This window comes from Cyprinus carpio, chromosome A8 (genome assembly GCF_018340385.1).
Source record: "Cyprinus carpio isolate SPL01 chromosome A8, ASM1834038v1, whole genome shotgun sequence".
NCBI classification, from domain to species: domain Eukaryota; kingdom Metazoa; phylum Chordata; class Actinopteri; order Cypriniformes; family Cyprinidae; genus Cyprinus; species Cyprinus carpio.
In genome coordinates this window covers 565,302-691,726 of record NC_056579.1, presented here as the reverse complement: position 1 = coordinate 691,726, position 126,425 = coordinate 565,302, and the positions used below count along the sequence as shown (strand labels likewise).

Here is a 126,425-nt window from a genome sequence, read left to right as displayed (position 1 = left end):
GGGTTAAGGTCAGGCGAGTTTGCTGGCCAATTAAGAACAGGGATATCATTGTCCTTAAACCAGGTACTGGTAGCTTTGGCACTGTGTGCAGGTGCCAAGCCCTGTTGGAAAATGAAATCTGCATCTCCATAAAGTTGGTCAGCAGCAGGAAGCATGAAGTGCTCTAAAACTTCCTGGTATATGGCTGTGTTGACCTTGGACCTTAGAAAACACAGTGGACCAACACCAGCGGATGATATGGCACCGCAAACCATCACTGACTGTGGAAACTTTACACTGGACCTCAAGCAACGTGGATTGTGTGCCTCTCCTCTCTTCCTCCAGACTCTGGGAACCTGATATCCAAAGGAAATGCAAAATTTATTTTCATCAGAGCACATGACTTTGGACCACTCAGCAGCAGTTCAGTCCTTTTTGAAGCGAGACGCTTCTGATGCTGAGTGGCTTGACACAAGGAATGCGACAGCTGAAACCCATGTCTTGCATATGTCTTTGTGTAGTGGTTCTTGAAGCACTGACTCCAGCTGCAGTCCACTCTTTGTGAATCTCCCCCACATTTTTGAATGGGTTTTGTTTCACAATCATCTCCAGGGTGCGGTTATCCCTATTGCTTGTACACTTTTTTCTACCACATCTTTTCCTTCCCTTTGCCTCTCTATTAATGTGCTTGGACACAGAGCTCTGTGAACAGCCAGCCTCTTTTGCAATGACATTTTGTGTCTTGCCTTCCTTGTGAAGGGTGTCAATGGTCGTCTTTTGGACAACTGTCAAGCCAGCAGTCTTCCCCATGATCGTGTAGCCTACAGAACTAGACTGAGAGACCATTTAAAGGCTTTGCAGGTGTTTTGAGTTAATGAGCTGATTAGAATGTGGCACCAGTTGTCTTCAATATTGAACCTTTTCACAATATTCTAATTTTCTGAGATACTGAATTTGGGATTTTCCTTAGTTGTCAGTTATAAACATCAAAATGAATGAATTTTGAATGAATAAATATAATATACAAGTTTCACTTTTGAATGGAATTAGTGAAATAAATCAACTTTTTGATGATATTCTAATTATATGACCAGCACCTGCACATACTTTCTCAGTCTCACACAAACACTCTCTCACTCACACACTCACAAATACTCACTCTCTCACACACTCACTCTCTCTCACACACACACATACTCTCTCACTCTCACAAATACTCACTCTAACACACACTCACTCACTCTCTCACACACACACACACATACTCTCTCACTCGCTCTCTCTCACACACACACACACTCTCTCACTCACTCACAAATACTCACTCTCACACACACTCACTCATACACTCTCTCACTCACAAATACTCACTCTCACACACACTCACTCACTCTCACACACTCTCTCACTCTCTCTCACGAGGATGCAGGGATGAACTCAAGCGCAGACAGAATGCACTACACACAAGGTTTATTGATGACAAAACCGGGAAAACAAAACCCACGAGGGGGAAAACAATGACTAGGGAATAGACGAACACTTAACAAGACTAGACTAAAGACCAACAATAAAACAAAAAGACTCTTCACTTTGGTAATCACACGACACTTGACAGAAATACAATCCACAGGTCTCTCAATGTTTGACAATGTGTAACAACGAACCACCCCAGACAGTGAACACAAGGGGATTGAAATAGGGAGACTAATGATAACATAACAGGTGACACAGGTAAAGCAATAATGACAAAACGAGAATAACAAGGGGGCGGGGCAAGGGAACGAGACAACACAAGCACATGACCCAAAGACAAGGCCATGTGCTTGCACATAAACACAGGCCTGTCATGATCCTGCCTCAAGACTAGAGAAAATCAAGGACACGAGGGCAGAATCATGACACTCACTCTCACACACACACACTCTCACACACACACTTACACTTACACACACGCACACAGACTCACACACTCTCACTCACACACACAGACTCACACACGCACAAATGTTTACTATAACTATATACTATGTTATATACTATAACTCTGAGATTTATTTGTGGACTTTATTTTTATTAATATCTTTTTTTAATTTTTTTTGTAAATCTCTTTACATTTATTTGTGGATCACAATCTATTTATTTGGAATAATGCAACAATTCTACCTCCATATTTCTATTTAAACCGTGATAACCACAGATCAACTGTCTCTGTATGAACTGTTTCTGTGGGCAGAAAGGTCAAAGGTCACGGCAGGACTCGATCCTGAGCGTCTAAGACCACTCAGAGGCTTCACATTCATATCAATGACGCTGGAACAGAACACGCATTTTTACAACCTCTGAATGAAAATAGACCTGTAAACGTAATTAATTTGACAGAATTCCAAGCAGATGATTCTCACTTGGGCAAGTTTGATCTGGTTCTGCTCAGCTCTGCTTCCCTCTTCTGGCTCTTTACAGCACAAACATCATCATCATCATCATCATCATCATCATCAATTCACACCAAGTTCATAAATATATATATATAGACAGACTGTGATCTGACTGATGTGATTATCCTGTATAAAATCATATGTAATTATTAGGAAGGGAACAAAACTTTAAGACCCTCAAAATACACATAATTTATTTATTTATTTATTTATTTTTTCAGATTTTTTACAATTATTTCTTAAGAGATATAACCACTAAAAAATAAAAAATGTATGTTTCAAGTTGGGGTGATTTTTGATCTGGGTATGTATTGAGTCCCATTAGGTGTTACAATATTTTTTTGTTAAATTATCTATAAACTTATGTTAGTGTTAAGACACTTTTATACAATATTTTTCACCTTTTCCCCACATCTCACACACTTATTTGCATGAATAATTACATCTATTGATTATTTAATTATCAAGTTTTCATCTGAAAGTGAAAGTTTATGCAAGTGAAATGAATTTATTTAGTTTGAAAAGTTTTAGAATAATATTTAGAAATAAATATGTAGGTATCACAAATTTTGAGCTTTTTTTGAACAATCATGAGTTATAGATTCAAAGGAATCTAATTTAATTCTATTTATTCCAAAGGGATTAATCCTGGGAATTTTCAGAAAACATTTTCCTATAAATTCCATGCAGTTATATATTCAAACAAAATCTCTCATCAATATTAAAAACATAAATATGTTTGCATTAAAGTGCATTGTTTGATATTTCAAGGAATTGTTTTAATTAATAAAAATGGGGTAATTGCAGTAATAACATGGTAACATTCAACCCTGAATTCACATTCCCTCATTAATGACTGATAATGTTTCAGCTGGAAAATATGAAGTTATGACTGGTATATAAAATAACTAATTTTCGAATGTTAAATGTTAAAACAGGCAGATCTTGAATGCATTATGAGGGTGAATGGACATGATTGTGTCGAAGCTCATATCACAATTAAAGGTTGATTACATGATTATCCCTCATCTGTGTCACTGCATCAATTAATGCGTTGGAGGGCTGAGAGATTGTCACCGTTCTGCAGAAACCTTTTCCCATCGTCTCCCGCAGCTGTTTTCCGGCGGCATTAACTGCTGTCATCCAGAAACAACAGCAGCACAGCGGTGTCAATTATATTTGATTGACTGAGTAAAGCAGCACACAAATAAGCCCAAACAATGGACACAAAAATCTATAGACGACTCTCCTCCTGTCAAATCAAGCACTCGTCTGCTCCATTTTCATGCTGCACAACAGCCTTAAACACACCGTCTCTCTCTCTCTGTGTGCGCCTGTATCTCTCTCTCTCTGTGAGTGTGTGTGTGTGCCTGTCTCTCTCTCTCTCTGTGAGTGTGTGTGTGTGTGCCTGTCTCTCTCTCTCTGTGTGTGTGTGCCTGTCTCTCTCTCTCTGTGAGTGTGTGTGTGCCTGTCTCTCTCTCTCTCTGAGTGTGTGTGTGCCTGTCTCTCTCTCTCTGAGTGTGTGTGTGCCTGTCTCTCTCTCTCTCTGTGTGAGTGTGTGTGCCTGTCTCTCTCTCTCTGTGTGTGTGCCTCTCTCTCTCTCTGTGAGTGTGCCTCTCCATGTGTGTGCCTGTCTCTCTCTCTCTCTGTGTGTGTGTGTGTGTGTGTGTGTGTGTGTGCCTGTCTCTCTCTCTCTTTTTTCTTTCTCTCGTGTGTGTGTGCCTGTCTCTCTCTCTGTGTGTGTGTGCCTGTCTCTCTCTCTCTCTCTCTGTGTGTGTGTGTGTGTTTGCCTGTCTCTCTCTCTGTGTGCCTCTCTCTCTGTGAGTGTGTGTGCCTGTCTCTCTCTCTCTCTGTGAGTGTGTGTGTGTGCCTGTCTCTCTCTCTCTCTCTGTGTGTGTGCCTGTCTCTCTCATTCTGTGTGTGTGTGTGCGTGCCTGTCTCTCTCTCTCTGTGTGTGTGCCTCTCTCTCTGTGAGTGTGTGTGTGTGTGTGTGCCTGTCTCTCTCTCTCTCTGTGTGTGGGTGCCTGTCTCTCTCTCTGTGTGTGTGTGTGTGTGTGTGTGTGCCTCTCTCTCTGTGAGTGTGTGTGTGTGTGTGTGTGTGCCTGTCTCTCTCTCTCTGTGTGTGTGTGTGTGTGTGTGTGCCTGTCTCTCTGTGTGTGTGTGTGTGTGTGTGTGTGTGTGTGTGCCTGTCTCTCTGTCTGTCTGTGTGTGTGTGTGTGTGTGTGTGTCCCTCTCTGTGTGTGTGTGTGTGTGTGTGTGTCTGTCTCTCTCTCTCTGTGTGTGTGTGTGTGTGTGTGTGTGTGTGTGTGTGTGCCTGTCTCTCTCTCTCTGTGTGTGTGTGTGTGTGTGCGTGTCTGTCTCTCTCTCATCCGGTTCCAATTAAAGCTGCTGTTTCAGAGCCGAGCACCGCTTCTGCCGCCTGTAAACCAGCTCTACTTCACAAACACATATCAGCTCCTGCAATCAAATACTGTATTCTCCTCTCACGAGCATAAAACCTGGTTCAGAGTTCAGCACTCCAGATTTGAGGAAATATTCCATGATTTGCTTCGATCCTCTTTATGCATCAGAGTAAAACGTGCTCTAATGCATGACGGATGTGTGTGTAAATAATAATAACAGGGTTTCTGTTTAATACAAAAATGACAAGACGTCTTGTTTTCTGGTAAACTGATCAAAATGAAGCAAGTTTATGATTAAAACAAGAACAAATATCTGTCAGTAAGCTATAAATCAACTTCAAAGGGAAAACAGGATTTAATTCCCCACTGACAGATACTTGTTCTTGTTTTAATCATAAACTTGCTTCATTTTGTTCTTCTTATCATCATTTTGCATCTCAAGCAAATCTCTTTTCAGTTAATGATGTTTATACTTGAAATGGAAAACAAAGACTGCATCTGAGATTAAACTGAAGACTTTCTGTTCCAGTTTAAGATCTTTTTAGGCCTTTATTTGTGGAAGGATGAATATTTTTTAAAGAAACCCTGTCGAATATTTTCCTGGTTCATCAACAGAACGATTCTGTCCTCATTTGATAGCATCAGATCAGCTGAAAACGTCTTTATTTTAATCTCCAAATGTCGTTACAATGATTCCAATAATATAATGTTTCTTGCATTCAAACATAACAGTTAAATTATAAATCCATACTTTAACTCAAAACAATACAGAAGACATATAAACGTATTTATTAAACGTTCGTTCATTCGTTATACAGCCGTCGTTCTCTGCCTGTTTTTGATTATTAGGCCTGTAGAAAAATCACAGTATTGCCAAACGAATATTTGAAAACTGGCATGTAAGAAAGTGTGTTAAGCACCTAGTGTGAGAAAGACTGATGTAATCAAGTTTCAAGGTTTCTAAACAGTCTGGATTCGCACCAGTTTCTTCTGCAGATCATTGTTGTGTAATGTTAATTCCTGCTGATTTAAACAGCGCTCGTCTTGCTTTTGCTCTTCTTTCCAGGCGTCCCGGTGTGTTTCGCAGCGTTGTTGTTGTTGTTGCTGTTCTGGTTCCCGCTGAGGGTTTCCATTAAAGAGCGGAGCGTCCCGAACGCTCGTCTGCTCGACTCCGGCTTGTCTTTTCCAGGTTGGACTTTGGCGTCGGGTGCGGGTCCGTCTTTACGTGGCGGCTCGTCAAACGTGACTCTCAGTTTGAGGTTCTGAGAGGTCTTTCTGCGAGAGGACGGCGACTTCAGGGCGCTTTTGGGACTCGTGGTGACCTTCTGTCCGTCGGGGAGCTCTCCCGTCACCTCGGTCTTGGTTTCGGGGTCGCTCTGGTCTGACGACGGAGACGGGTTGTAAACGTCCACGGATTTGGAAGTCCTGTGAGCGAAGGAGAACTTTAGCTTGTGGTCGTGGGGCTCTGGGATGGACAGCTGCGTGGGCCGCTCGGGTCGGGGCTGCTTGGACTCGTCCGCAGGATATGCCGCGTCACCGTCTGATTCGCTGAGCGAACGCTGCATGATCTGCTTCAGACGCGCCAGCTTGAGCTCCCGCCTCTCGCCCGGCCCCAGCCGTCTCATTGGTCCGGCTCCAGGCCCCGCCCCTGGCTCCGCCTCTCCATCCGTCTGCCTGTCTCTGGCAGCCGGCTCTTTTCCCAGCAGCGTGTGGACGCTGTCCGAGTCCATGTCTCTCTGGATGCTCTCAGAAGACACTTCAGCCGTGAGCGTCATCTCAGGCCATGAGCTGCACGAGACGGAGAGAGACGTCTGTGAGACACACACATCTGCAGAGGAAACACTCCTGATGCTGGGCTTCGTTTAGTGGTTTCATTCAATTTTAATAACTGAAAAAGATGCCTAATTAACTGAAATAGTAAACCTTTAAAATTTAATAATTTATTCAGATTTTCAAAAATCATAGTACCTTATGAAATGTGTTCTATTTTTTACCAAATTCCACATTTTCTATTGTAATTTTTTAGTGGTTTCATTAAATTTTAGTAACTGAAATGATGTCTAATTAATTCAATTCATGAAGGTTTAACGATTTAATAATTTATTACAATTTTAACAACAACAACAGTGCTGCATAAAATGTTTTATTTTCCCCAAATTCTGTTTTCTGTTGTAATTTTGCTGTTTTTTTTAAATGTAAAAGAATGTCTAACCAGTTCAACTCATTAAAATTTTAGCAATAATGGTTCTTTATGAAATATGTTTTATTTTCTCCTAATTTTGTGTTTTTTAATTTATTTATTTTTTGCATTCCATTTTAATGGCTAATTTTAATAATAAAAAAGGACATCAAATCAACTGAATTCATAAAAGTTCTTAATTTATTAATATTTTTAACAATAACAGTGCCCTATGAAATGTGTTTTATTTTTCAGAAATTGTTTTCGGTTTAAATTTTTCTAGAAATGTTTTAATGAAATTTTCATCAAAAAGTATGTCTAATTAGTTTTTTAATTTATTCTGAGTTATTAATATGTTAACAACAAAAGTGCCCTATCTAATGTGTTTTATTAAAAAAAAAAAAAATCATATATATTTATAAAAATTTTATTAATCTTGTAAAATGCAATCAAATTAAATTGAAAAAACGTTTTTAAATTTTTTTACATTTTTTAATTTCTTCAATTTAAACTGAACTTTTATTTTGGGGGGTTGTTATGAAGACCTTTGAGTTTCTGTGTGTTTTATTAAGTTGCATTAATATTATTAATATTAACACTTTAGTTGTTACTAAGTACATTCTACTGTGCAATAGTAATATACAGTATGTCTGTCATAATTTCTTCAAGTAAAACTTTTATTTTGCCGGATTGTTGTGAAAATCTCGGAGTTTCTGTGTGTATCTGACCATAGTTTTCTGAAATGATGTAATGCTGTTGAAGTGACTCTCAGAGACACACACGGATTTAGATCCCAATCTATCTGCAGTTGAACATTCACAGACACTGCCATATTGCCATCTGATTAAACGTACAGCCCTACTTTGATTCATACATCCATATTTCCCCCTCCTGCTGTCTGTCAGGCATTACTCAGGGACATGAGGAAGCGTCTGATGATCAGACCTGGGTGACGGCGGTCTGTGGGTCTGGAGCAGCTGAAGCTGGTTCTGTAGAGCGACTCGAGCCGTCGACTGTCTGTCAGAGTCAGAAACACAGGCTCAGGTCAGTCAGCGCTCGCACCAGTCAAACACCGATCAGCTGAAGAAGACTCTTACTCCTGCAGCTGTTTGGTCAGCTTGACCACCTGCGACGCCAGCGACATGCAGGTCTCCACCACCACCAGGTACCTGGAGCAGGTGCTGTGACCCTGCCGCTCGGCATTCTGGGACGCACGCTCACCCTGCTGGTTCTGCACCGTCACGTTCGAGCCATACTCCACCAGAGTCTGAACGACAGAGACGTGATGTTACCATTACAACCAGTCCGTTTAACCCTTCTGTGAACATGTTCATATATTTATCACATGAACACCAATAATGTTTAGTACAGAAGCTGTTTGTGATGTGTGTGTCGTGTGGTCAGTGAATGAGAGCCAGTGTTTTTCTTTCTGTGTGTAAGAGAACAGAACAATCCTGCGTCTCTCAGCATGGCAGAGCAACAGGAAATGGGAGGGAGAGCTGCTTCCTGTCTCTCTCTCTCTCCGCTTCCCAGACAAAACAGACAGAGTGGCACCTGAACGCAGCTGAGGTGTCCGAACTGAGCCGCCACATGCACCGCCGTGTTCCCGTTCTGATCCGCCTCGTCCAGAGATATGGCCTGTTCCTGCATGAACTGCAGCAGCCACAGCAGCACGCGCTCCTGTAACACATGCATGTGCGGCGGTCAGTCACATGATCGGGGGATCGTCTGTGTGTGTGTGTGTGTGTGTGTGTGTGTGTGTGTGTGTGTGTGTGTGTGTGTGTGTGTGTGTGTGTGTGTGTCGCTCACCTGTCCGTGTCTCGCGGCGTAGTGAATGAGACTGGGATGCTCACGAGTGCAGCTGAGCTCAGCGATGGCTTCGGTTTCACTCACCATCCAGCGCACACACTCCAGATGACCGTTCTACACACACACACACACACACAGGACAGTTACAAACATGATTTTCTACTCACAGGTCAGAGAGCAACATTCTCATCCTACAGATCATCTGATTGGTCAAACTCCTGTAAAGAAGTCGTGGGAAGTCGTGGCCTACGTGGGAAGTCGTGGGAAGTCGTGGCCTAATGGTTAGAGAGTCGGACTCCCAATCGAAGGGTTGTGAGTTCGAGTCTCGGGCCGGCAGGAATTGTGGGTGGGGGGGAGTGCATGTACAGTTCTCTCTCCACCTTTACCATGACTTAGGTGCCCTTGAGCAAGGCATCGAACCCCCAACTGCTCCCCGGGCGCCGCAGCATAAAAAAAAAAAAAAATGGCTGCCCCACTGCTCCGGGTGTGTGTTCACAGTGTGTGTGTGTGTTCACTGCTCTGTGTGCGTGCACTTCGGATGGGTTAAATGCAGAGCACGAATTCTGAGTATGGGTCACCATACTTGGCTGAATGTCACGTCACTTTTTCACTTTTAAACGCCCACGAGTGCAGGATGATGTCATCAGTGTTTCCGTTCTGTTCTCCTGGAAACAAACTTGCTTGTTTATTGTGTGGATGTTTAGTAGTTCACTAGATCAGGGATTCCCAGACGTTTTCCATCCGCTGAATCCCTGTAAGCTGGAATCTTTACTTGAAGATATTCAGTTAATATTTCTATAATTTAAGGACACATTTGCATGTTCACGATTCTCTGATCTCAGTTAAAGGGATATTTCACCCAAAAATGAAAAAGACCCCATGATTTCTCACCCTCAAGCCATCCTAGGTGTACATGACTTTCTTCTTTCAGACAAATGCAATCAGAGTTATATTAAATAATGTCCAGGCTAATCCAAGCTTTATAATGGGAGTGGATGGTAGCCCAAAAATTGAAGTCCAAAAAATTGCACCCATCCATAAAAGTACACCAGACGGCTCTGGGGTTTTTCTTACAGAAACACATTGCGTCGCTTCAGAAGGCCTTTAATCACCCCCCCACCCCCACTGAATCATTTGAATTTATTTTGACTATTTTGAATTTATTTTGTTTATTCTGACTATTTTGTTAGATATTGTGATGTGAACTGCGATATAATAATAATAAAATGATTGTTTTTATATTATTACTATTAACTCCAGAAAAGAAATGAAGACAGAAATAAATGACTATTGTAATGATTCATTACAGATGTTTGATAATTATAATAATAACTGTATTTTCTACTACAAGTTACAATAGTGAGGTCCTAATTTCTTCACTTTCACATGATGAACCCTCAAGATTTTATTTTATTTATTTATTTATTAAATTGCAGGCAGACCTTAAAGTCTGTGTTTAATTGACAACAGGTTTATAAATGCTTCTTGTTACAAATCTGGCTTCTGCTTCCAGTCTTTTGAGAATTGCACTAAACCATATTGTGCTTTCAATTTTATTTTGATTAACTGTGCAGTCCTATTTATTTATTTTAGTTTTACATTTCTATGATTTATTTATTTATGCATGCATGCACGCACACATGCTCAAAAAGCATTCTTTGCACCTACTAGCCATGGACTAGCATGCGGACAGTGTGAGTGTGTGTTACCCTGACGGCGAGGCCGGCGGGCGTCAGCTGCTGCGTGTTGCGTTCGTTCAGACAGTCCTCGCCCAGCAGCGAGGTGAGGTGCTGCAGGCAGTCGGCGTGACCCTGAGCCGCAGACACGTGCAGCAGGTTGTTCCCGTCCTCGTCTCGGATGCGCTCCAGGTTCTCTGCCGCTAAGTGAGGCTGCAGACAGACGGTTAGATCACATCACGAAACCGCTCTTGATATTTACACATATGAGAGGTCACTCTACAATACAAACACACTGAGATTCAGAACTCAAATCAAACCTGTCAGTTTAACCCTCAGAGCCCCTTCACTTTCGGGTCACACCTGACACCTTCACGAAGTGACCGAAGCCTTGAAATTAGGGATGCACAATATTATCAGAACTGTTGGCCTAGTGTCATAAAATACAAGTAAGTAAAATACACAAATATCATTAATATGCTTGTGTTTCTGAATAAATAAAGCAGTAATCGATGTCATAAAATCACGAGTCTGTTTAGATTTAAAGATCAGAACTATAGCTTACATGAATAAAAATCACAGACATGACACTTGGAAATTATTTTATATACACAGATTTATTCATTAATGTCATATTTTTTCAAACGGTTTATGAAAACTTAAATACAAAGAGCTCTAAACAATTTTTTAGTTATTGTTGCTTTAGACCATCTATTAATGTTAAATCCACAATTGAAATGTTAAGATGTGAATTACATCTGTCCGGGGAAAAAAAACAAAAAAAAAAGCAGAGATTGATTTTATTTTAGTTATTTTGAAGGCTTTCATAATGTTTATTAGTTCTAACAAATGGTTTTTTGCTCAAAACTAACCAAAATGTAAAAAATTATTTGTTTATGATTTCCAGGAGAGACTTGGTGGGAGATATATATCGTATCGGCTATTGGCCAAAATGATTTGAAAAATATCAGCATATTGGATATCGATAGTATCGTGCATCCCTACTTGAATTTTTTTTTTTTTTTTTTTTTTTTGAAAAACAGTGTAATATTTTTTTGTTTAAAAACATTTTTGCTTTTTGTATTTAGAGAGAATTTTATTAATACTAATTAATATTCATGCAATAACTATGAACCATTTTTTCCCGTTGAAAAGAATGCAATTTTTTTTCTAATTTTTTTAAAATTAATTTTCCATCACTGCAGTATTTCAGGTTAAAACAAAGACTAGCTGTGCACTTTTCTTTCTGCATCACGGATGATTTGTAGATTGTACACAAATTTTTTTTTTGCTGTTTTTTCACATTTTTCCTTTCATTCCTTTGGTGGTCATTTTTTACCTTTTTTTTTTTTTTTTTTAAACCACCAGCCTTTTCCAATCATGCCCTCAATTTTTTGTGTGTTCACAAACCAAATCCCATTAAAGTCACCAAATTTCATTCCGTTCCAACAAAGCAAGTGATTTTTTAAATTTCAAAATGTAAATTTTTTGGTCAAAAGTGATTGTTTTCTACTCTTGGTCTCTTTAACACGCGTCGTCAAGGAGGTTCTGAACAACTCCGTTCAAAGTATTTTATTATAGTTCACACTATTATTAACCCTTTACACAATGTGTAGCTGTCGTCGTCTTTTAAGACAACTTGTTCACAGTAGTCTGTATACAGATAATAATAATGTTTATGTTGCAAATGGTTGCGTGGTTTGCATTTCGTCTTCATGTAAAGGAGGCGGGGCTACAGTGTGAAGTCAGCCAATCACACTTCCGTTTCTGCGAGGGACACGCCTCTTCAAATTGAGTGTGTGAAAATGAGGATGATATTGGTGCAAAAAACGGCTAACCTTCTAAACCAACCTTGAGAAGACACATCATATATAAATCTGAAAGTGAATGAATGTCGGAGGAGATGCTCTCACCAGCAGCGAGATCTGTCCTTCTCTCACGATGTTCAGGATGTTCTGCGTCTTCTTGGCTTCTTCGTCAGCTTCTCCAAACGTTCTCCAGGGCTTGTCCTGCTTCGGGCCTTTGGCCGGCTGAAGAGGGAACGCGTCCGGGCCGCCGTCGGCTTTGTCGAGGTCCGGCTCTGATCCGTGAGCGCTCTGTGCCCTGAGATAGTCCTGATCCACAGACTTGGACTTCCTCATGTGGGGCCAGCTGACGGGCGAGAGCACACAGAACTGTGTCCCGCGGCTCAGGCTCTCGGAGTGTGTGAGCGTTGATGCTTTACCGCCGCCGCTCCTCTTCTCTCGCGGCAGGGTGGCCGTCTGCTGACTGGACTTGATGTACGGCACGTCCAGGATCTCGTCCATGTCCAGGTCGTAGTGCTCCAGCTCTCCGAACACAGCTCCGTTCATCGGCAGGCCTCTGCTCTTGTCTTTGCTGGCCTCGGCGCTCTGCTCGCCGCTCTTCCCCTCGGCCTCCGGCTCCGACTCCTGCGGCTGGTGTTTGAGTGGAGACACGCGCTTGACCGGCCGGAACTTACTGTAGACATCAGCGATGCCCGTGGGCTTGATTCCCGCTCCGCCGTGTGATGCCGCGCTACGAGCCCAGTTGATGCACGGAGCTGAAACACACGAGAGCCAACCGTCGTGATATGAACTTCTTACAGACTCTTTAAACACTGATGGGAACACACCAAGGTATGCGAGTACTCTAAATTATTATAAAAAAATTATTAATAAATTATTTCTATAGTGCTCTATACAGCACAGACTGTTTCTACAATAATAATGAAATCCTAAATTAAATCATTTTGAAATAAAAACAAACATACACAATAAAACACTGTCTAAAATTAAATTAAAAAGAAAAAAACACTTAAAATTAAATAGTAAAAATTTATTAAAAAAATAAATTGTTACTAAGCAGCTTCGCAGCAATAAATAAGAAATTGAAATCAAGTATAAATTAATCATTTTAAAATAAAAACAAACCATCAAAATAAAACTTACTAAAATCAAATAAAAGAGGAATTTATAAAGAACACTAAAAATTAATAAAATCAGAAATATTAAAATCAGAAATTTTACAAAAGAAACAGCAGCTTCGCAGCATTAAATAAGAAAATAACAGAATCACTAATTCTATAAATGCATATTTATAGTTTTAATATCCACATCAAGCTGTTTAACTAAAGCAGTGTTTCCCAAACGAGTCTCACGAGCTAATGTCATAAAAACTAAACACTGAAATAAATTCATTTTGTAAAAATATGCAAAATAAAACATTTACAGAAAAATTTAATAAAAGGTACAATTTAAATATGTTTAAAATAAAAACAATAAAAGTTAAATAATCCATAAAAGTAAAAAAAGTTTAAATGAATTATTTTAAAATAAAAACAGATTGTTTCAAAGCAGCTTCACCGTAATAAACAAAACGTAAGAACAGAATCAGTGATTAAATATGAGAACAATTCAATTTCAGCTCTACAGAAGACAATAGAGTCATTATTCAGATCAGTTCAATTAGTGTTACTGCCAAATTCATCAAATTCTAAAACAAATTCAATTTGATTTTTAATTCAGAATTCGTTTTTTTTTTGTTTGTTTTTTACTATAAAGCAGTTCTACAGAAGCCAGTAGTATCATAATTCAGCTCAATTCAGTTTAGTGTTGATTCAATAGAGTTCAATAACAGTGTCAGTGTTGAAAAGTTCAACCAATTAGATTCTTAATTGAGCTTCAGTTCTGAAGCAGCTCTACAGAAGGCAATAGAACCGTTGTGACTCCAGTTTAGATGTGAATGACTGGTGTATGAAGCTCCTTCAGTACCTTGTCTGTCGTCGGTCGCTCCATCGTGTCTTCGGCACAGCTCAGGAATGCTCTTAGACGAGTACTGAGACAGAACACACATCAGACGGTTAAACTGTAATCTACGTGAACTCTATTCAGCATAATGCAATCATATTTAACATTTAATATACTTTAAACTGTTTAACCACAGCAGCGTTTCTCAGAAGAGTTTCAGGAGTTGATGGAAAGCTAATAATTAAATCATTAAAATTAACAGTTGAAATAAACTATTTTAAAATACAAACATTTACATACAATGAAAACAAAAAGTTACATTTAAAATAGTTTTAAATAAAAAGCATATAAATATAAAATAAAACAAAAAAAATTGAATATTATTAAACCATAGAAATGAAATGTTGAAAAAAGTTATTTCAAAATAAAACCCAAAAAATTAATATTTACAAATTAATGAAATAATAAATGTAAAATTTAAACCTTATAAATAAAAATTAAATTGTAATATTAAATTAAAATAATTAAATCGATGAAAGTAAAAACAAATAAAAATAAAAAACTTAAGAAATATGAAATATTTTATTTGTTTCGCAGCATGTCATGTGACCATTAACCAACATCAGCGAATAGTTAAACCATAAAAATGTAACATTTAAATAAATAGGTGTAAAATAAAAATAAAATAAATAAAATACTTACTAAAAATTGCTTAATACAAATTAAAAGTTGAAATAAATCGTTTTAAAATAACACTTTGTATTTAATCAAAAATTTAAAATTTAAATGAAAAATAAAATGATTACTAAATATTAAATAATAAAATGTTAAATTCAAATAAATAAATCAGAAACGAATCCAAATAAAACACTTAAAAGAAGACATATTTTATTAGTTTATCTGCATGTGAACATTAACCAACATCAGAGAACCGTGAACATGTGAAAGTGCTGATCATTTATTGAAATATTAACAAAATCTCAGGAGTAAATATTTTAGCTCAAATGGGCTCAGCTTTTTTAAAATGTTTGCTGTATTACACCAGGAGTCGACTGATTATCAGCACCGATATTAAGCTTTTTATGGTTATCGGTATCATTTTCAAAACTGATTTGCCGATAAAATAATTTTATCAAAGCCCTTGTTATTCTTAGTGTTGACATTAATTTTCATTTTTACACCAGGCATACATATCGGTTCAAAATACCGGTTATCGGTCTACTTGATCTATAATAATCGCTATCAGCCCTGAAAAACACATAACGGTGGACTCCTACACTAGACAGCAGATTCATATCAAAAATGTTTCAACTCCGTGTTCTGATGTGGATCACGTGGAATGAAGAACCATACGGCATTTGGCTGATTCATCACACATGATCATAAACTCACAGGTAAATCATCAGTGAAGTCAATCTCATCCAGATCCAGGTATTCAGGAACGTCCATCTTCAGCCAGCATTCTGAGACACACACACACACACACACACACACACACACACTACAGGGTCAAACATCAATCAATGTACTACATTCGTGTGACGTCACTGCGCGTGCCGGGGGCGGGGCTTGAGCTCGTACATCAGCACGGGATTGGATGGTGGGGTTGTGGGCGTGGTTATCAGAGCTGAACGTGAGTTAATTAAACCAAGTATCTATTTAACCACTGGTTAACATTAACCAGCAGATGACCAGAGGTGAAAATAAAGTCGTTTCAGAGTTATTTATACTTTGATGAAAAATCATGAATCATTTTTCGCGTCCAGAATAAGTGATGAATCGGTCAATAAGAGCAGAATCACGAATAACCGAGTCACCGATGCTCATGTTTCACATCCAACACAAAACAAACTGATAGATATTCATGAGATGATGGAGATGCAGCTGTCTGTGTGTGTGTATAGTCTCTCTCTCTCTCTCTCTCTCTCTCTCTCTCTCTCTCTCTCTCTCTCTCTCTGTGTCTTTTGTTTCTAGCATTAGCTTTAGCATCTCCCGTGCTCTCTCCGTGTTTCTCCGGTTTCCCGCGCGTCTCTCGTGTCGGATGTTGTGTGTGTGTGTCGTAACGTTACCTCGAGCCCGCTGCTGTCTGTCGCCGATCGTCTGTCTGTGTTTCTGCCGATTAGCGGATCATCTGAAGAATGTGACACGAGCGCGCGCCTCCTTCAGCGTCCTCAGCGCGCGCACACACACACAGAGACGCGCATTCGCAGACACACGCACGCGCCAGCAGAGGGCGACAGACACAAACAAACTCAAACCCTAAACGAAAAACATTCACATCATGAATCATTCTACAGTCGTGGCCAAAAGTTTGAGAATTACATAAATATTGGAAATTGGAAAAGTTGCTGCTTAAGTTTTTATAATAGCAATTTGCATATACTCCAGAATGTTATGAAGAGTGATCAGATGAATTGCATAGTCCTTCTTTGCCATGAAAAATTAACTTAATCCCAAAAAAACCTTTCCACTGCATTTCATTGCTGTCATTAAAGGACCTGCTGAGATTATTTCAGTAATCATCTTGTTAACTCAGGTGAGAATGTTGACGAGCACAAGGCTGGAGATCATTATGTCAGGCTGATTGGGTTAGAATGGCAGACTTGACATGTTAAAAGGAGGGTGATGCTCGAAATCATTGTACTTCCATTGTTAACCATGGTGATCTGCAAAGAAACGCGTGCAGCCATCATTGCGGTGCATAAAAATGGCTTCACAGGCAAGGATATTGTGGCTACTAAGATTGCACCTAAATCAACAATTTATAGGTTCATCAAGAACTTCAAGGAAAGAGGTTCAATTCTTGTAAAGAAGGCTTCAGGGCTTCCAAGAAAGTCCAGCAAGCGCCAGGATCGTCTCCTAAAGAGGATTCAGCTGCGGGATCGGAGTGCCACCAGTGCAGAGCTTGCTCAGGAATGGGCAGCAGGCAGGTGTGAGCGCATCTGCACGAACAGTGAGGCGAAGACTTTTGGAAGATGGCCTGGTGTCAAGAAGGGCAGCAAAGAAGCCACTTATCTCCAAAAAAAAACATCAGGGACAGATTGATCTTCTGCAGAAAGTATAGTGAATGGACTGCTGAGGACTGGGGCAAAGTCATATTCTCAGATGAAGCCCCTTTCTGATTGTTTGGGGGCATCTGGATGCGATTGTTTGCCGGAGAAGAAAAGGTGAGCGCTACCATCAGTCCTGTGTCATGCCAACAGTAAAGCATCCTGACACCATTCATGTGTGGGGGTTGCTTCTCATCCAAGGGAGTGGGGCTCACTCACAATTCTGCCCAAAAACACAGCCATGAATAAAGAATGGGTACCAAAACACCCTCCAACAGCAACTTCTTCCAACAACCCAACGCAACAGTTTGGTGAAGAACAATGCATTTTTCCAGCACGATGGAGAACCGTGCCATAAGGCAAAAGTAATAACTAAGTGGCTCGGGGACCAGAATGTTGAAATTTTGGGTCCATGGCCTGGAAACTCCCCAGATCTTAATCCCATTGAGAACTTGTGGTCAATCCTCAAGAGGCGGGTGGACAAACAAAAACCCACTAATTCTGACAAACTCCAAGAAGTTATTATGAAAGAATGGGTTGCTATCAGTCCAGAAGTTGATTGAGAGCATGCCCAGTCAAATTGCAGAGGTCCTGAAAAAGAAGAGCCAACACTGCAAATACTGACTCTTTGCATAAATGTCATGTAATTGTCGATAAAAGCTTTTGAAACATATGAAGTGCTTGTAATTATATTTCAGTACATCACAGAAACAACTGAAACAAAGATCTAAAAGCAGTTTAGCAGCAAACTTTTTGAAAACTAATATTTATGTAATTCTCAAAACTTTTGGCCACGACTGTAGAGTTGGTGTGTTTTTTTTTTTTTTATCATTCTAGACTAGAAGGTCTGGTCAGGATTTACCTCACATCTGAAGAGCGTATAAAAGTCTAACAATGTAAGTCTTTATTATCACTTTTTATCAATAAACATATCCTTGCTGAATAAAAGCTTTTTTTAAAAAAAAAAAAAAAAGAAAAGAAAAAAAAGAAAACTCCTAACTTTTGAAGGGTAGTGTATTTTATTTGAATAAATGCTGTTCTTTTTAACTTTATTCATCAAATAATCCTGAAAAAAGTATCATGGTTTCCACAAAAATATTGTGCAGCACAACTGTTTTCAACATTGATAATAATCAAATCATCATATTAGAATGATTTCTGAAGATCATGTGACACTGAAGACTGGAGTAATGATGCTGAAAATACAGCTGCGCATCACAGAAATAAATTACAGTTTAACACATATTCACATAGAAAACAGCTGTTTTGAATTGCAAAAATATTTCACAATATTACGGTATTTTCTGTATTTTTGATCAAATAAATGCAGCTCTGATGAGCAGAAGAGATTACAAGTCTTCCGGATCCCAAACTTTTGAACAGCAGTGTGTATCTAGCTAGGGAATACAACCTGACACTAACAGAAAACACTCTGCATTCATTTATTTGTTTGTTTATTTATTTATTACATTTTTAAAATTTAGAATTTAACTTTATTTACTTTTTTAAAATTAAGGGTAATTTAGAGTATATTTTTAGATTTTTTATTAGGATTAATTTAATCTTAATAAATTGTCTAAATTTAAATATATTTAAAACATTTAAAAATATATATTTTAACTTCATTTTAATTTTGATTCCATTTTTACTAATGAATTTTTTTTGTCAGTTTTTCAATTGTCACTTTTTTAGTCAGATATAAATTATCTCAAAATATGATTAAGCAGGTACAAACACAGACACACACACAAACTTTAAACTCTCTCACACACACATTCATATTCACAAGGCTCTGAAGCTTTTTTCCATTTAGAATTTAACTTTATTTGCTTAATTTTTAAATTAAGATTAGTTTGGATTCGTTTTTAATTAAAAAAAAATCAGAATAATTTTAATTAAATAATATTAATAACAAATAAATAATAGATTAATTTGAATTAATGATTAATTGATTTTTTATTGTATTAATTTTAATTTTATTTACAAATGAGGATGTTTTGGGAGGTTTTCTCAGATTAATTCTCTTCTGGGTTCAATTTTCCTCAAAATATGGTTAATAAGGAAAAGCATTAAAGCAAATGCACACCTTATGGAGGTCCAAGTTATGAAAAAGACTAATTAAACACACATATTCATATTCCCACAGCTCTGTTGATCAGTTACATTCCTCTTCACTCAATTAATAAAAACACATGAAAAAATCAGAAAACATATTCTCATCTGCATTTATTCAAGTTTGTGCCTCTTAATCTAAAGTCACTTACAATATCAACAGCACCTCTAAGAGTCTGAGAGTATAAATGTCTTAAAGTACACAGTTAATATCAAACATAAATCTGAAAACAATGTTCACATTTTCAGCCTCTTATTAAACGTCTTGATTTCTTGCACACATCATTAAAACTAAACCAAACTATTTGTAGAAACATTATGATAAAGTGTTGAAAACAAACTCGACTCTTTAAAAACAAATACTAAAACTACGACTGGATAGAGTTTTATCGTCATTTTACACTAATAAAGACAAAATGACACAATACCATAAGGCTTTGCTGTGAAATTATTACCCAGCTAACAGAGAAAACGCTCTTAATGTTTCTCAGAGGTTACGTAAACATTAGGAGAAATCATTCTTAAGATAATGTTAATGAAATGTTCTCAGAACAATGTTCTCACAGCATGCTTATGATGTGTTTTGTATGTTCTCAGAACTGTGTTCAGAAATGTCCTTCAGTAGAACGTTTTCATAACATTTTCAAAATGATAGAATAGAATGTTTGAATAGCCAAGTGTTTTAAATATAAAAACGGATGTTTCAAACATCGAGAGAACATTCAAATGTAACATTCTCATAATGGAATGTTCCAATAACCGAGAAGAAACGCTCGTTACATCAGATGTTTAAAAAACACTTGGAAGTAATGTTTTCATAACTTAATGGGAATGTTCAGAAACATTCTCAGAACATGTTTTTGTTGGCTGGGTAGATAGATGCATTAGTTCAGATCATAATTCTGTGTTATTATTTTCACAGATATGCGGATATTGTCTTTATTTCTGCACAGTACACAGCTGGTCTGCGATCACCGGCAGGCTGTGGTGATGTTTGCTGTTCCTGGTTTCTCTCGTGTCCTAGTGTCTGTGAAGAGAAGGAGTGCAGGATTGACACACGAGGTGGTTTCTTTCAGGTAGGATGAAGAAAGCATGTGACTTACGCCGTCATGCTGCAGCCGGACACGTGCGCGTAGTTTCCGGTGTAGTGAATGTCGCAGCGAACGATATTATTACTGAAGTCTGACTCTGACACCTGGAAGCCTGGGTTTACTGTAATCTGAAATAAAGCACATCAGATCCTTGAGAAGATTCTCAAAGCAACAGCAGCTCATGAGGAGGGTTTCTGACCTTCAGCGTGTAGCGTCCCGGCTGGACATCTGTGATATCGATCCACTGACAGTCGATGTCCGCGCTGTACGTGTCGTAACATCCGGGACTCAAACCCTGCGATGGAGAAAATCAGGCAGCAGAATAATTACACCTCGCCACACTGTCTCTGTCATTTGTGCTGTGTTTAAGTGTGTGTTTGTGTGAAGCTCTGGCTCACTGCCGTCTGTATTGTTGGGTAATTACACACCTGCGTGTGAGACGTGCAAGCGTAGCGCCGGTAGTATCCGGGGTCACAGGACGTGTCCTCCAGACAGAAGCTGGCTTTATGTCCCTCAGCGACACGCTGCTGTGTGCCGGAGTCCAGCAGGTCGTAATGACAGAACTCATTCATACTGTGATAGTGACTGAACACAACAAAACTTCAGCAGCACACCTACATCTTTTGTTCTTTAGAATAGGAGCAGATTATTTACCATTCAAAAGTTTTGGTTTATTAGTGTTTCTGAAAGAAGTCTCTTCTGCTCATCAGAGATGCATTTATTTGATCAGAAATACAGTAAAAATGTGAAATATTATTATAATTTAAAACAGCTGTTTTCTATGTGAATCTCTGTTAAACTGTAATTTATTTCTGTGATCAAAGCTCCATTTTAAATCAAAAATGCAGTAAAAATTCAGAAATATTATTATAATTTAAAACAGCTGTTTTCTATGTGAATCTCTGTTAAACTGTAATTTATTTCTGTGATCAAAGCTCCATTTTAAATAAAAAAATGCAGTAAAAATTCTGAAATATTATTAGAATGTAAAATAGCTGTTTTCTCTGTGAATATTTGTTAAACTGTAATTTATTTCTGTGATCAAATCTCCATTTTTAAATCAAAAAATTGTGTTTTATTTCTGTGATATTATTTGAATTTTTGAATGAAAATTTCTTTTTTATTTGTGAATTTTTGTTAGATTTTTATTTTATTTTTTCTGTGTTTTTAAATAAAAAATTATGTGAATATTCTTTAATCTGTAATTTATTTCTGTGATGCGCAGCTGTATTTTCAGCATCATTACTCCAGTCTTCAGTGTCACATGATCTTCAGAAATCATTCTAATATACTGATTTGCTGCTCAAGAAACATTTCTGATTATCAGCAATGTTGAAACAATATTTTTTTGTGGAAACTGACACAGATGATTCCCAGATGAATAAAAAAGTTCAAAAGAACAGCGTAGATTTTTTTGTAACATTATAAATGTCTGTACTGATCGATTTAATGCATCCTTGCTGAATTTTTTTAAACAGTAGTGTACATTCAAATATTTCCCTTTGCATCACACTATAAATAACTTACTGAATCATTACCAGTAATTCTGTCAGATGCAGTGACGTGTGTGTGTGTTTCTCCTCACTTGTGACAGCTGTGCCATTCCCAGGCGTGTCTCGGTCTGCTGGGCAGAAAGTCTGCGGTTCCCTGATTCTTCACGCGCTGCGGGAACCTCAGCAGGACCCTGGTGTCGTAATCTTGCGCGTTTGCAGCAGAACTGAGGAACACAGAGGAGGTTTCACTGATTGTTCAACAGAAATGTTCTCAAAACGTCCTCATGATGTGATCTGTATGTTCTCAGAAGCATGTTCAATAAAATTCTTCAATAATAACAACAGAATGCTCTCATAACATTTGTCAAAATCTGGAATAGAATGTTTCTCTAACATTCGCATAACCAAGAAGAAACGTTCTTAATGTGTTTGAAATTAACATGAATGTTTAAAAACATTAAGAAATTATGTTTTCATAATGTTTTCAAAATGATACAATGGAATGTATAAACAAGAAAAAAATTATTTAAATTAAAAAATATATATATTAAAAAATATGGTGTGGAGGTTAAGAGGACAATTACATTTAACATTTTCATAACATTTTCAAAATACAGATTAAAATGTTTCTCAAAAATTTACAGAAGAAAAAAAATCGTTCTTGAAGTATGGGTGTTCAAATAAAATGTTCAAACTTCTAACGCTCACACAACCCACAAGAAACGTTCTTGAGATGTAAAAAATGCATGTTTTAGATGCTGAGAGAACATTCAAATGTAACGTTCTCACGACATTTTCAGGATGATAGAATGAAATGTTCCTCTATAACCAAGAAGAAGCGTTCCTAACGCGTTCTGAGCAGATGAGCAGCACCTGGCCAGACAGTTCTCCTCCGCAGCACACTTGAGGCTGTACATGGGCACTCTCTGGACATACGTGGACACCTGGATCATGTAGGGATCCACCACCAGATCCGGGAGACCTGCGCACATTCATAAGAGAGAGTTTGTTTATCATAATAATTGTTGTTTTAGTATTTTTTCTTTTAGTCCTCTCAAAGACTCACACGCACTTCTCACCGTTCTGGAAGTATCTGGTTCCGTATCCGTGATGCCTCGGCGCGCTTCTCAGTCTGGGTCTGTAGTACGAGTCGTAGTAGTTGTAGTGTGGACTGTAGGGACTATTCCTGACGGATTTGTAGGGATCGTACGGGTCATCGGACACCATCCGGTCATCAGAGTCCGCGCTGGCGTTCCGCCGGTCTGTGATCACGGCCACCGGCGCGGATGCTGCTCGGCTCGCCACTCTTCGCCCCGGCGGCACGTACCGGGACCCCGGGCTCACCAGCTGATACGCGCGCCCGTTATTCGTCCATCGCGTCCGCGCGCGCTGCGCACCTGCTGCCTGCTGAGAGAACACCGCCAGAAGCCGAGCAGAAGCACACAGAAACAGCAGGACGACACCGAACCGAGCCATGATCCGCGCAAAACCGAGCTCCCGGAGCAGCAGGGGTTGTTCGAGAATGAGGTGAAGATGAAGATCAGATGAAGATCAGATGAGGAGGAGCTGCTGAAGCTGCTGCGCGTGCACGAGTTTCAGAGTTACACAAGTGACACTGGTTACATTTAACACCTCATGATATATTACACAACAACAGCATTATTAAATATGAGCTCCCTTGCATTAGTACAATGATTATTGATGCGATGATTAAAAATTGATCATTTGCCAAAAATTTACTCAACCTTGTATGTATTTCCAAACCTGTACGACTTTCCTCTGTGGAACATAAAATAAGATATTTTGAGAAATGTGCATTCAGTGAAAGTCACTGGTTAGTTACCAGTAAACTCTTTTTATTTTAATATCTTGCTCAAAATATCTTGTTCATTTTAAGTGAATGATCCATTTAATACAAATAATAATATGTAAAATGTTGCTGATGCATGCACCCAATTAAAAACTGAGATATATTTAAAAACAAAAGACAAGAGAGGGTCTTTATGTTGACATATTTTTGTCATTTATTCTCACACATATTAGTCAATCAATTTTTTGTAAAAAAATAAAAAAAAAAATAAAAAACTTTCCAGACTTTCGATTGAGAATTCTTCCTCAGAATTGTGAACTTGCATTTTTGAGAAAAAAAATTCAGAACTGAGATTTTTTTTTTTTTTTTTAAAAATTTTTTCACAAATTATTTTTTCCTCAGAATTGCGAACAAAAAAAAAGAAAAAAAGAAGAAATGCAAGGAAAAAAGTCAGAATTGTAAGATAATAAGTCGCAATTACCTTTTTTACTTTTTATCCTAATGCAGAAATGGCTTCAGTGTATAACAACAGCACTGAATAATACTTTAGAAGGAAGAAAGAAATAACATTTTTAATTGCCACTTTGGGAGCAGAAAAAACACGCTTCCTCAAGGGTCATTGTGCTGCGTTTACAAAGTAAGATTTCTCTCATATAATAGGCAGTGAAGGGATGATTTGATACAGCTATAAAGTGCTTTTTGTTGAGCTTCTATTTTTAATCAAAGGTGGTAGTAAAATCCTACGAGTGTGTTATTTTAGGAGCAGAATGTGGTATTTGTTTGTCACCTTCTCATCACTGTCTTAAATGAGTTTGTGGGGTTCTGGTTTTGGCTGGATTTGAGTATGATGTTCTTGTTGTGGTGATAGAAGTTTCTTCTGTCCTCAACAACACCGAAAGAATCACCAGCAGCAGTGAAACTCGACTCGATTCAGCGTCCGTGCGTCCGTGCGTGTGTGAAATGTCTTTGTGGGTGTGAAGAGGCCGTGTGAGGATGACCTCTGCTCATTGTGGCTTCAGAGTAACACGGCAGGACCTCAGTCACACTCACACCGGTGATCATGTGACACGTGTGTTCCACAGACATGAGCACATCATACAGAGATCCATTCACTGCATGAACACTTAAGAACTAAGGGCTTAGCAGATTCAAATCAGATGAATCTGTATGTTTTTATGCAGCTGATTTAAAGCAGTTCTGACCAGAAAACCAAACTAATGCAAATCAAGCTAATGCAATTCAATCAATAATCATTTTCATGAATTCAGTTCAATAATACAATACGGGATGTGTTCTTATAACTATGAAAAAAGGTAATTGCAACTTTTTATCTAACAATTCGGATAAAGACAGAATTGTAAGATAAAAGCTGTAATTCAGCTGTTGCATGAAACACATTAATGGTCTATGCATCAGTTTGAAATTCAAGTTACATGATCAAGAACATACAGAAAATATTTCTGACTTTCAACAACAAACCTGTCCTGTGCAACCATGAACTGTGTGACTCTCAGAAGCATGGTATTATGGGTATTATGGGAGACGAGACCTGAAACAGAAGTACACAGCATCTGTTGCTGTATCTGCAAATGTTAACAGATCCTTGCACAGCAGACGTTTGTCTGATTCTCTGGACCTTCTCGTATGTTTGCTGCGTTGTGAAAAGCCTGTCAAGACAAAGTGAGCGTGAATCTTCCTTCAGACTCTGATTAAAGTCACAATCTCTTCTACAGCTTTCTGAATCTGATGGAGTGACGTGTGTAAAAGACCTTCAGTGGATGTTTCAGAGAGCTGAACGTGATTAAATACATGATTCCACTCAACACAACAGCTCAGTGAAAGCTGAGAATCTCCTGAACGAGACACTTTTTAAACGGGGTGTAAAGATCAAAGTCAAGGCGCTGTACCGCGGTGAACATAACGGCTGCAGGTCGCCGTCTCAATGAGCTGCAGATGTGTGGCATTGATCTGAAGACTTTAATCTGCATTCTAATGAGACGGCGCTCCACGGGGAGACGGGCTGCTGCTAAAACACACAGGACGTATAAAAACATGGAAACACCAGCCTCTGTAAAACACCAGCGGGACGTTCTGCTCGCTCAACACACAGAGATTCGCTCACAACTTTCACTGACGGTTTCAAAAGTTATATGATCACTGCTTAGACCAACATTCTCTGAACGTCCTTGTGATGTTGTTTATAGGCCTCAACATTCAAAGAAACATTTTTAAGCAACTTTTAAATAACATTATAACCACAAGAAGAAAAATGTAAATTTTAATGTTCTTAGAATATTAAAAGAAAACCTTTAAACCAGAAAAGAAAACATTTTGGGTGAAAATCGAATTAGTAGAACGCTGTAAGAAACATTATGTAACCTCTCAATAATGTTGAATCACAACAGGAAATCATTGAAACAGTGTTCCCACAACTTTCAGTAGCTAAATGTGTTTGCTGTGGTTTGACAGGCTTCAGTTCTGCAGCACGAGGAGGACGAGTGATGATTATGTGATACTCAGCTCATCTTTGGATCTGCAGCTCATTGTGTTTGTGAGCAGATCTCAGCTGCTGATTTTACGGCTCTCCATGCGACGTGGCAGTGAAGACTCAAACCCCACGGAGAGTGTTTGCTGATCAAACACCACGTGTGTCTCTGTCGCACAATTCATAAATACGCTGAGATGTCAGAGATGGCAGGAGCTCATTCCAGCGGTCGCAGCAGCTTCATGATCACTGTCATTTGAACACAGTGAGAACAAAGACAGGTTTGGCTTCAGGACGGATGCTTTTACGAAATCATACGGGACGTAAATCAACACGTGAAGGAAAAACATCACGCTCTTTTAAGAAACTCTCACTGGTGGTGAGCAGAAGGTCAAACAGGTCATGGACAAATAAAGCTTAATAATGAAAGAGAACATATACTGTATGAATATTGCATTTTATTTATGTATTCTAAATAAAGTGTTTAAGTAACAACAGCAGGCTGAAGGATGAAATGAGAAAATAAAGAAGGACAGATTTTATTTACTCGTTTCACACAGCCAATAACTAATGAGTTCATTTGCATAGATGATTTAAAGACACAGCAGCAAAAAATGTACCTTTTAGTAAACAAAACCGATATGAAACACTTAGTTAACTTCAGTTAGGCACAAAAAACTCGGGTAAAAAGACAAGAATTGTAATAAAAATCATATGACATGATGCTTTAAATCAGTGTTTCTCAAGCAGGGCCTCAAGTTGACTAAAATGATTTAAACAGGGCAAATCAATCAAAACTAAAAAAATAAATAATAATAATATTTATAACAAATAATAATAAAAAAGATATTTATTATTTGTGACCCTGGACCACAAAACCAGTCAGTCATCTGGAATCTGAGGGTGCAAAAAAATCTAAATATTGAGAAAATCATCTTTAAAGTTGTTCAAACGAAGTTCTTAGGAATGCATATTACTAATCAAAAATTAAGTTTTGATATTTTTATGGTAGGAAATTTACTAAATATTATCTTTACTTAATATCCTAATGATTTTTGGCATAAAAGAAAAATCAATAATTTTGACGCAAACAATGTATTGTTGGCTATTGCTACAAATATACCTGTGCTACTTAAAAAATGTGTGGTGAGATAAAAAGTTGAGACTTTTTTTCAATTATTTTTATTCCATGGTGGAAAAAAAAACTGATTTGTGAGAAAAATAGTCCAAATTGTGAAATAAAAAGCCACAATTACTTTTCTTTTACTTTATCCCGTGGCAGAATTGGGCTTCCATATAAAGCAGCACATGATTCAGCTGTTGCAGAAAACACACAAATGGCCTATAATACAGTTTGAATCAGAAGACAACGTTATTTGCAGTGTGACAACATGCCCCGCTGATGTGAGCCTTTAAATCATGATGATGTGAGCCTTTAAATCAGTGGTTCTCAAGCAGGGCCTAAAGATGATTTAAAACAAGATAAATCAAACAAATCTAAACAAAAAAAATCTTTAATTCACCTTCTCACAATCTTAGAAAACCTGGATATATGAGGATTTCAAAAGTCTGATTTCTAGACCCAGAAAAGTCCACATGGAGATTTTTAAAACAAATACATTTTTTACTAGTTATTTTACTAGTTCAGAAACTAATATATATATATATATATATATATAACTAGTAATATATATAAATATATATTTTTTTTTGAGTAGTAGATATTTCAAACTCATGTTAAGAGAATCAGGAGTGAGTGCAGAGACAGAGACTCTTCCTTCAGTCGGAGCTTTATTCATGTCACTTTTGGTGTGAAAGAACCTTTACAGTTGCCAGAAATATAACTTTTGGGTTATTTTGTTAAAAACAATTCAGCAAGCTCAGCCCAGGTGCACAAAAAATAACACAAAAGTAACATAATGCATTACTTTCCAAAAAAGTAACAAACACAATTAGTTACTTTTTTCATGGAGTAACGCACTATTGTAAACGCAGTACTTTTAAAAGTAGCTTTCCCCGACACATAAGACTAGAAAAGTCACGATGCCATGAAATATTGCTGTGTATGGTGAGTGGGCTTTGAGTCAAATGTTGAGAAGCATTACTTTAAATGATGGTTGACTAAATACTAGATTAATCATGACATGTCAGCAGCTTCCCATGAGTCTCTGCTGCCTCCACCTGTCAGGAGAAACACATTTACACACATTATGAAGATGATGTTGACAGCTGTTCTCACCGTGACACAAACACACACTCAGCTCTAAAGCTTTTTAGCACTAGTACTAGTGATGGTTAACTGAGGTCAGGTTGAACTCTAGTAATGTGTGCAGGTCGCCCTCTTGTGTCCAGCTTCCTTCATTCTCTCTCAGCTGAAACTCAGACTCATCTGTGATTCAATAAAGACATGTTCAGATGCAGATGACTTCATGTTTTTAATCAGTACATAAATACATTTTCCGTCATATACTGTGTGACATCTTTAAAATCATCTTAGAAAATATCAAAAATATGCTTCTTGTATTTGAAGGTTTTCTTTACAAAAACATAGAAGTTCTTCACAGACTTCTGATTCTCTGGCAGCGCTGGACTGGAGTCGTGATCTGCATTACTCCGTTACGGTGGATTAGCAGTAGTTTTTGGTTTTCTCTTCTTTAAAGGGTGACGTTATCAAACGCTCTGGGATCGTCTAATGTGATCTCCATCAGGATCCCGTGCTTCTCCGGGTCTTTCTGTCAGGAAGCACGAGCACTGGCTGAAGCTCACGTGATGAGATGAAGATGATCGGAGTATGAGAGACCTGCGGGGAAACGAGAGAGAGAGACGCATGGCATCAGCCTCAGCGTCACAGACAGACAGACAGACAGAAGATCATCAGCGCTGGGGATCTGAAATGAGATGCTGCTGTGTAGGAGACGCTCATGAGGAATATTGATTTCTGTCCTCCTACTGATCTGCAGATGAGCATCTCTGTAAACACACGCAAACTGTGTTTCATAACAGTGTCTCATGCCTCCAGACGCTGAGGTCTGCTCTTCATAATGTCCTCAAATCTATCTGTTAATATTTTGAATTTGAATTTATTTTCATATTTATTGTTTTCATTTTAATTTTAGTAAAAATTTAATAATTTTGTTGCTTTTTTATTTGTTTTTTTAAATGTATATATATAGATATTTTTATTTAGTTTTAGTTATTTACAAATATGAGGGATGTTGCCTTGGAAACTAGCTGAAAAAGAGAATGTATGTTTTATTCCAGGAAATGTTTTTGATTTAAAGCAATTCATTTTTTATTGTTTTATTTACTGTTTTTTATTGTGTTGCTTTGTAAACTAGCTGAAATAAAATGTATATTTTATTTCAGTAAATGGTTTTTATGTCAAGTAATGAACTCTTTTACGCTGGATTCAGTGAATTAATTGCATCTGCATATCTTCCTGATCTCTGATGTTTTCATCTCATTGCTGAAATAATACAGATATTTAAGGAACCTTTTCACATTTCCACAGTTTTTATCATAGTTGATTGTTTTTGAGTTAAAAACGTCTTAATGCTGGATTTGTTTCAGTTTTTGTCTTCTCCAGATGTTAACTGGTGGACTGGAGTGCTGTGGATTATTGTGATGTTTTTATCAGCTGTTTGGACTCTCATTCTGACGGCACCCATTCACTGCAGAGCATCCATTGATGAGACACTGATGCAATGCTATATTTCTACAAACCTGATGAAGAAACACACTCATCCTGATCTTGAGCACATTTTCAGTTTTGGCTGAATTATTCAGGCTTGATGAATGGCTGCTGTTCTTACCGTTCAACACTGCCCTGCCGTCTGTCTTACAGCGTCTCTCCAAACAAAAATACAAGTTCGTTTAGCCTCAGACTGCGTCAAACAGTGGTGCTGGTGGACTTGCGTAAAATGGTCTTCTGTGGTTTCTGCGAGGGGAAAGCGAGGCCGCCGTTCTGCACGAGTGCTGGATGGACGGGGCTGGGTTTGCCGTCGATCGCATCGGTGTGTAAGTGCAGATCCGTGCTGTCCACGTCACACTGCAGGTCACAGTCGGGGCAGTAGCCGTGATACTGCACCTTCTCACTGAAGCGCACGCGCTCCCTCGTGGTCTGAGGACAGCGGCTCGCGTGACCTTTCTCAGCCAGAGAGTCTCTGACCGGCACTCCGTTGGCCGTGATCTCCTCGGCTCTGGACAGAGTGGTGCGGGGGGGAGGGAGCGGCGGCGTGGGTCTCTTCAGGATGGCTGATGGTCTGAAGAGCGTCTCCTCGGGGTAGATCTTGACGCGGTCAGCGCTGGAGGCCGTGGTGGTGGTGCTGCTGGAGCTGCTGTTGGAGCTCTCCATCAGACCCTCCTCCAGACGGAGGTCAGAGGTCAAGCAGTCGATCTCCTCAACCACCTGAGGACCAGCGAGAGACAAACGTGAGACGAGCTCAACGTGCAACACCAGATGAGCACGAGAGTGCTCGAGAGACACGAGTCATTATGTAACTGCAATATCAAATCAATATCTGAATGATCAGGCGTAAGTCATGAATGACCTCGGAAGAACAGAAACGAGCATCTCATCCGCTGCTGCCATCATAAATGTACACAGAATTCATCTGTGCATGTTTCCATAAACACTGCAGCAGCATCATGAACAGATACTGTACACTTATGAAGAGCTCTAAACATTTCAGACTCAAACCAGAAAATATTTAACAACTCTGTTAATAACTCCAATCTGCAACTACTAGAAGTATATTCAGTTTCCCAGCTAACAATACGCTCTGATTAACCACTATTTCTGAATGTTCCCTGAATGTTCAAACGTACATTTTTTAAATTGTTTTATTGTTTTTTGTGGGTTATACGAACATTAAGGGAACATTTCAGTTTATCATTATGCAAACATTATGCGAACGTTACGTTTGAATGTTCTCTGAAGGTTCTTGAAAAAAGTAACATTTAAAAAAATGTTCCCGAACATCCAACTAAAACATTACAGAAAGAAAACATTCCACAAATAATGCATAAATAACATTTTTGTGCTAACGTTTTGAAAAGACCATTACTGGAAGAACGTTTCATAAAAGTGATGAACCGGTAACATTAATAGAATCTTTGTTCAAGTTTACATGGTCTTTAATAACGTTCTCAAAACGTTATCAACATGTACGAGTGTTCAGTACGGCAACGTTACTTTTGATTTCAAAACATTCCGAGAACATTCGAAAGTAACATTCCCATAACGTTTGCAAAATGAAATGTTCCCTTAATGTTCATAAAACCAAGAAAAAACGTTTATAAAACAATTTTAAAAACGTATTTTTGTACCCAGATAGCGCAGGAACATTTGCAAGACGTCTGTTAAAGATTTGCTGTGTGCAAACATCTGAAAGACGTCTCTAAGATGTCAGTTTTACTTTCATTCTAAATCATGAACATCTTAAAGACATCTTCTAAACGTCTACTTGACATCTGAGAGGAAACGTCCAGTAGATGTATCGCAGATGAACAAACACTCTAAAAACACGTCTTGCAGATGTAATGCAGACGTCTCTGAGATGCACGTGTGATATCAGGAAACATATAACTTAAACATATTTCTGCTCAGTTTCTCTCTCCTAAAGCAATATGTAGAAAACCTTGACTGCGTGATTGTTTATATCGCCGCAGTAATAACTATATTATCGCACAGCTGTAATCTGATAAATGCGACTATAAGGCATGAGGATATTAAGTTATTATAAACATTAACATTGCGGTTTTCTGTAAAGCTGCTTTGAAACAATGTTTGTGAACATCCTAAAACGCCTCTGACTCACATACTGTAGAAATCGCTTGTTTTAGAGCGCAAATGTTTAGTTTAATATAAAACAATAGAATATTGCTGCTCTGTTGTGATGTCTGGTTTCTCTAATTAGTTAATATCTGACAGACCCAGTGTACTCGTGAATCCTGAATTAATGAATGACAGCTGTCAATCACATGAGCAGCAGGAATCAAGCACGCGCGTCGGAAAAGAGTCGAATCTTTGATTCTGACTCACTCGAGTGATGATGTCGAGCATCAGAAACAGTAAATGTCATGTTTACACGAGGCCTCGATGGACATGAGCATCAGATGAGCGCATCAGACCTCACGCACCTCATCTTCATCATCATCGGCGCTTATAACGCTCGACACGCCAGACTCACGCACCTCTTTGAGTTCCTTTGCCACATCCTTCAGGTCTCCCAAGATGTTCTCGAGATCCTCCACGATGCACCTGATCTGTCGCTTGACTTTAACTTTTTTCACGCCTCCGTCCGCGTCCGCCGCCGCGCGCCCGGACATCCTCCGAGCCGGACCGGGTCACGGGTGTCCTCTCAGGACGAACACGCATGTCAGTGCTCGCATGTTTTCCTCCAGATGCTGAAGAATCTCGAGCTGCGCGTCCCGGTGAACACGCGCATGCGCGCTCCCTGCACAAACACTGATGCTGGGAGCCACAGATAATACAGAAAACATATTAGAAATCATCAGTCATCATGAGTCAGTGATCATCTAACATTCACACCACTGCTGCGAGATCAGCTGTATGCCAGTCCGCAAAAATATGGAACGTTTTGCTAATTAACGTTCCCATGAAGTTCAAAAATGATTTAAAACCAGTTTTCGTGGTTATACGAACATTAAGGGAACGTTCCATTTATCATTTTGCAAACATTATGAAAACGTTACTTTCGCATTTTCTCTGAACGTTCTGAAACAAGAAGTAACATTTAAAAAACGTTAGATGAACCAGCTAAAATTTCTCAGAAAATAACGTTTTGAGAACATTATTAAAGAACTTTGAGTAAACATTAACGTTACTGCAAAAACGTTTCCCAGATAGCACAGTACATCTGAAGATCGCTTAAAGGGACAGTTCACCCAAAAATGAAAATCACCCCATGATTTATTCACCCTCAAACCATCCTATAGACATTCTTCTTTCAGACGAATCCAATCAGAGTTATATTAAAAAAAATGTCCTAGCTGCATAATGGCAGTGAATGGGTGTTATTTTTCAACAGTCCAAAAGAAGTCCAATAAAGTGCATCCATCCATCATAAAAAGTGCCTCACACGGCTCCGGGTGGTGAATAAAGACCTCCTGAAGCAAATCAATGCATTTTTAAAGAAAAATATCCATATTTAAACCTTAATAAACCATAATCGCTAGCATTAGCTAACTGTCATTTGTGCATTCATTCCAGCGGATGACGTAGACGTAGCGTAAGCTCTGCAGAGAAGTGACGAATGTGGAAGAGCAAAATACAAAACAAAACACTGGTCACGGATTAGAAGCACTAAACGAGGATTTGTAAAGAAAAATGTGGGAGGATTTCGATATAAACCAAGAGGAGACTTTGCTTCCTTTGCTTCTGTAAACAAACATCGGTTCTCGCAAGACTAGCACAAGATTCAGGGAGGGGCCTGCACTGTGGCAGCCAATCAGAAACATTCTTTGCCTGTCAGTCACTTTGGGTTCAGGGTTTCTGACATCGGGTTGGCTGACAGATTTTTAGAAGGCGGGGTTTTCGGAGAAAAGGTGCATGTTCACTCTCTCAGCTTAAAAAAATAAATAAAATGAAAATATTAGAACAAAATGTTTAAACCTACCAGTATAGTAATTTAAGTCAAATAATAGTAAATTTGCACAAACATTCAGCACTTTAATTAAGTTAGTTTCTATCAAATATGACAATGCTTTTGTTGGTTATATATGCAAATAATACATTCAGATGTATGTAAATATTCACCGAGAAGCGTACATTTCACACATTTTATACATTAACACTCATTAACAGCAGCTGTGACACTGTTTATATTAAATTCAGTATTTATCACCAATAAGTGTCACGTGTCGCGCGTATCTGATTGGCTGCTGCTCGGTGACGTCAGCGCTCCGTTCGCGGAAGTAGGGCAAAAGTCACGGCGGAGCGTTTCTTTTCACAGCAGACTACCACACACGGTCCCTAAAAGCATCACCTCGATCATCATAAACACATCCTCTGAAGATGTCAGCGCCGGTGACCGGAGCCAGAGGAGGTCAGTCCATCATCATAAACTCACGCAGTTATGCAAATATGTTAACGCAGAACCCATTAATAGAGAAATTAATAATTGTTGCATAAGTTTAATGCGCGTTCTGAGCAGTAAATAGAGGAAATAAACCACAAACTTCTGTATTATTTACATTTTATTGTGCAAGTAACTGCTGATGCATGAATTGAGATGTTTTATTTTTTTTTTAACGTGCATTATTTTGCGCAGAATGCTGAGTTTAAAGCCTCTCTTAAGTACATAGGCGTGTTGTTTGGCAGTGGTGCAGCTTTTCTGTGTCAATCGAAGTACAAACAGCAGATAAGAGTCACTGATTCTGCACGCATGAGGGTGTCATTCAGTTAAGAGTCACTGATTCTGCACGCATGAGGGTGTCATTCAGTTAAGAGGAAAAATCAAAGCTGGACTTTCAAACTGAATTTTTTGCATCATTACTCCAGTCACACAATCCTTCAGAAATCCTTTAAAACAATCTTATTTTCTACAAAAAAAAATTATTATTGTTATTATTATTGTTTGAAAAGAGCTTGAGAATATTTTTTTTAGGTTTTTTAATGAGTGCTAAATTGAAAGAACAGCAATGGTTACAGATTAATCATGTTACATCTTGTACAGTTCCATTTATTGTTACATTTATATTAATCATGTTAATCTTGTGTGTTTCGCAGGTTTGGGGAGGGGGGATGCGCTGGCGTGGATCATTCTTTTTTGATTCAATTCAAGTGAGTCGCGGCTCACGACTCGCTCTCTGTTCTTCACACAGTCAGTGATCTGGGAGGAGATATTAAAGGAGGTGGCAGGAGCTCAGCGGCCGCTGATAAAGTGATGGAGGAGATCAGAGCTAAAGGAGGCAGCCGTGGCCAATTACGGTCCAGCTCAGATGTGTGGTATACCTGTGATTCACGTGTGTTCATGATGATCAGAGCTCTGGTTTCTTCTCCTCACAGATTCAGTGGAAGACGGTGAGAAGGTCATCCAGACAGCGCTGGATGCATTTGGCTGAACAGCTGCCGTTTTGAAGGGCAGAAGTCCAACATCCACACGACTCGCTCTCTGTTCTGCAACACCATCGCTCCGATGATGGAGGAGATCCCACCGCACTGATGATCAGAGGTCCGTCACATATTCAGTGGAAGACGGCCACTGCAACACCATCGCTCCGATCCCACCGCACTGAGACCGTCGTGCTGTCATCACCAAGTCCTCACGTTTGGGCCTGTGCTCTCTCTCAGATCTGCTGAGTTCGTGGCGCCGCTGGTGCTGTGGCTGTGTCATGAAGCATATCTGGAGAACGGAGGGCTGTGTGAGGTGTGTAGAGAACACAAGGCTCATGGGTTCAGATGCATGAACGTATCCTGTACCTTGAATGCATTAAGTTTAGATAAAAGCATCTAATGAATGCAGAATGCTCATCTGAAAATCATCAGAGTTTGCTCTGCTGCAACTGATGATCTCTGTGGGAGAAGATCAGCAACAGCAGCAGAAATAGATCCATGACTCACTCTTACACACCCATTATATGTGTGTGTGTGTGTGATTATATGTGACCCTGCAGCACAGAAGCAGTCATAAGTAGCACAGGTATATTTGTAGCAATCGACAACACTACATTGTATGGGTCAAAATTATACATTTCTCATTTTCTTTTTTTTTTTTTTTGCCAAAAATCATTAGGATATTAAGTAAAGATCATGTTCCATGAAGATATTTAGTAAATTTCCTACCGTAAATATATCAAACATAATTTTTGATTAGTAATATGCATTCCTAAGAACTTCATCTGAACAACTTTAAAGATGATTTTCTCAATATTTAGATATTTTTGCACACTCAGATTCCAGATTTTCAAATAGTTGTGTCGTCCAAATATTGTCCTTCTAACAAACCATACATCAATGGAGAGATTATTTATTCAGCTTCAGATGATGTATAAATCCCAATTTCGAAAAATTGGCTCTTATGACTGGTTTTGTGCTCCAGGGTCACATATGTGTGTTTATACACAAAATGATTACGTGGTGTTTAAGCATCAGCATTACTAGTCCTCATATGGATTTAAACCTGTTTGCACCTCATATTAACATCTGGATTAGAGGTCAAATGTTAACATTTTCCATTGTTTACCATATTTTAAAAACAGACATCCTTGAAATGCCATTTTGATGCATAAATCCTAAAACATCTGCTCCGGATGCAAGTGAGGATTGAGGACTGATCAGTAAATCAAGTCTTCAAAAACATTCAGAGCAGCTTTATGGAAATTCATAAGGTTGTTTATTATACTTAAGGGGATAGCTCAGCTAAAAATTATAATTCTGTAATTAATTACTCACCCTTGTGTTGTTCCAAACCTGTAAGACCTTCGTTCATCTTCAAAAAAAAACACAAATTAAGATTTTTCTGAAGACAAAGGTTTATGACCCTGCATTTTGCAAAGATTTCACAGCTTCACAGTGTTGCAAAAAGTGCATCTCCTGTCATCTCTCTCCTCAAAAAAAAAAAAAGAAACATAATTGTTTAGATCTGTTAAAACGCTGCTTGATCTGTGCAGATTTCTCTCCTGATTCACACCAGAACACTTTTTCACTGGAGGAAGTGTTATTATGGATTATGGACTATGTATTTGAGTTAAAAATGTCTTAATGCTGGATGTGTTTCAGTTTTTGTCTTCTCCAGATGTTAACTGATGGACTGGAGTGCTGTGGGTTATTGAGATTGTTGAAGCTTGATAATGAAATGATCCACAGGATTCGAGTCTCCCATCCTGCACGGCCTGTGTTCCTTTGGCTTCGCTGCTCGTCACGTTCTGAAGCAGTTCACAGGAAATAACGTGTCTCAAGTCCACACGATCTGCCTTTAATGACTAGAGCTGACAGGGATAAATCACGCTCTCATGTTTATATCATATGATATAGTTTAGCAATATCACACCAGCAAGAGAGCTGTTTCTCCCCAACATCTGCTCCACTGCAAATGTTCAGTAAACAAGAAGTTCATATTGTGTTACATTTTAGATTTGGTCAGTATTGCCTGTTTTTGCTCAGTTTCACAAACTAAAATCGTTCCAATTAAAACCACAGCAGAACAATGCACAGCACGGATTTGTTACTGAATGAATCTGTGGTTTTGAATGAATCAAGTGAGTCAGTTATTCAGTGACTCATTCATAAAGACAGTCACTTGCTTCGTTTCTGATTGAATCAGCTGTTTGAACGAATCGAATGAGTCGATGATTCATTTATAAATAGTTCATCTGCTTCATCTGTGAATGAACCTGCGGTTATTAACGAATCGGTTGAATGAATGATTCAATGACTCATTTGTTTAGACAGTGAAGTGCCTCTTTTAGTTTCATGTTTTGAGTATCATTTCATTTTTTTTTTAAATAATTCAGGATTAATTAAAAACCATACCACTTTATTGTCACACAATAAGACAATAATGACTTTAAATGAACTCACGTGTGCACACATGATGGTGTGTGAAACAGAAGTGTGATTAATTCACTTCGTTCATCTGCACGTGATGTAATTAATCAGATTACAGTGTGATTAATGACCCTGATCTGTGTTTCCGGTGTGTTTCGTGTTCCCAGGACAGTCTCTGCAGACGGAGACGTGGAAGGAAGCGAACGGGAGTCACCTCCAGTGTAAGGTGAGGAAGCGTTCGCTCTCCCAGAATGCCCCGGGGCACAGTTCTGTCCTGTTTGTGAATGCGGTGGCCAGCGGCTCTGAAGTCACTGAGCATGGGTTCACAGCAGCGCTTGCAGTGATCTGTTCTGGCTCCAGGTGAAGGAATCTGAGATCTGCTGACAGTGCAGCATAATGAAAGATTTACAAGCGGTTTTTAAAAGGCACGATCTACTAAGAGCAGCACAAATGAGCGACTCTCACAAGGGTTCAGACGTGCATTTGTTGGGCCTGAAATAATCACTATAGCTTCTGCTTTCATCTTCATACTTGTTAAAGTTGTTTTAGTCATTTTTATTAGTTTTTAAATATCTATATAGTTATTAGTTTTTATTTTAGTTATTTTAGTAAATCAAGTTTAATTAAATGAAAATGAGAAATGTTGTCTTGGAAACGAGCAAATTTTGCTTTATTTCAAGTAACGAGAATGTTTTTTTATGGTTTTAGTTTTAACTATAATAACCCTGTCTGGCCCCAAGTCTTTTCTTTTTCTGAAAAATTGATAAGAATGAAGTGAGTTTAGGCTTAAAACAAGAACAAAAATCAGACGATGAGTTCAGAACAATAGGCTCATTTCCTTTTGAATGAAGCGGATTGTTCTGAGCTCACTGGCAGATGTTTCTTCTTGTTTTAATCATAAACTCATTTCATTTCGATCAATATTTCAGAAAACAAGACAGTTTGCTTCTTAAGTGAATGTATCTTGATTTAAGATCACTCTTAATTGGAATTTAGAAAGCATTTTCCATAAAGCTGCTTTGAAACAATGTTTATCATGAAAAGTGATTTGAATTGAATGTTTGGATATTTGTACTGACGCAAGATATTTATAAAAACATTTATTTTTTGATATGTTTGTTTATAACAAGAAAAAAAAAGTGTCAGTGGGGTCAGAAAAAAAAAACTTAATTCAAAGGTAAAACAAGATTATTTCTCTGACCCCACTGATAGATATCTGTTTTAAGCATCGATTCACTTCAGTTTTTCATTAAGCAAGGCATTTTCAGGGATTAAAGTGTTCAGATTTCTGTCAGTTCATAAAGAGAGTCACTTGCTTCATTCCTGAATGATTCAGCCGTTCAAACGAATCAATTGAATGAATAACTGAGTGATAAAATCAGTGACTTGCTGCTACCCGCTGGCGGATTCAGTTTCATTTTAAGAATATAAGACAAATAAATTACCAATCATATGAAATTAGTATTAATAAATTCATTTGTACTACAGAGGTGGCACAGAAGAACACAAAAGTGGCTTGTAGGAACATTTCCAGACGTTTACTGAGGCTCAGAGGCGGCATGAGTGCAATTAAATTCAGAGATTAGTAGTTTATAAATACAGTTTATTGAATACAGAAATATGATTTAAATAACTGAAATTATAGCTTAAAATGAAACTGAATCCACCAGCAGGTGGCAACAGCTCACTGATTTTATCACTGAATCATTCATTCAGTTGATTCGTTTGAACAGCTGATTCATTCAGGAATGAAGCAAGTGACTCTTTTATGAACTGACGGAACACTTTAATCCCTGGATGTTACTTCTGAAGTGAGTGTTGATTTAAGCATCTTCAGAGATGATGTGTTTGTGCCGGTACTGTCTCTCAGCTGAGGATCTCTTCAGTCCTGCTGCTCTGTGTTTGTCCCGCAGGCGTTTTTCTCCAGCAAGCTGAAAGTCAAAGTCATGTTGAGCCAGAAGCTGGAGGCCGTGCTGAAGAACTACGCCGAGCTCTGAAGATCCGAGTCGAGTCTGTCTGCATCAATCATTAATACTGCTGATCATTAATAAAAACCCAGCACAGAAATGAAGATGTTGCATTAAGTCATTTATTTTCCCGTTACAGTAATGTACATTACAGATCTCTTCATACTCATTATAAAATTAGATTCATTTGCGCATGTATTCACATTTGAGAGGTTAAAGGGCAGAAAGCATGATCACTACAGCCCATTATATCAGCAATGATCCGGGGGAAGAAAGAATCATTTCACTCTGGACTTCTGGCTTGTTTTCCAGAGCAAATATACAACCATTCTGAAATCAAGACGCATCTACTGCGGATGCCAGAGGAGATAAGAAATGAAACACCAGTTTAGGATTTAAACTAGTCGTCAGAAAAATCAACTTCATTCAAAGGGAAAACAGTTATTTCTTTGATCTTGTATTAAGCATAAATTCACTTCATTTTAACTTCACATCTAAAGTAATTTTGCATCTCCAGTACATGTGTCTTGATTTAAGGATGTCTGTACTGAAAAACAACACACAAATACTGAGGAAGAGCCTTCATCCGATAAAAATCTCTTGAAAGAACAAATGTGATCGACGGCAGGTAAAAGAAGCGTAAAAAATAAACCCTGAACAGCGTTTCTAAAAACAAACGTCTGCAGAAGATGATTATAAATATGCTTTATCTTTAACACAGAATCATTTCATCAAGTCTCGTGTTCGACTTCATATGTACAAAGTGACCGTCGACCGTCCGCTCTCAGCTTGATCCACAGAAGGAATGATGCTCGGCTCCACGCGGACGATCTCTGCATGCAAAGTGCTTCATCTTCAACCTCAGGTACCATTAACCCTATCAGTGCCTGTGTGAAAGGAATCCAGCAGCCTCCGTTTGCTCCTCCTCAGCCTGTGTGAGCGTCTGTCTTCTGCTGAACACACAGGAAGATGTTCTGAAGACGTGTTCAAACAGCTGCCGGCACCCACTGGCTTCTACAGTATGGAAGTGAATGGCTACAGGGCTTCAGAACGTCATCTTGTGTGCTCAGCAGACGAAAGACGCTCGTGCAAGTTTGGAGGGAGAGGAAACGATAGCTGTTTTTATTTTTGGGTGAAGCCCAGTAAATACTGCTTACTGTAGTAATATACAATACCTTCCCATAGAATGATTATTAGAAAGACAGGAACTACTGCACGTCATGTGACACACGCAACAGAATCCGGAGACGTCCAGCGCGAGAGATGATGGGTGTTGGGTAGAAATAAGGACACTTATCACTATATTGAGTCTAGAGCACGATCACAACACCGTTTGGCTAGTTAAGGCTTTACTGATTTATATAGAGAGATATATTTCAGGTTAGCGGAGTATGCTGAACACCTCGTACAGTGTGCTTGAGCGCAGGACTCTGGAGCGTCTCTCTCGTATTGCTTGTCTGACCGTGTGCAAAGAGTCGTGAGTGTGCTACATGATAAACCTGACGTCGTTCTTCACGCCGCTGCAGTAGAGGCTCAGAGCGTCAGGCAGGAGGCGGAGCTTCATTGTGCCGTCTGCGCCGCAGGAGAAGATGTGATTGGCTGGGCCGGTCTCGATCTGCATGACACCTGTGCCCAGGTTACGGAAGAGTGACTGGCGAGCGTGTTCATTACTGAAGGTGTGCAGGAGGCTCTGGGTGCACATGCTCCACACCTGACACACACACACACATGACTCGTTATTAATACATGTGTTTATTCCCTGCGATTAGCTAGAATATTGATCATTTTGTGCTGCAAAAGGAAAAACCAGGTCTGTTTTAAAAACCATTAAGCTTTGTTTGCATTCTCATGACAATATATATTCTCTGTTCAAATTCTCATGGCTGTGATGACAACCAATGGTTTGTTTATTTTTAAACTATAATTTATTGATTTTTTAAAAGATTCTGTATAAATATAAAATACTACAAATAATTATATATATATATATACAAATTATTATAAAAATATTTATATATTATATTTAAAAAAATTACATTAAAAAATATAATTATATTTTAAATATAATTTAAAAAATATGTATATATATATACACACACACACACATACACATACAAATACAAATTCATATAGTAGTTTACACATTAATAATAATAATAATTAATATTAGATAATTAAAAAAACTTTTTTTTCAACATACACATTACATTTTATTTAGTATTATCATAAAAAGTATGACTTTTTTGTATTATAATAACAGGAATTTTTAAAGAGGAAAATGTGTTGAATTTTTATGAAAAATGCACAGCAAATCTTAATGGTCCTTAAAAACAGGCTTCATTTACATACTATCTCTTTCATTTCAGATCCATCAACACCTGCTCTCCAGTAACTCTCAGAGCACACAACTAAGTGCTTTTAACTAAGACTGAAACGACTGAAAATGGTTTTCTTTAAAGCTAAAATAAAATGACACAGATGAATATTATATGAAACTTTTAAAACTTAAAACTTTCAATTAAAAATACTAAGTAGTTACTAAGTAGTACATTTTTGCAATAAAGAACTCAAATTATTAAAACTGATATAAACAGAAAGGTCAGCCAATGAGTGTCAGTGTATAAAGACCTTGATGTTGCCCTCGGCCGATCCGCTGATGAAGCAGCTCTCGCTGGCGTCGACGGCCAGCGCTTTGACGGGCGAGTCGTGTGCCTGGAAACTCTGGCGCTGGATCTTCAGACTGAGGTCCAGGACACTGATCCAGCCCCTCCGACCTCCGCTGAGCAGCAGCTGCTGTTTAGACGCCAAAGCCAGAACCGTGGAGCCGGACTCATGACAGCTGAAGCCTGCAGCACACCACTCGCTTAGACACGCTTCCACGGGGTGTGTGTGTGTGTGTGTGTGTGTGTGAGAGAGATGACTTACCGTGAACCAGACTGTATGCTGGCGTGACCAGGGTATCCCACAGACACACGTTCCTGTGACGAGAGAGTGTCTTTATGAATTGAAGCTTACATTTTTTCAGATGTCTCTGTGTTTAAGTGTGTGTGTGTGTGTGTGTGTGTGTGTGTGTGTGTACCTGTTGTCTGTGGACAGGCCTGCAGTGGCGATGAGAGATGATGATCCCACAAACACAAAGTCATTCGCGGTCTTATTGTGACACTGAAGCGTCTGCAGGAAGAGAAGGAGATGATCACATGATGAGAAGTGGAGGTTTATTTGACACGGACACATTAAGAATAGCAAAGATGTTATCAGTGCATCCACAGATAAACATGCAGCACCGCCACACAATAATGCACTTAAACAATAAAATATAAAAGTGCACAAAGACACAATAAACATTTCAAGATTGTGAACATATTTACAGTGTTATGATTATGAATACATAGGAGTGAATCTACAAGATATTGCACTGAACACTGAGAGTAACTGCAATTACTTGATCAAAAATAGTTAAATTATGAAATATTATTAGAATGTAAAACTGCTGTTTTCTATGTGAATCTCTGTTAAACTGTAATTTATTTCTGTGATGTGCAGCTGTATTTTCAGCATCATTACTCCAGTCTTCAGTGTCACATGATCTTCAGAAATCATTCTAATATGATGATATGCTGCTCAACTATTATTGTACCACATTTTCCACAAAAATATTGTGCAGCACAACTGTTTTTAACATTGATAATAATCAAATCATCATTTTAGAATGATTTCTGAAGATCATGTGACACTGAAGACTGGAGTAATGATGCTGAAAATACAGCTGCGCATCACAGAAATAAATTACAGTTTAACAGAGATTCACATAGAAGTTATAGACTGCAATATTATTTCACATTTTTATTGTATTTTTTTTTTTTTTTTTTTTTATGCAGCTCTAATGAGCAGAAGAGACTTCATTGAAAACATTTAAAAATCACAATGTTTCCAACCAAAGTGCTGTAGATGAGGAATAAGGAGAGCGGTGGATGTACCAGATAGGGTTTGGGAGCGTTTCCTGAGGTGCTGGTCTGCCAGAGACTGAGCGCTCCGTCCGCATCCACGATCCCAAACTACAACACACACACACACGCGTGAGCTGGTTTCCACACGCTGCAGTCACACACAGCGCTCTCACACGAGTGATTCCTGACCTTATTGCCCTGATAACTGAAGCGTATCCTGGTGACCCTGGAGTTCCCGGGGCTCCTGAAGCAGGTGATCTGCTGTGAGTGACCCCACTCAAACATCCGCACGCTGCCGTCCTGCGCTCCGGTCAGATCTACACACACACACACACTCTTACACATCTGAAAGAGTACTGAGTCTCTGCATGCAGAATCACGTGTAAGCAGATGCATATGTAAAATACCAATCATCAAACATTAAACAGCATATAAATCAAAACTCCTCCCGTTAGTGAATGAAATGTTGCTTTAGGACCGTGATGATCATCTGTGTTTTGATCATTGATCTGAATCGGTCTTTGACAGACACACTTTTGTTCTGATGCTGCAGTGGCTTGTAACTTAAAAAAAAAAAAGCTGGCGGGAAAAGAGTTGATATTTTGAAGTTTTTATTTTTATATGTTTTGCAACCCCCTAGCAACCACCCAGAACACAACAGCAACTTATTTTTAAAGTTTGTGTGTCTTTGTCAGTTTTATTAGTTTTTGTTTATTTTTTATTATTTTTATTTTTAAGTTTTAGTTATTTTAGTACATTAAGTTAAACTGAAAAATGAGAGCGGTCCCCTTATAAGTTAACATTTTTACATTTTATTCATTATCAATTAATGTTTATTTTATTTCAAATACTTTGTTTTTATTGTTTTATTTTTTATTCGTTTTTATTTTCATATCAGCATCTATGGCTGCTTTCAAAGCAAGATAAATGTATTTTAAAAGAAATAAAGAGTAGTAATGAAAAACAACCACTGACGACCAGCTATTATTTCAATATTTGATAAAACATGTATGATTATTCCTGATGAAGCGTTTGTGAAAACATTAATGGAGATCTTTCTGAGCAGCTGATCATGGTTATATATGAGCGGTGTGTACGCGGGTCACTCACAGTAGGGCAGCGTGGGGTGTGACGTCATCCGCCGCACGTTGTTGATGTTGCGTTTGATGAGCTGCGTGAACACAGAAGAGCATGAGCGAGTGTTAGCGTGTGCGGAGCGGGACAGATTGAGTGTTGTTAGCGTGGCTCACCACAGCGGCTCCTCGTCCCGTCTGCAGGCCGCCCAGCCAGGGCATGTTGATGGGGGTCCCGGGGCTGCTGCGGGTGTAGGGTGTGCTGCTGTGGAGCGCGCTGAAGTCGTCCCGCGCGTGAACCACCAGGAACTCATCCGTCCTGCAAAACAACAATAACTGTGACTATATCAACATGCAATACTGTTGACAATAAAAGACGAGACTAAAACGTATTTAAAAAAAAATAAAACTATTAAACTACTAAAATTCATTTTATAAGACGGAGAGTTCCGGTCCTTGATTCTGATTGGCTGAGCCATGTTCGAAGCTGTTGTTAATTACTCTACAAAGTAACAAACACCTTTGTTTACTTCTGTGTGTTGCTCGGCAACCACTTTGTTGCAACCACAACTGTTTCTGAGAAACTACATTGTTTGGTGGAAGAATACTGTTCTTATTAATATCATTACACTATTCTGTGAAACCTTGCTACGTATATGGAATAACCGTTTTATAAAAGCAATAATCCCCGTGAAGCCGTGGTTTACAGTGAATTTATAACAGCTCTGCTCAGACGTTTAGTCTACTAAAACTTGACTTAACGAAAACACGACAAGCTTGACTAAATATGATAATAACTAAAAAGACACCAGGACTAAGATAAAGGTTTTTCATACTATGGAAGTCAATGGCTACCGTCATATGTATACATTCTTTAAAATATCTTCTATTTCTGTTCAGCAGAAGAAAGAAACTCATACATATTTGGAACGACATGAAGCTGAGTAAATGATGACAGAATTGAATTTTTTGGCAGAACTGTCCCTTTAAGACTGAGTTTTATGACGTTGCCGTCCAGATTTTAGCTGGAAGAATGACTCACCCTTTGACCTCGGCCTCGTTCTCCTCATCGACCCAGGTCAGGATCTGCGTGGAGAGGATGGAGGACACGTCCAGCTCCTGGATGTCGTGGGTGGAGGCGATCACTAAACAGTTGCGGTTGGCCTGGAAGACAGAGAGAGGCTGCTTACGTCCGGCCGTCACAGAGCACACACCAGCACAAGCGCAGCACGTCACAGCACCTTATTGATGGCGAACGCCGTGATGATGTCAGACTCCTTGTGGATGATGCGAGCTTTTCCTCCAGGAAACCCCTGGTCAGCCTCGATCTGCAGGAGGAGCGACACGGACACTCAACACTTATCTTTATTATTCAGTCATTTATCCTGACTAGGGACGTAACGATGCAGCGGTTGGAAATCATTAATAATAAGTGAGGACTCGTGTGGTTGAGATGTTGAAGGAAAGGTGATGCAGGTGGGGTTTATATGAATGTGTCTCTGAAGGAAAGTTCAGGTGGTGTTTTCTTCTCGTCTCGTCTCTGTAATGCACATTAATGTAGCGTTTAGCTGCTGTGTTTACAGCGGTAACCAAGAAAACGCTGTATCTGCTGCTCCATGAGCGCCTCCTGCTGTCAGAGAGTGAAACTGCGTCTCATTCAGATATGATTTATGTAGAAGAGATTCATGAAGCTGAAGTCTGATCATTCTGTTTGGTTTCAAATGTTGAAATTATTCAATCTAATTTAAATCTGAATCTGCTCACGTATGCAGCATCTCTGTTCGGATCGCGATTAAAATGCAGTGCTTTCCTCTACTTTTAAACGGAAAGAGCACATTACATTAAGAGACTTATTTCATCATTCATTTGATTTGGGATTTGTTTTAAAACTTCAGTTTAGTTATTTGACATACACTGCAGTTTAAAAGTTTGGGATCAGTGAGTCTCTTCTGCTCATCAATCCTGGATTTATTTGATCAGAAATACAAAGAAAAGCAGTAATATTGTGAAATATTATTACCATTTAAAATAACAGTGCTCTATATTAATATACTTTAAACTGTAATTTATTTCTGTGATGTGCAGCTGTATTTTCAGCATCATTACTCCAGTCTTCAGTGTCACATGATCTTCAGAAATCATTCTAATATACTGATAATGTTATATATGTTACAAAAAGTCATTTTTTATCAATTTAACACATTTGCTGGACTGATGAGCAGAAGAGACTCTTAAAAAACATGAAAATTCTTACTGATCGCAAACTTTTCACAAAGAAACGTACAGCATTTTGTCTGAGATATAAGAAAAGGACTCTTTTTCCATTTATAATTTGGCAGGAATCGTGAGATATCATGTTGTGATTCAGTATAGCGTCGTGAGTTTGAGAATCGTTACGTCCCTGACGCTGACACACAGATCACATTCACATGTTTTATTTCACATGTACAGACTCTTTAAAAGGCCTCTCAGTCATGAGCTAGAGGACAATAAATGTCCAGGTGATGTGTGGAAGAATCTGACTGTGTGCATGCTTTCCATCGACAGCCAATCAGACCTGCCACCACACGTGATGCTGAACATCAAGAGTATCAGAGCAGGATTATAAACTACAGGCAGCTGTGATTTCATGTAGATCAGCATCTTAAAGAGCCTCGTGACTGGATGATGAAGAGGAGGGAGGAGCAGAAGCTCTGTTGGGTACCTGGTTGTGTGTGGACTCCAGCGGCACAGAACATTTGACACGGTCAGTCTCCTGATTCAAACATGCAGGTCAATCACAGGCCACGATTAGACGGTTAATAACAAACATCTTCAATTAACACAAGTACAACACCGTATTAATGAGATTAATGACTGGACAGACACAGACGAGCAGCTGAGGGTGGACAGACTGGTGCATTCTGGGAAAGAGAGCAAGCAGCAGCACAAGTACCTCGTTCTGATCGCGTTTCTTGGTGAAGATGTTGCGTATGAACATCTCCTGAACCTCTTCCTGTTTGACCAGATACTGCCACAGCCGTCTGACAGGAAGTGCGTCGCGCCGGCGAGACCTGAGAGCGGAAGCACACTCGTCACTAAACTACAGTTATAACTCTGCTCCCAGACAGAAAATCCAGGAGGCACTTACTGAAAATAGAGGTAATTTAATAATCAGTTAATTAAGCAAATGTATTGTACAAATATTTAAATTGTACACAAGGCAGTTTTTGTGTCACTATTTTAATTATGAATTATGTTTCTAGTTCATTTTGTTGTTGGAATTAGGGTCATTTCAGCTCAAATTTTCAGCTAAAACAACACTTTTCGGGTTTGGAAAAAAGGTAATTGCAGAAAAGCCATTTAATGACCATATCTCGTTAGTCAGATAGACATAAAAAAAAAACTAACTCCAGATAGCAGCATTTTTATAAATATACGCACTGTATTACATATTCAGTATAATTCTAATTAACCTGCTAGTGACGTCTTCATTATTTAATGAATGTCTGAATAAATCTCTCTTGAAAATAAATGATTAGAGTCATTGTTTAAAAGTTTATACTTCACCAACAAACTGGAGTAAAAACATAATTCACATAAAAACTGAGTTATATGCGATTAAAATGTTTGTATTTTAAAGTAATTGATTATTAAATAACATTTATTTTATTTTCCAACAATTTAAATTTAGGTGCTTAGGTAAAATTAATTAAAAAGTCTAATATGAATATAATTATACAAAAAATATTCTAAAATAAGGTTTAAAAAAAATAATAATAATTATAAAAAAGTTTTTGTTTTGGCCAAGTGCATCCTGAATTTTCAGTTTTGTTCCAGAATTTTCAATTCGGTGCATCACTAGTTGAAATATATAAACAGCGGCTGTAATAAACTTTTTTTTTTCATAACTAGTAGTAAAAAAAAAAGAGTTCACTACAGCGGTCTGTCAGCACACATTAAAGAGCCACAAAAACACATTTATTAATTACATTTTCTGATAATATCAACCGAATTTGAAAGCTGAGAGTTTGTTTCATATCAAAAGTAACAAATCGCAAAGATTACTGTGATTACTGGAGGTTCAGTGAAGCACAGACTGAAAGACTATATCACAGGGTTTTTCCTACATTGAAAATTTTTTGGCGGCCGCCAAAGCGATTTTTTGTCCCGCCAAAGCCATATTTGATGTGTAATTGGGTTTTGTGAGTGAAGCAGTCTACAGACGGAGTGACGGAGAGAACGAGCACAGCGCCCCTCCCCCGCGCGCGCACTCTCCGTCTTCAGTTCTGTCTTTTCTCTCTCCCTCGCATCAAAATCAACTGATCCTAAAGGTCGGGAGACCGAATCCATGTTTCACGTGGTGCATTCGGAGAATCTTTTTGCTGAATTACCGCTGGGTGTGAATTGCAGTCAAAAAAAAGTTGCCTCATCTTCTCTTACAACTTGTGACAAGCATTCCGCACATGCAGCGGACATAACTTTAAATAAACGCAAAAAAAAAAGAAAAAAAATCTATCCAGTTATGAAGTGTGTGTGTTTGTGTGTGTTTGTGTGTGTGTGTGTGTGTGTGTGTGTGTCTGTGTCTGTGTGTGTGTGTGTGTGTGTGTGTGTGTGTGTGTGGACAAATCTTTCGCGATGTCCTAACAGCCAGGATTCCCACACAACACGTCCGCTAAAGTCCGATTCATTATAATGAATGGTTAAAGCAGTCGGTCTGCCCGTCAGCCTCTGAATCGGTGTATAACAAAGCATTACTTCTTAAAAGAATATACACATCTGAAATGAGAAAGTAAGTGTGCTTACCCCATTTAGCAAGAGTGTTTAGTAAAATTTAGCCTTAATAATCCACAGTATGTATAGGCCAATGACAATGTGTAGTAAATGACCTATAAAATCATTTAGTTTAAAGTTAGACTGGAGTGAGATGAAACTAGATCAAAGCACAAAGCAAAGCTGTTGCTAGCTAGCTGCTAATTTTATTACATTTTATATGGTAAAAAAATTACACTATTACACCTTTTAACGCTACGTTTTTAATGCTACTTTTTAATTGATTTGATTACACTAAAATAATTATCAGGTCTATCAAAAAAGATTTTATCTTTCAAAACTATGAAAGCCAGTTGTGGAAAAATCACAGATTTTTTTGCAAAGAGGGCAAGAAAGGATGACAGTGAGAGTGACAGGTAATATCTGTGTCTGATAATTGCATAATTTGTAAATAGATAAATTGTGATACCTTTGACATTTCAAATATACTTTGGTATCGATGATGTTTACATGTAAAATAAGTTGTAATCGCTTTCTTTTACTATCTAGCCTGACAGTGATCGTTTTTTCATGAATAAATAGGATAAGTATTTATTTTAAATTTAACATTTATTGTCAATTTTGGGCTTGCGGATCATGTGGGTACTAGGGTACTCTTTGCTGTGTGTGGATGACCATGTCGGTCAGCCACCACCGAAGACCAGTTTTGACCCAGGAAAAACCCTGTATCAGTATCGATTAAAATCGAGAAATCAAAACACACCACTGGAGAAACACCAGCTAACAGTCACAGTTTCAGTCGATGATTTCAGCCCCACAAAAGCAAAAAGCTGAGTGTTTTGGGTTGCATACGTGCGTGTGACGAGTCTGCCGTACCTGAAGGGCGTGTTGGAGGGCTCGAACAGAGCCTTGTGCCGCAGCAGCGCCGGACCCAACGACACGCTCTCCTCCAGCAGCTGCGAGCAGATGAACCTCGACGGAGGACCTCCGAAAATCTCCAGCCTCTTGAGCAGCAGCTGCTCCCAACGCTGGAGCGTCTTGAGGGCGGCATGACAGAGTGGCGAGCACACGGGCAGATCTGACACACACACACACACACGTTACACTCTACACACACACACCATGCGTGCGTGCACTGCAGTCCTAACGGCTCGTTACCTAAGAGGTCGTGACCCGCCATCGGGTAGAAGGTCTTGAGGTTGAACAGGACCAGCTGCACCATGGCCAAGCGCATCAGACACCAGCTGCAGGGAACATGACCATCACACGTCATCATCATCATCACCGCCATCACAGCACAGGTGCAGATCATCACGCGGCTCACGGCTCACCTGTACGAGCTATTGTTGGAATGCTCTGCCTGCGGAGAGTTGGGATCTCCTTCGTCCTCATCTTCCTCATCCTCCTCGTCCTCACTGCCCTGGCTCTCCTCAGAGTCGTACTCCACTCGGCTGGCAGACGGAGGCAGGTACGGTTCACACACGACACACACATGAGTTCACCAACACAACAGGATGAAACTACTGCACGCTAAAGAATAAAAGAAAACCTTTGCGATGAAATAATCCCAGATGCTGAGTTCAGGCGGCACGAAACGCTCTTTACAGACGGATGTTTCCCTCTCCATCACCACGGGTCTGGGACTGACCGGACTGTCGGGAACCTCTCTGGAGTTACTGCGTGATGAGCTCAGCCGCAAACGCCGCTGCTTCCGCTCCGCATCTTCCACTAACACACACACACACACACACACACAAATAAACAGGAGATAACAGTGAGCAAGATGCCATAAATTCACTCAAACACAACAGAACAGTTTAATATCTCTGCAGATAATCTCTGCATAATCACTGTTCAGATTCATTTGTGTCAGGCTTTCCCAGACAGGGGTTTCTGAATGGAGAAAAAGCTAATAATTTATAAAAATGTCAAGTTAAAACAAATAAATGATTTAAAAAAAAAAAGAAACAAACAAAAAAATAATTAACTAAAAAATGTATTACATCAAAATAATTTAAAATAATAAGTAAATAATTTTAAAATAAAAAAAATCTAAATATAACATTTGCTAAAAAATTTATTAAATCATAAAAATGCAAAATAATATTCATTTTAAAATAAAAAAAATCTAAATAAAACACTTATTAAAAATTAATTAAATCCACAAAAATGCAAAATTGAAATACATAATTTTAAAACAAAAAATCAAAATAAAACACTTATTAAAAATGTATTAAATCACAAAAATGCTAAATTTAAATACATAATAAAAAAAAAAAAAAAAAAGAAAGAAATATTTTATGTGTTTATCTGCATGTCATGTGGTCATTAACCGTGAGAACCGTGAACATGTTGTTAAATTATTGAAACATTAACATCAGATCTCTGGGGAACTTTAAGATAATACTTCAGCTCAAAGGGGTTCGGATGACAGCAAAGTTTGAGAATGGAAGTTTTGTTTCAATGTGCATGTGTATTAAATGTAGCAGTCTAAAAAATACCAGCCTTTAGCAGTTTTTAGCAACATATTAGCTAAAGATGCAAAGGTCAACCACTGCTGTGAGATTGTGCTGCTGATTTCAAATAATACAGAGACTGGGACATTATTTGGAGATTCTGGAGCTGTACTTATACAAGATATATTTCCCTTTGACCTCATGAAGGCTTGTAATGTGACACTAGATTCTGGCACAAATAGAGCTGTGATTAATTAGGAGAGCAGAACCTGTGGGTGAGCTGGGTTTCTCCAGCACAGGGACACGAGCGCCGCCGCCGAACACGGCCACCCACAGCTTGCTGTTGAGCGGGTGAGCGACGATGCGGAAGAGCTCGTGGCTGGAGTGAGTGGCCAGACCGTGGACGAAGAGGCTGAGGAAGACTGCGGTCAGGATCTCACACAGAAGCACGGGCAGACCAGGCTGGTTCTCGTCTCCAGACGCGCTCAGCAGCTGCATCAGGACGCTCACACCTGCACAGACACACACAGGTGAGTCTGGAGTCTGACCATGAGCTCAGGGGTCAGAGGTCACGGTGCTTTACCAGGCCACTGCGCAGGAGAGGTGTTGGGCAGGACGGCCTCCTCGATGCTGACGCTCCTCACCGGGGGCTGATGGGAAAGCAGGACGCTCTGGTAGGTGATGCCCGTGAACGGATTCACATGGCTGAGGAAAAACACACATATTAGAATCAGCTCTATGTTCACTTGGTGCGATAAATTATGGAAAAAACATTTAATGCAGACCTGTCCATCTTCTTACACTGATGCAGGACTGCGTCATGAAGCCTACAGTTATATCAGCCTAAAATCACTCTCTTATATTCATATCACATGATATAGTTTAGCAATATCGCTCCACTCCAAATGTGATGCAATAGTTCAGTAAACAAGTAGTTCATATTGTGTTTTAGACTCTATAGTGTTTTGGTTCGTTTCACTGTTTCCTTACTGAGTGAATCCACGGGTTTGAACAAATCGAGTGAGTCAATGAATCAGTGACTCGTTCTTAAACACAGCCACTTGCTTCGTTTCTGAATGAATCACCTACAGGAGATTTTACTTTCATATTTAGAGTATTATTCCATTAAAAGAAAAATAATTTCATATCCAAATAAAACACAATAATGCCTGTTTATTATCATATTTAAATTTGTAAGCCAAGAGGAGACTGGTTTTTCTTTGCTTCCTTTGCTCCTGTAAACAAACATCGGTTCTCGCGAGACTAGCATATTCTCACCAGAGCTTACGCTATGTCCTGCGTCATCCACCGGAACGGCTTTAATGCTACAGATTATGGTTTATTAAGTTTTAAATATGGATATTCTTCTAACAAACACGCATTGATTCATTACAGGAGGCCTTTATTCACCCCCAAAGCCACGTGGGACACTTTTTATGATGGATGGATGCGCTTTATTGGACTTCTTTTGGGTTATTAAAAAATAACACCCATTCAATTCACTGCCATTATAAAGCTTGGAAGAGACAGAACATTTTTTAATATAACTCCGATGGATTCGTATGAAAGAAGAAAGTCATATACACCTATAGGATGGTTTGAGGGAGAGGAAATCATGGGATGATTTTAATTTTTGGGTGAAATATTCCTTTAATCATCCAGGCTTCTGTTCTAACACGTTTAGTCTGCTGTGACTGAGTATGAATGTGCAAACAGACCCACACAAAGGTCACATTCATCTGAGCAGAATCTGCTGCCTTTTTAAAAATGCCACACGTCACATGAGCGTCACATTCATCTGCTCATTATCAGACCCAACAGTTACAAGATCAGCAAATGTTGCAAATGAAGAGAAACATTCTGTAACAAAGAATCAAATCAGAGATGAGGGCAGAGGTCACGGGGTCATCGTGAGGCGGACAGACACCCACCTGTAGCTGTGTCCGTCACAGAGACACTGATAGATGCAGGCGGACAGGGAAGCGGCCAGCGTGTGCATCACGTAGATCTGAGACAGAAGGAAGGCAGACGCGTTAGAGGATGAATCACGACAGTAACAACACCTCATTCTGATGAACCGCGCTTCACCTCATTGCTGACGACATCCGGGTGCGGAGGTGCGTCCAGAGCGTTGATGGTGTGCAGTATGTCGTGCGTGAGGTTGGTCAGGTGCACTATGGGATTGGCCACCACCGTTTTGGAGATGGCGGTCCATGCCAGGAAAAGAGGAGCAGACAGGTGCTGCGGAGCGGGAGCGGAGATCTGCAGACTGTCGTCCTGATGAGAAACACAATGATGATTCACACGGGCAAATGAAACACTGCATCAGCTTAGCAGCTGCAGCCAGGAGACAGAAACAACAGAAAATGAGCATTTTTCACAGGAACGCGTCACATGACAGCAGCAACATGTGCTGGAATAGGCGGTGTGTGTGTGTGTGTGTGTGTGTGTGTGTTCGTGTGAGAGAGAGAGAGAGAGAGAGAGAGAGAGAGAGCAAATGTGGCTTATCATCTGAAACGTGCAAGTAGTTACTTTTACGTTAACCTAGAAAAATGTGCTTATTTCATTTTTGCTCATACAGATAAGAGTAATCCATCTTTCAAATCTGTTAATGGTCTACTTTTATTTGTGTGCACTCACAATAACAAAATAATGTTGTGCTTTTGTAAAATAATGAGAGCAAACAGGAAGCGCTTTCTGCCGTCTCGGTCTCTGTGAACTTAAGCAAACCAAAACTCTGTGCTTGCCTCATAGACATGAAAAACATCTACAGAAAGCGAAACATCTTCAGATTATGTAATCCGTATGAAACGTGCACGTTCACCGTGGAGATGATGCCGCCGAAAATACTGAAAACACTAGTTTATCAATGAATTGATGATGATGTTAAGGCTGTTTTTTCCCCTGACGCATTCATAACCATTACTTCTGCTGGTGTGCTGTGGGAAGTTCTATGCGTGCGCTTGAGCACTGATAGGCTATAGGTAATTAAAGGCTCATTTTTATGAATGACATTGTTTATTAATATAAATGCATGATTAGATATTGAAATACTGTAATTCTGTGTATAATGTATCGGGATCGCGTGCTTCGGGTGACAGTCAGCGTGAGAAGCGAGCGGAGAAAAGGTACTCCTCTCAGAAAACGTACAAAAAAAAAGTTAACGTTCTAAAATTATTATTTGGAGCATTGTGATCGCTAGACGAGGGCTTAATGAACTCATTTTTGTGAAATCAAAATCGACATTTTTTCTTTTTTGCCTGTAGCTCAAATTTAGCCCGAGTGCATTCCGACTTATTTTGCCTGCACGGGTCACATATGATTGCGACGATATATGAAGAGTTCATTTGAAAAAGCAGATAACAATTTTCAAAAATCATGTTTTTTTATTGTTCATTCCGATTAATCTCAATCAAACTGTAGTTGGGTAATTTTGATTAGGTTAAACAAATAACTAAAAAATACAGCTAACTAACACAATAAAAACATGATAACATCATAAAAAACATGATTTTTGAAAATTAAAAGTTATCTGTTTTTGCAAATAAACTTCATATTCTGTACATTTAATGCAGCTCATGGTATTTTTATCACAATAAAGGATGTTTATGAAAAATGATAAGCAGGTGTATATTGTAAGATTGTAAGCATTATAGATAGTTTGTGTTTCTGGTGTAGAGCCAAACTTTATTTATCTTAATTTAATGCTGTATACTGAGCAGCAGATGATGTTTAATTCATATACGAGATACATAACTGAAGAAAAATGCACTGTTATTCAGCGCCACCTAGCGTGCAGGCATGAGTTAGCAGAAGGCAATCAATCGATTCACACTTGGTGTGAAAGCACCGTTTGTTGGCGATTCACTCGCTTTTTCACATCCCGCTCAGTGTGAAAAGGCTTTTACACCTGGTCTCTACACCTGGTATCAAGATCTGATTCACACATCCTAACTGGAGCGTGTTACCTGCTGGGACTCCTGCAGCAGCAGAATGAGCTCCATCCTGACGGAGGCCAGTCCTCCTCCGTGAGAGCCGTGCAGGCTGCAGTAGCTCAGGAAGATGCGCAGCAGCGGCTGGTTCCTCTTCAGCCACAGTCTTCGCCGCTGCTGCAGCTCTCTGGCCTGCTCCGCCGCGCCCCGCTCCTCTAGATCCTCCACCTGGCTCAGGTCAGCTGAGATGCCCTCGGGCAGGTGCTGGAGGAAGGGGTTGTATCCGCAGCACCTCTGCAGCGCCGCCACGGCTCGCTCCAGCCAGTGACACAGCTGATGCCGCAGCTTCCCTCCGTCCAGCTCGTATCCCGTGGAGAGTGTGCGCAGCTCCGTGGTGAGGATCTTCAGACAGGAGCTGAACTTCAGCTGCGCGGCGAGGATGTCCTCGGTCAGCGCCGGAGAATCGTCTGTGCTGTGACCCGTGGGGGTGGACGTCACCTCCGGAGCGTCTCGAGAAGCGCTGCCGTCCTTCTCCGGACAGATGGTCTTCATCGCCAGGCCTGATTCTTCTTCGTCCAAGTCCTCTTTATCACTGTCCCACTTGAGCTCCAGAGGCTCGTCCTGCAGGGTGACAGACGGCTGGCTCCAGTCGAAACTGAGCACCGAGTCTGACCGACTGTCCTCTCTAGGAGACGAGAGCGAGGACACAGACTCCAAGCCGTTGAGAACCGGCCACGGAGCCGAGGCCTGGTCTTTGTGCTCGCTCGACGTCACAGGCGAACTCTCTCGCATCGGTGAGCGCTTCACGACCTTCGGCATTTTGGAGAGCACTTCTAAAGCCAGCATGGGGCAGCCGGCCTGTAAGTGTGCATAAGCGGCGGTAAAGAAGAGCCTCCTCTCTGTGAGGCTGATGGAGTCGACCGCACGGCCTTCAGCGGTCAGACCCACTTTAGCTTTATCACAGGAGCCGAAGTGACGGCGCAGCAGCAGCGGGTGTGTGCGGAGGTAGGTGTAGAAGTTAAAAACATCAGGACTATAAGGAGATGACCCGGCGCTTCCTGAAAGAAATCGATTCACATGAGGCACAAATCTAAAATCTCTTGGTTTGCTGAGATGGGGTCTGAAAGACACTTAATATTCAGCAATATTATAGATTTTTCTGCGCTGACACAATCAGATGAGAACAAAACTAGAAGTGAGTTGATCTAAATAAAGACTCCACTGTCTTCTGTAGAGCTGCTTTAGAGCTGAATCTGAAACCGTTTTATAATTGATGAAGTTTACAACATTGATACTGTTATTGAACCAAATCTGAATCAGCATTGAACTGATTTGATCTGAATAATAACACTGTTGTCTTCTGTAGAGCTGTATTACAGTTGAAATTGTCATTTTTCATCATTAAATAATTCTGCGACATTCTGGTGCTTTTGATTCTGTTGTTTTAATCACCGTGAAGCTGCCCTGAAACAATCTGTATTGTATAAAGCGCTGTAGAAATAAAGCTGACTTGGCTCGACCAAACTCTGATGTCTAGCATGAAAAGCCCCTCAGCGTCAGTCTCCTCGCTCACCTTCATGTGACGTGTCTGCATTGGGCTCGAGCAGTGTGTCCAAAGCCCTGCTGTAGTCATTTAAGACCCAGTATGCCATGCTGCGTAAGAAAGGGTCCTGATGGGCCGCGATCTGGTGGTCCTGACCCAAGACGTGCCTCTGCAGGATTCGCTTGTAAGTGCAGGACATCTCAAACTCAGACTCGTACAGCCGACAGACCACCAGAGCCAGCTGAAGGTCCTGCATCTTCTCTATACAAACCTGATGGTGTGAGTAAAATCAACAGGTCTTATGAGAATCTCATTAACTGAACAAAATAAGCTTTGATAGAAGAGACAGTAGGTTTCTGATGATTACACCTTCCTTGTACGAAAGTCACAAGGGTCTTGTTTCAGGAGCTCATGACAGAGGAAGGGTTCAGAGAAGAACATAAACAGGTCTGAGAGATGCAAACGTACCTCAACAGCATCTTTCAGGGATCCGGCCAGCAGAAAGAAAGCCGCAGAATGCTGGAAACGTTGTTTTCCGAGCAGAGAGAAAGCGTTCTTCAGCGCTGCCTTCCTCCAGCGGTCCTCACTGAAGTTATTGCTGAAGAACGCCGTCATCTTCACGTTATGATGAGACCTTCAACACACAGGAGCTCTCAGTGGACTCAAGCCTCGCTGACAGGTGTGTGTGGGTGTGTGTGTGTGTGTGTGCGTGTGTGAGTGTAGTTACCTGTACAGTCCCCAGACCACAGCTTTCTTCTTCATGGCCAGATAAAACAAGGCTGCGTCTAACGGGTCGTTGTTTCTCTGATAAGCAGCTTTTGCTACCTGGTAGGGGATTATTACACATTTGGATTTCATGTCAAATTCTAAAAATATTGAAAATTACATTTAAAGAACTATATTGGCCTGTGATCATCATTCAAACAAACACTCAATACATAAAAAGTTCCAGTTTTGTTTAGTCATCTCAAGGTGCTGAAAAACAAAGACGTTGAATACAGTGGCTGAAGACATGCATCTGATGCACATGCACGGAAAAACATTAAACAAGCAGCAGCTACAGACGGACCTGACCGATGTGAAAGATACGAGATTATGAGTAGATTTACCGTCATACATACACTTTGAGAGTGTATAGGCCACACTGGCATTGGCATTGATACCTACAAAGTTTCATGTTAATATGCACAAGCATTGCGGAAATCCATATTATTTATGTATATCTGATTTAATATTTGAAGCTTGAGGTTAGCTCATGATATCCCAGTTACTAGCTAAAAATGTGAGAAAATGACTCCTGAGAATAGAGGGAAAACTAATAGATACAGTAGATGGTGCTTGATCCCCCATAATTCTACAGACAGAATGCATGCAACTCCAACACAGTAGAACACGAACATGCATTTATTTACACTAATTTTTGAAATTCTGCCAAAATCTACTCATCATCAGAAAATATGCTCAGATAATAGGGCTCAGTTTGGTCAAACCTTCTCAATGCATCTCCGAAGCTTGTTGGTGCTCCTCAGCCACCAGCCCACACCCATGGCTCTCAGCTCCGGCCACGTGGGCTCTCCTTTCTGCAGGACCGGAAGCATGTTGAGCAGCTCCTCTTCGGCCTCGGAGTGGAACGCCCAGGCGTAGTGGCAGGTGGACAGTCCTGCAGACCAGCGACAGTTATTCAGACCACTCTACATCTGAGCAAGACCAGCTGAGATTTACATTCATGCAGTTTTATCAGTGCTTGCATTCCAACGGGAATGGAACCCATGACCTTGGTGCTGTTAGCGGCACGCTCTAGTACGACATCAATGTCCATGTATATCTTCTGAGGCACTCATGCACACTGATGCAGGCGTACCTTGACAGAGGAGCGGAGCGCGATGAGCCGGAGGCAGAGACGTCAGGAGGAAGGTGTGCAGACGTACGGCCAGCAGGAACTTCAGTCCACATTCATCCAGCGTCTCTCCACCTGAGAGAAGGTTCATCACATCAGAACACATCCCTACAAATGAAAACTGAAGATATATTAGTGAAAGACACTGACCTTGACCTTTTCCTTGGCTTTCTCCAATGTGGGTGCTGGTGGAAGCGATGGTGTCCGCCAGAGCCATCAGAGACATCTGCTCCATCCGCGTCAGGCCCGGCAGGCTGGAGTGAAGCAGGTGTCCAGATAACACCTGTGCATGTTCGGAGCCGAAGAACATAGGGCTGTACTTTGACAGATCAATGACTTTAGCGTTTGCATCTTCCTCATCTCCATCGAAAGGGTCCATGTCATCTGTACTGACGCCGGAGGTCTGGAAGAGCTCGTCATAAGTGTCGCTTTGGCCATGAGCGCTCACGCTCTCCGATCTTTCTTTGGCACTAGGAGCCGTCTCCTCGTCGGCGGCTAACAGCGCATGCAGAGGCAGCGGCGGGATGGAGTCGATCTCGGTGTAGTCGGAGCTCTCAGCTTTGCTGAACATCTTCGGGTCTCTGGCGGTGCTTCCGCTGGCGCTGATGGTGAGCGAGCGCAGACGCCGCTCCTGGTTAATCGTAGTGTCCTTCATAGACACGATCTCCCCAGCAATGCACTTTACCAGATGGGACAGAATGGCTTTTGCCCGGCGCACCTTCCCGAGGTCCATGAGCTCCAACAGCTGCACTGGATGATACTGGGGCAGAGTAGGAAACAGGTTATACGCCGCCTCAAACAACCCAGAATCCTCCATCTCCGCCGGGAGGTCGTACACGGTTCTCTTTCCACTGAGTTTCTGGGCCAAACTAGTCATGGATCTGGTGAGGGTCTTTTTAGAAGGATTCAGACTGAGTCCCTCGTTCTTCACCACTGAATTAAGCGATGTCACGCTACCAGTGCGTGACAGTTTGACCGGAGCCGGCGGCTGCCACTGGGAGTAGACGTGCATCTCGCAGTCCATCCCGACTACTAAGATGCCATCTCGCACCCAAGACAGAGACACAGGGATGGGTAGCGAACCCTCAACCGACGACACCAGATCCACCACTCGGAGGAGCACCAATCGAGAGCAGCTGCACTCCTTACTGCGATCAGACAGACCCAGATCGGGAGGTTTTCCAGAAAGCATCCCGTACATGTGAAGTTTGGATCCCAGACCCACGGTTAATATATGAGAACCATCTTCTCTGGAAACCCAGTCTAAGTGGACCTGCCTCTTACTGCCGACAACTGAACAACCATTACTCAAATAGTCGTTAGCACTCGGGCTGTCGGAGCTACAGACTTTAAGCGTCTGCTCCAGAATCCACTGGGAGCCTCCGGTGGAGTCGCACTGGAAGATGCTGATGTGCATGATGGGTTCGTGGCTCCGGTGCGCGACTGCGACTCTGCTGGTGTGACAGCAGCTGAGACCCATGAGCTGACCGGACACACTCAGAGCGCTGCTGCTGGCCTCGCCCTCCTCCACAAGCAAAGGCCACTCCTCCCAGACGTATGACGGGTCAGCAGAGCCATCAGGGTCAGAGACGGAGCTGCACCTCCAGAACCGGACGGACCCGTCTGAGCAGGACGTGGCCAGCAGATACGGAGAGCGTCCGGCCGGCTGCAGAGACGAGGCGCTCAAATGACCTGCAACACAAGTGTTGGTGTTTATCAGATAATCCAACAGAATATCCAGCTGCATTTTAAATAATAGGAGGCACTTCCGGATTGGGAAAGACTGAAACAAATCATTTCAAATCATAAGGTTGTGTTACAAATAATCTTTATCCATAAGTCTGACTGTACATTTTCATTCATGTTCTGTTTTCAGGCATCAGGAGAATAACATGATGCTTGGTATATTAATGTTACACACTGATTATTTAAATTTGTAACAATATGAATAAAGATAACATTTTCTGCTAATTTAAGCTCTGCTCTCCTGATTTAATTTACAATATAATATAATTTTCTCTTTCAAGGTTTGTTTTCACACAGATGCTTTGAAATGCAGTTGTCTTTCTAATCCAAGCAATTTTGTAAAAATGATGGAAATTTCTTTGAAATATTATCACTCAATGTTGCAGTTAATGAACATTTTTAATTAAGGCAACGTATGTCACGTAAAACAGACACTAATGATATCTTACAAGTCTGCAATCCTGCTAGTGAAATAATCAAGCTTTTGGGGTCTACGGTTGGTCTGCTGAAATTCATTTGTTAATGCTTTTACACTTTTTAATTTCCTTTTAATGAAGGGTGAGAAGAATAATGTAACTTCATTGTACCCAGTTTTTGCAAATCCCTATTATGGCTTTTATAGAGAGAATCATTGGCAGATTGTTTACCGGAAGTTCCTCCCATGATTCGTGCAAAGCGTCATGGGGCGTAGGAAAGAGATGGATAAATACAGGACATAATGGGAATAATCAGAACAGATCATGCAGCAGTGAATGCTCTCATCATCAAAGGCACACAGAGGTGGTCACCTGCAGCAGGTGATACACGCATGACTTCAACGCCCTGCGGCAGATCCAGCTCCTGGCTGAAGACTTTCGTACTGGTCAGAGCAAGGCGGCAGGCGCTCTGGAGGTTAGACGTGTTCAGCTTGGGTCTCGGGGATTGTGGTGAGCCGGCCGTCTCAAAGTTAAACTGTGAGCTGTTCACGGGTGATGGAGACAGAGTCTCTTTGTTTGGAGTTTGAGTTTGCTCTGAAAGAATGACACAAATCTGGTCACAATCATTTGCTCTGTCTTTCCTTTAAGGGCGACATTATAATTAGTGGTTGACTGATATGGATTTTTTGATGCCAACATAAAGCCGATAAATGAGATATATATCACACTATTTAATGTAAAGATAATAAAAACACATGCATAACCATTTCTGAAATTAAACAGTATCTATTTTGCATAATATTATATAAAAATATTAAAAATGTGAACTTCATGAAAAATTTATCTGTAAAAAAACTGATTTTTCAATTCGATTGGAATATTTTTGATAAATATAGATTTTTTTAATAATGTGATTTATTACACTGTAATTATTATTTTAATATTTTGGATTGTGTGCATGCTGTCAAAATAAAAGTCCCATTTCTCACATATCGGCCAAACAGAAAAAAATCATTGACCGATATTGGCCGATATATCGGTCGACTTCTAGTCATAATCTTAAATAAGTGCTCATGCTGTTGCTTAGGCTTTGTTTGATAACACTTGCACTCGTGTCTGACTCCAATCTGGCAATTTTCACAGTCCAATCACGTGTGAGTCATATTAAATACCATAAGATCCATTACAAACCCATAACGACGGGAACTGCGTCCAGCTGCAGGTGCCACATGTGCAGGAGCGACCTGCTGCTCTGAGTGATCTCCACCACCACCAGGAAGAAGCGAGCGGAGAAGAGCGTCCGGCTGGGAACTGAAGGAAGGACAAGCATTCATGACACCGCACAGAAACACAACGAACGCTGAGAGAGAGAGAGAATGACTTCGTACCAGAATCCTGCAGGTAATCGTCTATTTTCTCATTTCCCAAGATGAGGTCCTCCTCAAACACATGCAGCAGCTGCGTCTCTTTCCCCTGCTGAACAAACAAAGAGAGAGACGTGAGCACAGAGCACTCTGGGAAATGACATGATGCTCGTGTGTTAGATCATCCCATTATTTTGGATCACATTATGCATCTGTAGTGCATCTTATACGTACAAAGTCTGTGATGGCATCAAGCTCAATGATGCAGCCTGGTCTGGCTGTCGACTGCTGGCTGATGATGTTAAACACCTCTCCAACATATTTCTGGGAACAAACACATGACAGATAAGCAGGACTCTACTATTTGATATACTGAAATAACAGCCAGCTCCATTCTTACGGAGATGTTGGGGTTGGAGAGTTCACTCAGCAGTTTTTTGGCCTCAATGATGGCCTGATAGAGTCGGAGCGAGTGTCCGTCACTGGCGATGAAGCAGGCACTGGGTGAGTTCCCATACACACCTTTGGGAAGGAAATATAAGATGAATAGATCAACAGTAACATCCATTCAGCCGCAAGCTGAGAAACAGACAGGTGTGACACGCGAGGGATTGTTAGTTAAAGTTTTAAAAACACGCATTAAACAGTCATGAGCTGAATAAATATGAATGAATATTCTATGCAGCAGAGACTCTGTTCAAACAGGGATGCTTGTAAATGTTTCCAGCTCGCTCATTAAAAATCTCTGAAAATATCACAAATCATCTGCACACAGAGTGCTTTCTCCTGTACTGTACTCTTGCTTTCTGTTTTTAATGTAAGACTGTCAGGCTGAACTACTCTAAACTCTAAAAGGTTTCCACAGTGAATTTTGCTTTTATGTCAGAATCTAAGAGAGACGTCCTCACCGGGGCAGTCGCTATGGGCGAGGGATGCCGTTGCAATGGTGAAATGTAATCTACAATCTGAAGCTGTCCTCACCGGGGCAGTCGCTGGGGCGAGGGATGCGGTTGCTAAGGTGAAATAGAATCTACAATCTAAGGAAGCTGTCCTCACCGGGCAGTCGCTAGGGGCGAGGGATGCGGTTGCTAAGGTGAAATAGAATCTACAATCTAAGGAAGCTGTCCTCACCGGGGCAGTCGCTATGGGCGAGGGATGCCGTTGCTATGGTGAAATGTAATCTACAATCTAAGGAAGCTGTCCTCACTGGGGCAGTCGCTAGGGCGAGGGATGCGGTTGCTAAGGAGAAATGGAATCTACAATCCAAGGAAGCTTTCCTCACCGGGGCAGTCGCTAGGGGCGAGGGATGCGGTTGCTAAGGAGAAATGGAATCTACAATCCAAGGAAGCTTTCCTCACCGGGGCAGTCGCTGGGGCGAGGGATGCGGTTGCTAAGGAGAAATGGAATCTACAATCTAAGGAAGCTGTCCTCACCGGGGCAGTCGCTAGGGCGAGGGATGCGGTTGCTAAGGAGAAATGGAATCTACAATCTAAGGAAGCTGTCCTCACCGGGGCAGTTGCTAGGGGCGAGGGATGCGGTTGCTAAGGAGAAATGGAATCTACAATCTAAGGAAGCTGTCCTCACCGGGGCAGTCGCTAGGGGCGAGGGATGCGGTTGCTAAGGAGAAATGGAATCTACAATCTAAGGAAGCTGTCCTCACCGGGGCAGTCGCTAGGGCGAGGGATGCGGTTGCTAAGGTGAAATGGAATCTACAATCTAAGGAAGCTGTCCTCACCGGGGCAGTCGCTAGGGCGAGGGATGCGGTTGCTAAGGTGAAATGGAATCTACAATCTAAGGAAGCTGTCCACACCGAGAGAGTTGCTAGGGGTGAGGGATGCGGTTGCTAAGGTGAAATGAAATCTACAATCTAAGGAAGCTGTCCTCACCGGGGCAGTTGCTATGGGCGAGGGATGCCGTTGCTATGGTGAAATGGAATCTACAATCTAAGGAAGCTGTCCTCACCGGGGCAGTCGCTAGGGGTGAGGGATGGGGTTGCTAAGGAGAAATGGAATCTACAATCTAAGGAAGCTGTCCTCACCGGGGCAGTCGCTAGGGGCGAGGGATGCGGTTGCTAAGGAGAAATGGAATCTACAATCTAAGGAAGCTGTCCACACCGAGAGAGTTCCTAGGGGTGAGGGATGTGGTTGCTAAGGTGAAATGAAATCTACAATCTAAGGAAGCTGTCCTCACCGAGGCAGTTGCTGGGGATGAGCGTTGGCAGCCAGGCCACGTTAGAGAAGGCAGACGTGTGCAGCGAGTTGATCCTGGCCAGCTCCGACACGCCCCCCGAGTACGACAGCGGACCCACCGGATCCACCCGCCACAGGATCAGCTCACTGTAGATCGCGTTGGGATCCTGGGCAACGCTGCCGGATGACATTCTGCTCCTGCGGGACGGGGCAGCAGCAGGACGGGTCAGAGCGGTGTCCCCGTCGGGTGTCCTCAGGGCGTTGTGGTGAGAGGTGGTGAGCAGCAGCGGCAGCAGAGAGTGGCAGGCCAGATCGTTGAGGTGGAAGCGGTGGCCACAGTATCGTGACTTATGAGACACACTGAGCACTGTGGAGAAGGCCGAGTCCTCGGCGAAGCTGACGGCCCACTGGTTAAGCGAGCCGTCTGCGTGTTTGGAGATCATCAGGACGCTGGGGGTGAAGATGCTGAGACGCAGGCTGTTGGAGGAGGGTTTGTTCTGGCTCAGTCCGATCAGAGCAGAGGAGGACGAGTGCGGCAGGCCCACGGGACGCTGACGGCCGTGCTGCATGGCCAGGTCTACGTTTCTGTTGCAGGCGTACATGACCACGCTGCGGCTGAGTGAGATGGCGTCGCCGGTGGGGAAGGCCACGGGAATCCTGGACACGAAGGAAACCTGGAAACAGAGAATTAACTCATCAGAGATTTCAGTACTGTGAATTAATGTTAGTACTCTGAAACATTATTTGTTGTTTATTGCATACTCTTTCACACACTATTCTTAAAAAACAAATAGTATGCACTGTGTACTGGGCAGTTAGTAATAAGCTAGTGTGCTAGGTTGTAGTTATGTGGTTACAGTGTTTTCTGAGTAGTTTCTAGGCATTATCTGAGGAACCGCTCTCAGGATGCGGCGTCTGTACCTGTGCCTGTCGGAACATGCCGGGCTGGTATTCGTCCAGCCAGTCGACGTGCCACACCAGCAGCGAGCCGTCCATCGGGTGGATGCTGAACAGCATGTCTGCTGCTCTGTTCCAGTCACTCAGCAGCACGTCCACCTGATGATCCACAGCTGCCGCAGGGAGAGAGACAGCATCAGCGCCGCTCCCCTCCTCATCAGCATCTGCTCAGAACAGAGAGATTTCAGCTTCATGTGACACATGTGAATCTGCACATGCTGTTCGGACAGCCCTATTAGTCTACAAATACCACCAATAAAACTGCAAACACAGAGATGGCATTTTTTATTCACAAAGAGCGATATGTGTTGATTAACATGTGTGTGTGTGTGTGTGTGTGAATTGGATGGGATAAATGCAGGGCACATTCCGAAAACTTGGCCACATCACTTTCACTTTCGTACTTAAAGTGACAGTTCACTCAAAAATGAGGAAATATTCCCCTAATTTACTCATCCTCAGTTCATCTAAGATGTAGTGACTTTTATTTCTTCAGTAGAGCAGTTAAGAAGATCTTTATCTGAAACTGTGCTCACTGGTGATTCATAAAATCAGAAACGCATTTAACAGACATCACAGAATGAATCCCTGTGGCTCCTGACGATATACTGAGCTCTTATGAAGCGAAACGATCATTCTGTGCAATAAACATTCTGTTCAACATTATCACCTGTAATCCAGAGCCTCAGGGAAACAGTCCGGTTCACAAACGGATCATTCTTTAGAACCGGTTCTTTTTAGTGAACTTCTTGAACCAGTTCTTCAAATCGGACTGAATCGTCTGAATCAGTTCAGACTCGAGCAGCACAGATCTACAAGTGACTCAATCAAACTCACTTTCAGATGCCTGACGGTCACTGCGACTGGACATGAGCCGAAACACCGGCGAATCTGATCCTGTGATGAATGAACTGATTCAGTGCTCCGGTTCCTCCAACAGTCACTGAACTGAGAACACCGTTCGACTCGCACCGAACACCGATGCGTGAACACAACACTGAACAGTTTTTATGGTTTCTCACTGTTTATGTAAAAAGATGAGCTGGTGAAGACTAGTTTATATGCATTAGACATGAAAACATCTGCATTTCACATTATTATTGGGTGATTTAATCATATAATTGTGTATATGTGATCACGTAAACAAACTAGTGAATCATTTATTTGAACTGGTTCATTGAAACAAGCTGTCTGAAAATAATCGATGTAAATAATGTTCAGTTTCTTGCACAGACTGATCGTTTCGCTTCACAAGAACTCAATATACGGTCAGGAGCCACGGGGATTAATTCTGTGTACTTGAAATGCTTTTTTAAAATATTTATTCTCAAAGACTGACTTGCTTTTTATTAATCACCAAGGATCACACTTTTAGCTAAAAATCTATTTTACTGTTCTACTGAAGAAAAAGTGTCCTACGTCTTGGATGAACTGTCCCATTAATAAATGGCTCTGCCTCATCTTGACTTGACTGGTTCACATCTTGCTCCGTACTGTAATGTAAATGTAAATCAGTCCTGTCCTCTGATATATGGCTCAGATGATGCACATGGTACCGTAACGCTCCGTGGGTCCGTTCTGCTCGCCGCTACCCCTCAGCTGCTGTAGAAACACCTCCATGCTCAGCGTCAGGTGCAGCTCTTTGTTGTTGAGCCAGTGAACGGTGAACGGGCCGCCTGGTTCCTCCTCATCAGAGCCGTTCATGGACGAGATGGAGGGCAGCAGAGGGATGTCTGCACACAAACGTCACCATCATGCTATAATCATGAAATATTGCTAAAAGTCGTCTTTTTTTTTTTACTGCAAGTTCTAAGATTCCATTAAATTTTCATGTCTCAGGTGTGTTTAACCCGGTAAATATACAATTTAAATCTCAGTTAATGCTCACATGACATGCATGGAAACAAATAAAATATTTAATCTTTTTCAAGTGTTTTATTTTGACTGTTTTAATTTAAATTAAAAAATTTTTTAAATTAAAATTATTTATTAATTTTTAAATTTTGCATTTTTTTGATTAAATTAATTTTAGTAAGTGTTTTATTTTATTTTATTGTTTTTATTGTACATTTGTTTTTGTTTTTATTTAATGAATTATTAGCTTTTTATCAACCATACGCTGTTGTATTAATTTGTCAAGAACTGTGAGCTGTGAGTTCACACTACATCTCTGTATTTATGGAGCATAGGAGTTTTTCTGTGTCACGCGTGTGCTACCTGTGGCTGGATTGATGCTGGCGGCGATGTGGAAGTGGCACAGTGCGTTGGCGTGCAGGATGTTGGTGCGGTGGCTGTAGTGTTTGTTCTGCTGCTGGGGCAGAGGACCGCTGTATGAGAGCTGAGATAAACTGCGGACCTCCTCTCTCCACGACGGCTTCAGCTTCAGCTGTGAACACAAAGCAGACGCCGCTCTAGTCTCTCATCAGTCCACACACAGCACAAGACGCTCCATTCCTCCAGCGTCTCACCTCCAGCGGGTTCTGGTTCTGCACTCGGGTGCTGCTGGAGGACTTCTTCGTGTTGTTTGCCTTCATGGTGTGATTGTTTCTGAGTCCAGACAGCAAACAGTCGCTGGGAAGCAGTGTTTCGGCCCACAGGCGACACACACTGTCCTTGCAGCAGGTCAGCAGCATGTTACACACGGTGCCTCTGGAAGACAGAGCGGGACAGAGCGGTCAGCGGGAGCATCTGCAGTGGCGTCTGCCAGCCGTCACACATCTACTCACCTGGGCATGTACTTGCTGGTCTTCCTCCAGGAGAAGCCAGTGACGGAGCGAGGGTGAGCCAGGTAAACGAAGGAGAAGTTGATCTCGGCTCCGGAGCGCAGGTCGAGCGGCGTGAAGAGTTTAGTGACGTCCGCTTGCCATTTACTGGTGCTGTACCACACCTTCACCAGACAGTCGTCCTGCAACAACACAAGCCTTCAATAATTCTGCATTCGTCACGTCAGAAAGATTGTATTCAGGAGCTGAGCGCACATGAGTTTCCGGTGTGTTAGTGAGAAAACATGGGAGAAGCAATAGATGCAGTGCCTGTCTCGAAGGTAAATCAGCATCAAAGAGACCGTAACCTTTGGTGCTGTTCTATAGAGCTTTTATTTGCATGTTTATAACAAGTTATGCAGTAACCTCTACCTCTTTCTGCTACTGTATTTCTTCTTTCAGTACTTTTATTGTTTAAAATGCGCTTTATAAATAAACTATATTCATCGCAAATTTGAGAGTTAGTACAATCTAAAATAGTCTTGCTAAGAATATTTAACAATATTATGTTTACAAACTAAATAAATAAATAATTATATATATAATCATTCAATTTGATATTTGATTTAAAAAATCTAATATTTTGGTTAATTTGTTTAAATATGTGACTTTTTTCATTTACAATAAAGCAAGCTATGTTGCATGTACAGGATCCTACAATTACGATAGAATATATAGAACCTTCATGAATTGAATAAAAACATAAAATGCAAAAACACACCTAAAGTGCAATCTTTATTCATCATTTTGTAAGTGATTTTGTAAGTTTTTGGATTTTAAATCATATTTTCTTCTTGCAAACACAAAGATTCTTGCGTGAGCATCATTTTCAAAGACAGCAAGAATTTGGGTGAATAGTAAAAAACTATTTTGTTCTGTTTTCTACACAAAACAATCAAATGATTTGGAATAATGTGCACACACCATATATGTGACTCTGGAGCACAAAACCAGTCATAAGGGTACATTTTTCGAAAATTGAAATTCATGGTCTGAGATCTGAATAAATAATCTCTCCATTGATGTATGGTTTGTTAGGATAGAACAATATTTGTCTGAGATACAACTATTTGAAAATCTGGAATCTGAGGGTGCAAAAAAAGAAAATCTAAATATTGAGAAAATTATCTTTAAAGTTGTTCAAATGAAGTTCTTAGCAATGCATATTACTAATCAAAAATTGAGTTTTGATATATTTATGGTAGGAAATTTACAAAATATCTTCATGGGATATGATCTTTACTTAATATCCTAATGATTTTTGGCATAAAAGAGAAATGTATAATTGTGACCCATACAATGTACTGTTGTCTATTGCTACAAATATACCTGTGCTACTTATGACTGCTTCTGTGCTGCAGGGACACATCTGTACAAACACAAACCTGTCCTGCGGTCGCAAAAAACTCTCCATCTGGGGAAAACTTGATGAAGTGAGTCGGAGCAGCGGACCTGTAAAAACAAGAGAGATTATACTGGAGCTGCCCGTTGTGTATTCAGAGAAACTCTGAAGTGTGATGCGACGGACGAACACTGACTTGCATTGCCAGACGCATCTCCAGGAGCGCCGAGGACTGGCGGACTCAGCCTCCCCTTCGGTCTCTGTGCTGGACTGAACATCACACCACATCTGCAGACACGCCGAGCCCGTCAGAAGCCATGAACCTGTGGACAGCGTTAGAGAAGAGAGGTGAGCGGCCCGGCGCAGACAGGACGAGCAAGCACTGATCTCACGTACCTGTGGGGTGCCACGTCAGGATGTGTGCGACCGACTGCAGAACGAACTGCCCGCTCTTCTGCCAATGATAACTCAGCTTCTGCTGAGCACAAACACACACAGCAAATCATTCACATGCATGCAATGCATTCAACATGTTCTCAGTTCATGCATTCCCTGGGAACCACACCTTATATTCATAACCGAGTGTATTTATAACAGAAGAGACTCACTTTTTGTGCTTTCCCTTGTGGACTGACCTCCACCGGCTCAAACACACAAATAATGTTTCCGTACGACGCTGCGATCTGAAAACAGAGCAGATTTAGAAAGTCTGCACAGTGGCAATCCTGTTCGGATGCTAGTCTAACTCTTGCTGAAGCCTAAAATCTTTCCCTGATCACTTCAAACTCTCTCTCCATCGTTTGCTCACTTCAGAAACGTCTTCCTGAACAATGAGCTGGTTACGTGAGCACACTATGGGTGGATGGTTTTAATTAAGGGAAAGCGAGAGAGCATTTCGAATTCGTTTAGACCACTGAATGTCAATGACGTCTTCAGGAACAGGTCTGGAAACTCTTATAGATGATGCAGAGCTTCGGTTCAATTCATAAAATAAATATCATTTCAATCAAGAAGCCCGTGGTGCCTGTGTCAAGTATAAATCAGTGATGATCAATCAGACTCTTTCAGGCAGATACCTGATGAGAGAATGATTCTGTGTAAGTATTAATTACTGCTGTTTATGTCTTAATGACCCATACATAACAGCTGACGAACAGGATTTGCTACACAGGTCTCAAATCACTGATGTTGAGCTCAAGAAGGGAATCATAGACATACATGAATAAAGGGAGAAGAAATCCAACACCTGATTTTCACTGAACTGGCCTGTCATCCATAATGAACCCTAACGAGCTCAGAAGAGTTCACATATGACGGATGTTTAGTATTCATTATTCATTCAAGACTGACGTAATTAGCCAGAGCAGTCTCTGCAAACACACTTCACACCCTAATGGCTAATCAAATTTATATGCCCTTATGAAATATGCTTTCTTTTCTAGATAGCGTTTTAATGGTTACATTTAAGTATTAATTTAAGCATGTCAAATTTATTTAAATCATGAAATGTACACTATTTAACAAGAGTTTATTAAAAGTTTGGCATATGAAATCTATTAAATTTTTTCATAATTCCTGTTCTTTTTTTCTTCTTTTTTTCATGTTTTCCATTTCCATTTTTCTGGATTCTGTTTTATTAGTTAATTTGGATTTTTAGCAATCATGTCTAATAATTAATAGAAATCATGAAACAACAACAACTTATTATTGCAGGGGCAGCTGTGGCCTAATGGTTAGAGAGTTGGACTTGTAACCCGAAGGTCACAGGTTTGAGTCTCGGTGCTGGCAGGAGTTGTAGGTGGGAGGGAGTGAATGAACAGCGCTCTCTTCCACCCTCAATACCCATGACTGAACCCCCAGTTGTTCCCCGGGCGCTGGATGTAGCTGCCCACTGCTCCGGGTGTGTGTTCACAGTGTGTTCACTTCTCACTGCTGTGTGTGTGCACTTGGATGGGTTAAATGCAGAGCACCAATTCAGAGTATGGGTTACCATACTTGGCAAATGTCCCGACTTTCACTTTTCACTTAAAAGTTTATCAAAAGTTAAATTTTTAATCGCCCTAAGAAATTCTCTTAATTTTTCAGTTCATGTGTGTGTGTGAGTGTGTGTGTGTGTGTGTGTGTGAGAGAGAGAGTAAGAGTGAGTGAGTGTGTGTTTGAGGATGTGTGTGTGTGTGTGTGTGTGTGTGAGAGAGAGAGTAAGAGTGAGTGAGTGTGTGTTTGAGTGTGTGTGTGAGAGAGAGAGTAAGAGTGAGTGAGTGTGTGTTTGAGTGTGTGTGTGTGTGTGTGTGTGTGTGTGTGTGAGAGAGAGAGTAAGAGTGAGTGAGTGTGTGTTTGAGTGTGTGTGTGAGAGAGAGAGAGAGAGAGTAAGAGTGAGTGAGTGTGTGTTTGAGTGTGTGTGTGTGTGTGTGTGAGAGAGAAAGAGTAAGAGTGAGTGTGTGTTTGAGTGTGTGTGTGTGTGTGTGAGAGAGAGAGAGAGTAAGAGTGTGTGAGTGAGTGTGTGTGTGTGTCTGTGTCGGTCTGTGTGTGTGTGTGTGTGTGTGTGTGTGTGTGTGTGTGTGTGTGTGTGTGTCTCACCTGTCCTCCCTGCAGTGAACAGTCCACGCAGCCCACCTGGATGTTCCCATGTTTGGCTCCTGGAATGATCTGAATCCTTTCAAAGTCACTCCCCAGAATGACGATGTCGCAGCCAGAGGCGTACGCCTGTCCCACGAGCCCCGGACACACGGACAACACATGATCAGCAGCACAAACACATAGTATATGAAACATAAATATATAGTATTTGATGTGTGTATGCATGGTGACAGACTGAAAGCAGCTGCTGTTTCATTCACTACTGCTGCTGTTATACTGACAGTTTAAATTGTCTTTATTTTACATTATTTCTGAAAATATCTGACAATATTTGCCTTCATATTTCATGCATTATTTCTGCAAAGATATGTAACAAGTTGAATGTGTGCTGCACTCGGAACAGAGCTTTCTTTAACCAGATGGTTCATAAAGAGAACGTGACTCAAATCATCAGTTTTTAATCTGATTAGTTAAACATTAAAATAAACCCGGCTCAGGTTTACCGTGAAGGGCTGGTTGTGGACGCTGCCCACAGAGAAGCAGTTGTCTCCGGGGTTGACGGCTCCTGTGAGCACCTGGTGCAGGTTCATGCTTCTTGGCACTCTTGAGTTTCAGCACAAACCCCTGCAAACAGCAGAAGACACCTTCATTACACCTGCTCTGCCGAAGCTTCACGTGGAAGTTACCAGAATGCAAAACCACGGATATATTCCCAAACCACAGCCATAATGATCACGATATAATCTCTGATGTGGAGCAGGCAGCACAGAACAAAAGATACTTTCATTTAAAGATCATTTCAAGGCAAGACAGTACAGTTAAAACCACTGTGCTATCACACACTAGTTGATTTCGACCTATTATGAACCCAAAACACACATTTAAGTGTTCATTTTATTGCACTTATCAAACTTTAAATTTCCTCACGTGAATATGATTTCAGCGTCAAAATCATAATGTCTGATGCAGCTTATAACAGTAACACATTATTGTTAATATACTAACATATCAAAGCCACAGAGAGTCCAGTCTCACACTGTGATGTGTCCGTCACGTGACCAGTGGTCAGTCACGAGCTTTGCACACTTTTAATGTCTAAACTGGCTGATACTTCGCTTCTGATCCCGCAGCAGATGTTTATCTTTCATGTGTAATCATCCGTGTCTTTAGTCCACAGTTTCCTGATGTTCTCTCAGAGGATCCGGTTACAGCTCGAGCTCCTTAGCTAGCCATGCTAACCTCGACACTGACAGCTTGGCCACAACTTTCCGTGACAATCCATTAAAGACATCTAAAATCCAAAGTTCTGGACCGTTTCGGTGATCCGTGTCATTCACGTCACGATTAACGCACTTCTGATCAATTTCCCCTGCAAACCGCTGATGTTGTTAGCCCGTTAGCATTAGCATGACAGCGGGCGAATATCAACCATGAGAAAGAATCGTAAAGTCGCGCGCCTTACCTCAGAAACGGGTTTCATTTATGCTCAAGTTCAAGTACAACGTGTGTTCCTCTCATTATGAGAGATAATTAAGACACACAGTGATTCGGTGGTGTTTGTGTGCGGAGACTCTGCGGTGCGGGTCAGGAAGTGAAGCGCGCACTGCATTATGGGAGTTGTAGTCGCTTTCTGACAACACGTTAGTCACGTGTCTCATTTAACACTGCCTCGACAAAACAGCATGTAGCCTAAACGGGTGTTTTTGCACATCTGATCTAATAACAAAGGAAATGAAACAAATGAAAAACCTTGACTTAATGAATATTAGATTCCCTTTCAACAAACTGCTTTTTGTAAATCATTTAATTAAAAAAACAAAACTTGATCCTAGAGAATTAGTTAATTACAGACTGATCTCAGATTCCCCCGTTTCTGTCAAAAATACTAGAAAAGGCAGTATTCTCCCAGCTATGTTCCTTCTTAGAGAGAAATGGTATCTGTGAGGATTTCCAGTCAGGATTTAGACCGTATCATAGTACTGAGACTGCTCTCCTTAGAGTTACAAATGACCTGCTCTTATCATCTGATCGTGGTTGTATCTCTCTGTTAGTGCTATTGGATCTTAGTGCTGCGTTCGACACTATTGACCACAACATTCTTTTGAGTAGACTTACTCTGAACATCACACTCTCAAACACACATGATCTTCATGTCCTCCACTGCTTCTGTAAAAACTGTCTGTGAGCTGAATTGAAGAATTGGACTGATTTTTTTATTTGATGAAGATTTTATTAAGTTTTAATTTAATAGTTGATACAATTTGATATTTAGTTGATAATTAAGTTTTTATCTGGCATGCACATTGACAGATCATTTAACAATATATTGATTAAGACACAAGTTGTCTTTCTTGTTTTGTTTTCCTCACCAAGTTTTTCCATTTATTAGATTAGAAAAACAGTAATATTATGAAATATTATTACATACTTATAAATAACTGTTGTCTATTATCAGAGCTGAGTAGTAACTGATTAAATGTAATCTGGATTACAATTCCAAAAATTAAGTATTTGTAATTAGATTCAATTACATTTTAAAACACTTATAATCAGATTAGTTACTTTTTATTGATTACATGATTATATATTATTCACACAATAGCAAAAAATGATTCACTGCTACCAGTGTGATATTTCTAATATATATTCAGTTTGTTTTGTTATTTAGTACTTTAGTAAGAAGCGTTTCAGCATATTAAATCCCTGCTCTTCCTCGGGTGACTCTCTGTCCTGAACGAACCTCTGGTCAGCTTCTGTCTCAGTTAATAATTCATATGGCCTGACATTGTGCACTGTGTCTGATGATATTCAATATTTAGTGAGTGTGAGGCTTTGGCAGAGAGGAAATGAGTGAAGGACGAAGACCTGAATGAGACGTTCTGACTTCACATGAATAAAACACCGGCTGACATGTCATCTACAATAAATATGCTTTAAAGCTGCTTCTGCTCTGACAGCTGCTGTAAATGTTCAGCTCAAGCAGGTCACGCGCTCATTAAAAATGTACTTTTGCTCCTGAGTGAATATTATATTGTGTTCAATATAAAATGGCATGTGTGACTAAACAATTCAAGGTCAACCTGGCCATATTCTCACAGGTTTAGCATGTGATTAAATCTCAGTTTGTTGGACTCTCTTATGACACAAAAATATATGAAAATATAATGCAATATATCAAATAATACATTTTGATATATAGGAAACTAGTGCTTGTATTTTCCAATATACTGCAATATATGCACGGCCCATGTATGGCTATATATTCATATGTATAAAATATGTAGCAATGAAGAAAAAAATGCATTACAGTTTTACGTTATAAGTATACTCATGAGATACAGGTTTACATAAAGCTGAACACATATTGATAAACTTTTATCTAACTTAATTGTTTGCATAAAGTTAAATATTTCATATGTATAAAAAATGTGTAATGGTATATAAGAAAAAATATTCACTAAGAACAAATAATAAATTATTAGGATTTTTGGACATGCTTTGTTAACATTATGGTAACATGGAAGGAAAAAAGATTTAGTAGGATGGTAGGAAAATGAGAATTATAACTTGGTTTTCCACTGGAAAGCTTCCATGGATGTTAAAGGTTCTTGTGGAGCTGTAGCTGCTGCTAGAGAAGTGTATTGTGCTGGAGGACAGCAGGTGGCAGCAGTGAAGCGCTGGTGTCTGTCCTCATCCACCCACCGCCTCTGATGGATGTCAGGCACTGCACAAACATTCATGATGGAAAATGATTCGGGTTTCCTGATGTATAAACGCTGCGGCTCCATCAGAGACGCTTCTGAGGCAGAAGCTCTTTCTGGTGCGGTGGGCTCCTCTGTTCCTTCGTCCTTTGAGACGTGAGGTTGGTCTGAAGTGTTTTTGTGATGTTATTGTATCTGCTCGCTCCATGACTCCAGTCGGCTGTAATTACAGGCCTGCAGGTCCAGCGGCTTGAGCTCTAAACCGGGCCGCTCTCTGATGTCTGATGGAGGAAAATGATTTCCACTCTGCTCTGTATGATTCAAACGCACTGGAGCAAACCACAATCATACGTAATGACACATAAATCATACTCGAGGAGGAAAAACAAGCACAGAGAGGAAAAAGCGTAGGCCAGTGCATGTTGTGTGAACACACCATCTGCAGGCTTTAAAGTGCAGATCTTTGAACATTGCTGCCTGGAAGAGAGATCTTTGTGTAGCGGATCTCAGATCTTAGGCTGATGTTGGCAGAGCACCAGCTCTCAGTGTGTGTGTGTGTGTGTGTGTGTTTGTGTGTTTGTGTGTGTTTGTGTGAGTGTCTTCAGATCATGCAGGGGTTTCTGTCTCCTCATATCTCCTGCATCGTTTGGCAGAAGAACAGCTCGTCCTCCAAAGGTGAGCGAGGCTGTGGGAACAATGGCTCTGGAAGGAAAAACAGGGAGGATCCGGATATCCCATCCCATTAACTACACCCTCTTCCTGAAGAGCTTTCCAGCAGCATCCAGGAAGAGGATGAGGAGGTCAGAGCGCCCTTCCTCCTCCATTATCTGTCCATCACCTGTGCTTCTGCTGGACTCATCAGTCCCAGCGAACACTAATGCGTGCTAAGAACACTTTGCTAATGTTCTTGTTATGAAAATGTTATTTATGAATGTTCTCCTATTATAGTTAACTAAAACTAGAAATTAAATTAAAAAAAAAATTTTTTTTGCTACTTTACATACAATAATAAAATATCAAAAACTTTTTTATTTCAGCTAGTTGAAAACTGAAAATTTAGTCAAAGTTGATGTACTAAAATAACTAAAACTGAAATAAAAATGAAAACCATTAAAAATATGAAAATAGACTGAAATAAAATAAAATATAACAAATATTTAAAAACAATAACTAGTAAAAATGCACAACATAATTACTATAATTTAAAAAAAAAACTTCATAAAATGGAATTAATTAAATAAAATAACTGTAATGGAAAATGCATCTACAAACGAATACAAAATGTAACAAAAAAGCTTAATCTAAATAAAAAAATTAATTAAAAATAAAATAAATAGTTTTAATAATTATAATAATAATAATTTTATTTCAGCTAGTATATTTATTTTATTTCAACTTATATTTCAGCTAGTTTCCAAGGCAACATTGTCATTTTAATTTAGTGTAACTTGATGAACTAAAATAACTAAAATTGAAATTAATAAAAACTATGTAGACATGAATTTTTAAAAAAAAACAGAAAAAAATTCAGCAAACATTGTGGGAACGTTATACTTTTGAATGTTTGCTGAATGTTTTCAAACAAGTAACATTTAAAAAAACATTAAATGAATATCCAACTAAAACATTTCAGAAAAAACATTCCATGAATGATGTATAAATATGTATAAATGATGTATAAATAAAAATTTGAGAACATTATTTAAGACCTGATAACCTTAAACGAACATTGTATCAACACTCAGAGAAGCTGTCTGAGGAGGTTTCCTGTAGCTGGGATCAAGCTCTGTGTTATCATTACGCTGTGTTTTATGTATCTAGGTCCCTCACGCCTGATGCTCTGGTTATTTATGAGCTATATTCATCCTTGAACGAGTTCAATCTCTTCACACGTTCCATCTGCGTGCATCAATTCTCCAGCCGCTGAAACAAAGCTTGTTTGTTTAACGAGGAGAGGTGAATATATTTACACACTTAAACATTTGAGCCGCTCATGCAGCTCTCAAATCATGAAGAACACAGTACTGGACGCAGTGAAGTGGGTTTATTAGTATGAATGGAAAAAAAATATTTGGATTGACTATATTTCACATTTTGAAATGACATACCTCTTGTGTCTGTTTATTGCTATTTCTTTCTGAGGCTTTTTGACTGATTCATTAGGTTCATTTGTTCATGAATCAGACTGCACTGTTCACACTAAAGCAGATTCTACTGTTTCCAAACAGGTTTCCTAAACACACCGTCTGAGTCTTCGGGATGTCAAACCTCTCCAGATTAGAAACACTTTTTCATATCATAGCATAACATAGTTTTAAAAAAAGTTGTGAAGTTGCTGTATTTCAGTTTTCTACATCAAAATTTCTTAGTTACCTGCTGTTTCTTTGTAATTATTTGTGAAAAGTAGGCTACTAACAATTTCTGAGTGGAATTCGTTTCTACACCAGATTTATCTCAGTTTACTTCAAATATTGGCATTGTAAATATATATGTAAATATATGCAGAAAATGTTAAAATGAACATGCTTCACTTTTAAAGAATGATGAACTTCTTTCATGCACATTTTGTTTTATTCATGATATGGCATGATATGCTTGGATTTGGGTCAGCGGCATCTGTTTCAGAAGAAGAATTAGATGTGAAACGCTCGTGCACACACACAATCAGACTCCCAGTCCTCCAGACTCTGTCCCGGTGCGTCTGAAGAGAGACCGACCCGCTCTCAGTGTTCGTCAACATCTCTGAGACACGATGGGACTCGCCTGCGCTCCTGCTTCTCAGGCCACAGACACTGTGTATTGTCCCGGTGCGTCTGAAGAGAGACCGACCCGCTCTCGTGCCCCCCCTAGCGGTTGATGCCCCCCTCCTACAGCCCTGGCGTGGCCCAAAAAAAAATCCCTTTTAGTTATTGTTTTAATCTTAAATGTTCAAACTGTAACTTAAATAAAATAAAATAAAAAAGAATGGGGAAAATGCATCTTTTTGTTGTTCCATGGTGAATGCTTATTGGTCGCCGAGGGTAAACTTGCGCGCAAAATATGCAGTTTGTCCGTCTATATCAGTTGTTAGCAGCTAATTTAAAAAAAAAGCAGTGAATGTGATATGTTTGTGGGTTCTAACTGCATTTGTGATACTTGCTGTCTGTCAAAGATATATGGCTGTCATTTCTGCTTGGTGGTGCATAAACCTGCTGCGAGGAGTGCACAAGTATTAGCATAAAGTAATAGCAGAATATAATGTCCCTTTATTTATTTTGTTTGGATTCTTTAGAGTATTTAAAGTCCTTGAAACCCTAAGAAAAACGGTGTTTAAAGAATTATTTTATATTGTGTGAAGCACACTTTGTATGTTTGAAGTACAGAATGTATTTTTATTTTTTTTTCCATTTCCTGTATATTATTTTAATCTTTTATCTTTCTCAAGTTCTACAAAATTTGGCATTCTACGCAAATCAAAACTAAAAAATCAGTTTAAACCTTATACCTTGTGTGAGTGGCTCATTATATTGTGAAGATTTAGTCTTCTGAATTGAATTGGCATTTGTAATAGGATGAATGAAGAAAAAAGCCTTAAGTTTTCAGAAACATCTATAACGTAAAAAACTTTGTCTGATGGGGACGGTTTTTCAAAGCTTCAAACTGATTCGTCCTGTTGCAGGCTATCTGTTCTGGGCCGGTGTTCCGATATCGATGTAGCCTAGCCCTGTCTTAGCTCTTAAAAGCGCTTCTCTACTGCAAGGTTATGAACTTAGATGCCGCAATTCCTCGCGCGTTTCCCAAAAATGTACATTTTCCCAAAATGTAGGCTACTGAACTCGTAGAACGCGAGAATAGGTTACATTTTGCTGACGGTGCTGAACTAGGCACCTTATATGGAATCGTATTCTGAACGTTTAACCTAACATCGTCATCTTTTGTGTATTAGGAAGTCAAGACAGGAAAAAAAAAAAAATTATATATATAGTAACATTCTACTCTAGGGTAGAATTTTCATTCTATTTAGATCATGGGAGCCGTATCCGGTCCGCAAACAGCAAATTTCAGCGCTGTCTTCTGTTCCTCTTTTAGATTAAAAAACCTATAGATAGATTCTATATAGATCTTTCAGAGATTAGGTCTGGATTTCCATGCTACTATGATGTTGCCAATGCGTCAAAAAAATATTTTATCAAACGACAGTGCCCCCCCACGATGACAATGCCCCTCCAGTATCTGCTCTGACGCCGCTGCTGGCTAACCTGCTGGGGTAAATCAGCACTGCTGGTAAATGCTGGATTCTTCAACTGACCCGACTGAAGGTCAGAGAACACAAAACTGTCTTTCTAGCAGGATATGATGAATAAGAAATGCGAGCTCTGAATAGTCAGATAACGTTGGACTCGCTCATACTCGCATGCATAGTCAGTAAGTAACTGCGATGCACGGCTGAAAAATTGATGAGCTCTATGGTGTGCCAGCGCTGGCACGATGATTTATTCAGCAGACGCTGTGAGTGCTTGTCACTGTACCAGCAGCTTTACCTACATCTAACCTTTCAGAGCCGCAGAGCGATCCAAACGTGTGTTTAGGGCTCCAGCGCCTCATCAGCTCTCATTATTTCAGCAGACGCACTGTTGAAGGGGCAGCTGCTCCCCAAAGATGGCCGGAGCCCACGGTTCCTCAACTGTCTCTGTCTATTACAGCCCTGGAGTCAGAAGTGTTTGACTTATTCATGTCTTGATGCAGTTCTCCAAACTACTCCATTCCCATTCCTTCAAATGTGTGCCTCTCTTTTATATGACTTATATAATATAACCTAACGTTTTCCTTTTTAATTTCAATGTTTAAAATTTATTTAATGTTTAATATTTCATTTGAATTAAAATTGTGTGTGTGTGTGTGTGTGTGTGTGTGTGTGTGTTTGTGTGTGTGTGTGTTTAAATTGAATACACATACTTCAGTGTCACATGATCTTCAGAAATCATTCTAATATGCTGATTTGCTGCTCAAGAAACACTTCTGATTATTATCAATGTTGAACACAGTGCTGCACAATATTTTTGTGAGAACCCGTCTGTACTGAACTGTCGATCATTAGTTTATAAAGCTGCGCGGAAATATAAACATAAACACTTCTGTGAATATCAAATTTCACAGGAATCTGTTGCCTGGATGCAAATAAAACACTCATGAGCGCTGATTACATAGCAAACAATGAGATGCCGAGAGATTGCTGTCAGACTCAAGCATAACAGCAGTTCATTGTATAATATCTGTTGTTCATGTTTAGAACAACTTCAATTAGTAGTTTCTCCTGCAACCTCTATTTGAGTCAGCCTTTGCTTGAACTTGTATTTATGCACCTGTTTTTAATTGATTTATCTTTCTTTCTTTTTTTTTGCATGATAGCAAACAGTATATTCTGTGTAGTTCCACCACGTCATGTCAAAGGTAGACTGTTTATGTGCTTTAGGTTTCATCTTCATCTTTACACTTGAGATGGTATCTCATGATTCGGTCTCTGTGAAGTGACCTGTCATTATGTAAGCAGCGCTACACCCTCTAATTACTGGATGTAGATGTATGTGTCCTGACTGACAGAGTAATGATGCAGTACAGTAACACGGCGCTGTAGCATATAAACACAGCATGCAACACATCATTATACAGAGCTGTGGGCCTGTGAGCCTCTCGCTCACTCAGTGTTTAATGATTCAGATGCAGTGAAACGTTTGAGCGAGTGGACGTGTGGATGTGTGTGAATGGAGGTTTGTTTCAGGGGTCACAGTGTGCTGGATGATGACAGGACCACCGGAGCGCTGATTCTCACACACAAAGAGCGTGAGGCCCCCACCGTCTCGCTTTATCTCCCCTCTCTCTCTCTCTCACACACACACACCAAACACACACAATTCAATTTCAGTGTAGGCTACTTCATTATAATACAATTTCCAGTCACCTTTTTATTTTATTTTAATTGATGCAGTATGCATATATATGAATTGGTTATAAGATATGAATATTCCATCAATGTGCACAACAATATTCCACTGATACGCATCATTTTAATTGTGTGTTTTGAAGCAATATTAGTATAATATAATAACATATTGTTTTTTGACAAGAATAATTCATAAACAGGCTATACACAATTTTAGTTGTGTACATAGATGCAATATAATACATTAATATAAAGGTTTTAAGATATTAATATTCCATTTACATGCAATATTTTATTTATACTGATTAAATATTAGTTTATATCAAAATATAGGTAAAATATATGAATATTCCACCAATATGCATCATTTTAATTTTGTATATTGAGGCAATATTAATAAATAATTTTAATGTAGGCTATAAAATATGAATATGCCATCAATATAGATTATTTTAATTTGTTTATTTAAAATATTATTATTATTGTAACATTGTTTATTGATGTAGTGTTACTATTTTTTAATATGTAGCCTATGAGATAAGAATATTCCACACAATTTTAACTGTGTATATTGATGCAATCTTAATACTATATTAATATGCAGGCTGTAAGATATGAATCATCCATTTATATGCACAATTATAATTATGCAATATTAGTATATAGTGTATTATGATACATAGGTTATATAATATGATTATTCCAACACAGTTTTAATTGTGTATATCAATGGAATATTAATATATTTTAATACATAATAGTACTATATAGGCTATAAGATATGAATATTCCATTAATATGTAAAATAAAGGAAAAAATAAAAAGGTGATTAGAGAAGAAAATAAACAATAGCATAAAGGGTGCTTGTCGGGTCGCTGACAGAAATAGCGGTGTGATTTTCTCTCGGTGTGTCTGATGAAGCTCGCTCTGTCTTGAGTGACTCCACGTGCGTGTGTTGCGTTAATTGTGAAGTAAACACACAGTGTGATGGAGCTGCTGAAGATGCGCGTCTGAAACAAAAGCTCTGAGGTCTGAGGCTCCTCCCTGTGTGTGTGTGTGTGTGTGTGACAGCTGCTGCGTGTGTGTGAGCTCAGCTCAGTAAAGCTTCATCTCTAATAGGATGAGCAGCCGCTCGCGCGTCTAGCTGAATGCGCCGCTCATTGTTCGCTTCGCCGTTCCTCTGCTGTTTCCGCGGATCGATCGATCAGTGATCGGGATTCTCATGGATCTATCGATGTGAAGAAGGTGTCAAACGCGGTACGTACATGAGAATAGAGGCTGGAGTCGAACGCGAGCTGCTTTTCTATACGATCGCGCGCGCGCACGCTGTTTGTGATGATGATGATGGTGTTCAGAATCTTAGTGTTACTTTGATCTCAGGCGCGGAGGGCTGGTGACGTCACTCCGCTAAACTTCTCTAATGCATGCTTATAAAGTCCTTCATCTTCTGAATGTGAGTGTTGATTATGAGGGTGTGTCTCCGTGTTTTACTGATTTAAATAATTACAGTCATCAGTAATCGGCTGAGATGGAAATAAATGTGTGATTGTTCTAGTTCTGCGTGAAGCGCAGGGCTGTAGTTATGAAAATAATGCGGTTCAGTCATTTGTTAAGTTGTTATTGTTATGATTGAGTGTTACTGTATCTCCAGTGTCTCTCCAGCTCTGTTTGTCACAGTAACAGGTTTAAGTCTCTGTCGCTGATACTGAAGAAGGTCAGTGTGAAACCTTATCTGGAGGTTTGTGAGGCCGGTCACTCTCCTTTGACCCGGAGGTCATGCAGGGTGTGTCCGTGTCAGCCGTTTCTACCACTTTATGCCTAAAGGAATCCAACAGACTTCTTCGTAACAATGAAACGGCATCTGTTTGGGCAGGACGGCAGCGTTTAGTCCATCTCAGCGGTGAGCGCTTGGGTTTGGAGGCTCAGAATAAAACAGTGTTTGTTAATCTCATTGTCTGCTGTTGGTGGAGTGTTTTTCTCCCTGTGAGATGGCAGACGGCCACGCGTCCCGACCGAGCCAAGATTCCACGACTATCAGCGCTCTGAATTCACATGGCTTTGTGTTGAGCTGGATTTCAGGTGTTTTATCTGAAGAAACGGCCTCGGCTGCTGAGCATCAGTGTCAGATGGATACCTGTGCTTCAGTCCTCTCTTCAGGTGATGGATAAACACTGAAGACTGTGTCTGAAGACCAGCTGCATTTGTGTAGATCTGCGCTGTGATCAGTGGTTGACTGATATGGATGTTTTGACGGCTGATGCTGGTATCTTAGAAAGCACGGTGGCCGATAAAAAAAGATATCATCACTCTTTTTGACTTTTGGTGAAATTACATCTATATTTATTTTACATAACATTTACTAAATTATTCAATTTGAAAATTAAATATAAGGAATTGAAAAATAAATCTGTAAATATAAAGACTTTTCCACTTGCAACATATTGTCCAAATAGAAAAACATGATTGGCTACTGATGATAATTAAAAAAAACATCCAAATATCGGCTGATATATCGGCAAGCCGACTGTTATAATTCATATACAATCATTTGTTTGTCCTGGATTCTCCAATTCTATGATATCGATTCATTTCTGTGATAAAACCCTGACATGCATCCTTATCATTCACCCCTGCATGTGATTTAATCACATTTCTATTATTTCACATCTTTTTGTTAAGGTTAGCAATCAAGTTCATTTTCATGAAAAGATTAGATAGCAGGGAGCGTGTTTTTATTCTGTTCCTGCTGCATTAAAAAGATCATGTTTGTGAAAATGAGTGAATATTAATGATTGAAACAGAAAGAATTTTGTCTCTTTTAACTCCGAGAATGAAATGCATCTCTGCATCAGCATGAAATGCTTTTGAAATCATGATCACGTCATGTAATCATTCCTTAAATTAACTGCATGAATTGTACATTTATGCCATATGGACATTACTTTGACTGTATCACCTCTAATACACAAAATGAACGAATGAAGCATTTCTACGGCTCTTTTCTTATGCACCTCTCTTAAATTGTAATGGAGAAACATTGGTTTTGTGTGAAGTTGCTTGGAAACGATATGCATTGTGAAAAGTGGTTGAATTGAAGTGCATTGCTGTAACAAACATGAGAAACGCTGTCAGCTGATGAAGCAGTGAATTATGAGGTGAATTCATTGTTTTGATGTTATTGTAAGCAGGGCATCTGATGTGCTCTTCTGCACAAAGCCAATGAGAGCAGCATTGAGCGTGACTGATGGCTGTTTGTCACACCAGCGAGCCTCAATGTATTTACATTCTCTCAGTAGAGGCAGGATTCGCTCAGCTGAATTATTGATGACGGCCAATGAACTGCTCTCACTTATGTTAAAGGAGCGCAGTGTAAATCACAGACTCAGAAACGCTGTCGATAACTCTCATCTATGATTCACATGATCATGTTTAATGCATGAGCTGGCTCTGGGTGGCCACATTACGGAGTAAATGAAACATTTAAGTGGATTATTGTGTGTTTGAAGATGCAAAATTCATGTTTCTGTCATTTTACAAGATTAAAAAAACAACATTATCCAACTGTTCTTTGAGTTTCAGGTTTTGAACAGGTTTGATTGTTGATGCTCCTGTAGAGGACTTTATTAAAACCTGTTTTCTCTTGTAAATTCTCTTTTCACGTTTCATTTTCACGTTAGTAGATGTTATTAATGGCTTCATTCTGACGGTGACTTTAGAGAAATTGTGCTTATCCACATGGAAAAATAAAGAGTAAATGTCTGCATGCTGTTAAAGATATGTAAAGATATTTCTATTATCATCTCTAGATATTTCAGTATCTGTTGTTCTATTTTAAATTTCAATAATGTAAGTATGGTTTTCAGCAGGACAGTATTCTAAAAAAGCTGCCCTCGTGTTAAACAAACAAACAATACTGTGCAACTTGGGTTAATAAGAGTGTGCAGACGTTTATTATTATTAAAATGATTGATGCTGCTATTTGCCTGTTTATTACTGTGAAGCTGCTTTGACACAAACTGTTTTTAGAAATAAAAATGAAAAATCAGTAGTTTAGGGTCAAGTTTGTGAGCAGAAGTAAAGAAATGTAGTGTTTTTGATTGAATATCATCATTGTGCTCGTCCTTCAGTCGTGTTGTTTGTAAGGAAATGTTGTGAGTGGGAAAGCAAACCTGTAAGTCTTTGTCCTGTAAACACGAGTCTGATGATGACAAACTTCAGCCGGTGTCCGAATGATGAGGTGAATACTCACACACTGATGCTGACTGTGTGTGTGTGTGTGTGTGTGTGTGTGCGTGTGTGTGGTTTCCACATACAGCGGCGTGAGAGAGAGAGAGAGAGAGAGCGAGGCACAGTGCATGTGTCTCGTCCCCAGGCGGCGTTTGGCACTGCCTCTCTCATCTGTTAATCATGGCGACTGCTTTCTTATTCTGTTGCCATAGTATCAGGCTGAAACACTGTTGGTGTGTGTGTGTGTGAGGGGCCATGGGACGTTACAGACCAGCAGAGCTGCTTAAAGGGGCCACGCTGGTCATTAATGTACAGACACAGACTCATAGTCTGGTCAGTGCTCTTATCACTTGTCTTGCATTTTCAGAAAAGTACTGGTCATTTTCTGCCACACTGAAAAAGATGATTCATTGAATTTACTAAATTTTTTTATGGTAAGTGGTTGCAATCAATTTATTTTAGCTATATTTAAATAAACTAATTTAGTTGATTAACTTTCAGCAAAATATGTTTATTTAGATGTAACTAAAATAAATTGATTGCAACCACTCACCATAAAATTTTTTAGTAAATTCAATGAATAATTTTTTTCAGTGCAGATATTTATCTATTAAGTATATATATATTTCCTTTAACCCTTGTATTATGTTGTGGGTTGTAGGAAATACTTGTTGGAAAATTAGTGACCATTTCTAACCCTAACCCTAGGGTAAACATTTGAAATAGTTCATGTTTTTTCTAAAAAGAAAAGTTTAAAAAACAGTTCTCATGTTTTTTTTGTTTTTTTTTGTGTGTGTGTGTGTGTGTGTGTGTGTGTTTTTGTAATATGTGAGAAGTATAGGTTAACTGTTTTTACCTGTTTTTATGTGAATTGTACAGAATCCAATTAGGGTCAACATGAAACTTGTACCCAGAATGTGAACATAATATAGTTAAGCATAAAACACAATGCATAGTTAAAAATACAGGTAAAACACCTGTGAAAAAAAATAAATAAATAAAATCAATTCTGTGTGTCTCCAATTTTTGAGAGTGTGTGGATCATTTTTTTATCGCTGGACAAACGTGTTTATACTTCTGTACTCTGGATTCTATCTGGATTCTGTAATTGTCATCAATCTCAGGCTCTTTTCTTGGTTTAAGGGATGGTTCACCTTCAATGATCATTCTGTCATCATTTACTGTCCCTCATGTTGTTCCAAACCTGTATGACTTTCTTTCTTTAGTGGAACACAGAAGTAAATATTTTGAAGAACCTTGGAAACCAGACATTGACAAAAACACTGAGCGATTCTTCAAAGTATCTTCTTTTGTGCTGAAGAAAGTCCTGAGGAACAACATGAGGGCGAGTAAATGAAGATTTTAGCGCTGCCTGTAGATCCTCACCTCGCTGAGGTTATTTTTAGTTTAATCATGAGATATTCTCCTGAGCATCGACTCTCTGAATGGAGACGTTTGTCATTCCACTGTGATTTACTGACCTGAGCTTCTGAACTACAAACACACGAGACGCTCTGAAGCGAATCCGAGTCTTTGAAGTCCATGAGATCGTCTCTAAGGAGCAGGTGGAGCTTCTGCGTTTGGCTGTAAATTAAAACATCATCCGCGTAACATCCACAAGCACTTTGAAGCACAGAATTCAGAGTTCCATAATCACTTTGAAGCACAGAATTCAGAGTTCTCATAATAACGTTCTCTTCAGAGTTCTCATAATGTGTGCAATTAAGAAAAAATGTTTTTAGGCATTCTGAATGTTCAGAGAACAACAGAAATGGTGTTTTGATGATGTTCTTAGAAGACATTTCTGTTATCTGGGTTCATGTTCCTCGGGCTGATACTCATCTGAAGGGTTTTATCGGTGGATTAGCATTCGGCGTCTCACTGCACATAATCTCACTGATTTGTTTGCGTATGTTTTGTTATTCTTGTTGGCTCAGTGATGAAGCCTTTCCTGCCGTCTGGAGCATGTAAACACACGGCGGCAGTGATTGAGACTCAGCAGACGTTCACAATGCTGTACATTCATGCCACATGTAAGGAACAAATTGCATCCATGTGGCGTCGTATATAAGCGCGACCACAAGGCTCCCAGTGTTAGGCTCGGACCCGTCCTTCAGGAGCGACGCAGGAGCACTTATCACCTCTCCGAGTCTCCGAGCGTTTCCTTCCTCTGCTAAAAGAGGAACGGAGGCAGATCTGTTTCACATGTGCCTCCCATGAGCCCTTTCATCACAGACGTCTCTCTGTGCTGCTGTTTCTACCTCACAATCATCTGTTCTTCGTCAGAGGGGCAGCTGTTTATTCCTCCTGATGATTCAGTGCTTTGCGGCGCACAGAAACGGTAGCTGCTGGTTTCAGCTTGTAGAATTTCACAAACCTCCTGCTTCTCCATTTCAACTTGATAAGAGAAACGCGGCGTCAGCAAACAGCCGGTCGTCCATCTTGTGTTGTTGCAGGCTAATTTTAAGGGTTGCAGCAACAGTCTCCAGATATATGGCAAGAGGTGACCTATATATGGAGCCGCGGCGCACCTGCGTTTGATCGCTCGTCCGCGGCCCATCAGCACGTTTGGATACAAGCTAAAACAAACATAAGACGTTGTGTCGCTGGAACCCGAGCGACACAATGCCTTCATTCATCGCTGCATTACTAGAGAATGGTTTGGACAAGCGTGTCAGTTGTTTGTAAATGGACACAGGGGATGTTGTGCTGCAGGGTTCACGTCATGTCACTGAGTTTGCTCTTTTATATCCGCACAAGGATTGTTTTAATTACTCGACTTGGTTTTACATTACAGCACAAGACATCTGTTTACTGATCTCAACATTAACGGTTTAAAGTCAGCATGAAATGAAAATGAACCTGTCTAAATGCACGTTATTGATTTTATTATGAATGATTCATCCATGCAGATTTCAATTTTTTAAAATGTTCTGACCTTAACTGGATCTTCCCCAGTAATATAGTGCACTTAAGGCCCTCCCCTCGAGCTCATGCTCATCTACATACACTTTGAGAGCCACGCCCACATCTCAAGCTCTAATCAACAATTGATGCATGAACAAAGTCCCACCCCACATTTGTTCTTTGTTGATAATCTGCTAAATTTGAGTGAAAAGGTCTGATGCTACTTTGGTTTCATCGCAACTTTAACCATTTGCATGCAGAAAATATCATATCAGCTCTTCAGTAATACTCTTATTCAAAGCAATGCTTAAATTCACTTTCTGAATTCAAAATTCAATTGAGTTCTCAAACAGGGTTCAGAATTTGAATGTCAGGAAGTAGAATTAAAATAAATTGAAATTCAATCGAAAGTACTTTCATATTTTTGACTAGAAAAGTGAAGTTTGTCTTGATAATGTTTACTGGTCAGACTTGCCTTGAAGGTTTAAAGATCTTACGTACAGACAGATCACCTGTATAAATGATTTAGTTTATATAATTTTCATCATAGCTACCAAATTAACTTTTTTTGTTGACGTTTTTTACATTGGTTTCCTGTGTGACCAGTTTAATTCAGATGCACAGTTGTGAATGTTGCACTGACGAACAGAAAGGGTAAAGGGTTTATCTGATGTTCAGAACCGGCTCTCGATCTGCTGGTTTCTCTGGAGTCTCTGGAAACTCAAGAGCCTCTCAGTCATTGAGCTTCATGAGGAGCGTCAGATGAAGCTCACCGCAGATCAGATGGCGCTCGGACACGTGTGTTGGGTTCGATGGAGGTGTCTGATTCAGGGATTGATTTCAGGGAGATGTTGCTGTGAGCTTTCAGCACGTAATGACTCAGTTTGTCTTTGTGTGAGGTGAAGATCATCTAAACTGATCCATATGAACACACGGATCCATGTAATGGAGTCCAGATCTTATAAAAGAAAGAAAAGTGTGAGTGTGCAGTGTGAACAGTGGAGTGTGGCTCATGAACAAATGACTCTCTAACTGATTCCTAGTAATGAATCGGTCAAAAACACTCACAAACGGTCTCAAACAGTTTGAATTGGTCTAATGATTCAACACTACTAAAAACATGGTTTCTAAAGGGGGTTCGCCATAGAAGAACCATTTTGGGCTGCCCAAAAGTCCTTTCAGAACCTTTTTCCAATTCATAGAACCTATAAAGAGGTTCTTCATGGAATCATCAGTGGCATTAAAGAGCCTTTATTTTAAGAATCATCTGGTTGGTTCTTCAGAAACTCAATATCTGCTTCCGCTCGCAGGCGTTTATCTGTGTGACTCCACAGTTTTTATACGCTTAATGCTCTGGACCTTTTATTTCCAGGTTACTGTAATGAAAGCAGTCGTTCATCGTCCAGTCATCCGTATGGAATGTGACAGTGTGTCAAATAAACGAGGCTTAATTGAGCCTCATCAAACGAGCGGAGAGCTTCGTTACAGTGCAGGCTGTTCGCTTCACTGCCGCTGCTAGTTAATGTGAAAGCCGCTGTTTAATGGTTAAACAGTTAACAAGAGCGCGATTCATGTGGAACTTCCCACTTTGCAATGCACGGCATGTCAGGAACAATCACTGCGATTGCACAGAGACGACGTCAACTATCCAGAGCAGAAAACATGATCGTTAAAAAGAGTTCAAACTAGAGCTTCACCGAGGGAACGTGACTGTGTTTCATCTGTGAGCTGAGATCACGTTCAGTTTGAATAAATAAAGACTCAGGCACTGGAGAGTTGATACTGTTTGGTTCTATACTTTAACTTGTAAATGCAGATTACAGGTTTTATGTGGCATGTGTGTGTGTGTGTCTGTAGACAAAACATTGGACACACGAGGTCACAGGAGGTGGTGTTTGTCTGGTTTCTCATCTTCAGACCTTGTATTAATCAAATGCAAGACCTTCAGAAACCTGTTTGCCTGGAACGTTTCCTCTTATTTGGGTTAAAGAGAAACCATCTATCTGACCCTAATCATGCTGGTTCAGAATGAAATGAGCCCTTAAGCAAAAGAAGAATCATGCTTTTCTTCAGGCGTGCGATTATTCAGAGGCTTAATTAAACAGCAGCAGCAGGAACATGCATCTGTTTAATGCATGTCTCCATCAGCCGCTGAATAGCTGCATGTGAGCTGCGTGTCTCCCAGCAACACGCTACAGTAACGCCACATTCCCACACGCTAGAGCAGGTCAGAGGTCATGAGGATGGAGGTCAGTCGGCCCGGCATTATGATTAGGATCAACTGTATTTCATTAAAGTGTGACATTAAAGCCAAACTGCAGGTGAGGCAGAGCTTGAGTTATCGTGTGTCATTTAACAGTCTTACAGTAGCTCTCACAGCAGAGTCAGGTTAATGTTATTCCAGTTTCTTGACTAGGAGTGGACAAAATAAGCTGGTAGCACTGTGTCAGCCGGTAGGGAGTTGATGTCGCAGTGCTGCGCTGTCACAGACCTTAACTAAAGGTTGGCATCAACCTTACTTGCAGAAAATAACTAAACTGAGAAATAAAATTACTCATATCGCGATATAAGATTTTGGTCTTGTCGCCTACGTCTAAGCTAACAAAGTATGTTCCAAAAGCTTTATTTATTATATTAATATAACATTGTTTCTGAATTCCATTTGATCATTTAGCAAACCGCTGAGAACGTTACTTTTGAATGTTCTCTGAATGTTCTGAAACAAGTAGCAACATTTAAAAGTAGTAACGGTTATTTGTTTCAACAGTTGAACAGGATCTGTTTCAGAATGGTGTGTTTCTGTGCTCAGTAATGTGTCTTTGACCTTCACTGTGAATATTTGGATTATACTGTGTTGTGAATAAAATGCAAACAATGAAAACCCCCGTGATGTTAGTCTCCTCACATTCTGTGGTACCTGCCTCACAGTCACACTGATGTCTCTCAGGTGTGAATCACTAAATATTCATGTTCATCGTCACTCCCTCGCATGCGGTCTTTCTAACACAAGGCATGGCTGGTTGAGGGCCGAATCCTCAGGTAATCTCATCTAGTGCTCTGGATGACGGAGGTGGATGTGTAAGACAATCACACGTGATTATGTGAGCGCTCGCGGTCACACGGCTCGTCTTACGGAGGAGAGTTTGACAGATAAGCTGGATCTTGTCATGCAGAGCATGCTGGGAGTGGTATGTGGGACCCCGTGCATTCAGGGGCCATGTCACCCCATGGGGCTCTGCTAATTGGTGGTCCTGGCTTTGGTTTTGGACAAAGGCATCAGTGTGGATCACGTGGGCAGGGCGTTGAGAAAGAGGCTCCCAGAGAGACGAGACGAGAGGACCGAGACAAAGAGCTCAGGACGCCCCATTACTGACCACAAATCACCCCGTGTTCAGCCCCAACAGGCTATCTGTGACCCACATACCCATCCGTGTGTGAAGAGCTGCTTTATCCAGGACGAGGAATGAGGAGCCACAGTAGATCTGATTCTCTCTTCGAAGCTTCTCTCAAAACATTCTGACATCATCTGCTCTCCTTACTGAAGACTTTGGGAGATATGGCAAGAAATAAAATCTCATATTTTTTTCAAAAGCTTTAACCGATTCAAGACATAACAAATTCTCTTTATAAACCATCTGCTCAAAGAAAGTTCTGTTCAACAAGGTGTAGATGGAACACAAATTCACTTTTTAAATATCTTTGCAGAAAGATGCATGAAGTATGAAGACAAATATTTTCTTCAACATGTCCGATATGTTCAGAAATGATAAGAAAACAGCTAAATATTGCAGTTTCAGAGGTCAACTCATAAAGTCCAGATGATTCAGACTCTTCTTGTCTGTCAGTATAAGAGCAGCAGCGTTCAGTCTGTCAGCATCATGCACACATCAAATATCAGACATACAGTAGCACTTCTGCACTGCTTTCTGCTTTCCCAGGGTTTTTCTGTGTTTAAGCATGTGTTTGACAGATCTCGCTCATGAAACGCTGTCTAAACAGGTTTGGAGTGACATGAGGGTGAATAAATGATGACAGAAGGATCATTTGTGATGTGACATCATCATTGTTTTGGCCTCCAGTCGGATGATAAAATCAGTTAAAATACTGATGGACAGGAGCTCAGTCTTGAACACAGACACTCTGAAGAGTATGTTGAACACTCTTGTGTGTGTTTGAGTTTCTGTGAGTGTGTTTGTACCTCCTCAACACTATTTTGGGTACAGATTTGGACCTGGAAGTCTTCTAAACCTGACCAAACCTAATTTTGGGGACGTCCCCATTTGTGTGACTTTCTAACATTTACAGATAAGAGTAAGGTTTTGTGCTGAGGAAATGTGCATTTGGCTACGGGAATGAATTTGACAAATTATAACCTGTAAAATTGTTTACATTTAAAATAAATAAAATGAAAAATGTTCTGTTAGTGTAAGGTTATAGTAATTATACCTAACCGTTACATTTAAAATAAATAAAATGAAAAAGTTGTTCTGTTAGTGTAAGGTTATAGTAATTATACCTAACCGTATATAAATCAGTAGAAGTCTGTGGAATTAAGCATTTAACCATATTTGAGGAATAAATTTGTAGACAAAAGTGAGATTCTTTACATGACAAACTGTAAACTTGCAGATCACTGTGTTAGTGTTATGGATGGGTTATAGTTTGTATAACTTGCTGTGTGTGAGGTCCTCGTTTAGATGTGTGTGTGTGTGACTGGTGTGTGTCGTGGAGGAGTGGTGTGGGATGTGAGGAACGAACTCAACAGGAACGCTGAGGCTTTCAGAGCGAGTGACTCTGCAGTGAAGCGTGTGTTTGTCCGTGAAGAGAAGGTTCCTGCTCCTGCTGATGTAACGAGAGCTAATCGTCTGCTGGTGTTCTCTTACATGCGCTCGCTCAGCATCATCCGATGTCTTTAATCCGAGGAGTGAAATAAAGGAGCAGCGCTGGAGGGGCATCTGTTCCCTCAGATAGAGACGCTAATCTGCTGCGTTCGCTGGGATTGACCTCACACTCGCTCGCTCTGTCGCACGAGTTCATTGTTTGCTGCAGGTGTCATGTGACCGGCGCCGTCTGGACTTCCTGTGTGTCCTGATGTGCTTCCTGCTTTTTTTCTCATGAAATATTCCCACAGTGCACTGCAGAAGCATCAGCTGCTCACTGTATTCACTTCAAACGGAGGACACCTGAAAAAATTATTTTCAAAGATGTAAGCAAAGATCTTGGAAGTACGTTTTACAAGAGTATCCTATTTGAGTCCTAGCAGCTCACAGGGAACGTGCTCACATTTTCTAAAAGTTAGGACAAAACGTTCTGAAAGTAATGTTTATGTATTCATATTGGATATACGTTCTCATAACGTTGAGTGAAAACATTCTCTCAACATCCCGATGATGTTATTTGTACTTGAACCTTCTCAGTGTTGGAAGAGATGTTCATTCAGTGTGTTGTGATTATTGTGAAGTTTACTAGCGATCTCTGAGAGGAGATAGTTCAGTGTTTTTGGGCTTTCGTTGGATTATTTGTGGTTTTCTGGTTAAATCTAACAGTAAAGCTGATGACAGCAGCACTATACGGCTCGTAATGTGTGATAAATATAACTTTTAACATGTGACCTTGTAATCATTAATTACTCTTACATGCAACAAAATAATCTGTTTACACTCGGACTGAAAAACCTTCAACAAATCAATCCGAATGATGTTTCGATGTGATTGAAAGAGCTGCTGTAGACCTGAAATAATCCGATCAATAGGAAAAAGTTAAGTTGTAGTCTGTTTTCTTAGTTGCATTCAGAAATATTTTGCGCACATGTGCAGTGATTAGAGAAAGTTACTTTAAAAGTAATGCATTACAGTATTGAGTTACTCCCTAAAAAAAAAGTAATAGCGTTTCTTAGTTACCTTTTATGGAAAGTAATGCACTATGCTACTTTTGCGTTACTTTTTCTCATCTGGGCCGGGCTTGCTTATTTATTTTTATTATAAAAAAAATATTTTAATTCTAATTTCTCTCAACATCAGGACAGTCGAGCTGTCGGGCAAACAAAGTAACTGGTGCTACTTATTTAAAAAAGTAACTCAGATATTTTCTTGTAAATTAAAAAGTAATGTGTTACTTTACTAGTTACTTGAAGAAGTAATCTGATTACTTAACTTGTCATTTTTTTATGTTTAACTAGTCAACTTTAAAACGTAATTACAACACAATTGAAGTAACATGCTGTTGATGAACAAAATGGTGATTCCTCGATTTAAAAAAAATAAATGATGGAGAAACATTAGACTCAAGAGGTGTTTGTTGCTTTGTGATGACAGCAGGAGGTCAGATTCATGTTTTCACAGGAACACACTCGGTAAAGCTGCTGCTGTAGTTGTGTGTTTGATCACATGTGAGCCGTTTGTATGGCGTTCATGGTTCCTGAAGCAAATAAAGGCTCTGGCCGCAGCGAGGATTCATAGCTGAGTGGATATCTGAACTTAAGCTGCTCAATTCCATTCTCATTCTTTACATTTTACACAGAAGAGCTTTCAGATTCACAACAGTGATATTTGAATATCACTGAGATGCTATTGTAGCTTTTATTAATATTTTGATATAGGTTTTATTTTTGTTTTCCATTTCTCTTTAAAGTTTTTAAATATGTCTATATTTATTATTTTTTTTATTTCAGCTTTAGTTATTTTAGTACAAGTTGAAGTAAATAAAAAAGAGAAATGTTTTTGAGGAATGATTCATGTCTGCAGCAGACTCAGTGTTATTTTAGTATTTTTTTTAATATATTTTTTCTGTTTTGTTTTAGTAATTTTGTTGCATGTTTTTTTTTTTCATTTTTATTACTTTAAATACATCTGCACAGTTTTTTTTTTAATGAATTTTTATTTCATTTTTAGTTTGAGTTATTTTAGTACATCAAGAAACTAAATAAAAGTGAGAAATGTTTCCTTGACGACTGGCTGAAATAAAATAAGTTTATGTTTATTTATATTTTATTTTAATTCAGTTAATGTTTATTTTATTTGAAGTAACAAAAATGTTTTTTGTTTTTCTTTTTTAGTTTTAGTTATTGTTAATAACCTGGTAGATGCTGGAGCTTTTGTCTATCAGAGACAGACAGAGAATGACCCGTTCGGTCAACGATGATAAATGACGTGGACAAAAGCGGCTGGATGAGATGATAATATGGAGAGATTGTGTGTGCGGCTCATTTAATGGCAGGAGATCCGCTGGGAAAAACCATTTATTCCTGGAATTAAATCCGTGTTTGTCTCACATTGACTTCATGACACTGGATTGAGATGGATTGGTCTGAAATGGCTCTTCTGTATATTTTAACATGAGCTTTGTCACTGAAACTAGGGCTGGGCAAAAATATTATCACTATATTCTTTTCTATTTCATACAATATGGATATTTATCACCATAAATATGTTGGGAATGATTGGAAACATGACATATTTGTTCACAATTAAACTCCACAGAGTAGCTAGTGTCTAATATATGTTTTACATTTTATTGTTATTGGATTCTGTGTTTTATGATTTAGTACAAATTAATCATCAATAAAATTAATTGATAGACCTTAAAAGAATAATTAAATAGTTAAAATGTAATCAAATGAAAATACAACAACTGTTAATAGCTGTATTAAAGAAAACATGGATGAATAAACATCTTGGTTTGATATTCCTTCAAAATATTATTACTATTATTATTATTACTTGTTGGAAGTGCATTTCAGAACACAATATTAATTTATTTCCGTCACGATTTCCTCAAGTAAGACCAAACTTGTATTTTGGCGGTTTGTTGTGCAGATCTCGATCAGATATTGTTTATGGCCCAGCTCTACTGAAACTTTACAGGGAAGCTTCAATCAGCCAAACTGAAGAATATTTCCAGTGAACTGAGCCTTTAGCATTCAGTGAGGACGGTCAGTTTATGATGATGTTGTCTGAGCGTGTTTTGATGATAATGCAGCTTCGTCTCTTTGTTCTGCTCGTCTTACACAGACTCTCCAGGCCTTCAGATGATTTGAGGCTCATCTTCTCCGTCAGGAATCCTCCAGGGCCGTTTTAATGTCAAAACTTCCACTTTGCGATATCAGAATGCAATTTGCGGCGTCAGGAGCGTAAGCTGCTTTAGCGCTGCTGTTTATTTTGCAGCGGCGGAGGCTTTTATCTGAAAGGGAGCGTAATCCTCGGCGCTGAGATGTTGCTGACAGCTTTGAGTGTCTGTGTCTGCTCCTGTTAAACCCATCCAGCACATGAACCTCCGGCCGTGACCTTCACATATCATCTGCACACGCATCAGGCATGCAGAGCTCATTTACACTTGTTTATCAACTGAAACTGGGAGTGTTGAAATATTAAATGAATTAATCATTTCTGGGATTTTCTTCAGTAAAACAGAATGCTGACGTGATGACGTGTGTGTTTTTGTACGTTGTAGCATCACTCTGGTTGTCTCCAAGGATTTCTCCATTGGTTTTGGGATTATTCAGAAAATAAGCTCTGTGACTGACAAAAATGTATAATTCTTACATGTTTTGTTTTTTATGATGATATTTACAAACAAACACAACTTTCATGAATTTTGAAGCCTAGATACAATCAGCAGAAGTAAAAAAGAAGCTCAGCTGGCGTCTCATAAGCTTTGCATTCTCACGTCAGTTGTGATTTTATGTGTTTTTAGTGTTTTTTTAGTCATTTTAGATCATCCTGCAGCTCTCTGGATGATTTACAGAGTCAGAAGTCTCAGTATGATGATGTGTTTTATTCTCTTTCTGTTCTGAAATGATTTTTTAAGCTTGAGTTTTGTGTGTGTATATTGGTATTCTCTGTAAAGCACTTTAAATGATGATCATGTGATCTGGTTTTGAGCAGGAACGTCTCCTCTCTCCTGAATAATGATTGCTGCTATTGTTGTTGTTTTGTCTCTCTGTACATCACTATACTCTCCTCATGAGCGATCCAAATTAGCACCAATTATTCTAAGTGTAAAATTAAATTACAGGACTGCAGCTGCTCTGTAAACTCTGCACGCGGATCACGTAACAGCACAATCACTTTAGATGCTTTTCTCCCGCATCGCTGCCTTACAGTGAGACGATGAAAGAAACACAGACCTGTGATCTACGACGCCAGACGCTCAATTAATGAGAAATCTCCATTAGAAAAATTGCATGACACAGCTGATATCAGGAGCGGCTCGTCACATGCATCTTCTGCCGCGGAGAAGAAATGAGATCTGCAGGAGAAAGAGAAACACGAGACGGACGCTCTGCACGAACTAGTGTTATTTTTGCATCTTCAGCTTTGAGTCTGTTTGAGATGTTTTAGTATTTCAGAGTTCAACTCAATAAAAATCAGAAATGCGGCTTTGGCAACTAGCTGAAATAAAAGAAAACTTATTCAGTTAAGGTTCTTTTATTTCAATAAACAAAAATGTTTTTTTAATGGTTTAAGTTAACTATAGTTACCCCGGTTAAGCATTGAGACAAATATTTTTATTATTCAAATTATTTTTTTTTAATTTTCATTGTAATTGTAGTTGAAGTTTAAAGGCATAGTTCACCCAAAAATGAAAATGAAATCTTTTATTTACCCCCAAGTTGAGTTTCTTTCTGCTGCTGAACACAAAAGAAGATATTTTGAAGAATGTTGTTGAACAAAGAGCTGCTGGAAGCCATTGAGTGCTGTAGTATTTTTTCCATACTTTAGAAGTCAATGGCTGCCAGCAGCCCAACATTTTTGGGGGAACTGTCCCTTTTTTCCCTTCTTTTTAAAATACAGTTATTTTATATTTGATTGCAGTTCATGTGTGTGTGTGTGTGTGTATGTGTGTGTGAGTGAGTGTGAGTGTGTGTGTGTGTGTGTATTTCGTGTCTTCCTCCAGGTGTGTGTGTGTGTGTGTGTGTGTGTGTATTGTGTGTGGTGTGTGTGGTACAGGTGTGTGTGTGAGAGAGTCTGTGTGTGTGTGATGTGTGAGTGTGTGTGTGTTTGAGTGCGTGTGGGGTGTGAGTGTGTGTGAGTGTGTGCAAGTGTGTGAGTGAGTGTTCGTGTGAGTGTTGTGTGTGTGTGTGTGTTTTTTGTGTTTTTGTGGAGTGTGTGTGTGTGTGTGTGTGTGTGTGTGTGTGTGTGTGTGTGTGTGTGTGTGTGAGAGTCTGTGTGTGTGCGAGTGTGAGTGTGTGCAAGTGTTTGAGTGCGTGTGAGTGTGAGTGTGTGTGTATTTCGTGTCTTCCTGCAGGTGTGTGTGTGTGTGTGTGTGTGTGTGTGTGTGTGTGTGTGTGTGTGAGTCTGTGTGTGTGTGTGTGTGTGTGTGTGTGTGTGTGTGTGTGTGTGTGTGTGTGTGCGAGTGTTTGAGTGTGTGTGTGTGTGTGCGTGTGCGAGTGTTTGAGTGTGTGTGTGTGTGTGTGTGTGTGTGTGTGTGTGTGTGTATTTCGTGTCTTCCTGCAGGTGTGTGAGTTTCTCCTGTGATTTGAGGTGTGTTCTGGTGAAGTGCGGTGGTTTTCTCTGTGAGCGTGTGTGTACAGTAAGGGTGGGTTCAGGTAGGTCTCGTCTCTGCTGATTAACGAGGTTTAACTCTGATGAGACTGACTGACTGAGAACGAGTCTTTAAAGCATCAGATCCAATTAAGAGCAGCTGTTTGTTGAGTGAGGGTGGGTTCAGGCTCTCTGAGTGTCTCTGGTCTTTAAAGCATCAGATCCAATTAAGAGCAGCTCTGCTCAAACCGTAGTTTTGATCGGTCAGACGTCACACCGGAGGACGGCTCTCAGTGTTTGAGTTTCTCTGCTTTAATGTGATCGTGTTTGTCTGAAGCACAGCTCATTTCATTCTGATCATGATCTGAGTTTGAGGCCTCAGAGCTTCTGCTGCAGGTGTAATGGGATCAAGCCATCGTTTCTGCCGTGTGTGTTTGGATTCATAGTTCTGTGGTTTCTGTCATCTGACAGTCAGTCCAGTGCTGATCTAGAGCTCTGTGAAAGATCCCAGCTCACAGGTTTAAGTTGTGGGAACACTGTTTTGAAATGTTTCTAAAGTGTTAAAATGTCCAGTTTCATAATATTATTTAAAGGTTACAAAAAAGTTTCTTACAGCATTCTACAAACTTTTTCACCCAAAATATAATGTTTATTTGTAATATTCTAACAAGGTTTTGTTGAGAACATGAGAACATTCATCAAGTACAAATAACATCATAAAGACGTTTTGAGAATGTTGTTTTCTCAACATTATGAGAATGCATATCAAATATTAATAAAGTAATTAGAATGTTCCATAAACATTAGGTTAAGAACGTTTTGTCCTAACATTTATATAACTTTTAAAAAACGTTTAGTGAAAGTTGATATAGCTCTTATGTAACCGGTGGAAAAGGTACAACACAGATCTTGAAAATCCATGATCTTCTGACACGGCATTAATATTTTTATTATCTATCTTCCATGACATTCCACATTAAAATCTGACTTTGAGCAGCTCCTAGAAGTGAGGAGCTCGTCATTCGCTCTTTCATTGGTTTGTGCTGTTAACCAGCTTCTAGTTTATTAACACGAGTGTCGTTCTCTTCAGGAGGGGCACAAACATCATTACTGGCACTTCAATTCCAGAGCAGCTCGTCAAGCACTGCTTTAATGAAAGACAGGCTGTGGCTGTGAGCGAGACCCACTCTACACACACACACACACACACACACACACACAAGCGTTTACTATATAAATAATGGAACAGTGTCTGTTTCAATGCATACCTCCAATAAGCACAATTTGCATTTTGTTACTTTTAATAGGAAACAAAGCCCCAGCTTTCAATTTCTGTTAATTGTATCACTAAATCCAACCAATAAATGCTGTTTTAATGCTTTTTAATGTGTGCTGAAAGATAATCTCTTCCTCTTTACTACTAGTTATAGCAGCAAATAAACACAAATGACCATCAGAAGAATCAGAACAACCTGCTGAAATGAATTTAATGTATGTCTGAATAAATCTTATTACAGACACCGGTTGATTGTTTATTTTTCCATGACAAAATGGAGTAGAAACAAAGAAAACTGCCTTATGTGCAGGTTTTATAAATTCAGTTATTTTTTTGTCTTGTGAAGTATATATAAACATCCGTTAGGTGAAATAGCTTATTCAAGACAGTACTAAATAAAAAATAACATGCAATTTTCATGATCCCTCTTATTTTGTGAAAATTATTATAAGTTTGCATATTCTTCAAGGGGTATGTAAACTTATGAGCACAACTGTATATTGCTACTTTCTGTTCTGTGCTTGCCACAATAATAGCTGAACTGCTGTTAAATTACAAACTAACAGTTTACATTTTGTGCACAAATGTCTGACGTCTGATAATTCTTTTGCTTCTTTTAAACTTTCCTTTGAAAAAATCCTGAAAATCAAAAATGGATTTTTTTTTCTTTTTGATTTTGTTTTTTTTTTATTTGATAAATTTATGAAAATCAAAAATGGATTTTTTTTTCTTTTTGATTTTGTTTTATATTGTGTTTGAGTCGCGCCGGTTGTCCCGCAGCAGGTTTGATTGCTCTGTTTTTCTCCCAGAATCTAGTGCAGAAGGATCATGCTCTGATCTGCAGTGATTTGTGGGTAATTTGTTGCACAAGGAAACTGGTGTTGTGCTGAGAGCAGGTGAGGTCAGAGGTCAGAGTGTAAATCAGAGCGCTGTATATCAGTCCGTCCCATTGCTCCGAGGTTCATGTCAGCAGTTCCCCGTTTACCCATGATGCTCAGCGGTGCGATCGATCTCTGGCGTATGTTGCACTCAGCCAGTTAAAGCGATCTGCTGATCAGGTGTGTGTTTCTGCAGGCTGAAGTTCAGAAGTGATCGAGCGGAGCGGCAGGAGGCAATCATGCGGTCGCAGGCCTTGTTGCTGTATTTCACCGTGCTGCAGACGGCCGGAGCCGCTTTCCCAGAAGACACCGAGCCAATCAGCATTTCACACAGCAACTGTGAGTAACTGCATCTCACCTCCTTGCTTTGTCTCGTCTTGTTCTCGTCCCGCCATCTTTTTCTCACAGCGGTTCTGTGAAATGTGATTCTGGTGCCCAGAGAAACAGTAAATGTTCTTTGAGTCTGTGAGACTTCAGATATCCTCTTTTGTTTTGCCTGTCAGGATGAAAGACTTACAAACAAACACACACACACACACACACACACAAACACACACACACAAACACACACACACACACTCAAATGTCCTGAAAAGTCACCCTCTCCCTGTAATACCTGTGTCATACCCTTGTCATTATACAAATCTGTGTCCTGATGTATCACAAAAACACGCACACACTCACATACTTGCACAGACACAAACACAAACACACACACACACACACACAAAATCCTTTAATATGACAAGAAAATCAAACAGGAATTATGAACCTGGCTTTATGCAATGTTAAGATTTATTTTCTTTGTGAAATGTATGCAAATGAGTCCATATTTAATTATATAGTGCCTCATTTGCATACTTAAACATAACATTTCAGAAAAAATGTTTGCAAATCTTAGCGTAATCAATCAACTAGGGAAGTATGATAATGTCTATTGTTTCAAAGATTAACATTGTTTACCCTTATTCACCTGTAGTGTCTTGCCTTAAATCATCAAAAGAAAAGAGTTTAAAATAAAATCAATCAAAATAAAGCATTTACTCAAAAGATTAAACATTTTGTTTAGCTGTGTGTCTTGTTAAAATCTCAGGAGGATTCAAGTAAATATTGGTTTCGTGATCCAACAGACTCGTCCTGACTGCTCAATAAAGTCTCAGTGTTCTGGCCTGTTTTCTGCTGAAGGTTTATTGTTTGTGTCCCGTCTGGATTTCACAGGCTCTTTAATGAACTGATCTTTTGATTGTGAGTGCGAATGAAACTTTGTTCCTCTTCCTTCTCCGTCAGATACCAAACAATATCCAGCGTTCGTGGGACACAAACCGGGAAGAAACAACACGCAGCGGCACAAACTGGACATTCAGCTGATCGTCATCATGAACCGGACTCTCTATGTGGCCGCGAGGTGAGTTTGCTATTTAAAGATCGGCTCTGTTTTTAGCAGAGACTGGTAAAGCCCAGATTGAGCAGACTGTTGGCATGGTAACCAGCAGCCGGTTCCAGCGAGCCCATTCTCGGCATATGGACGGGAACGAGCACATGCTCAGGAGTCAGCGAGCCAGCGGCTGTGTGAATCAGGCGCTCATTACTGCTTTACATACAGATTTGAGAAGTTTTATCAGGCATTCTGCGATCTTATGAAGTCTTAGTTTGCCTTTCCACAAATGAAGGGCTTAATTTAAATGGAGAAGAAAGTCTTAAATTCATAAAGTCAAGGCATTAAATGTTGCATGCACTGCAAAAAATGAATCTCTTTCTCAGTATGTCTTGTTTTCCAGTTCAGATATTTAAGCATTCCCAAATTAAGATTTACTTGAGATGCACAATGAAGATATGAAGTCTTGTTTGCTAAAAAAAGTATTACATTTACCTTCTTAAATCTTAATTCTCATGATGAGCAATGACGTCTGTTTTGGCCAGAGATACAGAGAATTACACCTGATCACACTCTGATGGATTGATTGATTGCTGTAGGCTCTGCCCACTCCCTCTCCACTAATGCAAACGCTGGAGCTCTGATTGATTGATAGCTGTAGGCTCCGCCCCCTCTTGTCCTCCACAACACAGATCTCTGATTGCAGGAGGTTTGAAGCTCTTGCGTGGGATCAGTCCCTGCGTCCCAGTGTGCATACTATCCAGCATACTATCTACCCTAAATAGTATTGAAAATGACTAAAAACACATAGAATTTAGGATGGATAGTGTGCACATTGGGACGCAGGCAGTGTCTCTCTGAGCGTCTGATGGTCAGATCACAGCTCTTCTCTCTTGGTGTCAGTCGTTGTTCCTCAAATAACGTTTCCTGCTCTGAGCTCCAGTCTCTTCTGGGCTTCTGTTGTTTTGTGGCTTTATTTAGGCCTGTATTTTAGGCCTGTAGTGGTGGATGTGACCTAACAACACCACTGAGAAAAGAGTTTCTCTCCAGTTTGTTTTGTTTCTTGAAGCTTCAGTGCAGCTCAACAAAATCCAGTGCTGAGAATACAACAGGACAGAGATGGAAGAGAAGTGAAGGATGAAGGAATGAAGTTGAAGAAATGAAATAGCTGAAGGAAGGATAGATTTGATCAGTGACCGGTCGCATAAACTGCTAAGACTGTTTTCTTCAAGACTGGTCATAACTTTTTAAGGCCAGCTAAAAAAAAAAATCTGTCAATTTTTTTAGGACTCTAGAAGGACTCTACGGTTCAGAATTCACTGCACTATTCCTAAATGGGTGTTTCTGGACACTGTTTTTAACTTAAAGTGGAAATGTTTTCTTGCATGTTGGCTGTTCGTTTACACAACAGCGGTGTTTTGGGAGCCTGAAAATGTTTCAAAGTGTGGGTTTGTGAAAACGATACTGTTATTGTCTCAGTGTAAACTACAAAAACTCAGTTTTCTGGAAACTCTGAAGTCATGTACATGCGTGTTATGTGTTCATGTAGTGTTTCTTTACATCGCCAGCTACTGGCCTGGCGTGAATTATACAGCGCTTCAGTGGTTTTTGTCTTTACGTGAAAGCGCTTTTTCATTTTTAGTTCCTTACACAATCTGTGTAAATATGGTCTTACTGTAAAAATGTAGCGGATTGCTGTCTTATTCAGTTTTGTATTATGTTCGGTTTGAACTTAAGTTTAACAGTTCAGTAAAGTGTGTGTAAATGTGTCTGTAGGATCATCGAGTTGTGTGTTTTTATTTTTATTTGTAATCAAGTTTATCCACGTAGATGCTGTTGAGCTTCACCGTGTGAAGAGTTTTGAATAACTCATCAAAGAATTGAGACGTGTGATTATAAAAGTCTGTAATTATGGATTTAGTTGATGATTGCAGACTCTCATCCGCTCAAGCAGATTCAGACCTCAGTAGATGTGTGAGATATTGAGCTGAAGTTTCTCTCTCACACACACACACACATGTCGGGCTGGTGTCAGCGGGTCTGGAGGTGCACGCGGGACATTGTCCACATTCCTCAGGCTGCGGCACAGCGTCCCGTAGAAACCCAAACCCCCCCCGTCCTGAGAACAGAGAGAGACGCTGCTGCTACTGACACCAGAACAGCTGAGGAACATGAGATCGTTCTGGAGCCGCGCGTGACGAAGGGGGCGGAGCTTCAGCGGAGGGGGTGTCGTGCTGGTGTGGATTGACAGGTGTGAGATGCATACTAATGAGCTCCTTTCTCTGAGAACACAGAGTGAGGGAGTTTGACAAAAGGCCACCAGATGGACGCATGCATGAGAAACACATTCCTGCACACAAAGAGCCTCTGTTGAGCGTCTGGACGACCAGCACAAACCGCAACAGACCTGAGCTCAAACACATCAAACGTGGCAGGAGTTTTTGACAGATAGATGCATGTCTGAATGTGAGGGATTGTTCTCTTTCTTTCCTTTGGATAAACAGATCCAATCCGATGCTCTCTAATCAAGTTGCCATTATATATAAAGTGCTTTGTACAATAAAATTCTCTATTGTTCCATCCAGTCAGGAAGATAAAAACAGTGAAAACAACAAATTTCAATCATATGGTCCACTGATATAATGATAAATCTGCTTGATAAATCACATTTTAATCATGATTTCTGCTTCTCTGGAAAAACCAACAAAATCAAACAAGAGTTATGAACCTGGCTTTATCCAGTGTTCAGATTAATGTGCTGTACATGTCGAATTAGAGATTGGCTCATTTGCATATTTAAACATAACGGAAATTATGGAACACAAAAAAAGTTTGTAATTATTTATGTTATCAACTGGGTGTGTTTGGAGAGATCTATTACTTATTTTTTACCCTGTTCACCCTTGTGAAATATAAATATACTTAAATACATTTATTTCATGCTAAGCATACTACAAATACATTTACATATTCATGTACTTAATAAATATACCCTGCAATTGTACTTTTGGTATACTAAACTGTTACACTTTGAGTCTACTAAATTGGAACCGCTAATTTTGTACTTAATGCATTTTAATTGTGCTGAAGTCCAGCTAAAGTCATACTGATGTATACTTGATTGTGCTAAAGTGGCTCTATTGCAAGTATACTCCAAGTACACTTTAAATATCTTGCATTTAAAGACCGATATTATTCAAAGATCATACAGTCCTCATCAATAGTGTGGAAATGTGCATTGTGGACAAGCAGTACTCCAAATAATGTTTGATTATAATGTTTAGATCAGTACGACTCAAGCGATATGTCGGTAAATATGTTAATAGATCTGAACTATATTTAGTTTGAAATAAATGTATTTTAAATATATTAGTTTGTTACCCTGTGCTGTCTCGCACTGAATCACTGTTGAGCGAATGAATCATTCAGTGTGATTTGTGAACCAGTTCAGCAGGTTCGTTGGAAAGAACTTCACTGGCCGTAAATCATTCCTTAAAGAGCTCCTTAAAGGTAATGATGCGGGACACGTCCTGCTGGATCATAAACACTAGTGAAGTCCTTCAGGAGCATGTCAGTCGTTTTATAGCATGTGTGTTCAGATTACGTCTGAATGATATGACAAAATAAAAACATCTGCCCAATTCAAGATAACAGTTTTGATGCATTTATTTATTTTTTTACATAAACTACAACCTGATTCAAGTAACATTCTCTTTATTAAAACTTGCTAAAGCATCTGGTTATGGAACATTTACAGGTATTGGCTTTACTGCACACTCATATCATAGAATTTTCATAATGCATGGAAAAACACTTAATCGACTTTTTGATTTAAAAAACTAAATAAAAAAACAGTTGCATTTAATGGTAAAAATCCAACTATTATTATTTATACTAAAACTATCCTTAATCTTGTCTTCAGACACAGTTATATCATTCTGAACTGTGAACTGAAGTGAGAACATGCATTATTAATGCTTTACTGTCCCTCTTCCAGAATATTAAGAATATCCAGAATAGATTCCTGCATAGCTGCAGTCTTCCTGGTATTCTGTAGCTTATATAAACAGATGCGTTTAAAGCATCTTCTCTGCACACTGAGGATAAACTGCTGTGTTTGGAAGCACACTGACCGCTGAAGAGATGTTTAGATGGATTTATAAAACATATCTCGCTAAATGTTAAAACTCTTGGGTTGTTTTGCACTGTAAAAAATATATATTATTTCAGTCTTTCTGCTTCAGAATTGTGTGTCTAGTTCGATGTCTTGCAGTTTCATTGTAGTTATTTGAGAAATTTTATTAGCAATTTCTGAATGGAAATTGTTTCCACACCTAATTCTTTCACTATGTGTATTGACAAATTAATGAATTTTTTTTTTTTTTTAAGTTTCGGACAGATTCCCCAAACTACCTGCATGCAGAAGTTACTTGGTTCTGACACATTTTGGCTTCAAAACAGTGAAAATAATTTTATACCTACAATAATCATGGAACTTAATCAAATGTAAAAATACTTAATTTTATCTTTTGAAAGCTGCATTAAAAGTTAATTTGGTTCAGAGATCTGAGGAGGAATCTGAGTCCATGGCTTTGAGTAATTAGTGCATCAACACACAGATGAACAAAAACCGAATAACAGAGTGTTCTCGCTTTGCTCCGCAGTAACTTCATCAGTTTTCACTGAGATCGTCAGTAATTACGCGCTAGAATGGAATTTCACTAATGAGCGACACTGTACCTGTGCTGATTGAAATGCATCCGTCAGAAACACAATCGCTGTGTGACTCAGACGAGCCGCAGCCGCCTGATTAACTGAGCTGATCTGATGAATGCTGCTGGAGGACTGAAGGAGCGTTTCTGTCCATCACACACACGCACACACTCTCACACACACACACACACACACACACAAACAAACTCACACACTCAAACTCACACACAGACACATACACTCAAACTCTCACACACACACACACACTTCTGATGCCACTGTGATTCATTACTGGGCTGTTCATCTGGTGACCTGCGCAGCAGCATTCATTTCACAAATGGCTTTTCTATTAGATTGAAGAAGCGAGGAAGATTCGACTGAATTCATCTCAAGTCTGAACACTGGATCAGATTCAGAACATGTTCCAGTCGCTAGAGATGATCTCACACACATCAACATGGCAGTTCAGATTCAAAGAAATGTCCAGAACACAAGAGAACTGACCTGTTGAGAAATTCATCAGCTAATGGCATTCCGGGAAATGAAGTGTATTTCATCCTTGTCCATAATTTTGTTTAATATTTAATTTAGTTTATATTTCTTAAGTATTTTTGTACACAGCATTATTTGTATAGTTTTCATTTTGATTTGGTTTATTTATATTATTCAGGTAATTTATTTTTTCTTCAGTTGTAGTTTTTTAGTTTAGTTTTAGTTTATTTGCATTCATTTTAATGTTTCGGCTTAAACATATTTCTGTTATTTGCCAAGGCAGCATTTATAATTTCCATTCGTCTAATTTCATTTTTTTTTTTTTTTTTCAGTTCATTAAAATGTTTTTAATCACTTTAGTTAACTATAACAAGTCAAGGTTTGTCTTGAAACTGTAATTAGTCATTTGTCTTGAATTGCAGTTAGTGTTAATACTACTTTCTTAAATACAAATTGAAATTTGTTGTCTCCATTCAAATTGAAATGGAAATTCGAAAATTTAATTTGTAATTCTAAAAATATGTTTGTGTTTAGAGTCAGAAACTCAAATAAATATTTGCTCAGTGAGATTGTTTTACAGGGACATTTTTTACCTTTTGCAAGGACAGTTTTTCAGAATTACATTATTAAATGTATCATTTTGTTTTCATGTCAGACACTTAAATTGAACCAGTTGCTTCATTCAGAATACCAATCTGATGTGATCAGCCTCAACAAAAGCCCTCTTTACACTGCAAAGGCAGGACAGAAGCGTTTGTTCATTTATAAAGCTGCTCAATATTTACTGATATTGAAGCTGAAGACGAATGAAAGTGTGAATGTCTTCACAGGGATCACATTTACACGGTGGACATCGAGACGGCTGACACAGAGGAGATCTTCTTCAGTAAGGTGAGTCTCAGGATAGAGTTCTGTCCTCCTCTTAATTACCTGGCAGCAAACGAAGCGAGCGTCTCTCTCTCTCTAAGAGCTTTATCTCATCAGGAGCCGCTGTCACGTGTCACGCAGCGAGGCCCAGATTCACGTGTGGACCTGAGGCTGATTGATGGGGATCGATCAGAGCGGCATGTAGTTTAATCAGTCATCGGGGCTCGTTTGACCCTCCGGGCCGTGACAGAGGGCTGTAATTGAGTCCAATCTATCGATCTGACATTGATTTCCTGTCGACAGAAGCTGACGTGGAAGTCCAGGCAGGCCGACGTGGACACCTGCAGGATGAAGGGAAAACACAAGGTATGATGATGTCACCGAGGAGTGATGATGTCACTGATCCACAGCTCTGCTTCTTGAGAAAAATATCTGCTGATTTGCAAAGAAAGGCCTGATATTACATCATTTGTTGATGCTGAGTTCAAAAACAGCAATAAAATCTTTCAAGTTTTTTTTACAAAAACGACATTTTTTCAATTTATATATATGTGTGCCAGCTTTAATGCACTTAGTCACAAAAGCAGCCAAATGATTTGAAAAAATCATTTGTAAAAAATGATTTGTTTTAATGACAAAAAGTGCAAATTGTATAATTTAATTTACTATCTGCAGAGGAGTGGGAAATGTTCAGATTCTCCATTTAATATAACTTATAACTTTACATAATAAATAAGCTTTTTTTTCATAAGATCTGTGATTATCTGTAGCTGTTTGGATGCATTAAAAGCAGAAAAAATCTGGCTCATGTTTGCAAAAAAATATTATTCATTAATATTAACTCATTTGATGATGTTGTGTTCAAAAATGTAAATTAAAAACTTTTCATGTACAGTTTTATTCTTTAAATACGAATCCAGATTTTTCAAATGAATGAACTTATCAACAACAAAGTAAAATATTTGTAAAAATCAGTTTTAATGACAAAAATAAGTATTAATTTAACTGTGCAAAGGAGTGTAAAAAATGTTTCCCAACGATATCTATAATTTTCTGTCTGTTTGGATGCAGTAAATGCAGAAAACAGTTGGTTCATGTTTGCGTTTTCTTCTGTCACTGGCCATAATTCTGACCTTGAAATCAGGAACAGACAAACAAATAATGTCATGCATGTGAAAATGGGCTGAAAATTGAACAAATCATTGCAATCTGGCTGAGATTCAGACAGGAATCATGTGTTTGTGGTGTTTTTCTGCTGATTAAGGGAGAATACAAGATTAATTCACCTTACTAATGGTTGTAAAAGCAAAAATGCTGTGAAATGCATCATATTTAATGAGAAAGTGTAAGTCTCTCCAGCAAAACAGACACTATTTTTGGAATCCGCAGCCAAAGTGAGTGTGAAACGAGTGTTGGATTTCATTCAGCAGAGATGGTGTAATGATGGAGGAAGCAGATTGATTAACTGTGCTGCACACAGACGTGTTTCTCGTCTCGTTCCAGGACGAGTGCCATAACTTCATCAAGGTCCTGCTGCAGCAGAGCCACGACTCTCTGTTTGTGTGCGGAACCAACGCCTTCAACCCGTCCTGTCGGACCTACAAGGTAAGGTGACCTCTGACCTCAGCCGCGCTGCTCATCTAACATTCAAACAGCTTTTTAAATCCAGGTTAATATTCAGAAAAGAAAACATCGAAAAAGAACAACAAATGAATATCACAAATATCTAGGTTGTTTTTCACAGAGAAAAGCTTCAAATGTGTTTTTCAGAGAATAAATAGAAGAAAGTCTGAAATATCTGAAATATTGTTACATGGTCCAATTCATTTCTATAGCACTTTAACAATGCAGTTTGTGTCAAAGAAGCTTCACAGAAAATAACAGAATCAGTGTTGCAAACTTCATCAGATATGAGACAGATTCCGCCGTAAAGCAGCTCTACAGAAGACCATAGTGTCGTAATTCAGCTCGAGTCAGTTCAGTGTTGTTCAGTTGCAGTGTTAGGAGTAATGCATCTGATTAATCAGGTTACTAGTAAACTAACTTTTGAATTTACTATAAAATATCTGAGTTACTTTTGCAAATACAGTAATTATCTCTAGTTCCTTTGTTTCCTCATGTTTTGACTGACAGCTTCTGATGTTGAGAGAATCAGGAGTGATTGCAGAGACAGAGACTCTTCCATCAGTCTGAGCTTTAGTGAAAGAACCTTTACAGTTGACAAAAATATAACTTTTGGGTTTTTCTGTTATTAAAAAACAAACAAGCAAACGCAGCCCAGTGACAAAAAGTAAGACAAAAGTAACGTAATGCAATTAGTTACCTTTGTATGGAATAACGCAATATTATAATGCATTACTTTTAAAAGCATCTTTCCCCAACACTGTTCAGTTGGTCATAGATTTTTTTTAAACCTGCGCTGAACATGCAGGAACCCTGTGCCGGTGTGACCATGTATGATAGGTAATCCGGTTTAATTCGTTTAATTACACATCGGCTTTGAGTTCACCAGCGTGTTTGTGAGGGAACACGAAAGGAAGGCTGGTTTTCAGGGTGTTTGTTGTGATGGTATTGGCTCTAAACGCTGTTTTCACATTGAGTGGCTGGTTTAGTCTCTGTGTTTTGTGCTTCTTCAGTGTTTTTGTTCAATTTGGCTCCATCATCAGTCAGTGAATCACAGAATGACCAGAAGAGAAGTGTGAGATCTTCTGCCAGCTGTCGCTGTCTAATAACTGGCTCGGTCCAGCAGGGAGAGATGCTGAAGCACGTTTGCCAAAAGCACCACTAGCCGCTCACAGATTTTCCCCCGCGGACCCTCGGCCTTTGGAAACCCTCGAGCGGCGTGGTTCTGGCGGCGTAGTGTCCACTCAGACCACGCGTCTGCTTTCCATATCCCTGGTGCGACGGCTCTGAAAAGAGCGTCTGTTTGAGGGCCAAAGTCGTCCCAGATTAATCATCAGTGTACAAATGTTCTCCTGAACGGATGCTCTGATCCGTGGCCTCCTCCCGAGAGCCCATCTGCGGCCGCACACGCTCCCAGCTCCAAGCGCCTCATGCCAGCGTGAGCTGCTGGACTTACGGCTGGTGTCCATTACATCAGCTGTTGCCAGGCGGAGTGGGACGCACTGATTTACTGACAACAGAAGCGGCCCGTAACTATTTCAGAGATGATCGGAGCGCCTGCCATCACATGGCTGTGATAACAACCCATTCCGGATTTGTTCTCCTGCGATATTCTTTACCAGTGTTACCATTTAGTTCATTTGGACAAACAACGCAAGTTTGTCTTTGTGTTTTATATTAAAAATGATAATGAACCACAAACTAAGCATTTGTTTTAAAGTAAGGCAGATCCAACTATATTAAGTAATATAAATTATACCGAAGTTTATATATTTTTTAAAATTCTTTTTTAAAAACATTCTTTAACTTTTGCACAATTTTTGTCAAGCTATAATTCAGTTTTGATAAACCTTCCTTTTTGACAATTTCATTGAATTCAGTTTATATTAAATCTACATTCAAATTGCAATTCTGTTTTGTTACATTTAGGTCAAGTCAGCTTTATTTCCATAGCGCTCTATACAATACAGCTTTACAGTGTTAAACAAAAAAAACAGTTTGTCAATAATGCAAGAGGACAATAGTTAACTCTCTAAGAACACTAAGAACTCTAGCTGCTGCATTTTGGACCAGCTGGAGTTTGTTTATTAAGCGTGCAGAGCAACCACCCAATAAAGCAGTACAATAATTTAACCTTGAGGTCATAAACACATGGATTAACATTTCTGCATTTGACATTGAGAGTCGTAATTTAGATATATTTTTGAGATGGAAAAATGCGGTTTTACAAATGCTAGAAACATGGTTTTCAATGGAAAGATTGCTATCAAATAGCACACCTAGGTTCCTTTCTGATGACAAGGAATTGACAAGAGCAGCCATCAAGTCTTAGACATTGTTTTGGTTATTACATTACATTACATTATGGAGGTTTTTGGTCTGATAATTAACACCTCTGTTTTTTCAGAATTTAGCAGTAGGAAATTACTAGTCATCCAGTTTTTTATATCAGCTATGCATTCTGTTAGTTTTGCAAAATGGTATGTTTCGCCAGGCCACAAAGAAATATAGAGCTGAGTATCTTCAGCATAACAGTGAAAGCTAACACTGTGTTTCCTGATGATATCTCCCAAGGGTAACATGTAAAGTGTGAAAAGTAACGGTCCTAGTACTGAGCCTTGTGGCACTCCATACTATACTTGTGATCGATATGATATCTCGTCATTCACTGCTATGAATTATTGATGGTCAGATAAGTAAGATTTGAACCATGACATACAATTCCACTAATGCCAACATAATTTTGTAGAATGTTGTGGTTGATGGTGTCAAACACAGTGCTAAGATCCAGTACCTCTTATAGAGAAAAAAAAATTATCAGATGTGATTAAATCAGCTTTTGAGTGCATAAAACATTATGCATTGCCTTAAACAACATTTCATGGCATTTATTTTTCCCATAGTAATTTATGACTGTTAAACCTGTTGAATAAACCAGCTTTCATTCATACTGAAGGTGTTAATTTGCTGCTGCAGTCTCTCCGTTCAGTGACTAATAATGAGTGTTTTTGCTTTATATTGTTACATGGTCACATTTATTTCTATAGTGCTTTATACAATGCAGTTTGTTTCAAAGAAGCTTAATGGAAGAGATCTTTCATTTATTTGTGTTGCAACACTGGTTTATATGGAGCTGCACACATGACATGCGGGACAAATATAAATATCGTTGCCCACAAATTAAGAATTCATTCCCTTGTTGTGGTAAATCATTGCTAAGTTATGTAGTCATTTGTCTCATTTTAATTATGTCAAAACGAAGGAACGAATTAATTCAGCATGGCCATGATTTAATCTAATGAGGGAATGAATTGAGTCGGAGGAAGGAATTCTCAATTTGCGGCTGCAGTAAATATATCTTTGTCATGTGCAGCTCCGTGCGTCTGATTTTTGTTAATAAAAGTTCTGTGTTTTATAAGTGAGTTTGTCATTGTACAGTTTTATTGTTGTAAGAATAATAATGAATCCAGCATTTTCAAGCAATGGTTTTGTTCAAAGAAAGGGAAAGATGTGAAGATGTGACGTTAAAGATCAAAGTAAATGCTGTATTTGACGGGTATCTGATCTTGTAAACTGTGTGGTGTTATTGCTAGTATTGATGAGTATCACGACTTTATTAATCGGTGAAATTCCTGGTTTGGTCTTCCTCCCTGTCATGCTTCAGAGCAGGAATACCCTGACATTCCTGATCCGTGTTTGTTTCAGTGTATTTTCGGAGGAATGTTAATTGGGTTCCTGATACGTCACATGTGAGCTCTGGTCTCCTGATTGACCCTTCTTCAGATTCTCCACGATAGAAATAGCCAGCGAAATGAGCAGCTGGCCTGAGCGACTGGTCTTGGCAGGCATCAGAGAGGGAGAGCTTTAAATATAACACCACGACGTGTGTGAAAGTCTCAGACGCTGGAGGTTAGGGTGGGTTTGACCTCTGACCTCTGACCATTCCCTTCATTCCTGCAGATGGACAGTCTGGACGCTGTGGGCGATGAGATCAGCGGTATGGCACGCTGCCCATACGATGCCAAACATGCCAACGTGGCCCTGTTCGCCGGTAAGACACCGCCATCACGTCTGAAACGCTTTCATAAACAGTGTCCGTAAGAAGAATGTGGGAATACGGCCGGAGCAACAGTCGCTCCCTGTTTCTGGATAGAGCATTTGCTGGCAGCGGCTCGTGTGCGGCTGCTCTGGAAACACATGAAACTATTGTAGTGCAGTTAGAGAGAGTCTCTGGGAGTCCCTCCCCAAAATACAGCAGCAAAAATAACCCTGGAGATGGAAAACCCACATGAATCATTCCTCCATTAGCGGCCGTAAAAACCTTCCAGTCGCAGGCCAGAGAAAGTTCTGCCTGCCCAGCACTCGTGCGGCTAAATAATGCCATTATACACAATAATAATGATGTTTCCAAGTTAAAAACGAAGATATTTTACATAAAAAGTCTACTTCAAAATGTCTTGCTATTTATTTGTAATTATTTGTGCAATTTACTGGCATTTTCAGAAAATGTTCAAGAAAATGGATTCAGGAAAATTAGACAGCACAAAATACAACAGGGAATATGGTTAATTATAAATTCATAAATGTAATATTGCATGATTAGATATTACATTAAATTGGTGGATAAAATATAAACAATAAAATTACTCATAAATATGTTTTTTTTATCAAGCCCCTGGTTTGTAATTAATATCAGTATAGCATTAATCTTTTAAGCTATTTCTGTATCTCTCTTAATATAGATAATGTTTGTGATTTCAAAAATCTATATGATAAACTAATATTTGTACTTGTTTATCTTATCAACCAACCAACGGTATTTTTCATGTTTATGACAGGAAATGTAATATTATAACATTTTATAAAATTATAAATAAATTAAATATCTAGAGATTAGTTATTATATTAAAAGATTTAGATATTATAATAAATTGGTGGATAAAATATAAAAAATAAAATGAAAATAAATATTCATTTTTATCCAACCCCTGAGTTGTAATTAATATCAATAGGCTATTTCATCTAGTCAGTCTGTCTTATTATGTGTATTTTTCATTTAATGTGTGTGTGTGTGTGTGTGTGTGTGTGTGTGTGTGTGTGTGTGTGCTATTTGTTTCTTTATCTGCTAACCAATCTTCAATTGTTATTTATTTTTTAAAAGCATCACAGAGTGTTGTATTTGTAGTTGAGAGGTTGTTTCTGTCTGTTTTTTGTATAGATGTTGGATTCATTTTGAAGTGTTTAAACGCTGTTGTTTTCTGCTGTAGATGGGAAGTTATACTCCGCCACAGTCACAGACTTCCTGGCGATCGATGCGGTGATCTACCGCAGTCTGGGCGACAGTCCGACCCTCAGGACGGTCAAACACGACTCCAAATGGCTGAAAGGTGAGTTGATTTTACCGACAGAAACACAACCTCCCGTCACGTCCGCTGATCCCGTCGGAGATGATCATCCGGTCGACTCTAGGACTGTTTCATCACTCTTCAGTCTTCATCACATTATACTAGGATTCAAATTCACGTTTTTTGATGTTTGAGCTCACAGTCGCTCTTGTTGATTTCAGAGCCGAATTTCGTCCAAGCCATCGATTACGGCGAGTTCATCTACTTCTTCTTTCGGGAAATCGCCATGGAGTACAACAGCATGGGGAAGGTATGGGAGAAACATCTAGTGTGTTGTCCTGCTTCAGCGCCGCAGACAGGAAGTGACAGGAAGTGGGCGTAAGAAATATGTGAGGGTTTTTAAGAGATCTAGGGCACGGCCCGTCAGGACGCAGGTACTAAAAATAACACAAACATTGTCTGCTCTTTGAACGACGGGCCCTAAATAGTCCAGAATTGACTTCCTGGTCTGTGAGTGCATGACAAAGGCTCATTGTTGTGAGTTCAAAGACAGAAGACGTGAGATTTGAGAGGCTGATTCAGTGAGGAGTAATTACAGCCTGAGCGTCTCCTGTGAATATGAGTCTCTCCAGTTACTGTACGGACCGACCTGCCAGCTTACTGTAATTACCCTCATACTCCACTAACAGCTCTCCAGTTACAGCAACATCTATATATGACAGTGCTGGAGGAACTTCACATTTGTTTCTATAGCGCTTTATACAATACAGAATCAACAGAACAGAATCAGAGATCTATGAATCAATGTCAGCTATAAAGCAGCTCAGTTGTGTCATTATTCAGATCAATACGTCTGATCTGACATCTGATAGTGTCAGTGCAGTTAAATCGATAATATTAATGACTCTTAATTATTGGTGGTTGTTGTTGAGAATTTTTTGATTAGTTTTTTTTTATCAAGCTTGCAATTCCATTTCGAGTCAGGCAATCAGGAGCTCAAAAAATGGTGTAAACTATACAATAAACCCTGTCACTATACTAAAAAGATTTAAATTGCACATAAGGCAGTTTTTATTATAATATAAGCATATATTTATCAACATGCTCCTCTGGAGTTACTTTTTCTAGCTGACTATCAAGTTTTATGTTCATTAAATGTCTTTCCTGAGGTAAATGTGATTTTACATGACATTATTGATCTCAAGCTGATTTATTGATGTCTTTCTGCGGTTGAATCACTGATTGATCGATTACAAGATACATGATTAATTTCTGTGAGTTCTTCTGATTCTTCTGATGTTCGTTCATGTTTATTTGGTGCTATAACTAGTAGTAAAGAGGAAGAGATGATCAGTGATCTGACAGCAGACATTAAAGATTAGAAGTGACAGAATTTGAAAGCTGAGACTTTGTTTCATATCAAAAGTAGCAAAGATTATTGTGATTATTGGATGCAGGAGCTACAAATAATGTTCAGAGAAGTTTTATTTTGTTTACACGTTTATTCTTTGGATTTAAGAATCGATATTGGTTCATCAAAATGAGATTTGATTAAAATCACGAAATCAATGTGTTAAACCCAGCCTGCAGAATCCAGGCTCAGTTTAATTCTCCTGAAGCATTTCTGGGGTTTTTGAGCGTGATGAGTATGTAGGACGTGTTTAACGTGTCTCTCTGATCAGGTGGTGTTTCCGCGAGTGGCTCGCGTGTGTAAGAGCGACCTCGGCGGCTCTCAGCGAGTGCTGGAGAAGCAGTGGACGTCCTTCCTGAAGACGCGGCTCAACTGCTCCATCCCTGGAGACTCGCACTTCTACTTCAACATCCTGCAGGCCGTCACCGATGTCATCCACATCAGCGGTCGCGACGTGGTCATGGCCACCTTCTCCACGCCGTACAACAGGTACAGAGAATAGCAGGCCAGAGCAGTCGAGCTCGTTTAATCAGCATCGAGCTTCAGCAGGCTGCTGGGAAATGTGAGATTCCCATGAATGAACTCGTGTTGATGGGAAGGTGACACACAATGAGGGTGTGTTAGTCAGAACCCACGGCTCTTCTGCCTCACTGAGATTCACAGTTCATACCATCACAATTCAGCCTTGTGTGCCGCTCGTGTCCGAGCCGCAGTGATTCACAGTTTTGTTATTTTGCTGAAAGCATGTCTCCGTGTGTTACAGCATCCCGGGATCAGCCGTCTGCGCATACGACATGGCGGAGATCGCAGCGGCCTTCACCGGACGCTTCAAAGAGCAGAAGTCACCCGATTCCACCTGGACGCCCGTCCCAGAGGAGAAGGTGCCCAGACCCAGGTATCCGTCCCATACCCTTCCACTGGGTTTCTGCTCACAGTCCAGCTCTCAGTCACTCTCCTCATTCAGCGGCGAGACACTGCTGACCAAACCAGTGTTTCATGCACTTTTCAGTTTTAAGTGTTTCATGCACTTCTTTCAGATGAGTGGAGAGAAAACATCCAAAACACACGTTTGTGTCCCTGCAGCACAAAAGCAGTCATAAGTAGCACAGGTATATTTGTAGCAATAGACAACAATACATTGAATGAATCAAAATTATTGATTTTTCTTTTATGCCAAAAATCATTAGGATATTAAGTAAAGATCATGTTCCATGAAGATATTTTGTAAATTTCCTATCGTAAATTTATCAAAACTTAATTTTTGATTAGTAATATGCATTGCTAAGAATTTCATCTGAACAACTTTAAAGATGATTTTCTCAATATTTAGATTTTTTTGCACCCTCAGGTTCCAGATTTTCAAATAGTTGTATCTCAGACAAATATTGTTCTATCCTAACAAACCACACATCAATGGAGAGATTATTTATTCAGCCTTCAGATGATGCATAAATCTTAAGTTCAGCAAAGTTGACCCTCATGACTGGTTTTGTGCTCCAGGGTCACATTTAAGTGTTTATTGTGTTGCACTTTATCTATTTGCGTCTGTAGATTTCAATCTTTAAAGAGTTTTTACTCTTACAAAAAGCAAACTTTACAGTTTTATTCCTCTCTATATTCTGAAGGTCTAAATGTGTTTGCATCTGTTACGTCTCCAGATGCAGCAGCTGATTAAATCGTCTCACAGGAGCATTTTTACAAAGTGAAGATCTGCTTCCATATGTTATGTCTCGTCTCTGTGTCGTGATCGGTGGGACTATCGCCTGCACTGATTATCATAAAATGATGTGTTTGTGTGAAACGAGGTCAAGTGTTAATCAGAGCAGCCATGCCGGCTGTGTCTCAATGTGATTCTGTTTCTTCTGTGGTGGGAATGAAGCGGCCTGTTTCCCTTTCAGCATCTGCGCATAAACCTCACTTCAGCCAAAATATCTGTCGCAGCTGAGATTCATTACAGTGATTTAAGCTTGCTGTCGTGATTGTAGCATTGTGATGTTCATATCACTGACGTCTGATGTTCTGCTGTCATCTTCAGGCCAGGCGTCTGCGCAGGATCTTCTTCTGGAGAGAAATTCAAAGTGTCCAATGAGTTTCCGGATGAAACGCTGAACTTCATCAAGCTTCACCCACTGATGGACGAAGCCGTTCCTTCCATCGCCAATCGGCCGTGGTTCCTCAAGACGATGGTCCGGTGAGTCGAGTCGGGTCAGAGGTCCTTCTGAGACATGGAGATTATTGTCATGCAAAGTCCATCTTCATAAGCGCTGCTCATTCTCATGGATGAATCGAGTCATTTGCATGTGATTCAGACATGAAGCCTGAGCGATTCTTGAGATCTTACATGAATCATCATATCAGCTCAACCGTGAAGGAAAGATGACGTTTCTTCCTTATGAAAGCACAGTGAAAGACTGCTGTCTGTTTTGCTATAATGAAATGAATTATGTGAGAATAATGTGTTCTAGCAGAACGAGACGTCTGGTTTCAGTCTGATAAGTTTGTTCATTTGGGTTTGAGTAAATTTGCCCCATGAAAACTGAGTTATTGAAAACACATTTGCTGTATCCGTTTCTCTCGGCTTCAAAGACGTGTATAATTTATTTGTCTTCTTATTTCCATCTTGCCAGTTTTAATAAGGCTGAAAGTGTATTTGCATATGGATTTGGAAATTATACATAGATTTGATTAACACTGAGATGAGCTGCTAATTTGAACGCCGGTCGCCAGATAACGCTTTAATTCCTTTAGCGAGAGCCGAGTCTGAAAATCAATGGAAATTTCATTGTAATAGAATACTTTAATCTAGTCTCAGTCCTGTATCTAATGACCTTATTAGTTTTTATCATATTTACTCAACCTGTCCTGTTTCTTTGTTTAATCAAGTTTTAGTGGACTAAAAGTCTGGGAATTTTAGTATGGTTTTAGTCATTTTAGTCCTGCTGCATAATGGTTAACCTGATAATCACATTTATTTTGTTTAAAATTATAATAGCCATTTCTGATCATGATTGTTGTCCTTTGAGAAATTACATCAGACACATGGCAACAGCAAGCATGAAAACATTTTTTAAGAATCTTTTTATTTTGCATAAAGAGAGTTTTCGTTTTGTAAACTATATTTTAGTTTTGTCTATTTTCGTCAAAGATAATGCATGTTTAATGATGTCAGTCTGGTCTCATCTTCATCTTGAAAGGTCATAGTCCTAGTGTTCATGAATGAAGTTAAGACTGTATTCTGTCTGTCTGGCAGGTATCGTCTGACTCGTATAGCCGTGGATAACGCCGCCGGCCCTCATCGCAACCACACCGTGGTTTTCCTGGGATCGGAGCGAGGAATCGTGCTGAAGTTCCTGGCCAAGATGCGGAGCGGCTTCCTGAACGACAGCCTGTTTCTGGAGGAGCTGAGCGTCTACAACCCAGAGAAGTGTGTGCTCCATTAAGACCAGCCGCTCTGTCATTCACAGTGTTTATCAGGTTACAGCGCGTGGTTAGTAAATGAAGAGCGCTGCAGGTTTGGACCACCAGGCCTCGCTGAATGATTAAAACAAACAGAGTCTGATTAATACAGTATGTGCTGACGAGGACAGCGATGCTGTGTTTGGCCTCAATGATAGAATGCTTATCTGCCTTATTAACATTTTACACTCATGCATTTAGAAGATGCTTTTATCCAAGCAACTTACAAAAGAAGAACAAAGCAATTCGCCTAAGAGCTAACAATATGTGCGTAATACAAAAGCCAGGTTTGTGAAGCAAACTGAACAAGAGAAGAAATGAAGAGAGGATTTTTTATATTAAAGCAAAGCAGCAGAGTCATGTTACTGTGGTTTAGCATGTTCAAAACAATATACTGGTGATGCTGGAGTTTTACTAATGACGTTCATAAATATACAGTTCTGAATAGTAACAAGCTTAGTTCATTAGCATAACTGGATGCGAAGCAACAAGAAACTTTCCAGATGAAATGAATGTGAGTCTACAGTGAAAACACTGATTTACCACAGTTTTTACTTGCTACTAAATTTCACAAATAATCACAAAGAAACAGCAAGTCACACACTGAATTAAATGTGAAATTTGAAGTTCAAAGACTGAAAGAGTATTTATTTGTAAAATATACTATAATCTAAAATATACTATAACCAGTACTCTTTATTTACACTTTGATAAATCATGTTATGTATAAAACCACTTGTCCAATCAGATGTATTTGAGATGTAATCAGCTCTACTGAAGACAAGAGTGAAGTTATTTTCTGTAAGTTCTGATCAGCTTTGTTTGATGAGTCAGTTCAATAACAGTGTCAGTGTTGGTTTCGACTGAGTTATAAAGCAGCTCTACAGATACGAGTCTGAATGAGAGTGAGTCTGTTCAGAAGCTCTGGAGTGAACCGATGTGTGATGTGCTCAGGTGCAGTATTGACGGCGTGGAGGACAAGCGCATCATCAGCATGCAGATCGACAGCAGGAGTCACTCTCTGTTCGTGGCCTTCTCCTCATGCGTGGTCAAAGTCCCGCTGTCCCGCTGCGAACGGCACGGCGAGTGTAAAAAGTGCGTATGCTTTCTCTCTATGTGCCCTGTTCGTACAGACCGCTGACCGCTCTACACGACTGACCCTCCTGCGTGTCTCTCTCAGGTCCTGTATCGCCTCCAGGGACCCCTACTGCGGCTGGGTGTCAGAGGGAGCCTGTAAAGAAATCTCATCGGAGCCGAAGTAAGCGCCTCATTCTCAGTCTGTGATTATAGATCTGCTGACGTCACAGTGTGGTTCTGGAAAAGAGTGTTTGAGCCCAGAAAGCCTCCAGAACTCATCTTGTTATTAATATAGCGTATTAAACGCACAGCATGTTTCCGCCGTCACGTCACACTATTATTTCTGTTCTGATTGAATTTCTTCTTCAAAAATGGAGCCAATACATGAGATCGGCTTGTGCAGTTTCTCTGAAGTGAAGGATTGTGGGATACTATCGGTGTCTGCAATTTAAAGGCTTTTGACTTGATGCTTTCCCCGTCATTTCAGAAAAAGCTTTTTATGTAATGCGCCCTGAGAAAGAAGTAGGATGGCCATCCGTCCAGTCTGAGGACGAACGGTATGGTTTTATAAAACCATGTCCGCTCATTTGCTTTATACTTTATACAATGGTATATAATAAATTATAATGAATGGGCCGTGAGAAAGAAGTAGGGCCGCCATCTGTCCAGTTTTGAAACACCATGTCCACTCATTTGTTTAATACTTTGTACATATAATATGTTATGTTTAAGTTAATATTAAATGATGTACATTTTAGACGCAGTATTGTCATTATGAAATGTTTTGCTCTATTTAACCAATTATTGCTTCGCTGATTAAAGCGGTGGTGTTTCATTCCTGAATGATTCAGCGTTTTTGAACAAATCAAGTGAGTCAATGATTCAGCAAGCCATTCGTAAAGACAGTTGCTAAATTCGAATACTAGTAAACTATTAATACCATTTTTTGCATCTTTCTATGGCATAAATAGTAAGAGAAGTATGCTAGAAATCAGCAAGTCACTTGCTTTGTTCCTGAATGAATCATCGGTTTTGAACGATTTGGTTCAATGTGTGAATCAATGACTCCCTCGTTAAGACTTGTCGCCACATCTACTGGTGGTATTAGTTTTCTAATTAAAGTATCATTTTTATAGTTCTATATCCAGTATATTTTATATTTAACACATTAATCTCCTAACAATATTTATGCAGTGTAAATGCATTCATGGCATCTCTGAGCTGCTTTACACAGTCAAAGATGGATTTTGTTGATATTGATTTCATTTGATTGGTAGGGGCCCTATACTGTCTTACAAATCTAATTGCATTTATTGAATAAATCTATGAATTTATGTTTAATATGGTTAGACAGTTTCCCCTTACAAAGGTAAAAAAAAATGTTCCTGGAAATCAGTTTAAGGGGGAAAATATCTTCCCTCAATGGAATTTTTCATTTGCTTTTTGGTGTTGTAGAAGCGGCCAGCCTGTGAAGTTCCTCATCTGAGCTCTGATTGGCTCATGGCTCTGTTCATGTGTGTTTAAGGGGCTCTTGTGATTCCTGAGGTTCAGATCTCATCAGCAGTCTCATCTGTGAGATGATGAATCTCTCGCTGAACGCTCAAGGGTTGAATGATAACAGGCCTCTCTTCATTACAATCCAGCCAGCATCAGTGAAACTTCAGAAAGAAACTTCTGTGTTTTATTAATATTCATGTCACATTTAGGATCCTGTTTTCTGCTTCATTTTCTCATGATATTGTTTGAATGACACATTCATTCACTCAAACATCTATTAATATTGTTTGAAAATGTACTTGAGATTGAAGTCAGTGAGTGTGAAATGGAGGTGTTGAAGTCACTCGCTCACTGTGTGTGTGTGTGTGTGTGTGTGTGTGTGTGTGTGCGCGCAGATGGCCATTCGAGCAGGACGTGGAACAGGGCAACACAGATGGACTGGGCGACTGCCAAAGTAAGCAGAACCTGTTTACTGAGCGCTGAACGCTCCTCAGACACAGCTACACACACACACACACACACACACACACAGAGAGACATACACACACACACACTCACACAGAGACATACACACACAGACACACACACACACACTAACAGAGACACACACACACTCACTCACAGAGACACACACACACACACTCACAGAGACACACACATACACACTCACACACACACACTCTCACACACACTCACACAGAGACACACACACACACACACATATACACACATACACACTCACACACACACACACACTCTCACAGAGACATACACACACTCACTCACATGCATACACACACACTCTCACACACACATACACACACACACACACACTCACTCGTCAAAAGACTCATTCACACCAGGAACCGCAGTGACACCAGTGGACGATAACCTTATGTTTAAGTTTTTTAATTGTCAGCGGCGTTTTGTCATCTGACACTTTAACTGCTTCATTTTCCATTTCAGTAGGAATATGCACAATTTAGCATTTTGCATAAGGGCGAAAAACTTCAGCGCACAGATTTTGCTCATTTTCAAATTGTTGACGTGAATTTCTCGCTTTAAACAACAGAAATCGTTGTGTTTATTAGCATGCTGTTGTTTAGTCGTCTCAAGATCTATGAAATCGGTGGATTCTGATTGGCTGTCAGTGTTTTTATCGCTCATCAGTGATTCCTGTGATATCGTTCATGTGTGGTCACATTTCACCATTCCATTAGGAATCAGACGACGGATCTTCCTCTGTGTCGTTATCGTTACAGTTGTTACAGCCGTAGTGTGGACTTGATTGTGATTTTTTGCTGGTTAAATCTTTACGGTGATCATCATTGATGTGAACGAGTCTGCAGTCGACTTATTTCTGAACTCTGCTGTCTTGTTAAATGTTCTGCTGTTGCAGTTTTAAATTAATCCAGTAATAAATTATCTGTGTGTGAGAGAGATTCACATTTCAGCCAATTAACACCTTTTTCATTTGTCTCCAGATTCGTTCGTGGCTCTCAATGGTGAGTAAAGCTCTTCTTCTCTCTCTCTCATCGTTCTCTGACTCTGTTTGCGAACGTTTCATTTCTCTGACTGCGTTTTCTTGTAGAGCATCAGCGCAGGCAGCAGGGTGTGAGCGATATTACCCAGAATGCTGCACGCGGTCAGTGTCTCCAGTGTTTCCTGTGTGTAGATGTAGTTAGAGACGCTCTGACCTTTCATTCCCTAATTAGACGGATCTCTGCGCTTCATAGAGCAAAGGATTGTGGGTTAGAGACAGTCGAATGCAAATGACTGTTTACAGGGAATAAACACTCAGGGCTTCTCCCAAGACCAGCAGAAATTATTCATGAAATACAATCAGGCTAAACACACACACACACACATGACTGACAGGCCTCCCCCGGCAGCCAGAGTGAATCTGATTGGCTGAAGCCGTGATTGTGACCTACATATCACATGTTCTGCTGTTTATTAGTGATATTAACCATCTTCTCCTGAGCTTCATTAGCGTCTGTGTGTCTGTCTCCACTTCATTTATTCTGTGTTTGATGTTGTTTTCTCTCTGTTTCCTTTATAAAGCGTGTCTGTTTAGCTTTATAAGCACATATTCCTCCGCTGGTTTCTCCTTGGGTTCCGCTGGTTAAAGCTTTCCTCTCGTATGTGTGTCACCGTCCTCTTCCTCTGGCTGTGGAAAATGAATTATAAAATAGAGCTGTCACACTAATCCTCGCGGCCTGTGGCGCTTTCTTAAATAAATCATTTTAATGACTGCGGCTGGGAGACGATAAACAACGACCCGCGGCACAACACACGGAAAGAGAGTGTATCTGTGCGAGTTTAACCAGTTAAACTAGTACAGCGATTCACTCAAACCCCTCTGACCTACAAGATCTACCCTGAGATTTGAGCTGATACTTCAAGAAATTACACATTTGCATATTGTAAATGTCAGTTATCAGTCAACATGACAAAATATTGTATTGTCTGAATAACAA

The 126,425-nt window shown here is 39.7% G+C and overlaps 5 protein-coding genes and 1 long non-coding RNA gene across 16 annotated transcripts in view; 2 read left to right on the top strand and 4 right to left on the bottom strand.

Moving 5' to 3' along the window:
• Window positions 1-5,462: 5,462 nt before the first annotated feature.
• On the bottom strand, window positions 5,463-16,446 carry LOC109075449 (synuclein, alpha interacting protein). The gene is made up of 10 exons (XM_042761501.1): window positions 16,296-16,446; window positions 15,619-15,689; window positions 14,251-14,314; window positions 12,394-13,040; window positions 10,514-10,693; window positions 8,805-8,918; window positions 8,550-8,675; window positions 8,093-8,262; window positions 7,941-8,012; window positions 5,463-6,604 (listed from the first exon to the last, which is right to left on the bottom strand). Exons 2-10 carry the CDS (start codon window positions 15,673-15,675, stop codon window positions 5,845-5,847), a joined length of 2,190 nt encoding a protein of 729 aa, XP_042617435.1. The 5' UTR covers window positions 15,676-15,689; window positions 16,296-16,446; the 3' UTR covers window positions 5,463-5,844.
• A 3,043-nt stretch (window positions 16,447-19,489) lies between these two features.
• LOC109093502 (protein-lysine 6-oxidase-like) lies at window positions 19,490-23,713 on the bottom strand. Its single transcript, XM_042761499.1, has 7 exons — window positions 23,052-23,713; window positions 22,846-22,954; window positions 22,065-22,196; window positions 20,908-21,064; window positions 20,679-20,774; window positions 20,492-20,607; window positions 19,490-20,415 (listed from the first exon to the last, which is right to left on the bottom strand). Exons 1-7 carry the CDS (start codon window positions 23,446-23,448, stop codon window positions 20,409-20,411), a joined length of 1,014 nt encoding a protein of 337 aa, XP_042617433.1. The 5' UTR covers window positions 23,449-23,713; the 3' UTR covers window positions 19,490-20,408.
• A 4,306-nt stretch (window positions 23,714-28,019) lies between these two features.
• prr16 (proline rich 16) lies at window positions 28,020-33,182 on the bottom strand. Its single transcript, XM_019114288.2, has 3 exons — window positions 32,463-33,182; window positions 30,080-30,675; window positions 28,020-29,067 (listed from the first exon to the last, which is right to left on the bottom strand). The coding sequence occupies exons 1-2, from the start codon at window positions 32,595-32,597 to the stop codon at window positions 30,157-30,159; spliced, it is 654 nt and encodes a 217-aa protein (XP_018969833.2). The 5' UTR covers window positions 32,598-33,182; the 3' UTR covers window positions 28,020-29,067; window positions 30,080-30,156.
• A 2,382-nt stretch (window positions 33,183-35,564) lies between these two features.
• LOC122145879 lies at window positions 35,565-39,850 on the top strand. Of its 2 annotated transcripts, XR_006160603.1 has the most exons (3): window positions 35,565-35,659; window positions 37,947-38,005; window positions 39,693-39,850. It is a non-coding gene; the product is annotated as an uncharacterized LOC122145879 (long non-coding RNA). The 2 variants fall into 2 exon arrangements; XR_006160602.1 differs by lacking the exon at window positions 35,565-35,659 and having other exon boundaries at window positions 36,965-38,005.
• Window positions 39,851-39,854: 4 nt separating this feature from the next.
• On the bottom strand, window positions 39,855-74,319 carry dmxl1 (Dmx-like 1). 6 transcript variants are annotated; one of them, XM_042761492.1, is made up of 45 exons: window positions 74,162-74,319; window positions 73,203-73,323; window positions 72,700-72,825; window positions 70,731-70,805; window positions 70,519-70,600; window positions 70,319-70,445; window positions 70,166-70,232; window positions 68,745-68,923; window positions 68,487-68,667; window positions 68,236-68,404; window positions 67,575-67,751; window positions 65,983-66,182; window positions 65,063-65,735; window positions 63,273-63,394; window positions 63,107-63,196; window positions 62,897-62,984; window positions 62,700-62,819; window positions 61,881-62,102; window positions 59,497-61,038; window positions 59,311-59,421; window positions 58,940-59,109; window positions 58,177-58,274; window positions 57,918-58,083; window positions 57,480-57,720; window positions 55,943-56,964; window positions 54,063-54,251; window positions 53,906-53,982; window positions 52,558-52,679; window positions 52,244-52,486; window positions 51,068-51,246; window positions 50,850-50,992; window positions 50,677-50,762; window positions 50,395-50,596; window positions 47,702-47,819; window positions 47,471-47,521; window positions 46,008-46,094; window positions 45,809-45,930; window positions 44,944-45,085; window positions 44,804-44,864; window positions 43,883-44,010; window positions 43,724-43,801; window positions 42,826-42,917; window positions 42,672-42,724; window positions 42,375-42,592; window positions 39,855-41,457 (listed from the first exon to the last, which is right to left on the bottom strand). In XM_042761492.1, the coding sequence occupies exons 2-45, from the start codon at window positions 73,287-73,289 to the stop codon at window positions 41,233-41,235; spliced, it is 8,751 nt and encodes a 2,916-aa protein (XP_042617426.1). In that variant the 5' UTR covers window positions 73,290-73,323; window positions 74,162-74,319; the 3' UTR covers window positions 39,855-41,232. The 6 variants fall into 6 exon arrangements, with proteins under 6 accessions (XP_042617426.1, XP_042617431.1, XP_042617430.1 ...); XM_042761497.1 differs by having other exon boundaries at window positions 59,503-61,038; XM_042761496.1 differs by having other exon boundaries at window positions 62,897-62,981.
• Window positions 74,320-83,258: 8,939 nt separating this feature from the next.
• sema6a (sema domain, transmembrane domain (TM), and cytoplasmic domain, (semaphorin) 6A) overlaps window positions 83,259-126,425 on the top strand; it is a 54,055-nt gene continuing 10,888 nt past the window's right edge. For 3 of the 5 annotated variants that reach the window (XM_042761491.1, XM_042761490.1, XM_042761489.1), the window contains exons 1-17: window positions 83,370-83,577; window positions 102,286-102,428; window positions 103,377-103,494; window positions 109,500-109,560; window positions 109,840-109,902; window positions 111,040-111,141; window positions 115,120-115,210; window positions 116,427-116,546; window positions 116,726-116,814; window positions 118,187-118,404; window positions 118,679-118,810; window positions 119,951-120,106; window positions 121,166-121,339; window positions 122,326-122,466; window positions 122,552-122,629; window positions 124,341-124,399; window positions 125,430-125,450. In XM_042761491.1, the coding sequence (XP_042617425.1) occupies window positions 102,329-102,428; window positions 103,377-103,494; window positions 109,500-109,560; window positions 109,840-109,902; window positions 111,040-111,141; window positions 115,120-115,210; window positions 116,427-116,546; window positions 116,726-116,814; window positions 118,187-118,404; window positions 118,679-118,810; window positions 119,951-120,106; window positions 121,166-121,339; window positions 122,326-122,466; window positions 122,552-122,629; window positions 124,341-124,399; window positions 125,430-125,450 (1,723 nt within the window). In that variant the 5' untranslated portion in view covers window positions 83,370-83,577; window positions 102,286-102,328. Of the gene's footprint in view, window positions 83,350-83,369; window positions 83,578-102,285; window positions 102,429-103,376; window positions 103,495-109,499; window positions 109,561-109,839; window positions 109,903-111,039; window positions 111,142-115,119; window positions 115,211-116,426; window positions 116,547-116,725; window positions 116,815-118,186; window positions 118,405-118,678; window positions 118,811-119,950; window positions 120,107-121,165; window positions 121,340-122,325; window positions 122,467-122,551; window positions 122,630-124,340; window positions 124,400-125,429; window positions 125,451-125,536; window positions 125,591-126,425 lie in introns of those variants that run through there. The other 2 variants (XM_042761488.1, XM_042761487.1) reach the window with 2 other exon arrangements.

Excerpts from the sequence above, each read along its gene's own strand:
- LOC109075449 (XM_042761501.1), bottom strand. The coding sequence starts at position 15,675 with ATGGACGTTCCTGAATACCTGGATCTGGATGAGATTGACTTCACTGAT. Across the intron at positions 10,694-12,393 it reads AAGGACAGATCTCGCTGCTG|CCTCACTTAGCGGCAGAGAA; the intron begins GTGAGAGCATCT and ends GTCTGTCTGCAG. Across the intron at positions 8,676-8,804 it reads ACGCCGCGAGACACGGACAG|GAGCGCGTGCTGCTGTGGCT; the intron begins GTGAGCGACACA and ends CATGTGTTACAG.
- LOC109093502 (XM_042761499.1), bottom strand. The coding sequence starts at position 23,448 with ATGGCTCGGTTCGGTGTCGTCCTGCTGTTTCTGTGTGCTTCTGCTCGG. Across the intron at positions 22,197-22,845 it reads GAGGAGAACTGTCTGGCCAG|TTCTGCTGCAAACGCGCAAG; the intron begins GTGCTGCTCATC and ends TGTGTTCCTCAG. Across the intron at positions 20,775-20,907 it reads CTTGCACGTCTCACACGCAG|GGTTTGAGTCCCGGATGTTA; the intron begins GTGTGTAATTAC and ends TCTCCATCGCAG.
- prr16 (XM_019114288.2), bottom strand. The coding sequence starts at position 32,597 with ATGTCCGGGCGCGCGGCGGCGGACGCGGACGGAGGCGTGAAAAAAGTT. Across the intron at positions 30,676-32,462 it reads TGGCAAAGGAACTCAAAGAG|GTGGTTGAGGAGATCGACTG; the intron begins GTGCGTGAGTCT and ends GCTGGTCCTCAG.
- dmxl1 (XM_042761492.1), bottom strand. The coding sequence starts at position 73,289 with ATGAACCTGCACCAGGTGCTCACAGGAGCCGTCAACCCCGGAGACAAC. Across the intron at positions 70,233-70,318 it reads AGATGCGTCTGGCAATGCAA|GTCCGCTGCTCCGACTCACT; the intron begins GTCAGTGTTCGT and ends TTGTTTTTACAG. Across the intron at positions 68,668-68,744 it reads ACCAGCAAGTACATGCCCAG|AGGCACCGTGTGTAACATGC; the intron begins GTGAGTAGATGT and ends TCTGTCTTCCAG.